Genomic DNA, 144,179 nt, shown 5'->3' on the forward strand with positions numbered 1-144,179 from the left:
TTGCAAGGAAATAGCGTTTGCAGATGTCTACGTATCGTAGCAATAGAGTTCTTGTGCTTCTTAAAACGCGATATCGCATCTCATTTCTATATTTCATGGTAAGATATAATATGATTTGCGATGTGTTATGTATTCCTCGTCTACACTTCAAATGAATGTAAATGCGACACTTCCTTGCAAGGAAGTAGCGTTTGCAGATGTCTACGTATCGAAGCAATAGATTTCAAATGCTTCTTAAAACGAGATATCGCTTCTCATTTCTATGTTTCATGATAAGGTATAATATTCATTGCGAAGTGTCATGTAAACCTCGTATTCAATTGAAAAGAATGTAAATGCGACACTTCCTTCCTAAGAAATAGCGTCCGCAGATGTCTGGGTATCGTAGCAATAGGGTTCTAATGCTTCTTAAAACGCGATATCGCATCTCATTTCTATGTTTCATGGTAAGATATAATATGATTTGCGAAGTGTTATGTATTCCTCGTCTACACTTCAAGTGAATGTAAATGCGGCACTTCCTTGCCAGGAAATAGCGTCTGCAGATGTCTAGGTATCGTAGCAATAGAGTTCTAATGCTTCTTAAAACGCTATATCGCATCTCATTTCTATGTTTCAAAGTAAGATATAATATGATTTGCGAAGTGTCATGTACTCCTCGTCTACACATCAAATGAATGTAAATGCGACACTTCCTTGCAAGGAAATAGCGTTTGAAAATGTCAACCTATCGTAGCAATAGTGTTCTAATGCTCCTTAAAACGCGATATCGCATCTCATTTCTATGTTTCATGGTAAGATATAATACGATTTGCGATGTGTTATGTATTCCTCGTCTACACTTCAAATGAATGTAAATGCGACACTTCCTTGCTAGGAAATAACGATTGCAGATGTCTACGTATCGGAGCAATAGAGTTCAAATGCTTCTTAAAACGAGATATCGCATCTCATTTCTATGTTACACGATAAGATGTAATATTCATTGTGAAGTGTTATGTATTCCTCGTCCACACTTCAAATGAATGTAAATGCGACACTTCCTTGCAAGGAAATAGCGTTTGCAGATGTCTACGTATCGAAGCAATAGAGTTCAAATGCTTCTTAAAACGAAATATTGCATCTCATATCTATGTTTCGTGATAAGATATAATATTCAATGCGAAGTGTTATGCTTTCCTCGTCTACGATTGAAATGGACGTAAATGCGACACTTCCTTGCTAGGAAATAGCGATTGCAGATGTCTACGTATCGAAGCAATAGAGTTCAAATGCTTCTTAAAACGCGATATCGCATCTCATTTCTATGTTTCATGGTAAGATATAATATGATTTGCGAAGTGTTATGTATTCCTCGTCTACGATTCAAATGAATGTAAATGCGACACTTCCTTGCAAGGAAATAGCGTTTGCAGATGTCTACGTATCGTAGCAATAGAGTTCTAATGCTTCTTAAAACGAAATATTGCATCTCATATCTATGTTTCTTGATAAGATATAATATTCAATGCGAAGTGTTATGCATTCCTCGTCTACGATTGAAATGGACGTAAATGCGACACTTCCTTGCTAGGAAATAGAGTTTGCAGATGTCTACGTATCGTAGCAATAGAGTTCAAATGCTTCTTAAAACGCGATATCGCATCTCATTTCTATGTTTCATGATAAGATATAATATTCATTGTTAAGTGTTACGTATACCTCGTATTCTCTTCAAAAGAATGTAACTGCGACTCTTCCTTGCAAGGAAATAGCGTTTGCAGATGTCTACGTATCGTAGCAATAGATTCCTAATGCCTTTTAAAACGCGATATCGCATCTCATTTCTATATTTCATGGTAAGATACAATATGATTTGCGATGTGTCATGTATTCCTCGTCTACACCTCAAATGAATGTAAATGCGACACTTCCTTGCTAGGAAATAGCGTCTGCAGATGTCTAGGTATCGTAGCAATAGAGTTCTAATGTTTCTTGAAACGCGATATCGCATCTCAATTCTATGTTTCATGATAGGATATAATATGATTTGCGAAGTGTTATGTATACCTCGTCTACACTTCAAATGAATGTGAATGCGACACTTCCTCGCTAGGAAATAGCGTTTGCAGATGTCTACGTATCGAAGCAATAGAGTTCAAATGCTTCTTAAAACGAGATATCGCATCTCATATCTATGTTACATGATAAGATTTAATATTCATTGCGAAGTGTTATGCATTCCTCGTCTACGATTCAAATGAATGTAAATGCGACACTTCCTTGCTAGGAAATAGCGTTTGCAAATGTTTACGTATCGTAGGGATAGAGTTCTAATGCTTCTTAAAACGCGATATCGCATCACATTTCAATGTTGCATGATAGGATATAATATTCATTGTAAAGTGTTATGTATATCTCGTCTACGATTCAAATGAATATAAATGCGACACTTCCTTGCTAGGAAATAGCGTTTGCAGATGTCTACGTATCGTAGCAATAGAGTTCAAATGCTTCTTAAAACGCGAGATCGCATCTCATTTCTATGTTTCATGGTAAGATATAATATGATTTGCGAAGTGTTATGTATTCCTCGTCTACACTTCAATTGAATGTAAATGCGACACTTCCTTGCTAGGAAATAGCGTTTGCAGATGTCTACGTATCGAAGCAATAGAGTTCAAATGCTTCTTAAAACGAGATATCGCATCTCATATCTATGTTACATGATAAGATTTAATATTCATTGCGAAGTGTTATGCATTCCTTGTCTACGATTCAAATGAATGTAAATGCGACACTTCCTTGCTAGGAAATAGCGTTTGCAAATGTTTACGTATCGTAGGGATAGAGTTCTAATGCTTCTTAAAACGCGATATCGCATCACATTTCTATGTTGCATGATAGGATATAATATTCATTGTAAAGTGTTATGTATATCTCGTATTCTCTTCAGAAGAATGTAAATGCGACTCTTCCTTGCAAGGAAATAGCGTTTGCAGATGTCTACGTATCGTAGCAATAGAGTTCTTGTGCTTCTTAAAACGCGATATCGCATCTCATTTCTATATTTCATGGTAAGATATAATATGATTTGCGATGTGTTATGTATTCCTCGTCTACACTTCAAATGAATGTAAATGCGACACTTCCTTGCAAGGAAGTAGCGTTTGCAGATGTCTACGTATCGAAGCAATAGATTTCAAATGCTTCTTAAAACGAGATATCGCTTCTCATTTCTATGTTTCATGATAAGGTATAATATTCATTGCGAAGTGTCATGTAAACCTCGTATTCAATTGAAAAGAATGTAAATGCGACACTTCCTTCCTAAGAAATAGCGTCCGCAGATGTCTAGGTATCGTAGCAATAGGGTTCTAATGCTTCTTAAAACGCGATATCGCATCTCATTTCTATGTTTCATGGTAAGATATAATATGATTTGCGAAGTGTTATGTATTCCTCGTCTACACTTCAAGTGAATGTAAATGCGGCACTTCCTTGCCAGGAAATAGCGTCTGCAGATGTCTAGGTATCGTAGCAATAGAGTTCTAATGCTTCTTAAAACGCTATATCGCATCTCATTTCTATGTTTCAAAGTAAGATATAATATGATTTGCGAAGTGTCATGTATTCCTCGTCTACACATCAAATGAATGTAAATGCGACACTTCCTTGCAAGGAAATAGCGTTTGAAAATGTCAACCTATCGTAGCAATAGTGTTCTAATGCTCCTTAAAACGCGATATCGCATCTCATTTCTATGTTTCATGGTAAGATATAATACGATTTGCGATGTGTTATGTATTCCTCGTCTACACTTCAAATGAATGTAAATGCGACACTTCCTTGCTAGGAAATAACGATTGCAGATGTCTACGTATCGGAGCAATAGAGTTCAAATGCTTCTTAAAACGAGATATCGCATCTCATTTCTATGTTACACGATAAGATGTAATATTCATTGTGAAGTGTTATGTATTCCTCGTCCACACTTCAAATGAATGTAAATGCGACACTTCCTTGCAAGGAAATAGCGTTTGCAGATGTCTACGTATCGAAGCAATAGAGTTCAAATGCTTCTTAAAACGAAATATTGCATCTCATATCTATGTTTCGTGATAAGATATAATATTCAATGCGAAGTGTTATGCTTTCCTCGTCTACGATTGAAATGGACGTAAATGCGACACTTCCTTGCTAGGAAATAGCGATTGCAGATGTCTACGTATCGAAGCAATAGAGTTCAAATGCTTCTTAAAACGCGATATCGCATCTCATTTCTATGTTTCATGGTAAGATATAATATGATTTGCGAAGTGTTATGTATTCCTCGTCTACGATTCAAATGAATGTAAATGCGACACTTCCTTGCAAGGAAATAGCGTTTGCAGATGTCTACGTATCGTAGCAATAGAGTTCTAATGCTTCTTAAAACGAAATATTGCATCTCATATCTATGTTTCTTGATAAGATATAATATTCAATGCGAAGTGTTATGCATTCCTCGTCTACGATTGAAATGGACGTAAATGCGACACTTCCTTGCTAGGAAATAGAGTTTGCAGATGTCTACGTATCGTAGCAATAGAGTTCAAATGCTTCTTAAAACGCGATATCGCATCTCATTTCTATGTTTCATGATAAGATATAATATTCATTGTTAAGTGTTACGTATACCTCGTATTCTCTTCAGAAGAATGTAACTGCGACTCTTCCTTGCAAGGAAATAGCGTTTGCAGATGTCTACGTATCGTAGCAATAGATTCCTAATGCCTTTTAAAACGCGATATCGCATCTCATTTCTATATTTCATGGTAAGATACAATATGATTTGCGATGTGTCATGTATTCCTCGTCTACACCTCAAATGAATGTAAATGCGACACTTCCTTGCTAGGAAATAGCGTCTGCAGATGTCTAGGTATCGTAGCAATAGAGTTCTAATGTTTCTTGAAACGCGATATCGCATCTCAATTCTATGTTTCATGATAGGATATAATATGATTTGCGAAGTGTTATGTATACCTCGTCTACACTTCAAATGAATGTGAATGCGACACTTCCTCGCTAGGAAATAGCGTTTGCAGATGTCTACGTATCGAAGCAATAGAGTTCAAATGCTTCTTAAAACGAGATATCGCATCTCATATCTATGTTACATGATAAGATTTAATATTCATTGCGAAGTGTTATGCATTCCTCGTCTACGATTCAAATGAATGTAAATGCGACACTTCCTTGCTAGGAAATAGCGTTTGCAAATGTTTACGTATCGTAGGGATAGAGTTCTAATGCTTCTTAAAACGCGATATCGCATCACATTTCAATGTTGCATGATAGGATATAATATTCATTGTAAAGTGTTATGTATATCTCGTCTACGATTCAAATGAATATAAATGCGACACTTCCTTGCTAGGAAATAGCGTTTGCAGATGTCTACGTATCGTAGCAATAGAGTTCAAATGCTTCTTAAAACGCGAGATCGCATCTCATTTCTATGTTTCATGGTAAGATATAATATGATTTGCGAAGTGTTATGTATTCCTCGTCTACACTTCAATTGAATGTAAATGCGACACTTCCTTGCTAGGAAATAGCGTTTGCAGATGTCTACGTATCGAAGCAATAGAGTTCAAATGCTTCTTAAAACGAGATATCGCATCTCATATCTATGTTACATGATAAGATTTAATATTCATTGCGAAGTGTTATGCATTCCTTGTCTACGATTCAAATGAATGTAAATGCGACACTTCCTTGCTAGGAAATAGCGTTTGCAAATGTTTACGTATCGTAGGGATAGAGTTCTAATGCTTCTTAAAACGCGATATCGCATCTCATTTCTATGTTTCATGGTAAGATATAATATGATTTGCGAAGTGTTATGTATTCCTCGTCTACACTTCAAGTGAATGTAAATGCGGCACTTCCTTGCCAGGAAATAGCGTCTGCAGATGTCTAGGTATCGTAGCAATAGAGTTCTAATGCTTCTTAAAACGCTATATCGCATCTCATTTCTATGTTTCAAAGTAAGATATAATATGATTTGCGAAGTGTCATGTATTCCTCGTCTACACATCAAATGAATGTAAATGCGACACTTCCTTGCAAGGAAATAGCGTTTGAAAATGTCAACCTATCGGAGCAATAGAGTTCAAATGCTTCTTAAAACGAGATATCGCATCTCATTTCTATGTTACACGATAAGATGTAATATTCATTGTGAAGTGTTATGTATTCCTCGTCTACACTTCGAAAGAATGTAAATGCGACACTTCCTTGAAAGGAAATAGCGTTTGCTAGATGTCTACGTATCGAAGCAATAGAGTTCAAGTGCTTCTTAAAACGAGATATCGCATCTTATTTCTATGTTTCATGGTAAGATATAATATGATTTGCGAAGTGTTATGTATTCCTCGTCTACACTTCAAATGTATGTAAATGCGACACTTCCTCCCTAGGAAATAGCGTTTGCAGATGTCTACGTATCGAAGCAATAGAGTTCAAATGCTTCTTAAAACGATATATTGCATCTCAAATCTATGTTTCATGATAAGATATAATATTCAATGCGAAGTGTTATGCATTCCTCGTCTACGATCGAAATGGAGGTAAATGCGACACTTCCTTGCAAGGAAATAGCGTTTGCAGATGTCTACGTATCTTTGCAATAGAGTTCTAATGCTTCTTAAAACGCGATATCGCATCTCATTACTATGTTGCATGATAAGATATAATATTCATTGTAAAGTGTAATGTATACCTCGTATTCTCTTCAGAAGAATGTAAATGCGACACTTCCTTCCAGGGAAATAGCGTTTGCAGATGTCTACGTATCGTAGCAATAGAGTTCTTATGATTCTTAAAACGCAATATCGCATCTTATTTCTATGTTTCATGGGAAGATATAATATGATTTGCGAAGTGTTATGTATTCCTCGTCTACACTTCAAATGAATGTAAATGCGACACTCCCTTGCAAGGAAATAGCATTTGCAGATGTCTACCTATCGTAGCAATAGTGTTCTAAACCCTCTTAAAACGCGATATCGCATCTCATTTCTATGTTTCATGGTAAGATATAATATGATTTTCGAAGTGTTATGTATACCTCGTATTCTCTACAAATGCATGTAAATGCTACACTTCCTTGCAAGGAAATAGCGTTTGCAGATGTCTAGGTATCGTAGCAATAGAGTTCTAATGCTTCTTAAAACGCGATATCGCATCTCATTTCTATGTTTCATGGTAAGATATAATATGATTTGCGAAGTGTTATGTATTCCTCGTCTACGCTTCAAGTGAATGTAAATGCGGCACTTCCTTGCTAGGAAATAGCGTCTGCAGATGTCTAGGTATCGTAGCAATAGAGTTCTAATGCTTCTTAAAACGCTATATCGCATCTCATTTCTATGTTTCAAAGTAAGATATAATATGATTTGCGAAGTGTCATGTATTCCTCGTCTACACATCAAATGAATGTAAATGCGACACTTCCTTGCAAGGAAATAGCGTTTGAAAATGTCAACCTATCGGAGCAATAGAGTTCAAATGCTTCTTAAAACGAGATATCGCATCTCATTTCTATGTTACACGATAAGATGTAATATTCATTGTGAAGTGTTATGTATTCCTCGTCTACACTTCAAAAGAATGTAAATGCGACACTTCCTTGAAAGGAAATAGCGTTTGCTAGATGTCTACGTATCGAAGCAATAGAGTTCAAGTGCTTCTTAAAACGAGATATCGCATCTTATTTCTATGTTTCATGGTAAGATATAATATGATTTGCGAAGTGTTATGTATTCCTCGTCTACACTTCAAATGTATGTAAATGCGACACTTCCTCCCTAGGAAATAGCGTTTGCAGATGTCTACGTATCGAAGCAATAGAGTTCAAATGCTTCTTAAAACGATATATTGCATCTCAAATCTATGTTTCATGATAAGATATAATATTCAATGCGAAGTGTTATGCATTCCTCGTCTACGATCGAAATGGAGGTAAATGCGACACTTCCTTGCAAGGAAATAGCGTTTGCAGATGTCTACGTATCTTTGCAATAGAGTTCTAATGCTTCTTAAAACGCGATATCGCATCTCATTACTATGTTGCATGATAAGATATAATATTCATTGTAAAGTGTAATGTATACCTCGTATTCTCTTCAGAAGAATGTAAATGCGACACTTCCTTCCAGGGAAATAGCGTTTGCAGATGTCTACGTATCGTAGCAATAGAGTTCTTATGATTCTTAAAACGCAATATCGCATCTTATTTCTATGTTTCATGGGAAGATATAATATGATTTGCGAAGTGTTATGTATTCCTCGTCTACACTTCAAATGAATGTAAATGCGACACTCCCTTGCAAGGAAATAGCATTTGCAGATGTCTACCTATCGTAGCAATAGTGTTCTAAACCCTCTTAAAACGCGATATCGCATCTCATTTCTATGTTTCATGGTAAGATATAATATGATTTTCGAAGTGTTATGTATACCTCGTATTCTCTACAAATGCATGTAAATGCTACACTTCCTTGCAAGGAAATAGCGTTTGCAGATGTCTAGGTATCGTAGCAATAGAGTTCTAATGCTTCTTAAAACGCGATATCGCATCTCATTTCTATGTTTCATGGTAAGATATAATATGATTTGCGAAGTGTTATGTATTCCTCGTCTACGCTTCAAATGAATGTAAATGCGACACTTCCTTGCTAGGAAATAGTGTCTGCAGATGTCTACGTATCGTAGGGATAGAGTTCTAATGCTTCTTAAAACGTGATGTCGTATCTCATTTCTATGTTTCATGGTAAGATATAATATGATTGGCTAAGTGTTATGTATTCCTCGCCTACACTTCAAATGAATGTAAATGCAACACTTCCTTGCAAGGAAATAGCGTTTGCAGATGTCTACCTATCGTACCAGTAGTGTTCTAATGCTTCTTAAAACGCGATATCCCATCTCATTTCTATGTTTCATGGTAAGATATAATATGATTTGCGAAGTGTTATGTATTCCTCGTCTACACTTCAAATGAATGTAAATGCGACACTTCCTTGCAAGGAAATAGCGTTTGCAGATGTCCACGTATCGAAGCAATAGAGTTCAAATGCTTCTTAAATCGCGATATTGCATCTCATATCTATGTTTCATGATAAGATATAATATTCAATGCGAAGTGTTATGCATTCCTCGTCTACGATTGAAATGGACGTAAATGCGACACTTCCTTGCTAGGAAATAGCGTTTGCAAATGTTTACGTATCGTAGGGATAGAGTTCTAATGCTTCTTACAACGCGATATCGCATCTCATTTCTATGTTGCATGATAGGATATAATATTCATTGTAAAGTGTTATGTATATCTCGTATTCTCTTCAGAAGAATGTAAATGCGACTCTTCCTTGCAAGGAAATAGCGTTTGCAGATGTCTACGTATCGTAGCAATAGAGTTCTTATGCTTCTTAAAACGCGATATGGCATCTCATTTCTATGTTTTGTCACGTCCCGAGGTGCGGTTGCGCTCGCAACGGTGGCACAAAGTCGTAACCGTTCCCGAAAATAACGCGAATTGCGTCCGGACCGGGTTCGTTGGCGTTTCGGACTCGATAAAACGATAATTAGCACTAAACTTACCTTGCGAAGGCTTGATTCCGCTGTCTGATTTCTCTTTCCAGGTACCTGGAGCGCCTTGGATCTGCAAACGGGATGGCGGCGGCGTACGGCTGGAACGGAGGTACGTCTACGGGAATAAGCGTCCAGGCGGGTTGACTCCGGCTGGCAGGTATCGGCGTTTGGCCCTGACGATTGGCGACTCGTACGGGTCGTGCGGCGAAGGAAACCTCCTTCACGGGAACCAGGACTCGAACGTTGGAAATTGAATATTCTGGTGCATCACCCACATATTCCCGAGCTAGACAACGAATAAACTCTCTCCTCCCCGCGCGTCGTGTGCGCTTTGTCGGAGGTGCAAGGCTCGTCGAGAATACTTGAACTTCGGTCGAGTACGGCGCGGCTAAGCGTTGGTTCGCTCTAGCTTACCGGGATCAACCTGGGCGCAAGATATTCTGTACACGGTAGAAGTGAGGATGGAGCAACTAAGCGCTGGTTCGCTCTAGTCGTCGAGCCTCAAGACTATCGCAGATGAGATATAGAAATAGAATAATCGCGAGCGTACCCGTGGAGTAGAATTAAGGAATTGTATTTGAACTCGAATAAAGATACTTTGAATCTGGTAAAAATAAACTATATTCTATGATTTCACTATACTAAATACACTTGACTAAGTTCTAAGTTACTGACTAGCGATTACAATGAGAATTAGAAATAGTATAAAGTATCGAATGGACTCCGCTATAGGAGTATGGATAGAGACGAATGCATTAGAGCTAATTGCTCGTTGCGAATGAGCCTATTGCTCGGATCGAAAGTGCATCGTTCGGATGCTGGAGGCGAGTTCGGAACTCTCCGGTTCGGAGGTGAGATAGGAACTCTCCAGTTCGGAGATGAGTTAGCAACTGACTCTCGGATCTCGCGTCCGCGACCTCCTCGGGTCGCGCGGCGCGCGAGTCGCTGGGCCCTCGCGGTGGGACGGACGGTCGGAGTAGGGCGGCCGCTCGGCCCTCGTGGTGGGGCGGCCGTTCGGAGTGGGGCGCGGTCCGCGTTAAGCGTGAGCCGCGAGCGTCGAGTGTGCGCGCGAGTGCACGGAACATAACCGTGCATGAATAAAATATATACATATATTTACTTAAATCTAGGTGTGTGTTGGTGTGTATGTACATATATGAGTAGTGTGCTTATTCTAATCCCACATGTACGAGAAGTACGTATAGGGCTTCGTGATCGCTGGGGATTCGACCCAGTGTGTGTCGGAGAGCTCCTCGCCCTCGTAATACGGGGTGAAGTCCTCCCCCTCGTGTGTGGAGATCGCGCGTGGGCGCGGCATGCTGCATCCTTCTTCCCTCTCGTACCTTTGTCTCCTTCTGTAGGGACGGCGAGTCGGCGGGTGGCCCGTGTGCAGGGGCTCCGGATACGGATGCTGGGGATGATGAGGTGGACGGCGGAGGGTGGCAGGCGGTACGCCTGACGTTACAGTTTCATGGTAAGATATAATATGATTTGCGAAGTGTCATGTATTCCTCGTCTACACTTCAAATGAATGTAATTGCGAGACTTGCTTGCTAGGAAATAGCGTCTGCAGATGTCTAGGCATCGTAGCAATAGTGTTCTAATGCTTCTTAAAACGCGATATCGCATCTCATTTCTATGTTTCATGGTAAGATATAATATGATTTGCGAAGTGTTATGTATTCCTCGTCCACACTTCAAATGAATGTAAATGCGACACTTCCTTGCAAGGAAATAGCGTTTGCAGAAGTCTACGTATCGAAGCAATAGAGTTCAAATGCTTCTTAAAACGAAATATTGCATCTCATATCTATGTTTCGTGATAAGATATAATATTCAATGCGAAGTGTTATGCATTCCTCGTCTACGATTGAAATGGACGTAAATGCGACACTTCCTTGCTAGGAAATAGCGTTTGCAGATGTCTACGTATCGTAGCAATAGAGTTCAAATGCTTCTTAAAACGCGATATCGCATCTCATTTCTATGTTTCATGATAAGATATAATATGCATTGTAAAGTGTTACGTATACCTCGTATTCTCTTCAGAAGAATGTAACTGCGACTCTTCCTTCCAAGGAAATAGCGTTTGCAGATGTCTACGTATCGTAGCAATAGATTCCTAATGCCTTTTAAAACGCGATATCGCATCTCAATTCTATATTTCATGGTAAGATATAATATGATTTGCGATGTGTCATGTATTCCTCGTCTACACTTCAAATGAATGTAAATGCGACACTTCCTTGCTAGGAAATAGCGTTTGCAGATGTCTACGTATCGTAGCAATAGAGTTCAAATGCTTCTTAAAACGCGAGATCGCATCTCATTTCTATGTTTCATGGTAAGATATAATATGATTTGCGAAGTGTTATGTATTCCTCGTCTACACTTCAAATGAATGTAAATGCGACACTTCCTTGCTAGGAAATAGCGTTTGCAGATGTCTACGTATCGAAGCAATAGAGTTCAAATGCTTCTTAAATCGCGATATTGCATCTCATATCTATGTTTCATGATAAGATATAATATTCAATGCGAAGTGTTATGCATTCCTCGTCTACGATTGAAATGGACGTAAATGCGACACTTCCTTGCTAGGAAATAGCGTTTGCAGATGTTTACGTATCGTAGGGATAGAGGTCTAATGCTTCTTAAAACGCGATATCGCATCTCATTTCTATGTTGCATGATAGGATATAATATTCATTGTAAAGTGTTATGTATACCTCGTATTCTCTTCAGAAGAATGTAAATGCGACACTTCCTTGCAAGGAAATAGCGTTTGCAGATATCTACGTATCGTAGCAATAGAGTTCTAATGCTTCTTAAAACGCGATATCGCATCTCATTTCTATGTTTCATGATAAGATATAATATGATTTGCGATGTGTCATGTATTCCTCGTCTACACTTCAAATAAATGTAAATGCGACACTTCCTTGAAGGGAAATAGCGTTTGCAGATGTCTACGTATCGAAGCAATAGAGTTCAAGTGCTTCTTAAAACGAGATATTGCATCCCATTTCTATGTTGCATGATAGGATATAAAATTCATTGTAAAGTGTTGTGTATACCTCGTATTCTCTTCAGAAGAATGTAAATGCGACACTTCCTTGCAAGGGAATAGCGTTTGCAGATGTCTACGTATCGTAGCAATAGAGTTCTTATGATTCTTAAAATGCGATATAGCATCTCATTTCTATGTTTCATGGGAAGATATAATATGATTTGCGAAGTGTTATGTATTCCTCGTCTACACTTCAAATAAATGTAAATGCGACACTTCCTTGCAAGGAAACAGCGTTTGCAGATGTCTACGTATCGAAGCAATAGAGTTCAAATGCTTCTTAAAACGATATATTGCATCTCAAATCTATGTTTCATGATAAGATATAATATTCAATGCGAAGTGTTATGCATTCCTCGTCTACGATCGAAATGGAGGTAAATGCGACACTTCCTTGCAAGGAAATAGCGTTTGCAGATGTCTACGTATCTTTGCAATAGAGTTCTAATGCTTCTTAAAACGCGATATCGCATCTCATTACTATGTTGCATGATTAGATATAATATTCATTGTAAAGTGTAATGTATACCTCGTATTCTCTTCGGAAGAATGTAAATGCGACACATCCTTGCAGGGAAATAGCGTTTGCAGATGTCTACGTATCGTAGCAATAGAGTTCTTATGATTCTTAAAACGCAATATCGCATCTTATTTCTATGTTTCATGGGAAGATATAATATGATTTGCGAAGTGTTATGTATTCCTCGTCTACACTTCAAATGAATGTAAATGCGACACTCCCTTGCAAGGAAATAGCATTTGCAGATGTCTACCTATCGTAGCAATAGTGTTCTAAACCCTCTTAAAACGCGATATCGCATCTCATTTCTATGTTTCATGGTAAGATATAATATGATTTTCGAAGTGTTATGTATACCTCGTATTCTCTACAAATGCATGTAAATGCTACACTTCCTTGCAAGGAAATAGCGTTTGCAGATGTCTAGGTATCGTAGCAATAGAGTTCTAATGCTTCTTAAAACGCGATATCGCATCTCATTTCTATGTTTCATGGTAAGATATAATATGATTTGCGAAGTGTTATGTATTCCTCGTCTACGCTTCAAATGAATGTAAATGCGACACTTCCTTGCAAGGAAATAGCGTTTGCAGATGTCTACCTATCGTACCAGTAGTGTTCTAATGCTTCTTAAAACGCGATATCCCATCTCATTTCTATGTTTCATGGTAAGATATAATATGATTTGCGAAGTGTTATGTATTCCTCGTCTACACTTCAAATGAATGTAAATGCGACACTTCCTTGCAAGGAAATAGCGTTTGCAGATGTCTACGTATCGAAGCAATAGAGTTCAAATGCTTCTTAAATCGCGATATTGCATCTCATATCTATGTTTCGTGATAAGATATAATATTCAATGCGAAGTGTTATGCATTCCTCGTCTACGATAGAAATGGACGTAAATGCGACACTTCCTTGCTAGGAAATAGCGTTTGCAGATGTCCACGTATCGTAGCAATAGAATTCTAATGCTTCTTAAAACGCGATATTGCATCTCATATCTATGTTTCATGATAAGATATAATATTCAATGCGAAGTGTTATGCATTCCTCGTCTACGATAGAAATGGACGTAAATGCGACACTTCCTTGCTAGGAAATAGCGTTTGCAGATGTCCACGTATCGTAGCAATAGAGTTCTAATGCTTCTTAAAACGCGATATCGCATCTCATTACTATGTTACACGATAAGATGTAATATTCATTGTGAAGTGTTATGTATTCCTCGTCTACACTTCAAAAGAATGTAAATGCGACACTTCCTTGCAAGGAAATAGCGTTTGCAGATGTCCACGTATCGTAGCAATAGAGTTCTAATGCTTCTTAAAACGCGATATCGCATCTCATTACTATGTTGCATGATAAGATATAATATTCATTGTAAAGTGTTATGTATACCTCGTATTCACTTCAGAAGAATGTGAATGCGACACTTCCTTGCAAGGAAATAGCGTTTGCAGATGTCTACGTATCGTAGCAATAGAGTTCTAATGCTTCTTAAAACGCGATACCGCATCTCGTTACTACGTTGCATGATAAGATATAATATTCATTGTAAAGTGTTATGTATACCTCGTATTCACTTCAGAAGAATGTGAATGCGACACTTCCTTGCTAGGAAATAGCGTTTGCAGATGTCTACGTATCGTAGCGATAGAGTTCTAATGCTTCTTAAAACGTGATATCGCATCTCATTTCTATGTTTCATGGTAAGATATAATATGATTTGCGAAGTGTTGTGTATTGTGACGTCAGGCGTGCCGCCTGCCACCCTCTCAACGCACCACAGCAACCATGCTCACGCGCCTGGACCACATGCAACACCCAGGCGCAACTCGCCGTCTCACTCAGGCCAAGGGCTACGACCATCGACTCGCTCGCACCCGCATAGGTGCTCGGCGTCTCTCTCACTCCAAGGGACATACCCTCCGTCTCACTCGCATCCGCAGACGTGCTCGCCGTCTCTCTCACTCCAAGGGACCTACCCTCCGTCTCACTCGCACCCGCAGAGGTGTTCGCCACCTCTCTCGCTCCAAGGGCAACACACTCTGTCCCACTCGCACCGAGGACCTCGTGCGCCATCTCGCTGGCACCAAGGACCATGTGCGCTGTCTCGCTCCCACTCAAGGAGCCACCCACCGTCTCACTCTTACCTGCAGGGAAACTCGCCCTCTCGCTCACTCCAGGGACGTACCAGGAGAATCAACCTCTACGAGATCCGACGACGGGAGCCCTCACCGTACAAAGGACTCTACGATTTCACCATCCCAGATCTGCCATGCCCAAAATACTATTCCTAAGATTATTAATTAACATTATATATATACTCCTACATTCTAAGCTCTGTATTCCTAGCTCATAGAATTTACACGACACAACTTTATAACGACACAAACAACACACATTTGACATTTAAGGCGTAATTTCTAATTTCATCCTTGTACCTCTATATTCATAAGTTGCGCTAATTAAGTAAGGCCCGACGCGCGAGATTGCGATCGCCTCAGCGGCACGCGCCGCTAACCCCACCACGCAACGCCGAGACCCCACTCGGGCGTCCACATACTCCCACCTACGTTCGCACGCGACCGAAGCGCTCCGAGAGTCGAGGAGGTCGCAGACGCATCTTGGGAGGCACAGTCAATTACAGACAGTCAAAGACAGTTCTATCTCGCCTTCGGGCACTTCTAATTCCAAGTCTCTTCCAAGTCGCGCCTTAGGGCCGTCGAGCAGCCTCGATGAGGTTCCTAGTACTAAAGTCTTTGTTCTAATTCCTAATTCATAGTTAACCTAGTCTTAATACTTAGAAATAATTGTTCTTGTACTCTTTGGTTTAGAATATACTTTATTAATTTTCTACCACATCAAGTTCTAGTTCATCCCAACTCCATTTCTAAATTCAATTATATTTGAATACAAATTCTTCCAAGTTCGTAACAACTTGGGTGTTTATAAACGAACTCTTCGCGCCGGGAGGAAGAATTTAATCCATTATCTCGTGCGGAATACGTTGGTAAAACGCCAGAATTCTTCGCTCATCGACGGACGGCGACATTCATCCCAGCTTCCACAACGCCGATTCCAGTCAGCCGTACGCCGACTCCTTCCCCGAGAACGACCCTCGACGATCGCCACATCTGAAAGCAGAAGAGGGAAATCAGCGAAAGGTAAGTAAAGTCCCTCCTTACACGGGTTCGCGATTGTTTACGGTGCCCGCGTCTTGCCAGAATCGACGGACCCGGTCATACGCGTTTTATACCAGACCGAATTCGCGACTAAAAGGCTTGTGTCATTCAGCCTCCTGGGATACGAATAATTTGTTCGCCAGGACGTGACATTCTTAAAACGCGATATCGCATCTCATTTCTATGTTTCATGGTAAGATATAATATGATTTGCGAAGTGTTATGTATTCCTCGTCTACACGTCAAATGAATGTAAATGCGACACTTCCCTGCTAGGAAATAGCGTTTGCAGATGCCTACGTATCGTAGCAATAGAGTTCTAATGCTTCTTAAAACGCGATATCGCTTCTCATTTCTATGTATCATGATAAGGTATAATGTTCATTGCGAAGTGTCATGTAAACCTCGCATTCACTTCAAAAGAATGTAAATGCGACACTTCCTTGCAAGGAAATGGCGTTTGCAGATATCTACGTATCGAAGCAATAGAGTTCAAATGCTTCTTAAAACTAGATATCGCATCTGATTTCTATATTTCATGATAAGATGTAATATTCATTGCGAAGTGTTATGTTTTCCTCGTCTACACTTCAAATGAATGTAAATGCGACACTTCCTTGCTAGGAAATATCGTTTGCAGATGCCTACGTATCCTAGCAATGGAGTTCTAATGCTTCTTAAAACGCGATATCGCATCTCATTTCTTTGTTTCATCATAAGATATAATATTCATTGCGAAGTGTTACACATTCCTCGTCTACGATTCAAATGAATGTAAATGCGACGCTTCCTTTCTAGGAAATAGCGTTTCCAGAGGTCTACGTATCGAAGCGATAGAGCTCAGATGCTTCTTAAAACGAGATATCGCTTCTCATTTCTATGTTTCATGATAAGGCATAATATTCATTGCGAAGTGTCATGCAAACCTCGCATTCAATTCAAAAGAATGTAAATCCGACACTCCCTTGCAAGGAAGTAGCGTTTGCAGATGTTAACGTATCGTAGTGATAGAGTTCAAATGCTTCTTAAAACGAGATATCGCATCTCATTACTATGTACCATGATGAGATATAATATTCATTGCGAAGTGATATGAATACCTCGTATTCACTTCAAAACAATGTAAATGCGACACTTCCTTGCAAGGAAATAGCGGTTGCAGATGTCTACGTATCGTAGGGATAGAGTCCTAATGCTTCTTAAAATGTGATAATGCATCTCACTTCCATGTTGCATGATAAGATGTAATATTCATTGCGATGTGTTATGTATTCCTCGTCTACACTTCAAATGAATGTACATGCGACACTTCCTTGCTAGGAAATAGCGATTGCAGATGTCTACGTATCGTAGCAATAGAGTTCCAATGCTTCTTAAAACGTGATATCGCATCTCACTTCTATGTTTCATGATAAGATGTAATATTCATTGTAAAGTGTTATGTATACCTCGTATTCTCTTCAGAAGAATGTAAATGCGACACTTCCTTGCTAGGAAATAGAGATTGCAGATGTCTACCTATCGTAGCTATGGAGTTCTAATGCTTCTTAAATCGCGATATCGTATCTCATTTCTATGTTTCTTGATAAGATATAATATTCATTGCGAAGTGTTATGTATTCCTCGTCTACACTTCAAATGAATGTACATGCGACACTTCCTTGCTAGGAAATAGCTTTTGCAGATGTCTACGTATCGTAGGGATAGAGTTCCAATGTTTCTTAAAACGTGGTATCGTACCTCATTTCTATGTTTCATGATAAGGTATAATATTCATTGCGAAGTGTCATGTAAACCTCGCATTCAATTCAAAAGAATGTAAATGCGACACTTTCTTGCTAGGAATTATTGATTGCAGATGTCTACGTATCGTGGGGATAGAGTTCTAATGCTTCTTAAAACGAAATATCGCATCTCATTTCTATGTTTCATGATAAGGTATAATATTCATTGCCAAGTGTCATGTAAACCTCGCATTCACTTCAAAAGAATGTAAATCCGACACTTTCTTGCAAGGAAATAGCGTTTGCAGATGTTAACGTATCGTAGTGATAGAGTTCTAATGCATCTCAAAACGCGATATCGCATCCCATTTCTATGTTTCATGATAAGGTATAATATTCATTGCGAAGTGTTATGCGTTCCTCGTCTACGATTCAAATGAATGTAAATGCGACACTTCCTTGCTAGGAAATAGCGTTTGCAGATGTCTACGTATCGTAGCAATAGAGTTCTAATGCTTCTTAAAACGCGATATCGCATCTCATTTCTATGTTTCATGGTAAGATATAATATGATATGCGAAGTATTATGTATTCCTCGGCAACACTTCAAATGAATGTAAATGCGACACTTCCTTGCAAGGAAATAGCGTTTGCAGATGTCTACGTATCGAAGCAATAGAGTTCAAGTGCTTCTTAAAACGAGATATTGCATCTCATATCTATGTTTCATGATAAGATATAATATTCATTGCGAAGTGTTATGCATTCCTCGTCTACGATTCAAATGAATGTAAATGCGACACTTCCTTGCAAGGAAATAGCGTTTGCAGATGTCTACGTATCGAAGCAATAGCGTTCAAATGCTTCTTAAAACGAGATATTGCATCTCATATCTATGTTTCATGGTAAGATATAATATGATTTGCGAAGTGTTATGTATTCCTCGTCTACACTTCAACTGAATGTAAATGCGACACTTCCTTGCAAGGAAATGGCGTTTGCAGATGTCTACGTATCGAAGCAATAGAGTTCAAATGCTTCTTAAAACGCGATATCGCATCCAATTTCTATGTTTCATGGTAAGATATAATATGATTTGCGAAGTGTCATGTATTCCAAGTCTACACTTCAAATGAATGGAAATGCGACACTACCTTGCTAGGGAATAGCGTCTGCAGATGTCTGGGTATCGTAGCAATAGAGTTCTAATGCTTCTTAAAACGCGATATCGCATCTCATTTCCATGTTTCATGGTAAGATATAATATGATTTGCGAAGTGTTATGTATTCCTCGTCTACACTTTAAATGAATGTGTATGCCACACTTCCTCGCTAGGAAATAGCGTTTTCAGATGTCTACGTATCGTAGCAATAGATATCTAATGCTTCTTAAAACGCGATGTCGCATCACATTTCTATGTTTCATGGTAAGATATAATAAGATTTGCGAAGTGTTATGTATTCCTCGTCTACACTTTAAATGAATGTGTATGCCACACTTCCTCGCTAGGAAATAGCACTTTCAGATGTCTACGTATCGTAGCAATAGATATCTAATGCTTCTTAAAACGCGATGTCGCATCACATTTCTATGTTTCATGGTTAGATATAATATGATTTGCGATGTGTTATGTATTCCTCGTCTACACTTCAAATGTATGTAAATGCGACACTTCCTTGCTAGGAAATAGCGTTTGCAGATGTTTACGTATCGTAGGGATAGAGTTGTAATGCCCCTTAAAACGCGATATCGCATCTCATTTTTATGTTGCATGATAGGATATAATATTCATTGTAAAGTATTATGTATACTCGTACTCTCTTCAGAAGAATGTAAATGCGACATTTCCTTGCAAGGAAATAGCGTTTGCAGATGTCTACGTATCGTAACAATAGAGTCCTTATGCTTCTTAAAACGCAATATTGCATCTCATTTCTATGTTTCATGGTGAGATATAATATTATTTGCGTAGTGTCATGTATTCCTCGTCTACATTTCAAATGAATGTAAATGCGACACTACCTTGCTAGGGAATAGCGTCTGCAGATGTCTGGGTATCCTAGCAATAGAGTTCTAATGCTTCTTAAAACGCGATATCGCATCTCATTTCTATGTTTCATGGTAAGATATAATATGATTTGCGAAGTGTTATGTATTCCTCGTCTACACTTTAAATGAATGTGTATGCCACACTTCCTCGCTAGGAAATAGCGTTTTCAGATGTCTACGTATCGTAGCAATAGATTTCTAATGCTTCTTAAAACGCGATATCGCATCTCATTTCCATGTTTCATGGTAAGATATAATATGATTTGCGAAGTGTCATGTATTCCTCGCCTACACTTCAAATGAATGTAAATGCGACACTTCCTTGCTAGGAAATAGCGTCTGCAGATGTCTAGGATTCGTAGCAATAGATTTCTAATGCTCCTTAAAACGCGATATCGCATCTCATTTCTGTGTTTCATGGTAAGATATAATATGATTTGCGAAGTGTTATGTATTCCTCGTCTACACTTCAAATGAATGTGTATGCCACACTTCCTCGCTAGGAAATAGCGTTTGCAGATGTCTACGTACCGTAGCAATAGATATCTAATGCTTCTTCAAACGCGATGTCGCATCTCATTTCTATGATTCATGGTAAGATATAATATGATTTGCGAAGTGTCATGTATTCCACGTCTACACATCAAATGAATGTAAATGCGACACTACCTTGCTAGGGAATTGCGTCTGCAGATATCTGGGTATCGTAGCAATAGAGTTCTAATGCTTCTTAAAACGCGATGCCTCACCTCATTTCAATGTTTCATGGTGAGATATAATATGATTTGCGAAGTGTTATGTATTCCTCGTCTACACTTCAAATGAATGTAAATGCGACACTTCCTTGCTAGGAAATAGCGTCTGCAGATGTCTAGATATCGTAGCAATAGAGTTCTAATGCTTCTTAAAACGCGATATCGCATCTCGTTTCTGTTTCATGGTAAGATATAATATGTTTTGCGATGTGTTATGTATTCCTCGTCTACACTTCAAATGTATGTAAATGCGGCACTTCCTTGCTAGGAAATAGCGTTTGCAGATGTTTACGTATCGTAGGGATAGAGTTCTAATGCCCCTTAAAACGCGATATCACATCTCATTTTTATGTTGCATGATAGGATATAATATTCATTGTAAAGTTCTATGTATACCTCGTACTCTCTTCAGAAGAATGTAAATGCGACTCTTCCTTCCAAGGAAATAGCGTTTGCAGATGTCTACGTATCGTAGTAATAGTGTCCTTATGCTTCTTAAAACGCAATATTGCATCTCATTTCTATGTTTCACGGTAAGATATAATATGATTTGCGAAGTGTTACGTATTCCTCGTCTACACTTCAAATGAATGTGAATGCGACACTTCCTTGCAAGGGAATAGCGTTTGCAGATGTCTACGTATCGAAGCAATAGAGTTCAAATGCTTCTTAAAACGAGATATTGCATCTCATATCTATGTTTCATTGTAAGATATAATATGATTTGCGAAGTATTATGTATTCCTCGGCAACACTTCAAATGAATGGAAATGCGACACTACCTTGCTAGGGAATAGCGTATGCAGATATCTGGGTATCCTAGCAATAGAGTTCTAATGCTTCTTAAAACGCGATATCGCATCTCATTTCAATGTTTCATGGTGAGATATAATATCATTTGCGAAGTGTTATGTATTCCTCGTCTACACTTCAACTGAATGTAAATGCGACACTTCCTTGCAAGGAAATGGCGTTTGCAGATGTCTACGTATCGAAGCAATAGAGTTCAAATGCTTCTTAAAACGCGATATCGCATCTCATTTCTATGTTTCATGGTCAGATATGATATGATTTGCGAAGTGTCATGTATTCCTCGTCTACACTTCAAATGAATGTAAATGCGACACTACCTTGCTAGGGAATAGCGTCTGCAGATATCTGGGTATCGTAGCAATAGAGTTCTAATGCTTCTTAAAACGCGATAGCGCACCTCATTTCAATGTTTCATGGTGAGATATAATATGATTTGCGAAGTGTTATGTATTCCTCGTCTACACTTCAAATGAATGTGTATGCGACACTTCCTCGCTAGGAAATAGCGTTTGCAGATATCTACGTATCGTAGCAATAGATTTCTAATGCTTCTTAAGACGCGATATCGCATCTCATTTCCATGTTTCATGGTAAGATATAATATGATTTGCGAAGTGTCATGTATTCCTCGTCTACACTTCAAATGAATGTAAGTGCGACACTTCCTTGATAGGATATAGCGTCTGCAGATGTCTAGGTATCGTACCAATAGAGTTCTAATGCATCTTAAAACGTGATATCGCATCTCATTTCTATGTTTCATGGTAAGATATAATATGATTTGCGAAGTGTTATGTATTCCTCGTCTACACTTCAAATGAATGTGTATGCCACAATTCCTCGCTAGGAAATAGCGTTTGCAGATGTCTACGTATCGTAGCAATAGGTATCTAATGCTTCTTAAAACGCGATGTCGCATCCCATATATGTGTTTCATGGTAAGATATAATATGATTTGCGAAGTGTCATGTTTTCCGCGTCTACACTTCAAATGAATGGAAATGCGACACTACCTTGATAGGGAATAGCGTCTGCAGATGTCTGGGTATCCTAGCAATAGAGTTCTAATGCTTCTTAAAACGCGATATCGCATCTCATTTCAATGTTTCATGGTGAGATATAATATGATTTGCGAAGTGCTATGTATTCCTCGTCTACACTTCAACTGAATGTAAATGCGACACTTCCTTGCTAGGAAATAGCGTTTGCAGATGTCTACGAATTGAAGCAATAGAGTTCAAATGCTTCTTAAAACGAGATATCGCATATCATATCTATGTTTCATGATAAAATATAATATTCAATGCGAAGTGTTATGTATTCCTCGTCTACACTTCAAATGAATGTAAATGCGACACTACCTTGCTAGGGAATAGCGTCTGCAGATATCTGCGTACCGTAGCAATAGAGTTCTAATGCTTCTTAAAACGCGATATCGCACCTCATTTCAATGTTTCATGGTGAGATATAATATGATTTGCGAAGTGTTATGTATTCCTCGTCTACACTTCAAATGAATGTGTATGCGACACTTCCTCGCTAGGAAATAGCGTTTGCAGATATCTACGTATCGAAGCAATAGAGTTCAAATGCTTCTTAACAAGAGATATTGCATCTCATATCTATGTTTCATTGTAAGATATAATATGATTTGCGAAGTGTTATGTATTCCTCGTCTACACTTCAAATGAATGTGTATGCGACACTTCCTCGCTAGGAAATAGCGTTTGCAGATATCTACGTATCGTAGCAATAGATTTCTAATGCTTCTTAAGACGCGATATCGCATCTCATTTCCATGTTTCATGGTAAGATATAATATCATTTGCGAAGTGTTATGTATTCCTCGTCTACACTTCAACTGAATGTAAATGCGACACTTCCTTGCAAGGAAATGGCGTTTGCAGATGTCTACGTATCGAAGCAATAGAGTTCAAATGCTTCTTAAAACGCGATATCGCATCTCATTTCTATGTTTCATGGTCAGATATAATATGATTTGCGAAGTGTCATGTATTCCTCGTCTACACTTCAAATGAATGTAAATGCGACACTACCTTGCTAGGGAATAGCGTCTGCAGATGTCTAGGTATCGTACCAATAGAGTTCTAATGCATCTTAAAACGTGATATCGCATCTCATTTCTATGTTTCATGGTAAGATATAATATGATTTGCGAAGTGTTATGTATTCCTCGTCTACACTTCAAATGAATGTGTATGCCACACTTCCTCGCTAGGAAATAGCGTTTGCAGATGTCTACGTATCGTAGCAATAGATATCTAATGCTTCTTAAAACGCGATGTCGCATCTCATTTCTATGTTTCATGGTAAGATATAATATGATTTGCGAAGTGTCACGTATTCCACGTCTACACTTCAAATGAATATAAATGCGACACTACCTTGCTAGGGAATAGCGTCTGCAGATGTCTGGGTATCGTAGCAATAGAGTTCTAATGCTTCTTAAAACGCGATATCGCATCTCATTTCAATGTTTCATGGTAAGATATAATATTCATTGCGAAGTGTTATGCATTCCTTGTCTACGATTCAAATGAATGTAAATGCGGCCCTTCCTTGCAAGGAAATAGCGTTTGCAGATGTCTACGTATCGAAGCAATAGAGTTCAAATGCTTCTTAAAACGAGATATTGCATCTCATATCTTTGTTTCATGATAAGATATAATATTCATTGCGAAGTGTTATGCATTCCCCGTCTACGATTCAAATGAATGTAAATGCGACACTTCCTTGCAAGGAAATAGCGTCTGCAGATGTCTACCTATCGTAGCAACAGCGTTCTAATGCTTCTTAAAACGCGATATCGCATCTCATTTCTATGTTTCATGGTAAGATATAACATGATTCGCGAAGTGTTATGTATTCCTCGTCTACACTTCAAATGAATGTGTATGCCACACTTCCTCGCTAGGAAATAGCGTTTGCAGATGTCTACGTACCGTAGCAATAGATATCTAATGCTTCTTAAAACGCGATGTCGCATCTCATTTCTATGTTTCATGGTAAGATATAATATGATTTGCGAAGTGTCATGTATTCCTCGTCTACACTTCAAATGAATGTAAGTGCGACACTTCCTTGCAAGGAAATAGCGTTTGCAGATGTCTACGTATCGAAGCAATAGAGTTCAAATGCTTCTTGAAACGCGATATCGCATCTCATTTCAATGTTTCATGGTGAGATATAATATCATTTGCGAAGTGTCATGTATTCCTCGTCTACACTTCAAATGAATGTAAATGCGACACTACCTTGCTAGGGAATAGCGTCTGCAGATATCTGGGTATCGTAGCAATAGAGTTCTAATGCTTCTTAAAACGCGATATCGCACCTCATTTCAATGTTTCATGGTGAGATATAATATGATTTGCGAAGTGTTATGTATTCCTCGTCTACACTACAAGTGAATGTAAATGCGACACTTCCTCGCTAGGAAATAGCGTTTGCAGATGTCTACGTATCGTAGCAATAGATTTATAATGCTTCTTAAAACGCGATATCGCATCTCATTTCTATGTTTCATGGTGAGATATAATATTATTTGCGTAGTGTCATGTATTCCTCGTCTACATTTCAAATGAATGTAAATGCGACACTTCCTTGCTAGGAAACAGCGTATGCAGATGTCTACGAATCGTAGCAATAGAGTTCTAATGCTTCTTGAAACGCGATATCGCATCTCATTTCAATGTTTCATGGTGAGATATAATATCATTTGCGAAGTGTCATGTATTCCTCGTCTACACTTCAAATGAATGTAAATGCGACACTACCTTGCTAGGGAATAGCGTCTGCAGATATCTGGGTATCGTAGCAATAGAGTTCTAATGCTTCTTAAAACGCGATATCGCACCTCATTTCAATGTTTCATGGTGAGATATAATATGATTTGCGAAGTGTTATGTATTCCTCGTCTACACTTCAAATGAATGTGTATGCGACACTTCCTCGCCAGGAAATAGCGTTTGCAGATATCTACGGATCGTAGCAATAGATTTCTAATGCTTCTTAAGACGCGGTATCGCATCTCATTTCCATGTTTCATGGTAAGATATAATATGATTTGCGAAGTGTCATGTATTCCTCGTCTACACTTCAAATGAATGTAAGTGCGACACTTCCTTGCTAGGAAATAGCGTCTGCAGATGTCTAGGTATCGTACCAATAGAGTTCTAATGCATCTTAAAACGTGATATCGCATCTCATTTCTATGTTTCATGGTAAGATATAATATGATTTGCGAAGTGTTATGTATTCCTCGTCTACACTTCAAATGAATGTAAATGCGACACTTCCTTGCTAGGAAATAGCGTCTGCAGATGTCTAGGTATCGTAGCAATAGAGTTCTAATGCTTCTTAAAACGCGATATCGCATCTCGTTTCTATGTTTCATGGTAAGATATAATATGTTTTGCGATGTGTTATGTATTCCTCGTCTACACTTCAAATGTATGTAAATGCGGCACTTCCTTGCTAGGAAATAGCGTTTGCAGATGTTTACGTATCGTAGGGATAGAGTTCTAATGCCCCTTAAAACGCGATATCGCATCTCATTTTTATGTTGCATGATAGGATATAATATTCATTGTAAAGTTCTATGTATACCTCGTACTCTCTTCAGAAGAATGTAAATGCGACTCTTCCTTCCAAGGAAATAGCGTTTGCAGATGTCTACGTATCGTAGTAATAGTGTCCTTATGCTTCTTAAAACGCAATATTGCATCTCATTTCTATGTTTCATGGTAAGATATAATATGATTTGCGAAGTGTTATGTATTCCTCGTCTACACTTCAAATGAATGTGAATGCGACACTTCCTTGCAAGGGAATAGCGTTTGCAGATGTCTACGTATCGAAGCAATAGAGTTCAAAAGCTTCTTAAAACGAGATATTGCATCTCATATCTATGTTTCTTAATGGGATATAATGTTCATTGCGAAGTGTTATGCATTCCTCGTCTACGATTCAAATGAATGTAAATGCGACATTTCCTTGCAAGGAAATAGCGTTTGCAGATGTCTACAAATCGTAGCAATAGAGTTCTTATGGTTCTTAAACCGCGATATCGCATCTCAGTTCTATGTTTCATGGTAAGATATAATATGATTTGCGAAGTGTTATGTATTCCTCGTCTACACTACAAGTGAATGTAAATGCAACACTTCCTCGCTAGGAAATAGCGTTTGCAGATGTCTACGTATCGTAGCAATAGATTTCTAATGCTTCTTAAAACGCGATATCGCATCTCATTTCTATGTTTCATGGTGAGATATATTATTATTTGCGTAGTGTCATGTATTCCTCGTCTACATTTCAAATGAATGTAAATGCGACACTTCCTTGCTAGGAAACAGCGTTTGCAGATGTCTACGAATCGTAGCAATAGAGTTCTAATGCTTCTTGAAACGCGATATCGCATCTCATTTCTATGCTTCATGGTAAGATATAATATGATTTGCGATGTGTTATGTATTCCTCGTCTACACTTCAAATGTATGTAAATGCGACACTTCCTTGCAAGGATATAGCGTTTGCAGATGTCTACGTATCGAAGCAATAGAGTTCAAATGCTTCTTAACACGGGATATTTCATCTCATATCTATGTTTCATGGTAAGATATAATATGGTTTGCGAAGTATTATGTATTCCTCGGCAACACTTCAAATGAATGGAAATGCGACACTACCTTGCTAGGAAATAGCGTCTGCAGATGTCTAGGTATCGTAGCTATAGAGTTCTAATGCTCCTTAAAACGCGATATCGCATCTCATTTCTATGTTTGATGGTAAGATATAATATGATTTGCGAAGTGTTATGTATTCCTCGTCTACACTTCAAATGAATGTGTATGCCACACTTCCTCGCTAGGAAATAGCGTTTGAAGATGTCTACGTATCGTAGCTATAGATATCTAATGCTTCTTAAAACGCGATGTTGCATCCCATATATGTGTTTCATGGTAAGATATAATATGATTTGCGAAGTGTCATGTTTTCCACGTCTACACTTCAAATGAATGGAAATGCGACACTACCTTGCTAGGGAGTAGCGTCTGCAGATGTCTGGGTATCCTAGCAATAGAGTTCTAATGCTTCTTAAAACGCGATATCGCATCTCATTTCAATGTTTCATGGTGAGATATAATATGATTTGCGAAGTGTTATGTATTCCTCGTCTACACTTCAACTGAATGTAAATGCGACACTTCCTTGCAAGGAAATGGCGTTTGCAGATGTCTACGTATCGAAGCAATAGAGTTCAAATGTTTCTTAAAACGCGATATCGCATCTCATTTCTATGTTTCATGGTAAGATATAATATGATTTGCGAAGTATCATGTATTCCTCGTCTACACTTCAAATGAATGTAAATGCGACACTTCCTTGCTAGGAAATAGCGTCTGCAGATGTCTACGTATCGTAGCAATAGAGTTCTAATGCTCCTTAAAACGCGATATCGCATCTCATTTCTATGCTTCATGGTAAGATATAGTATGATTTGCGAAGTGTTATGTATTCCTCGTCTACACTTCAAATGAATGTGTATGCCACACTTCCTCGCTAGGAAATAGCGTTTGCAGATGTCTACGTATCGTAGCAATAGATATCTAATGCTTCTTAAAACGCGATGTCGCATCTCATTTCTATGTTTCATGGTAAGATATAATATGATTTGCGAAGTGTCACGTATTCCACGTCTACACTTCAAATGAATGTAAATGCGACACTACCTTGCTAGGGAATAGCGTCTGCAGATGTCTGGGTATCGTAGCAATAGAGTTCTAATGCTTCTTAAAACGCGATATCGCATCTCATTTCAATGTTTCATGGTAAGATATAATATTCATTGCGAAGTGTTATGCATTCCTCGTCTACGATTCAAATGAATGTAAATGCGGCCCTTCCTTGCAAGGAAATAGCGTTTGCAGATGTCTACGTATCGAAGCAATAGAGTTCAAATGCTTCTTAAAACGAGATATTGCATCTCATTTCTATGTTTCATGGTAAGATATAACATGATTCGCGAAGTATTATGTATTCCTCGTCTACACTTCAAATGAATGTAAATGCGACACTTCCTTGCAAGGAAATAGCGTTTGCAGATGTCTACGTATCGAAGCAATAGAGTTCAAATGCTTCTTAAAACGAGATATTGCATCTCATATCTATGTATCATGATAAGATATAATATTCATTGCGAAGTGTTATGCATTCCTCGTCTACGATTCAAATGAATGTAAATGCGACACTTCCTTGCAAGGAAATAGCGTTTGCAGATGTCTACCTATCGTAGCAATAGCGTTCTAATGCTTCTTAAAACGCGTTATCGCATCTCATTTCTATGTTTCATGGTAAGATATAACATGATTTGCGAAGTATTATGTATTCCCCCGTCTACACTTCAAATGAATGTAAATGCGACACTTCCTTGCAAGGAAATAGCGTTTGCAGAAGTCTACGTATCGAAGCCATAGAGTTCAAATGCTTCTTAAAACGAGATATTGAATCTCATATCTATGTTTCATGATAAGATATAATATTCATTGCGAAGTGTTATGCATTCCTCGTCTACGATTCAAATGAATGTAAATGCAACACTTCCTTGCAAGGAAATAGCGTTTGCAGATGTCTACGTATCGTAGCAATAGATATCTAATGCTTCTTAAAACGCGATGTCGCATCTCATTTCTATGTTTCATGGTAAGATATAATATGATTTGCGAAGTGTCATGTATTCCACGTCTACACTTCAAATGAATGTAAATGTGACACTACCTTGCTAGGGAATAGCGTCTGCAGATGTCTGGGTATCGTAGCAATAGAGTTCTAATGCTTCGTAAAACGCGATATCGCATCTCATTTCAATGTTTCATGGTAAGATATAATATTCATTGCGAAGTGTTATGCATTCCTCGTCTACGATTCAAATGAATGTAAATGCGACCCTTCCTTGCAAGGAAATAGCGTTTGCAGATGTCTACGTATCGTAACAATAAAGTACTTATGATTCTTAAAACGCGATATCGCATCTGATTCCTCGTCTACACTTCAGATGAATGTAAATGCGACACTTCCTTGCAAGGAAATAGCGTTTGCAGATGTCTACGTATCGTAGCAATAGAGTTCTTATGATTCTTAAAACGCGATATCGCATCTCATTTCTATGTTTCATGGTAAGATATAATATGGTTTGCGAAGTGTTATGTATTCCTCGTCTATACTTCAAATGAATGTAAATGCGACCCTTCCTTGCAAGGAAATAGCGTTTGCAGATGTCTACGTATCGAAGAAATAGAGTTCAAATGCTTCTTAAAACGAGAAATTGCATCTCATTTCTGTGTTTCATGGTAAGATATAATATGATTTGCGAAGTGTCATGTATTCCACGTCTACACTTCAAATGAATGTAAATGCGACACTACCTTGCTAGGGAATAGCGTCTGCAGATGTCTGGGTATCGTAGCATTAGAGTTCTAATGCTTCATAAGACGCGATATCGCATCTCATTTCTATGTTTCATGGTAAGATATAATATGATTTGCGAAGTGTTATGTATTCCTCGTCTACACTTCAAATGAATGTAAATGCGACACTTCCTTGCTAGGAAATATGTATCGTAGCAATAGAGTTCTAATGCTTCTTAGAACGCGATATCGCATCACATTTCTATGTTTCATGATAAGGCATAATATTCATTGCGAAATGTCATGTAAACCACGCATTCACTTCAAAGGAATCAAAATGCGACACTTCCTTCCAAGGAAATAGCGTCTGCAGATATCTACGTATCGTAGCAATAGAGTTCTAAAGCTTCTTAAAACGCGATATCGCATCTCATTTCTATGTTTCATGGAAAGATATTATGTGATTTGCGAAGTGTTATGTATTCCTCGTCTACACTTCAAATGAATGTAAATGCGACACTTCCTTGCAAGAAAATAGCGATTGCAGATGTCTACGTATCGTAGCAATAGAGTTCTTATAATTCTTAAAACGCGATGTCGCATCTCATTTCTATGTTTCATGGTAAGATATAATATGATTCGCGATGTGTTATGTATTCCCCGTCCACACTTCAAATGAATGTAAATGCGACACTTCCTTGCAAGGAAATAGCGTTTGCAGATGTCTACGTATCGTAGCAATAGAGTCCAAATGCTTCTTAAAACGATATATTGCATCTCATTTCTATGTTTCATGGTAAGATATAATATGGTTTGCGAAGTGTTATGTATTCCTCGTCTACACTTCAAATGAATGTAAATGCGACACTTCCTTGCTAGGAAATAGCGTTTGCAGATGTCTACGAATCGTAGCAATAGAGTTCTTATGCTTCTTAAAACGCGATATATCATCTCATTTCTATGTTTCATGGTAAGATATAATATGATTTGCGAAGTGTTATGTATTCCTCGTCTACACTTCAGATGAATGTAAATGCGACACTTCCTTGCAAGGAAATAGCGTTTGCAGATGTCTACGTATCGTAGTAATAGAGTTCTAATGCTTCTTAAAACGCGATATCGCATCTCATTTCTATGTTTCATGGTAAGATATTATATGATTTGCGAAGTGTTATGTATTCCTCGTCTACACTTCAGATGAATGTAAATGCGACACTTCCTTGCAAGGAAATAGCGTTTGCAGATGTCTACGTATCGTAGTAATAGAGTTCTAATGCTTCTTAAAACGCGATATCGCATCTCATTTCTATGTTTCATGGTAAGATATTATATGATTTGCGAAGTGTTATGTATTCCTCGTCTACATTTCAAATGAATGTAAATGCGACACTTCCTTGCAAGGAAATAGCTTTTGCAAATGTCTACCTATCGTAGCAATAGTGTTCTAATGCTCCTTAAAACGCGATTTCGCATCTCATTTCTATGTTTCATGGTAAGATATTATATGATTTGCGAAGTGTTATGTATTCCTCGTCTGCACTTCAAATGAATGTAAATGCGACACTTGCTTGCAAGGAAATAGCGTTTGCAGATGTCTTCGTATCGTAGCAATAGAGTTCTTATGATTCTTTAATCGCGATATCGCATCTCATTTCTATGTTTCATGGTAAGATATAATATGATTTGCGAAGTGTTATGTATTCCTCGTCTACACTTCAAATGAATGTAAATGCGACACTTCCTTGCAAGGAAATAGCGTTTGCAGATGTCTACGTATCGAAGCAATAGAGTTCAAATGCTTCTTAAAATAAGATATCGCTTCTCATTTCTATGTTTCATGGTGAGATATAATATTATTTGCGTAGTGTCATGTATTCCTCGTCTACATTTCAAATGAATGTGAATGCGACACTTCCTTGCTAGGAAATAGCGTTTGCAGATGTCTACGGATCGTAGCAATAGAGTTCTAATGCTTCTTGAAACGCGATATCGCATCTCATTTCTATGTTTCATGGTAAGATATAATATGATTTGCGATGTGTTATGTATTCCTCGTCTACACTTCAAATGTATGTAAATGCGACACTTCCTTGCAAGGAAAGAGCGTTTGCAGATGTCTACGTATCGAAGCAATAGAGATCAAATGCTTCTTAAAACGAGATATTGCATCTCATATCTATGCTTCATGGTAAGATATAATATGATTTGCGAAGTATTATGTATTCCTCGGCAACACTTCAAATGAATGTAAATGCGACACTTCCTTGCAAGGAAATAGCGTTTGCAAATGTCTACGTATCGAAGCAATAGAGTTCAAATGCTTCTTAAAATAAGATATCGCTTCTCATTTCTATGTTTCATGATAAGATGTAATATTCATTGCGAAGTGTTATGCATTCCTCGTCTACATTTCAAGTGAATGTAAATGCGACACTTCCTTGCTAGGAAATAGCGTTTGCAGATGTCTACGTATCGAAGAAATAGAGTTCAAATGCTTCCTAAAACGAGATATCGCATCTCATTTCTATATTTCATGATAAGATGTAATATTCATTGCGAAGTGTTGTGTATTCCTCGTCTCCACTTCAAATGAATGTAATTGCGACACTTCCTTGCTAGGAAATAGCGTTTGCAGATGTCTACGTATCGTAGCAATAGATTTCTAATGCTTCTTAAAACGCGAGATCGCATCTCAATTCTATGTTTCATGGTAAGATATAATATGATTTGCGAAGTGTTATGTATTCCTCGTCTACACTTCACATGAATGTAAATGCGACACTTCCTTGCTAGGAAATATGTATCGTAGCAATAGAGTTCTAATGCTTCTTAGAACGCGATATCGCATCACATTTCTATGTTTCATGATAAGGCATAATATTCATTGCGAAATGTCATGTAAACCACGCATTCACTTCAAAGGAATCAAAATGCGACACTTCCTTCCAAGGAAATAGCGTCTGCAGATATCTACGTATCGTAGCAATAGAGTTCTAAAGCTTCTTAAAACGCGATATCGCATCTCATTTCTATGTTTCATGGAAAGATATTATGTGATTTGCGAAGTGTTATGTATTCCTCGTCTACACTTCAAATGAATGTAAATGCGACACTTCCTTGCAAGAAAATAGCGATTGCAGATGTCTACGTATCGTAGCAATAGAGTTCTTATAATTCTTAAAACGCGATATCGCATCTCATTTCTATGTTTCATGGTAAGATATAATATGATTCGCGATGTGTTATGTATTCCCCGTCCACACTTCAAATGAATGTAAATGCGACACTTCCTTGCAAGGAAATAGCGTTTGCAGATGTCTACGTATCGTAGCAATAGAGTCCAAATGCTTCTTAAAACGATATATTGCATCTCATTTCTATGTTTCATGGTAAGATATAATATGGTTTGCGAAGTGTTATGTATTCCTCGTCTACACTTCAAATGAATGTAAATGCGACACTTCCTTGCTAGGAAATAGCGTTTGCAGATGTCTACGAATCGTAGCAATAGAGTTCTTATGCTTCTTAAAACGCGATATATCATCTCATTTCTATGTTTCATGGTAAGATATAATATGATTTGCGAAGTGTTATGTATTCCTCGTCTACACTTCAAATGAATGTAAATGCGACACTTCCTTGCAAGGAAATAGCTTTTGCAAATGTCTACCTATCGTAGCAATAGTGTTCTAATGCTCCTTAAAACGCGATTTCGCATCTCATTTCTATGTTTCATGGTAAGATATTATATGATTTGCGAAGTGTTATGTATTCCTCGTCTGCACTTCAAATGAATGTAAATGCGACACTTGCTTGCAAGGAAATAGCGTTTGCAGATGTCTTCGTATCGTAGCAATAGAGTTCTTATGATTCTTTAATCGCGATATCGCATCTCATTTCTACGTTTCATGGTAAGATATAATATGATTTGCGAAGTGTTATGTATTCCTCGTCTATACTTCAAATGAATGTAAATGCGACACTTCCTTGCAAGGAAATAGCGTTTGCAGATGTCTACCTATCGTAGCAATAGAGTTCTAATGCTTCAAAAAACGCGATATCGCATCTCATTTCTATGTTTCATGGTAAGATATAATATGATTTGCGAAGTGTTATGTATTCCTCGTCTACACTTCAAATGAATGTAAATGAGACTCTTCCTTGCAAGGAAATAGCGTTTGCAGATGTCTACGTATCGTAGCAATAGATTTCTAATGTTTCTTAAAACGCGATATATCATCTCATTTCTATGTTTCATGGTAAGATATAATATGATTTGCGAAGTGTTATGTATTCCTCGTCTACACTTCAAATGAATGTAAATGCGACACTTCCTTGCAAGGAAATAGCTTTTGCAAATGTCTACCTATCGTAGCAATAGTGTTCTAATGCTCCTTAAAACGCGATTTCGCATCTTATTTCTATGTTTCATGGTAAGATATTATATGATTTGCGAAGTGTTATGTATTCCCCGTCTACACTTCAAATGAATGTAAATGCGGCACTTCCTTGCAAGGAAATAGCGTTCGCAGATGTCTACGTATCGTAGCAATAGAGTTCTTACGATTCTTAAAACGCGATATCGCATCTCATTTCTATGTTTCATGGTAAGATATTATATGATTTGCGAAGTGTTATGTATTCCTCGTCTACATTTCAAATGAATGTAAATGCGACACTTCCTTGCAAGGAAATAGCGTTTGCAGATGTCTACGTATCGTAGCAATAGAGTTCTAATGCTTCTTAAGACGCGATATCGCATCCCATTTCTATGTTTCATGGTAGGATATTATATGATTTGCGAAGTGTTATGTATTCCTCGTCTGCACTTCAAATGAATGTAAATGCGACACTTGCTTGCAAGGAAATAGCGTTTGCAGATGTCTTCGTATCGTAGCAATAGAGTTCTTATGATTCTTTAAACGCGATATCGCATCTCATTTCTATGTTTCATGGTAAGATATAATATGATTTGCGAAGTGTTATGTATTCCTCGTCTATACTTCAAATGAATGTAAATGCGACACTTCCTTGCAAGGAAATAGCGTTTGCAGATGTCTACCTATCGTAGCAATAGAGTTCTAATGCTTCATAAAACACGATATCGCATCTCATTTCTATGTTTCATGGTAAGATATAATATGATTTGCGAAGTGTTATGTATTCCTCGTCTACACTTCAAATGAATGTAAATGAGACTCTTCCTTGCAAGGAAATAGCGTTTGCAGATGTCTACGTATCGTAGCAATAGATTTCTAATGTTTCTTAAAACGCGATATATCATCTCATTTCTATGTTTCATGGTAAGATGTAATATGATTTGCGAAGTGTTATGTATTCCTCGTCTACACTTCAAATGAATGTAAATGCCACACTTCCTTGCAAGGAAATAGCTTTTGCAAATGTCTACCTATCGTAGCAATAGTGTTCTAATGCTCCTTAAAACGCGATTTCGCATCCTATTTCTATGTTTCATGGTAAGATATTATATGATTTGCGAAGTGTTATGTATTCCTCGTCTACACTTCAAATGAATGTAAATGCGGCACTTCCTTGCAAGGAAATAGCGTTTGCAGATGTCTACGTATCGTAGCAATAGAGTTCTTATGATTCTTAAAACGCGATATCGCATCTCATTTCTATGTTTGATGGTAAGATATTATATGATTTGCGAAGTGTTATGTATTCCTCGTCTACATTTCAAATGAATGTAAATGCGACACTTCCTTGCAAGGAAATAGCGTTTGCAGATGTCTACCTATCGTAGCAATAGTGTTCTAATGCCTCTTAAAACGCGATATCGCATCTCATTTCTATGTTTCATGGTAAGATATAATATGACTTGCGAAGTGTTATGTATTCCTCGTCTATACTTCAAATGAATGTAAATGCGACACTTCCTTGCAAGGAAATAGCGTTTGCAGATGTCTACCTATCGTAGCAATAGAGTTCTAATGCTTCATAAAACGCGATATCGCATCTCATTTCTATGTTTCATGGTAAGATATAATATGATTTGCGAAGAGTTATGTATTCCTCGTCTACACTTCAAATGAATGTAAATGAGACTCTTCCTTGCAAGGAAATAGCGTTTGCAGATGTCTACGTATCGTAGCAATAGATTTCTAATGTTTCTTAAAACGCGATATATCATCTCATTTCTATGTTTCATGGTAAGATATAATATGATTTGCGAAGTGTTATGTATTCTTCGTCTACACTTCAAATGAATGTAAATGCGACACTTCCTTGCAAGGAAATAGCTTTTGCAAATGTCTACCTATCGTAGCAATAGTGTTCTAATGCTCCTTAAAACGCGATTTCGCATCTTATTTCTATGTTTCATGGTAATATATTATATGATTTGCGAAGTGTTATGTATTCATCGTCTACACTTCAAATGAATGTAAATGCGACACTTCCTTGCAAGGAAATAGCGTTTGCAGATGTCTACGTATCGTAGCAATAGAGTTCTTATGATTCTTAAAACGCGATATCGCATCTCAGTTCTATGTTTCATGGTAAGATATAATATGATTTGCGAAGTGTTATGTATTCCTCTTCCATACTTCAAATGAATGTAAATGCGACTATTCCTTGCAAGGCAATAGCGTCTGCAGATGTCTAGGTATCGTAGCAATAGAGTTCTAATGCTTCCTAAAACGCGATATCGCATCTCATTTCTATGTTTCATGGTAAGATATAATATGATTGGCGGATTGTTATGTATTCCTCGTCTACGCTTCAAATGAATGTAAATGCGAAACTTCCTTGCAAGGAAATAGCGTTTGCAGATGTCTACCTATCGTAGCAATAGTGTTCTAATGCCTCTTAAAACGCGATATCGCATCTCATTTCTATGTTTCATGGTAAGATATAATATGACTTGCGAAGTGTTATGTATTCCTCGTCTATACTTCAAATGAATGTAAATGCGACACTTCCTTGCAAGGAAATAGCGTTTGCAGATGTCTACCTATCGTAGCAATAGAGTTCTAATGCTTCATAAAACGCGATATCGCATCTCATTTCTATGTTTCATGGTAAGATATAATATGATTTGCGAAGAGTTATGTATTCCTCGTCTACACTTCAAATGAATGTAAATGAGACTCTTCCTTGCAAGGAAATAGCGTTTGCAGATGTCTACGTATCGTAGCAATAGATTTCTAATGTTTCTTAAAACGCGATATATCATCTCATTTCTATGTTTCATGGTAAGATATAATATGATTTGCGAAGTGTTATGTATTCTTCGTCTACACTTCAAATGAATGTAAATGCGACACTTCCTTGCAAGGAAATAGCTTTTGCAAATGTCTACCTATCGTAGCAATAGTGTTCTAATGCTCCTTAAAACGCGATTTCGCATCTTATTTCTATGTTTCATGGTAATATATTATATGATTTGCGAAGTGTTATGTATTCCTCGTCTACACTTCAAATGAATGTAAATGCGACACTTCCTTGCAAGGAAATAGCGTTTGCAGATGTCTACGTATCGTAGCAATAGAGTTCTTATGATTCTTAAAACGCGATATCGCATCTCAGTTCTATGTTTCATGGTAAGATATAATATGATTTGCGAAGTGTTATGTATTCCTCTTCCATACTTCAAATGAATGTAAATGCGACTATTCCTTGCAAGGCAATAGCGTCTGCAGATGTCTAGGTATCGTAGCAATAGAGTTCTAATGCTTCCTAAAACGCGATATCGCATCTCATTTCTATGTTTCATGGTAAGATATAATATGATTGGCGGATTGTTATGTATTCCTCGTCTACGCTTCAAATGAATGTAAATGCGAAACTTCCTTGCAAGGAAATAGCGTTTGCAGATGTCTACGTATCGTAGCAATAGATTTCTAATGCTTCTTAAAACGCGATATATCATCTCATTTGTATGTTTCATGGTAAGATATAATATGATTTGCGAAGTGTTATGTATTCCTCGTCTACACTTCAAATGAATGTAAATGCGACACTTCCTTGCAAGGAAATAGCTTTTGCAAATGTCTACCTATCGTAGCAATAGTGTTCTAATGCTCCTTAAAACGCGATTTCGCATCTTATTTCTATGTTTCATGGTAAGATATTATATGATTTGCGAAGTGTTATGTATTCCTCGTCTACACTTCAAATGAATGTAAATGCGACACTTCCTTGCAAGGAAATAGCGTTTGCAGATGTCTACGTATCGTAGCAATAGAGTTCTAATGCTTCTTAAAACGCGATAGCGCATCTCATTTCTATGTTTCATGGTAAGATATTATATGATTTGCGAAGTGTTATGTATTCCTCGTCTACATTTCAAATGAATGTAAATGCGACACTTCCTTGCAAGGAAATAGCGTTTGCAGATGTCTACCTATCGTAGCAATAGTGTTCTAATGCCTCTTAAAACGCGATATCGCATCTCATTTCTATGTTTCATGGTAAGATATTATAAGATTTGCGAAGTGTTATGCATTCCTCGTCTACATGTCAAATGAATGTAAATGCGACACTTCCTTGCAAGGAAATAGCGTTTGCAGATGTCTACCTATCGTAGCAATAGAGTTCTAATGCTTCTTAAAACGCGATATCACATCTCATTTCTATGTTTCATGGTAAGATATAATATGATTTGCGAAGTGTTATGTATTCCTTGTCTGCACTTCAAATGAATGTAAATGCGACACTTGCTTGCAAGGAAATGGCGTTTGCAGATGTCTTCGTATCGTAGCAATAGAGTTCTTATGATTCTTTAAACGCGATATCGCATCTCATTTCTATGTTACATGGTAAGATATGATATGATTTGCGAAGTGTTATGTATTCCTCGTCTAGACTTCAAATGAATGTAAATGCGACACTTCCTTGCTAGGAAATAGCGTCTGCAGATGTCTAGGTATCGTAGCGATAGAGTTCTAATGCTTCATAGAACGCGACATCGCATCTCATTTCTATGTTTCATGGTAAGATATAATATGAGTTGCGAAGTGTTATGTATTCCTCGTCTACACATCAAATGAATGTAAATGCGACTCTTCCTTACAAGGAAATAGCGTCTGCAGATGTCTATGTATCGTAGCAATAGAATTCTAATGCTTCTTAAAACGCGATATCGCATCTCATTTCTATGTTTCATGGTAAGATATTATATGATTTGCGAAGTGTTATGTATTCCTCGTCTACACTTCAAATGAATGTAAATGCGACACTTGCTTGCAAGGAAATAGCGTTTGCAGATGTCTTCGCATCGTAGCAATAGAGTTCTTATGATTCTTTAAACGCGATATCGCATCTCATTTCTATGTTTCATGGTAAGATATAATATGATTTGCGAAGTGTTATGTATTCCTCGTCTATACTTCAAATGAATGTAAATGCGACACTTCCTTGCAAGGAAATAGCGTTTGCAGATGTCTACCTATCGTAGCAATAGTGTTCTAATGCCTCTTAAAACGCGATATCGCATCTCATTTCTATGTTTCATGGTAAGATATAATATGATTGGCGGATTGTTATGTATTCCTCGTCTACGCTTCAAATGAATGTAAATGCGAAACTTCCTTGCAAGGAAATAGCGTTTGCAGATGTCTACGTATCGTAGCAATAGATTTCTAATGCTTCTTAAAACGCGATATATCATCTCATTTGTATGTTTCATGGTAAGATATAATATGATTTGCGAAGTGTTATGTATTCCTCGTCTACACTTCAAATGAATGTAAATGCGACACTTCCTTGCAAGGAAATAGCTTTTGCAAATGTCTACCTATCGTAGCAATAGTGTTCTAATGCTCCTTAAAACGCGATTTCGCATCTTATTTCTATGTTTCATGGTAAGATATTATATGATTTGCGAAGTGTTATGTATTCCTCGTCTACACTTCAAATGAATGTAAATGCGACACTTCCTTGCAAGGAAATAGCGTTTGCAGATGTCTACGTATCGTAGCAATAGAGTTCTAATGCTTCTTAAAACGCGATATCGCATCTCATTTCTATGTTTCATGGTAAGATATTATATGATTTGCGAAGTGTTATGTATTCCTCGTCTACATTTCAAATGAATGTAAATGCGACACTTCCTTGCAAGGAAATAGCGTTTGCAGATGTCTACCTATCGTAGCAATAGTGTTCTAATGCCTCTTAAAACGCGATATCGCATCTCATTTCTATGTTTCATGGTAAGATATTATAAGATTTGCGAAGTGTTATGTATTCCTCGTCTACATGTCAAATGAATGTAAATGCGACACTTCCTTGCAAGGAAATAGCGTTTGCAGATGTCTACCTATCGTAGCAATAGAGTTCTAATGCTTCTTAAAACGCGATATCACATCTCATTTCTATGTTTCATGGTAAGATATAATATGATTTGCGAAGTGTTATGTATTCCTTGTCTGCACTTCAAATGAATGTAAATGCGACACTTGCTTGCAAGGAAATAGCGTTTGCAGATGTCTTCGTATCGTAGCAATAGAGTTCTTATGATTCTTTAAACGCGATATCGCATCTCATTTCTATGTTACATGGTAAGATATGATATGATTTGCGAAGTGTTATGTATTCCTCGTCTAGACTTCAAATGAATGTAAATGCGACACTTCCTTGCTAGGAAATAGCGTCTGCAGATGTCTAGGTATCGTAGCGATAGAGTTCTAATGCTTCATAGAACGCGACATCGCATCTCATTTCTATGTTTCATGGTAAGGTATAATATGAGTTGCGAAGTGTTATGTATTCCTCGTCTACACATCAAATGAATGTAAATGCGACTCTTCCTTACAAGGAAATAGCGTCTGCAGATGTCTATGTATCGTAGCAATAGAATTCTAATGCTTCTTAAAACGCGATATCGCATCTCATTTCTATGTTTCATGGTAAGATATTATATGATTTGCGAAGTGTTATGTATTCCTCGTCTACACTTCAAATGAATGTAAATGCGACACTTGCTTGCAAGGAAATAGCGTTTGCAGATGTCTTCGCATCGTAGCAATAGAGTTCTTATGATTCTTTAAACGCGATATCGCATCTCATTTGTATGTTTCATGGTAAGATATAATATGATTTGCGAAGTGTTATGTATTCCTCGTCTATACTTCAAATGAATGTAAATGCGACACTTCCTTGCTAGGAAATAGCGTTTGCAGATGTCTACGTATCGTAGCAATAGAGTTCTTATGATTCTTAAAACGCGATATCGCATCTCATTTCTATGTTTCATGGTAAGATATAATATGATTTGCGAAGTGTTATGTATTCCTCGTCTACACTTCAAATGAATGTAAATGCGACTCTTCCTTGGAAGGAAATAGCTTTTGCAAATGTCTACCTATCGTAGCAATAGTGTTCTAATGCTCCTTAAAACGCGATTTCGCATCTTATTTCTATGTTTCATGGTAAGATATTATATGATTTGCGAAGTGTTATGTATTCCTCGTCTACACTTCAAATGAATGTAAATGCGACACTTCCTTGCAAGGAAATAGCGTTTGCAGATGTCTACGTATCGTAGCAATAGAGTTCTAATGCTTCTTAAAACGCGATATCGCATCTCATTTCTATGTTTCATGGTAAGATATTATATGATTTGCGAAGTGTTATGTATTCCTCGTCTACACTTCAGATGAATGTAAATGCGACACTTCCTTGCAAGGAAATAGCGTTTGCAGATGTCTACGTATCGTAGCAATAGAGTTCTAATGCTTCTTAAAACGCGATATCGCATCTCATTTCTATGTTTCATGGTAAGATATTATATGATTTGCGAATTGTTATGTATTCCTCGTCTACATTTCAAATGAATGTAAATGCGACACTTCCTTGCAAGGAAATAGCGTTTGCAGATGTCTACCTATCGTAGCAATAGTGTTCTAATGCCTCTTAAAACACGATATCGCATCTCATTTCTATGTTTCATGGTAAGATATAATATGATTTGCGAAGTGTTATGTATTCCTCGTCTACACTTCAAATGAATGTAAATGCGACACTTCCTTGCTAGGAAATAGCGTTTGCAGATGTCTACGAATCGTAGCAATAGAGTTCTTATGATTCTTAAAACGCGATATCGCATCTCAGTTCTATGTTTCATGGTAAGATATAATATGATTTGCGAAGTGTTATGTATTCCTCGTCTACACTTCAAATGAATGTAAATGCGACAGTTCCTTGCAAGGGAATAGCGTTTGCAGATGTCTACGTATCGTAGCAATAGATTTCTAATGCTTCTTAAAACGCGATATCGCATCTCATCACTATGTTTCATGGTAAGATATAATATGGTTTGCGAAGTGTTATGTATTCCTCGTCTGCACTTCAAATGAATGTAAATGCGACACTTGCTTGCAAGGAAATAGCGTTTGCAGATGTCTTCGTATCGTAGCAATAGAGTTCTTATGATTCTTTAAACGCGATATCGCATCTCATTTCTATGTTTCATGGTAAGATATAATATGATTTGCGAAGTGTTATGTATTCCTCGTCTATACTTCAAATGAATGTAAATGCGACACTTCCTTGCAAGGAAATAGCGTTTGCAGATGTCTACCTATCGTAGTAATAGAGTTCTAATGCTTCATAAAACGCGATATCGCATCTCATTTCTATGTTTCATGGTAAGATATAATATGATTTGCGAAGTGTTATGTATTCCTCGTCTACACTTCAAATGAATGTAAATGAGACTCTTCCTTGCAAGGAAATAGCGTTTGCAGATGTCTACGTATCGTAGCAATAGATTTCTAATGTTTCTTAAAACGCGATATATCATCTCATTTCTATGTTTCATGGTAAGATATAATATGATTTGCGAAGTGTTATGTATTCCTCGTCTACACTTCAAATGAATGTAAATGCGACACTTCCTTGCAAGGAAATAGCTTTTGCAAATGTCTACCTATCGTAGCAATAGTGTTCTAATGCTCCTTAAAACGCGATTTCGCATCTTATTTCTATGTTTCATGGTAAGATATTATATGATTTGCGAAGTGTTATGAATTCCTCGTCTACACTTCAAATGAATGTAAATGCGACACTTCCTTGCAAGGAAATAGCGTTTGCAGATGTTTACGTATCGTAGCAATAGAGTTCTAATGCTTCTTAAATCGCGATATCGCATCTCATTACTATGTTTCATGGTAAGATATAATATGGTTTGCGAAGTGTTATGTATTCCTCGTCTGCACTTCAAATGAATGTAAATGCGACACTTGCTTGCAAGGAAATAGCATTTGCAGATGTCTTCGTATCGTAGCAATAGAGTTCTTATGATTCTTTGAACGCGATATCGCATCTCATTTCTATGTTTCATGGTAAGATATAATATGATTTGCGAAGTGTTATGTATTCCTCGTCTACACTTCAAATGAATGTAAATGCGACACTTCCTTGCAAGGAAATAGCTTTTGCAAATGTCTACCTATCGTAGCAATAGTGTTCTAATGCTCCTTAAAACGCGATTTCGCATCTTATTTCTATGTTTCATGGTAAGATATAATATGATTTGCGAAGTGTTATGTATTCCTCGTCTACACTTCAAATGAATGTAAATGCGACACTTCCTTGCAAGGAAATAGCGTTTGCAGATGTCTACGTATCGTAGCAATAGAGTTCTTATGATTCTTAAAACGCGATATCGCATCTCATTTCTATGTTTCATGGTAAGATATAATATGATTTGCGAAGTGTTATGTATTCCTCGTCTACACTTCAAATGAATGTAAATGCGACTCTTCCTTGCAAGGAAATAGCGTCTGCAGATGTCTAGGTATCGTAGCAATAGAGTTCTAATGCTTCTTAAATCGCGATATCGCATCTCATTACTATGTTTCATGGTAAGATATAATATGGTTTGCGAAGTGTTATGTATTCCTCGTCTGCACTTCAAATGAATGTAAATGCGACACTTGCTTGCAAGGAAATAGCGTTTGCAGATGTCTTCGTATCGTAGCAATAGAGTTCTTATGATTCTTTAAACGCGATATCGCATCTCATTTCTATGTTTCATGGTAAGATATAATATGATTTGCGAAGTGTTATGTATTCCTCGTCTACACTTCAAATGAATGTAAATGCGACTCTTCCTTGGAAGGAAATAGCTTTTGCAAATGTCTACCTATCGTAGCAATAGTGTTCTAATGCTCCTTAAAACGCGATTTCGCATCTTATTTCTATGTTTCATGGTAAGATATTATATGATTTGCGAAGTGTTATGTATTCCTCGTCTACACTTCAAATGAATGTAAATGCGACACTTCCTTGCAAGGAAATAGCGTTTGCAGATGTCTACGTATCGTAGCAATAGAGTTCTAATGCTTCTTAAAACGCGATATCGCATCTCATTTCTATGTTTCATGGTAAGATATTATATGATTTGCGAAGTGTTATGTATTCCTCGTCTACACTTCAGATGAATGTAAATGCGACACTTCCTTGCAAGGAAATAGCGTTTGCAGATGTCTACGTATCGTAGCAATAGAGTTCTAATGCTTCTTAAAACGCGATATCGCATCTCATTTCTATGTTTCATGGTAAGATATTATATGATTTGCGAAGTGTTATGTATTCCTCGTCTACATTTCAAATGAATGTAAATGCGACACTTCCTTGCAAGGAAATAGCGTTTGCAGATGTCTACCTATCGTAGCAATAGTGTTCTAATGCCTCTTAAAACACGATATCGCATCTCATTTCTATGTTTCATGGTAAGATATAATATGATTTGCGAAGTGTTATGTATTCCTCGTCTACACTTCAAATGAATGTAAATGCGACACTTCCTTGCTAGGAAATAGCGTTTGCAGATGTCTACGAATCGTAGCAATAGAGTTCTTATGATTCTTAAAACGCGATATCGCATCTCAGTTCTATGTTTCATGGTAAGATATAATATGATTTGCGAAGTGTTATGTATTCCTCGTCTACACTTCAAATGAATGTAAATGCGACAGTTCCTTGCAAGGGAATAGCGTTTGCAGATGTCTACGTATCGTAGCAATAGATTTCTAATGCTTCTTAAAACGCGATATCGCATCTCATCACTATGTTTCATGGTAAGATATAATATGGTTTGCGAAGTGTTATGTATTCCTCGTCTGCACTTCAAATGAATGTAAATGCGACACTTGCTTGCAAGGAAATAGCGTTTGCAGATGTCTTCGTATCGTAGCAATAGAGTTCTTATGATTCTTTAAACGCGATATCGCATCTCATTTCTATGTTTCATGGTAAGATATAATATGATTTGCGAAGTGTTATGTATTCCTCGTCTATACTTCAAATGAATGTAAATGCGACACTTCCTTGCAAGGAAATAGCGTTTGCAGATGTCTACCTATCGTAGTAATAGAGTTCTAATGCTTCATAAAACGCGATATCGCATCTCATTTCTATGTTTCATGGTAAGATATAATATGATTTGCGAAGTGTTATGTATTCCTCGTCTACACTTCAAATGAATGTAAATGAGACTCTTCCTTGCAAGGAAATAGCGTTTGCAGATGTCTACGTATCGTAGCAATAGATTTCTAATGTTTCTTAAAACGCGATATATCATCTCATTTCTATGTTTCATGGTAAGATATAATATGATTTGCGAAGTGTTATGTATTCCTCGTCTACACTTCAAATGAATGTAAATGCGACACTTCCTTGCAAGGAAATAGCTTTTGCAAATGTCTACCTATCGTAGCAATAGTGTTCTAATGCTCCTTAAAACGCGATTTCGCATCTTATTTCTATGTTTCATGGTAAGATATTATATGATTTGCGAAGTGTTATGAATTCCTCGTCTACACTTCAAATGAATGTAAATGCGACACTTCCTTGCAAGGAAATAGCGTTTGCAGATGTTTACGTATCGTAGCAATAGAGTTCTAATGCTTCTTAAATCGCGATATCGCATCTCATTACTATGTTTCATGGTAAGATATAATATGGTTTGCGAAGTGTTATGTATTCCTCGTCTGCACTTCAAATGAATGTAAATGCGACACTTGCTTGCAAGGAAATAGCATTTGCAGATGTCTTCGTATCGTAGCAATAGAGTTCTTATGATTCTTTGAACGCGATATCGCATCTCATTTCTATGTTTCATGGTAAGATATAATATGATTTGCGAAGTGTTATGTATTCCTCGTCTACACTTCAAATGAATGTAAATGCGACACTTCCTTGCAAGGAAATAGCTTTTGCAAATGTCTACCTATCGTAGCAATAGTGTTCTAATGCTCCTTAAAACGCGATTTCGCATCTTATTTCTATGTTTCATGGTAAGATATAATATGATTTGCGAAGTGTTATGTATTCCTCGTCTACACTTCAAATGAATGTAAATGCGACACTTCCTTGCAAGGAAATAGCGTTTGCAGATGTCTACGTATCGTAGCAATAGAGTTCTTATGATTCTTAAAACGCGATATCGCATCTCATTTCTATGTTTCATGGTAAGATATAATATGATTTGCGAAGTGTTATGTATTCCTCGTCTACACTTCAAATGAATGTAAATGCGACTCTTCCTTGCAAGGAAATAGCGTCTGCAGATGTCTAGGTATCGTAGCAATAGAGTTCTAATGCTTCTTAAATCGCGATATCGCATCTCATTACTATGTTTCATGGTAAGATATAATATGGTTTGCGAAGTGTTATGTATTCCTCGTCTGCACTTCAAATGAATGTAAATGCGACACTTGCTTGCAAGGAAATAGCGTTTGCAGATGTCTTCGTATCGTAGCAATAGAGTTCTTATGATTCTTTAAACGCGATATCGCATCTCATTTCTATGTTTCATGGTAAGATATAATATGATTTGCGAAGTGTTATGTATTCCTCGTCTACACTTCAAATGAATGTAAATGCGACACTTCCTTGCAAGGAAATAGTGTTTGCAGATGTCTACGTATCGTAGCAATAGAGTTCTAATGCTTCTTAAATCGCGATATCGCATCTCATTTCTATGTTTCATGGTAAGATATAATATGGTTTGCGAAGTGTTATGTATTCCTCGTCTGCACTTCAAATGAATGTAAATGCGACACTTGCTTGCAAGGAAATAGCGTTTGCAGATGTCTTCGTATCGTAGCAATAGAATTCTAATGCTTCTTAAAACGCGATATCGCATCTCATTTCTATGTTTCATGGTAAGATATTATATGATTTGCGATGTGTTATGTATTCCTCGTCTACACTTGAAATGAATGTAAATGCGACACTTGCTTGCAAGGAAATAGCGTTTGCAGATGTCTACGTACCGTAGCAATAGAGTTCTAATGCTTCTTAAAACACGATATCGCATCTCATTACTATGTTTCATGGTAAGATATAATATGGTTTGCGAAGTGTTATGTATTCCTCGTCTACACTTCAAATGAATGTAAATGCGACACTTCCTTGCAAGGAAATAGCGTTTGCGGATGTCTACCTATCGTAGTAATAGTGTTCTAATGCCTCTTAAAACGCGATATCGCATCTCATTTCTATGTTTCATGGTAAGATATAATATGATTTGCGAAGTGTTATGTATTCCTCGTCTACACTTCAAATGAATGTAAATGCGACACTTCCTTGCAAGGAAATAGCGTTTGCAGATGTCTACGTATCGTAGCAATAGAGTTCTTATGATTCTTAAAACGCGATATCGCATCTCATTTCTATGTTTCATGGTAAGATATAATATGATTTGCGAAGTGTTATGTATTCCTCGTCTACACTTCAAATGAATGTAAATGCGACTCTTCCTTGCAAGGAAATAGCGTCTGCAGATGTCTAGGTATCGTAGCAATAGAGTTCTAATGCTTCTTAAATTGCGATATCGCATCTCATTACTATGTTTCATGGTAAGATATAATATGGTTTGCGAAGTGTTATGTATTCCTCGTCTGCACTTCAAATTGAATGTAAATGCGACACTTGCTTGCAAGGAAATAGCGTTTGCAGATGTCTTCGTATCGTAGCAATAGAGTTCTTATGATTCTTTAAACGCGATATCGCATCTCATTTCTATGTTTCATGGTAAGATATAATATGATTTGCGAAGTGTTATGTATTCCTCGTCTACACTTCAAATGAATGTAAATGCGACACTTCCTTGCAAGGAAATAGAGTTTGCAGATGTCTACGTATCGTAGCAATAGAGTTCTAATGCTTCTTAAAACGCGATATCGCATCTCATTTCTATGTTTCATGGTAAGATATTATATGATTTGCGAAGTGTTATGTATTCCTCGTCTACATTTCAAATGAATGTAAATGCGACACTTCCTTGCAAGGAAATAGCGTTTGCAGATGTCTACCTATCGTAGCAATAGTGTTCTAATGCCACTTAAAACGCGATATCGCATCTCATTTCTATGTTTCATGGTAAGATATAATATGATTTGCGAAGTGTTATGTATTCCTCGTCTACACTTCAAATGAATGTAAATGCGACACTTCCTTGCTAGGAAATAGCGCTTGCAGATGTCTACGAATCGTAGCAATAGAGTTCTTATGATTCTTAAAACGCGATATCGCATCTCAGTTCTATGTTTCATGGTAAGATTTAATATGATTTGCGAAGTATTATGTATTCCTCGTCTACACTTCAAATGAATGTAAATGCGACTCTTCCTTGCAAGGAAATAGCGTCTGCAGATGTCTATGTATCGTAGCAATAGAATTCTAATGCTTCTTAAAACGCGATATCGCATCTCATTTCTATGTTTCATGGTAAGATATTATATGATATGCGAAGTGTTATGTATTCCTCGTCTACATTTCAAATGAATGTAAATGCGACACTTCCTTGCAAGGAAATAGCATTTGCAGATGTCTACCTATCGTAGCAATAGTGTTCTAATGCCTCTTAAAACGCGATATCGCATCTCATTTCTATGTTTCATGGTAAGATATAATATGATTTGCGAAGTGTTATGTATTCCTCGTCTACACTTCAAATGAATGTAAATGCGACACTTCCTTGCAAGGAAATAGCGTTTGCAGATGTCTACGTATCGTAGCAATAGAGTTCTTATGATTCTTAAAACGCGATATCGCATCTCATTTCTATATTTCATGGTAAGATATAATATGATGTGCGAAGTGTTATGTATTCCTCGTCTACACTTCAAATGAATGTAAATGCGACACTTCCTTGCAAGGAAATAGCGTTTGCAGATGTCTACGTATCGTAGCAATAGAGTTCTTATGATTCTTAAAACGCGATATCGCATCTCATTTCTATGTTTCATGGTAAGATATAATATGATTTGCGAAGTGTTATGTATTCCTCGTCTACACTTCAAATGAATGTAAATGCGACTCTTCCTTGCAAGGAAACAGCGTCTACAGATGTCTAGGTATCGTAGCAATAGAGTTCTAATGATTCTTAAAACGCGATATCGCATCTCAGTTCTATGTTTCATGGTAAGATATAATATGATTTGCGAAGTGTTATGTATTCCTCGTCTACACTTCAAATGAATGTAAATGCGACTCTTCCTTGCAAGGAAACAGCGTCTACAGATGTCTAGGTATCGTAGCGATAGAGTTCTAATGCTTCATAGAACGCGACATCGCATCTCATTTCTATGATTCATGGTAAGATATAATATGAGTTGCGAAGTGTTATGTATTCCTCGTCTACACTTCAAATGAATGTAAATGCGACTCTTCCTTGCAAGGAAATAGCGTTTGCAGATGTCTACCTATCGTAGCAATAGAGTTCTAATGCTTCTTAAAACGCGATATCACATCTCAATTCTATGTTTCATGGTAAGATATAATATGATTTGCGAAGTGTTATGTATTCCTTGTCTGCACTTCAAATGAATGTAAATGCGACACTTGCTTGCAAGGAAATAGCGTTTGCAGATGTCTTCGTATCGTAGCAATAGAGTTCTTATGATTCTTTAAACGCGATATCGCATCTCATTTCTATGTTACATGGTAAGATACGATATGATTTGCGAAGTGTTATGTATTCCTCGTCTAGACTTCAAATGAATGTAAATGCGACACTTCCTTGCTAGGAAATAGCGTCTGCAGATGTCTAGGTATCGTAGCGATAGAGTTCTAATGCTTCATAGAACGCGACATCGCATCTCATTTCTATGTTTCATGGTAAGATATAATATGAGTTGCGAAGTGTTATGTATTCCTCGTCTACACTTCAAATGAATGTAAATGCGACTCTTCCTTGCAAGGAAATAGCGTCTGCAGATGTCTATGTATCGTAGCAATAGAATTCTAATGCTTCTTAAAACGCGATATCGCATCTCATTTCTATGTTTCATGGTAAGATATTATATGATTTGCGAAGTGTTATGTATTCCTCGTCTACACTTGAAATGAATGTAATTGCGACACTTGCTTGCAAGGAAATAGCGTTTGCAGATGTCTACGTATCGTAGCAATAGAGTTCTAATGCTTCTTAAAACGCGATATCGCATCTCATTACTATGTTTCATGGTAAGATATAATATGGTTTGCGAAGTGTTATGTATTCCTCGTCTACACTTCAAATGAATGTAAATGCGACACTTCCTTGCAAGGAAATAGCGTTTGCGGATGTCTACCTATCGTAGCAATAGTGTTCTAATGCCTCTTAAAACGCGATATCGCATCTCATTTCTATGTTTCATGGTAAGATATAATATGATTTGCGAAGTGTTATGTATTCCTCGTCTACACTTCAAATGAATGTAAATGCGACACTTCCTTGCAAGGAAATAGCGTTTGCAGATGTCTACGTATCGTAGCAATAGAGTTCTTATGATTCTTAAAACGCGATATCGCATCTCATTTCTATGTTTCATGGTAAGATATAATATGATTTGCGAAGTGTTATGTATTCCTCGTCTACACTTCAAATGAATGTAAAGGCGACTTTTCCTTGCAAGGAAATAGCGTCTGCAGATGTCTAGGTATCGTAGCAATAGAGTTCTAATGCTTCTTAAATCGCGATATCGCATCTCATTACTATGTTTCATGGTAAGATATAATATGGTTTGCGAAGTGTTATGTATTCCTCGTCTGCACTTCAAATGAATGTAAATGCGACACTTGCTTGCAAGGAAATAGCGTTTGCAGATGTCTTCGTATCGTAGCAATAGAGTTCTTATGATTCTTTAAACGCGATATCGCATCTCATTTCTATGTTTCATGGTAAGATATAATATGATTTGCGAAGTGTTATGTATTCCTCGTCTACACTTCAAATGAATGTAAATGCGACACTTCCTTGCAAGGAAATAGTGTTTGCAGATGTCTACGTATCGTAGCAATAGAGTTCTTATGATGCTTAAAACGCGATATCGCATCTCATTTCTATGTTTCATGGTAAGATATAATATGATTTGCGAAGTGTCATGTATTCCTCGTCTACACTTCAAATGAATGTAAATGCGACACTTCCTTGCTAGGAAATAGCGTCCGCAGATGTCTAGGTATCGTAGCAATAGAGTTCAAATGCTTCTTAAAACGAGATATTGTATCTTATATCTATGTTTCATGATAAGATATAATATTCATTGCGAAGTGTTATGCATTCCTCGTCTACGATTCAAATGAATGTAAATACGACACTTCTTTGCAAGGAAATAGCGTTTGCAGATGTCTACGTATCGTAGCAATAGAGTTCTTATGATTCTTAAAACGCGATATTGCATCTCATTTCCATGTTTAATGGAAAGATATAATATGATTTGCGAAGTGTTATGTATTCCTCGTCTACACTTCAAATGAATGTAAATGCGACACTTCCTTGTTAGGAAATAGCGTCTGCAGATGTCTAGGTATCGTAGCAATAAAGTTCTAATGCTTCTTAAAATGCGATATCGCACCTTATTTCTATGTTTCATGGTAAGATATAATATGATTTGCGAAGTGTTATGTATTCCTCGTCTACACTTCAAATGAATGTAAATGCGATTCTTCCTTGCAAGGAAATAGCGTCTGCAGATGTCTAGGTATCGTAGCAATAGAGTTCTTATCATTCTTAAAACGCGATATCGCATCTCATTTCTATGTTTCATGGTAAGATATAATATGATTGGCGGATTGTTATGTATTCCTCGTCTACGCTTCAAATGAATGTAAATGCGACACCTCCTTGCAAGGAAATAGCGTTTGCAGATGTCTACGTATCGTAGCAATAGATTTCTGATGCTTCTTAAAACGCGATATATCATCTCATTTCTATGTTTCATGGTAAGATATAATATGATTTGCGAAGTGTTATGTATTCCTCGTCTACACTTCAAATGAATGTAAATGCGACACTTCCTTGCAAGGAAATAGCTTTTGCAAATGTCTACCTATCGTAGCAATAGTGTTCTAATGCTCCTTAAAACGCGATTTCGCATCTTATTTCTATGTTTCATGGTAAGATATTATATGATTTGCGAAGTGTTATGTATTCCTCGTCTACACTTCAAATGAATGTAAATGCGACACTTCCTTGCAAGGAAATAGCGTTTGCAGATGTCTACGTATCGTAGCGATAGAGTTCTAATGCTTCATAGAACGCGACATCGCATCTCATTTCTATGTTTCATGGTAAGATATAATATGAGTTGCGAAGTGTTATGTATTCCTCGTCTACACATCAAATGAATGTAAATGCGACTCTTCCTTGCAAGGAAATAGCGTCTGCAGATGTCTATGTATCGTAGCAATAGAATTCTAATGCTTCTTAAAACGCGATATCGCATCTCATTTCTATGTTTCATGGTAAGATATTATATGATTTGCGAAGTGTTATGTATTCCTCGTCTACACTTGAAATGAATGTAAATGCGACACTTCCTTGCAAGGAAATAGCGTTTGCAGATGTCTACGTATCGTAGCAATAGAGTTCTAATGCTTCTTAAAACGCGATATCGCATCTCATTACTATGTTTCATGGTAAGATATAATATGGTTTGCGAAGTGTTATGTATTCCTCGTCTACACTTCAAATGAATGTAAATGCGACACTTCCTTGCAAGGAAATAGCGTTTGCAGATGTCTACCTATCGTAGCAATAGAGTTCTAATGCTTCTTAAAACGCGATATCACATCTCAATTCTATGTTTCATGGTAAGATATAATATGATTTGCGAAGTGTTATGTATTCCTTGTCTGCACTTCAAATGAATGTAAATGCGACACTTGCTTGCAAGGAAATAGCGTTTGCAGATGTCTTCGTATCGTAGCAATAGAGTTCTTATGATTCTTTAAACGCGATATCGCATCTCATTTCTATGTTACATGGTAAGATACGATATGATTTGCGAAGTGTTATGTATTCCTCGTCTAGACTTCAAATGAATGTAAATGCGACACTTCCTTGCTAGGAAATAGCGTCTGCAGATGTCTAGGTATCGTAGCGATAGAGTTCTAATGCTTCGTAGAACGCGACATCGCATCTCATTTCTATGTTTCATGGTAAGATATAATATGAGTTGCGAAGTGTTATGTATTCCTCGTCTACACTTCAAATGAATGTAAATGCGACTCTTCCTTGCAAGGAAATAGCGTCTGCAGATGTCTATGTATCGTAGCAATAGAATTCTAATGCTTCTTTAAACGCGATATCGCATCTCATTTCTATGTTTCATGGTAAGATATTATATGATTTGCGAAGTGTTATGTATTCCTCGTCTACACTTGAAATGAATGTAAATGCGACACTTGCTTGCAAGGAAATAGCGTTTGCAGATGTCTACGTATCGTAGCAATAGAGTTCTAATGCTTCTTAAAACGCGATATCGCATCTCATTACTATGTTTCATGGTAAGATATAATATGGTTTGCGAAGTGTTATGTATTCCTCGTCTACACTTCAAATGAATGTAAATGCGACACTTCCTTGCAAGGAAATAGCGTTTGCGGATGTCTACCTATCGTAGCAATAGTGTTCTAATGCCTCTTAAAACGCGATATCGCATCTCATTTCTATGTTTCATGGTAAGATATAATATGATTTGCGAAGTGTTATGTATTCCTCGTCTACACTTCAAATGAATGTAAATGCGACACTTCCTTGCAAGGAAATAGCGTTTGCAGATGTGTACGTATCGTAGCAATAGAGTTCTTATGATTCTTAAAACGCGATATCGCATCACATTTCTATGTTTCATGGTAAGATATAATATGATTTGCGAAGTGTTATGTATTCCTCGTCTACACTTCAAATGAATGTAAATGCGATTCTTCCTTGCAAGGAAATAGCGTCTGCAGATGTCTAGGTATCGTAGCAATAGAGTTCTTATCATTCTTAAAACGCGATATCGCATCTCATTTCTATGTTTCATGGTAAGATATAATATGATTTGCGAAGTGTCATGTATTCCTCGTCTACACTTCAAATGAATGTAAATGCGACACTTCCTTGCTAGGAAATAGCGTCCGCAGATGTCTAGGTATCGTAGCAATAGAGTTCAAATGCTTCTTAAAACGAGATATTGTATCTTATATCTATGTTTCATGATAAGATATAATATTCATTGCGAAGTGTTATGCATTCCTCGTCTACGATTCAAATGAATGTAAATACGACACTTCTTTGCAAGGAAATAGCGTTTGCAGATGTCTACGTATCGTAGCAATAGAGTTCTTATGATTCTTAAAACGCGATATTGCATCTCATTTCCATGTTTAATGGAAAGATATAATATGATTTGCGAAGTGTTATGTATTCCTCGTCTACACTTCAAATGAATGTAAATGCGACACTTCCTTGTTAGGAAATAGCGTCTGCAGATGTCTAGGTATCGTAGCAATAAAGTTCTAATGCTTCTTAAAATGCGATATCGCATCTTATTTCTATGTTTCATGGTAAGATATAATATGATTTGCGAAGTGTTATGTATTCCTCGTCTACACTTCAAATGAATGTAAATGCGATTCTTCCTTGCAAGGAAATAGCGTCTGCAGATGTCTAGGTATCGTAGCAATAGAGTTCTTATGATTCTTAAAACGCGATATCGCATCTCATTTCTATGTTTCATGGTAAGATATAATATGATTGGCGGATTGTTATGTATTCCTCGTCTACGCTTCAAATGAATGTAAATGCGACACTTGCTTGCAAGGAAATAGCGTTTGCAGATGTCTTCGTATCGTAGCAATAGAGTTCTTATGATTCTTTAAACGCGATATCGCATCTCATTTCTATGTTACATGGTAAGATACGATATGATTTGCGAAGTGTTATGTATTCCTCGTCTAGACTTCAAATGAATGTAAATGCGACACTTCCTTGCTAGGAAATAGCGTCTGCAGATGTCTAGGTATCGTAGCGATAGAGTTCTAATGCTTCGTAGAACGCGACATCGCATCTCATTTCTATGTTTCATGGTAAGATATAATATGAGTTGCGAAGTGTTATGTATTCCTCGTCTACACTTCAAATGAATGTAAATGCGACTCTTCCTTGCAAGGAAATAGCGTCTGCAGATGTCTATGTATCGTAGCAATAGAATTCTAATGCTTCTTTAAACGCGATATCGCATCTCATTTCTATGTTTCATGGTAAGATATTATATGATTTGCGAAGTGTTATGTATTCCTCGTCTACACTTGAAATGAATGTAAATGCGACACTTGCTTGCAAGGAAATAGCGTTTGCAGATGTCTACGTATCGTAGCAATAGAGTTCTAATGCTTCTTAAAACGCGATATCGCATCTCATTACTATGTTTCATGGTAAGATATAATATGGTTTGCGAAGTGTTATGTATTCCTCGTCTACACTTCAAATGAATGTAAATGCGACACTTCCTTGCAAGGAAATAGCGTTTGCGGATGTCTACCTATCGTAGCAATAGTGTTCTAATGCCTCTTAAAACGCGATATCGCATCTCATTTCTATGTTTCATGGTAAGATATAATATGATTTGCGAAGTGTTATGTATTCCTCGTCTACACTTCAAATGAATGTAAATGCGACACTTCCTTGCAAGGAAATAGCGTTTGCAGATGTCTACGTATCGTAGCAATAGAGTTCTTATGATTCTTAAAACGCGATATCGCATCACATTTCTATGTTTCATGGTAAGATATAATATGATTTGCGAAGTGTTATGTATTCCTCGTCTACACTTCAAATGAATGTAAATGCGACACTTCCTTGCAAGGAAATAGTGTTTGCAGATGTCTACGTATCGTAGCAATAGAGTTCTTATGATTCTTAAAACGCGATATCGCATCTCATTTCTATGTTTCATGGTAAGATATAATATGATTTGCGAAGTGTCATGTATTCCTCGTCTACACTTCAAATGAATGTAAATGCGACACTTCCTTGCTAGGAAATAGCGTCCGCAGATGTCTAGGTATCGTAGCAATAGAGTTCAAATGCTTCTTAAAACGAGATATTGTATCTTATATCTATGTTTCATGATAAGATATAATATTCATTGCGAAGTGTTATGCATTCCTCGTCTACGATTCAAATGAATGTAAATACGACACTTCTTTGCAAGGAAATAGCGTTTGCAGATGTCTACGTATCGTAGCAATAGAGTTCTTATGATTCTTAAAACGCGATATTGCATCTCATTTCCATGTTTAATGGAAAGATATAATATGATTTGCGAAGTGTTATGTATTCCTCGTCTACACTTCAAATGAATGTAAATGCGACACTTCCTTGTTAGGAAATAGCGTCTGCAGATGTCTAGGTATCGTAGCAATAAAGTTCTAATGCTTCTTAAAATGCGATATCGCATCTTATTTCTATGTTTCATGGTAAGATATAATATGATTTGCGAAGTGTTATGTATTCCTCGTCTACACTTCAAATGAATGTAAATGCGATTCTTCCTTGCAAGGAAATAGCGTCTGCAGATGTCTAGGTATCGTAGCAATAGAGTTCTTATGATTCTTAAAACGCGATATCGCATCTCATTTCTATGTTTCATGGTAAGATATAATATGATTGGCGGATTGTTATGTATTCCTCGTCTACGCTTCAAATGAATGTAAATGCGACACTTCCTTGCAAGGAAATAGCGTTTGCAGATGTCTACGTATCGTAGCAATAGATTTCTAATGCTTCTTAAAACGCGATATATCATCTCATTTCTATGTTTCATGGTAAGATATAATATGATTTGCGAAGTGTTATGTATTCCTCGTCTACACTTCAAATGAATGTAAATGCGACACTTCCTTGCAAGGAAATAGCTTTTGCAAATGTCTACCTATCGTAGCAATAGTGTTCTAATGCTCCTTAAAACGCGATTTCGCATCTTATTTCTATGTTTCATGGTAAGATATTATATGATTTGCGAAGTGTTATGTATTCCTCGTCTACACTTCAAATGAATGTAAATGCGACACTTCCTTGCAAGGAAATAGCGTTTGCAGATGTCTACGTATCGTAGCAATAGAGTTCTTATGATTCTTAAAACGCGATATCGCATATCATTTCTATGTTTCATGGTAAGATATAATATGATTTGCGAAGTGTTATGTATTCCTCGTCTACACTTCAAATGAATGTAAATGCGACTCTTCCTTGCAAGGAAATAGCGTCTGCAGATGTCTAGGTATCGTAGCAATAGAGTTCTAATGCTTCTTAAAACGCGATATCGCATCTCATTTCTATGTTTCATGGTAAGTTATTATATGATTTACGAAGTGTTATGCATTCCTCGTCTACACTTCAGACGAATGTAAATGCGACACTTCCTTGCAAGGAAATAGCGTTTGCAGATGTCTACGTATCGTAGTAATAGAGTTCTAATGCTTCTTAAAACGCGATATCGCATCTCATTTCTATGTTTCATGGTAAGATATTATATGATTTGCGAAGTGTTATGTATTCCTCGTCTACATTTCAAATGAATGTAAATGCGACACTTCCTTGCAAGGAAATAGCGTTTGCAGATGTCTACCTATCGTAGCAATAGTGTTCTAATGCCTCTTAAAACGCGATATCGCATCTCATTTCTATGTTTCATGGTAAGATATAATATGATTTGCGAAGTGTTATGTATTCCTCGTCTACACTTCAAATGAATGTAAATGCGACACTTCCTTGCAAGGAAATAGCGTTTGCAGATGTCTACGTATCGTAGCAATAGAGTTCTTATGATTCTTAAAACGCGATATCGCATCACATTTCTATGTTTCATGGTAAGATATAATATGATTTGCGAAGTGTTATGTATTCCTCGTCTACACTTCAAATGAATGTAAATGCGACACTTCCTTGCTAGGAAATAGCGTCCGCAGATGTCTAGGTATCGTAGCAATAGAGTTCAAATGCTTCTTAAAACGAGATATTGTATCTTATATCTATGTTTCATGATAAGATATAATATTCATTGCGAAGTGTTATGCATTCCTCGTCTACGATTCAAATGAATGTAAATACGACACTTCTTTGCAAGGAAATAGCGTTTGCAGATGTCTACGTATCGTAGCAATAGAGTTCTTATGATTCTTAAAACGCGATATTGCATCTCATTTCCATGTTTAATGGAAAGATATAATATGATTTGCGAAGTGTTATGTATTCCTCGTCTACACTTCAAATGAATGTAAATGCGACACTTCCTTGTTAGGAAATAGCGTCTGCAGATCTCTAGGTATCGTAGCAATAAAGTTCTAATGCTTCTTAAAATGCGATATCGCATCTTATTTCTATGTTTCATGGTAAGATATAATATGATTTGCGAAGTGTTATGTATTCCTCGTCTACACTTCAAATGAATGTAAATGCGATTCTTCCTTGCAAGGAAATAGCGTCTGCAGATGTCTAGGTATCGTAGCAATAGAGTTCTTATTATTCTTAAAACGCGATATCGCATCTCATTTCTATGTTTCATGGTAAGATATAATATGATTGGCGGATTGTTATGTATTCCTCGTCTACGCTTCAAATGAATGTAAATGCGACACTTCCTTGTTAGGAAATAGCGTCTGCAGATGTCTAGGTATCGTAGCAATAAAGTTCTAATGCTTCTTAAAATGCGATATCGCATCTTATTTCTATGTTTCATGGTAAGATATAATATGATTTGCGAAGTGTTATGTATTCCTCGTCTACACTTCAAATGAATGTAAATGCGATTCTTCCTTGCAAGGAAATAGCGTCTGCAGATGTCTAGGTATCGTAGCAATAGAGTTCTTATGATTCTTAAAACGCGATATCGCATCTCATTTCTATGTTTCATGGTAAGATATAATATGATTGGCGGATTGTTATGTATTCCTCGTCTACGCTTCAAATGAATGTAAATGCGACACTTCCTTGCAAGGAAATAGCGTTTGCAGATGTCTACGTATCGTAGCAATAGATTTCTAATGCTTCTTAAAACGCGATATATCATCTCATTTCTATGTTTCATGGTAAGATATAATATGATTTGCGAAGTGTTATGTATTCCTCGTCTACACTTCAAATGAATGTAAATGCGACACTTCCTTGCAAGGAAATAGCTTTTGCAAATGTCTACCTATCGTAGCAATAGTGTTCTAATGCTCCTTAAAACGCGATTTCGCATCTTATTTCTATGTTTCATGGTAAGATATTATATGATTTGCGAAGTGTTATGTATTCCTCGTCTACACTTCAAATGAATGTAAATGCGACACTTCCTTGCAAGGAAATAGCGTTTGCAGATGTCTACGTATCGTAGCAATATTGTTCTTATGATTCTTAAAACGCGATATCGCATATCATTTCTATGTTTCATGGTAAGATATAATATGATTTGCGAAGTGTTATGTATTCCTCGTCTACACTTCAAATGAATGTAAATGCGACTCTTCCTTGCAAGGAAATAGCGTCTGCAGATGTCTAGGTATCGTAGCAATAGAGTTCTAATGCTTCTTAAAACGCGATATCGCATCTCATTTCTATGTTTCATGGTAAGATATTATATGATTTACGAAGTGTTATGTATTCCTCGTCTACACTTCAGATGAATGTAAATGCGACACTTCCTTGCAAGGAAATAGCGTTTGCAGATGTCTACGTATCGTAGTAATAGAGTTCTAATGCTTCTTAAAACGCGATATCGCATCTCATTTCTATGTTTCATGGTAAGATATTATATGATTTGCGAAGTGTTATGTATTCCTCGTCTACATTTCAAATGAATGTAAATGCGACACTTCCTTGCAAGGAAATAGCGTTTGCAGATGTCTACCTATCGTAGCAATAGTGTTCTAATGCCTCTTAAAACGCGATATCGCATCTCATTTCTATGTTTCATGGTAAGATATAATATGATTTGCGAAGTGTTATGTATTCCTCGTCTACACTTCAAATGAATGTAAATGCGACACTTCCTTGCAAGGAAATAGCGTTTGCAGATGTCTACGTATCGTAGCAATAGAGTTCTTATGATTCTTAAAACGCGATATCGCATCACATTTCTATGTTTCATGGTAAGATATAATATGATTTGCCAAGTGTTATGTATTCCTCGTCTACACTTCAAATGAATGTAAATGCGACACTTCCTTGCAAGGAAATAGTGTTTGCAGATGTCTACGTATCGTAGCAATAGAGTTCTTATGATTCTTAAAACGCGATATCGCATCTCATTTCTATGTTTCATGGTAAGATATAATATGATTTGCGAAGTGTCATGTATTCCTCGTCTACACTTCAAATGAATGTAAATGCGACACTTCCTTGCTAGGAAATAGCGTCCGCAGATGTCTAGGTATCGTAGCAATAGAGTTCAAATGCTTCTTAAAACGAGATATTGTATCTTATATCTATGTTTCATGATAAGATATAATATTCATTGCGAAGTGTTATGCATTCCTCGTCTACGATTCAAATGAATGTAAATACGACACTTCTTTGCAAGGAAATAGCGTTTGCAGATGTCTACGTATCGTAGCAATAGAGTTCTTATGATTCTTAAAACGCGATATTGCATCTCATTTCCATGTTTAATGGAAAGATATAATATGATTTGCGAAGTGTTATGTATTCCTCGTCTACACTTCAAGTGAATGTAAATGCGACACTTCCTTGTTAGGAAATAGCGTCTGCAGATGTCTAGGTATCGTAGCAATAAAGTTCTAATGCTTCTTAAAATGCGATATCGCATCTTATTTCTATGTTTCATGGTAAGATATAATATGATTTGCGAAGTGTTATGTATTCCTCGTCTACACTTCAAATGAATGTAAATGCGATTCTTCCTTGCAAGGAAATAGCGTCTGCAGATGTCTAGGTATCGTAGCAATAGAGTTCTTATGATTCTTAAAACGCGATATCGCATCTCATTTCTATGTTTCATGGTAAGATATAATATGATTGGCGGATTGTTATGTATTCCTCGTCTACGCTTCAAATGAATGTAAATGCGACACTTCCTTGCAAGGAAATAGCGTTTGCAGATGTCTACGTATCGTAGCAATAGATTTCTAATGCTTCTTAAAACGCGATATATCATCTCATTTCTATGTTTCATGGTAAGATATAATATGATTTGCGAAGTGTTATGTATTCCTCGTCTACACTTCAAATGAATGTAAATGCGACACTTCCTTGCAAGGAAATAGCTTTTGCAAATGTCTACCTATCGTAGCAATAGTGTTCTAATGCTCCTTAAAACGCGATTTCGCATCTTATTTCTATGTTTCATGGTAAGATATTATATGATTTGCGAAGTGTTATGTATTCCTCGTCTACACTTCAAATGAATGTAAATGCGACACTTCCTTGCAAGGAAATAGCGTTTGCAGATGTCTACGTATCGTAGCAATAGAGTTCTTATGATTCTTAAAACGCGATATCGCATCTCATTTCTATGTTTCATGGTAAGATATAATATGATTTGCGAAGTGTTATGTATTCCTCGTCTACACTTCAAATGAATGTAAATGCGACTCTTCCTTGCAAGGAAATAGCGTCTGCAGATGTCTAGGTATCGTAGCAATAGAGTTCTAATGCTTCTTAAAACGCGATATCGCATCTCATTTCTATGTTTCATGGTAAGATATTATATGATTTACGAAGTGTTATGTATTCCTCGTCTACACTTCAGATGAATGTAAATGCGACACTTCCTTGCAAGGAAATAGCGTTTGCAGATGTCTACGTATCGTGGTAATAGAGTTCTAATGCTTCTTAAAACGCGATATCGCATCTCATTTCTATGTTTCATGGTAAGATATTATATGATTTGCGAAGTGTTATGTATTCCTCGTCTACATTTCAAATGAATGTAAATGCGACACTTCCTTGCAAGGAAATAGCGTTTGCAGATGTCTACCTATCGTAGCAATAGTGTTCTAATGCCTCTTAAAACGCGATATCGCATCTCATTTCTATGTTTCATGGTAAGATATAATATGATTTGCGAAGTGTTATGTATTCCTCGTCTACACTTCAAATGAATGTAAATGCGACTCTTCCTTGCAAGGAAATAGCGTCTGCAGATGTCTAGGTATCGTAGCAATAGAGTTCTAATGCTTCTTAAAACGCGATATCGCATCTCATTTCTATGTTTCATGGTAAGATATTATATGATTTACGAAGTGTTATGTATTCCTCGTCTACACTTCAGATGAATGTAAATGCGACACTTCCTTGCAAGGAAATAGCGTTTGCAGATGTCTACGTATCGTGGTAATAGAGTTCTAATGCTTCTTAAAACGCGATATCGCATCTCATTTCTATGTTTCATGGTAAGATATTATATGATTTGCGAAGTGTTATGTATTCCTCGTCTACATTTCAAATGAATGTAAATGCGACACTTCCTTGCAAGGAAATAGCGTTTGCAGATGTCTACCTATCGTAGCAATAGTGTTCTAATGCCTCTTAAAACGCGATATCGCATCTCATTTCTATGTTTCATGGTAAGATATAATATGATTTGCGAAGTGTTATGTATTCCTCGTCTACACTTCAAATGAATGTAAATGCGACTCTTCCTTGCAAGGAAATAGCGTCTGCAGATGTCTATGTATCGTAGCAATAGAATTCTAATGCTTCTTAAAACGCGATATCGCATCTCATTTCTATGTTTCATGGTAAGATATTATATGATTTGCGAAGTGTTATGTATTCCTCGTCTACATTTCAAATGAATGTAAATGCGACACTTCCTTGCAAGGAAATAGCGTTTGCAGATGTCTACCTATCGTAGCAATAGTGTTCTAATGCCTCTTAAAACGCGATATCGCATCTCATTTCTATGTTTCATGGTAAGATAGAATATGCTTTGCGAAGTGTTATGTATTCCTCGTCTACACTTCAAATGAATGTAAATGCGACACTTCCTTGCAAGGAAATAGCGTTTGCAGATGTCTACGTATCGTAGCAATAGAGTTCTTATGATTCTTAAAACGCGATATCGCATCTCATTTCTATGTTTCATGGTAAGATATAATATGATTTGCGAAGTGTTATGTATTCCTCGTCTACACTTCAAATGAATGTAAATGCGACACTTCCTTGCAAGGAAATAGCGTTTGCAGATGTCTACGTATCGTAGCAATAGAGTTCTTATGATTCTTAAAACGCGATATCGCATCTCATTTCTATGTTTCATGGTAAGATATAATATGATTTGCGAAGTGTTATGTATTCCTCGTCTACACTTCAAATGAATGTAAATGCGACTCTTCCTTGCAAGGAAACAGCGTCTACAGATGTCTAGGTATCGTAGCAATAGAGTTCTAATGATTCTTAAAACGCGATATCGCATCTCAGTTCCATGTTTCATGGTAAGATATAATATGATTTGCGAAGTGTTATGTATTCCTCGTCCATACTTCAAATGAATGTAAATGCGACACTTCCTTGCAAGGAAATAGCGTTTGCAGATGTCTACGAATCGTAGCAATAGAGTTCTTATGATTCTTAAAACGCGATATCGCATCTCATTTCTATGTTTCATGGTAAGATATAATATGATTTGCGAAGTGTTATGTATTCCTCGTCTACACTTCAAATGAATGTATATGCGACACTTCCTTGCAAGGAAATAGCGTTTGCAGATGTCTACGTATCGTAGCAATAGAGTTCTTATGATTCTTAAAACGCGATATCGCATCTCATTTCTATGTTTCATGGTAAGATATAATATGATTTGCGAAGTGTTATGTATTCCTCGTCTACACTTCAAATGAATGTAAATGCGACTCTTCCTTGCAAGGAAACAGCGTCTACAGATGTCTAGGTATCGTAGCGATAGAGTTCTAATGCTTCATAGAACGCGACATCGCATCTCATTTCTATGTTTCATGGTAAGATATAATATGAGTTGCGAAGTGTTATGTATTCCTCGTCTACACTTCAAATGAATGTAAATGCGACTCTTCCTTGCAAGGAAATAGCGTCTGCAGATGTCTATGTATCGTAGCAATAGAATTCTAATGCTTCTTAAAACGCGATATCGCATCTCATTTCTATGTTTCATGGTAAGATATTATATGATTTGCGAAGTGTTATGTATTCCTCGTCTACATTTCAAATGAATGTAAATGCGACACTTCCTTGCAAGGAAATAGCGTTTGCAGATGTCTACCTATCGTAGCAATAGTGTTCTAATGCCTCTTAAAACGCGATATCGCATTTCATTTCTATGTTTCATGGTAAGATATAATATGATTCGCGAAGTGTTATGTATTCCTCGTCTACACTTCAAATGAATGTAAATGCGACACTTCCTTGCAAGGAAATAGCGTTTGCAGATGTCTACGTATCGTAGCAATAGAGTTCTTATGATTCTTAAAACGCGATATCGCATCTCATTTCTATGTTTCATGGTAAGATATAATATGATTTGCGAAGTGTTATGTATTCCTCGTCTACACTTCAAATGAATGTAAATGCGACACTTCCTTGCAAGGAAATAGCGTTTGCAGATGTCTACGTATCGTAGCAATAGAGTTCTTATGATTCTTAAAACGCGATATCGCATCTCATTTCTATGTTTCATGGTAAGATATAGTATGATTTGCGAAGTGTTATGTATTCCTCGTCTACACTTCAAATGAACGTAAATGCGACTCTTCCTTGCAAGGAAACAGCGTCTACAGATGTCTAGGTATCGTAGCAATTGAGTTCTAATGATTCTTAAAACGCGATATCGCATCTCATTTCTATGTTTCATGGTAAGATATTATAAGATTTGCGAAGTGTTATGTATTCCTCGTCTACATTTCAAATGAATGTAAATGCGACACTTCCTTGCAAGGAAATAGCGTTTGCAGATGTCTACCTATCGTAGCAATAGTGTTCTAATGCTTCTTAAAACGCGATATCACATCTCATTTCTATGTTTCATGGTAAGATATAATATGATTTGCGAAGTGGTATGTATTCCTTGTCTGCACTTCAAATGAATGTAAATGCGACACTTGCTTGCAAGGAAATAGCGTTTGCAGATGTCTTCGTATCGTAGCAATAGAGTTCTTATGATTCTTTAAACGCGATATCGCATCTCATTTCTATGTTACATGGTAAGATATGATATGATTTGCGAAGTGTTATGTATTCCTCGTCTAGACTTCAAATGAATGTAAATGCGACACTTCCTTGCTAGGAAATAGCGTCTGCATATGTCTAGGTATCGTAGCGATAGAGTTCTAATGCTTCATAGAACGCGACATCGCATCTCATTTCTATGTTTCATGGTAAGATATAATATGAGTTGCGAAGTGTTATGTATTCCTCGTCTACACTTCAAATGAATGTAAATGCGACACTTCCTTGCAAGGAAATAGCGTTTGCAGATGTCTACGTATCGTAGCAATAGAGTTCTAATGCTTCTTAAAACGCGATATCGCATCTCATTTCTATGTTTCATGGTAAGATATAATATGATTTGCGAAGTGTTATGTATTCCTCGTCTACACTTCAAATGAATGTAAATGCGACACTTCCTTGCAACGAAATAGCGTTTGTAGATGTCTACATATCGTAGCAATAGTGTTGTAATGCTTCATAAAACGCGATATCGCATCTCATTTCTATGTTTCATGGTAAGATATAATATGATTTGCGAAGTGTTATGTATTCCTCGTCTACACTTCAAATGAATGTAAATGCGACACTTCCTTGCAAGGAAATAGCGTTTGCAGATGTCTTTGTATCGTAGCAATAGAGTTCTTATGATTCTTTAAACGCGATATCGCATCTCATTTCTATGTTTCATGGTAAGATATAATATGATTTGCGAAGTGTTATGTATTCCTCGTCTATACTTCAAATGAATGTAAATGCGACACTTCCTTGCAAGGAAATAGCGTTTGCAGATGTCTACGTATCGTAGCAAAAGAGTTCTTATGATTCTTAAAACGCGATATCGCATCTCATTTCTATGTTTCATGGTAAGATATAATATGATTTGCGAAGTGTTATGTATTCCTCGTCTACACTTCAAATGAATGTATATGCGACTCTTCCTTGCAAGGAAATAGCGTCTGCAGATGTCTAGGTATCGTAGCAATAGAGTTCTAATGCTTCTTTAAACGCGATATCGCATCTCATTTCTATGTTACATGCTAAGATATGATATGATTTGCGAAGTGTTATGTATTCCTCGTCTAGACTTCAAATGAATGTAAATGCGACACTTCCTTGCTAGGAAATAGCGTCTGCAGATGTCTACGTATCGTAGCGATAGAGTTCTTATGCTTCATAGAACGCGACATCGCATCTCATTTCTATGTTTCATGGTAAGATATAATATTAGTTGCGAAGTGTTATGTATTCCTCGTCTACACTTCAAATGAATGTAAATGCGACTCTTCCTTGCAAGGAAATAGCGTCTGCAGTTGCCTATGTATCGTAGCAATAGAATTCTAATGCTTCTTAAAACGCGATATCGCATCTCATTTCTATGTTTCATGGTAAGATATAATATGATTTGCGAAGTGTTATGTATTCCTCGTCTACACTTCAAATGAATGTAAATGCGACACTTCCTTGCAAGGAAATAGCGTTTGCAGATGTCTACGTATCGTAGCAATAGAGTTATTATGATTCTTTAAACGCGATATCGCATCTCATTTCTATGTTTCATGGTAAGATATAATATGATTTGCGAAGTGTTATGTATTCCTCGTCTACACTTCAAATGAATGTAAATGCGACTCTTCCTTGCAAGGAAACAGCGTCTGCAGATGTCTAGGTATCGTAGCAATAGAGTTCTTATGGTTCTTTAAACGCGATATCGCATCTCATTTCTATGTTACATGGTAAGATATGATATGATTTGCGAAGTGTTAGGTATTCCTCGTCTAGACTTCAAATGAATGTAAATGCGACACTTCCTTGCAAGGAAATAGCGTTTGCAGATGTCTAGGTATCGTAGCGATAGAGTTCTAATGCTTCATAGAACGCGATATCGCATCTCATTTCTATGTTTCATGGTAAGATATAATATGATTTGCGAAGTGTTATGTATTCCTCGTCTACACTTCAAATGAATGTAAATGCGACACTTCCTTGCAAGGAAATAGCGTTTGCAGATGTCTACGTATCGTAGCAATAGAGTTCTTATGATTCTTAAAACGCGATATCGCATCTCATTTCTATGTTTCATGGTAAGATATAATATGATTTGCGAAGTGTTATGTATTCCTCGTCTACACTTCAAATGAATGTAAATGCGATTCTTCCTTGCAAGGAAATAGCGTCTGCAGATGTCTAGGTATCGTAGCAATAGAGTTCTTATGATTCTTAAAACGCGATATCGCATCTCATTTCTATGTTTCATGGTAAGATATAATATGATTGGCGGATTGTTATGTATTCCTCGTCTACGCTTCAAATGAATGTAAATGCGACACTTCCTTGCAAGGAAATAGCGTTTGCAGATGTCTACGTATCGTAGCAATAGATTTCTAATGCTTCTTAAAACGCGATATATCATCTCATTTCTATGTTTCATGGTAAGATATAATATGATTTGCGAAGTGTTATGTATTCCTCGTCTACACTTCAAATGAATGTAAATGCGACACTTCCTTGCAAGGAAATAGCTTTTGCAAATGTCTACCTATCGTAGCAATAGTGTTCTAATGCTCCTTAAAACGCGATTTCGCATCTTATTTCTATGTTTCATGGTAAGATATTATATGATTTGCGAAGTGTTATGTATTCCTCGTCTACACTTCAAATGAATGTAAATGCGACACTTCCTTGCAAGGAAATAGCGTTTGCAGATGTCTACGTATCGTAGCAATAGAGTTCTTATGATTCTTAAAACGCGATATCGCATCTCATTTCTATGTTTCATGGTAAGATATAATATGATTTGCGAAGTGTTATGTATTCCTCGTCTACACTTCAAATGAATGTAAATGCGACTCTTCCTTGCAAGGAAATAGCGTCTGCAGATGTCTAGGTATCGTAGCAATAGAGTTCTAATGCTTCTTAAAACGCGATATCGCATCTCATTTCTATGTTTCATGGTAAGATATTATATGATTTACGAAGTGTTATGTATTCCTCGTCTACACTTCAGATGAATGTAAATGCGACACTTCCTTGCAAGGAAATAGCGTTTGCAGATGTCTACGTATCGTGGTAATAGAGTTCTAATGCTTCTTAAAACGCGATATCGCATCTCATTTCTATGTTTCATGGTAAGATATTATATGATTTGCGAAGTGTTATGTATTCCTCGTCTACATTTCAAATGAATGTAAATGCGACACTTCCTTGCAAGGAAATAGCGTTTGCAGATGTCTACCTATCGTAGCAATAGTGTTCTAATGCCTCTTAAAACGCGATATCGCATCTCATTTCTATGTTTCATGGTAAGATATAATATGATTTGCGAAGTGTTATGTATTCCTCGTCTACACTTCAAATGAATGTAAATGCGACTCTTCCTTGCAAGGAAATAGCGTCTGCAGATGTCTAGGTATCGTAGCAATAGAGTTCTAATGCTTCTTAAAACGCGATATCGCATCTCATTTCTATGTTTCATGGTAAGATATTATATGATTTACGAAGTGTTATGTATTCCTCGTCTACACTTCAGATGAATGTAAATGCGACACTTCCTTGCAAGGAAATAGCGTTTGCAGATGTCTACGTATCGTGGTAATAGAGTTCTAATGCTTCTTAAAACGCGATATCGCATCTCATTTCTATGTTTCATGGTAAGATATTATATGATTTGCGAAGTGTTATGTATTCCTCGTCTACATTTCAAATGAATGTAAATGCGACACTTCCTTGCAAGGAAATAGCGTTTGCAGATGTCTACCTATCGTAGCAATAGTGTTCTAATGCCTCTTAAAACGCGATATCGCATCTCATTTCTATGTTTCATGGTAAGATATAATATGATTTGCGAAGTGTTATGTATTCCTCGTCTACACTTCAAATGAATGTAAATGCGACTCTTCCTTGCAAGGAAATAGCGTCTGCAGATGTCTATGTATCGTAGCAATAGAATTCTAATGCTTCTTAAAACGCGATATCGCATCTCATTTCTATGTTTCATGGTAAGATATTATATGATTTGCGAAGTGTTATGTATTCCTCGTCTACATTTCAAATGAATGTAAATGCGACACTTCCTTGCAAGGAAATAGCGTTTGCAGATGTCTACCTATCGTAGCAATAGTGTTCTAATGCCTCTTAAAACGCGATATCGCATCTCATTTCTATGTTTCATGGTAAGATAGAATATGCTTTGCGAAGTGTTATGTATTCCTCGTCTACACTTCAAATGAATGTAAATGCGACACTTCCTTGCAAGGAAATAGCGTTTGCAGATGTCTACGTATCGTAGCAATAGAGTTCTTATGATTCTTAAAACGCGATATCGCATCTCATTTCTATGTTTCATGGTAAGATATAATATGATTTGCGAAGTGTTATGTATTCCTCGTCTACACTTCAAATGAATGTAAATGCGACACTTCCTTGCAAGGAAATAGCGTTTGCAGATGTCTACGTATCGTAGCAATAGAGTTCTTATGATTCTTAAAACGCGATATCGCATCTCATTTCTATGTTTCATGGTAAGATATAATATGATTTGCGAAGTGTTATGTATTCCTCGTCTACACTTCAAATGAATGTAAATGCGACTCTTCCTTGCAAGGAAACAGCGTCTACAGATGTCTAGGTATCGTAGCAATAGAGTTCTAATGATTCTTAAAACGCGATATCGCATCTCAGTTCCATGTTTCATGGTAAGATATAATATGATTTGCGAAGTGTTATGTATTCCTCGTCCATACTTCAAATGAATGTAAATGCGACACTTCCTTGCAAGGAAATAGCGTTTGCAGATGTCTACGAATCGTAGCAATAGAGTTCTTATGATTCTTAAAACGCGATATCGCATCTCATTTCTATGTTTCATGGTAAGATATAATATGATTTGCGAAGTGTTATGTATTCCTCGTCTACACTTCAAATGAATGTATATGCGACACTTCCTTGCAAGGAAATAGCGTTTGCAGATGTCTACGTATCGTAGCAATAGAGTTCTTATGATTCTTAAAACGCGATATCGCATCTCATTTCTATGTTTCATGGTAAGATATAATATGATTTGCGAAGTGTTATGTATTCCTCGTCTACACTTCAAATGAATGTAAATGCGACTCTTCCTTGCAAGGAAACAGCGTCTACAGATGTCTAGGTATCGTAGCGATAGAGTTCTAATGCTTCATAGAACGCGACATCGCATCTCATTTCTATGTTTCATGGTAAGATATAATATGAGTTGCGAAGTGTTATGTATTCCTCGTCTACACTTCAAATGAATGTAAATGCGACTCTTCCTTGCAAGGAAATAGCGTCTGCAGATGTCTATGTATCGTAGCAATAGAATTCTAATGCTTCTTAAAACGCGATATCGCATCTCATTTCTATGTTTCATGGTAAGATATTATATGATTTGCGAAGTGTTATGTATTCCTCGTCTACATTTCAAATGAATGTAAATGCGACACTTCCTTGCAAGGAAATAGCGTTTGCAGATGTCTACCTATCGTAGCAATAGTGTTCTAATGCCTCTTAAAACGCGATATCGCATTTCATTTCTATGTTTCATGGTAAGATATAATATGATTCGCGAAGTGTTATGTATTCCTCGTCTACACTTCAAATGAATGTAAATGCGACACTTCCTTGCAAGGAAATAGCGTTTGCAGATGTCTACGTAATCGTAGCAATAGAGTTCTTATGATTCTTAAAACGCGATATCGCATCTCATTTCTATGTTTCATGGTAAGATATAATATGATTTGCGAAGTGTTATGTATTCCTCGTCTACACTTCAAATGAATGTAAATGCGACACTTCCTTGCAAGGAAATAGCGTTTGCAGATGTCTACGTATCGTAGCAATAGAGTTCTTATGATTCTTAAAACGCGATATCGCATCTCATTTCTATGTTTCATGGTAAGATATAGTATGATTTGCGAAGTGTTATGTATTCCTCGTCTACACTTCAAATGAACGTAAATGCGACTCTTCCTTGCAAGGAAACAGCGTCTACAGATGTCTAGGTATCGTAGCAATTGAGTTCTAATGATTCTTAAAACGCGATATCGCATCTCATTTCTATGTTTCATGGTAAGATATTATAAGATTTGCGAAGTGTTATGTATTCCTCGTCTACATTTCAAATGAATGTAAATGCGACACTTCCTTGCAAGGAAATAGCGTTTGCAGATGTCTACCTATCGTAGCAATAGTGTTCTAATGCTTCTTAAAACGCGATATCACATCTCATTTCTATGTTTCATGGTAAGATATAATATGATTTGCGAAGTGGTATGTATTCCTTGTCTGCACTTCAAATGAATGTAAATGCGACACTTGCTTGCAAGGAAATAGCGTTTGCAGATGTCTTCGTATCGTAGCAATAGAGTTCTTATGATTCTTTAAACGCGATATCGCATCTCATTTCTATGTTACATGGTAAGATATGATATGATTTGCGAAGTGTTATGTATTCCTCGTCTAGACTTCAAATGAATGTAAATGCGACACTTCCTTGCTAGGAAATAGCGTCTGCATATGTCTAGGTATCGTAGCGATAGAGTTCTAATGCTTCATAGAACGCGACATCGCATCTCATTTCTATGTTTCATGGTAAGATATAATATGAGTTGCGAAGTGTTATGTATTCCTCGTCTACACTTCAAATGAATGTAAATGCGACACTTCCTTGCAAGGAAATAGCGTTTGCAGATGTCTACGTATCGTAGCAATAGAGTTCTAATGCTTCTTAAAACGCGATATCGCATCTCATTTCTATGTTTCATGGTAAGATATAATATGATTTGCGAAGTGTTATGTATTCCTCGTCTACACTTCAAATGAATGTAAATGCGACACTTCCTTGCAACGAAATAGCGTTTGTAGATGTCTACATATCGTAGCAATAGTGTTGTAATGCTTCATAAAACGCGATATCGCATCTCATTTCTATGTTTCATGGTAAGATATAATATGATTTGCGAAGTGTTATGTATTCCTCGTCTACACTTCAAATGAATGTAAATGCGACACTTCCTTGCAAGGAAATAGCGTTTGCAGATGTCTTTGTATCGTAGCAATAGAGTTCTTATGATTCTTTAAACGCGATATCGCATCTCATTTCTATGTTTCATGGTAAGATATAATATGATTTGCGAAGTGTTATGTATTCCTCGTCTATACTTCAAATGAATGTAAATGCGACACTTCCTTGCAAGGAAATAGCGTTTGCAGATGTCTACGTATCGTAGCAAAAGAGTTCTTATGATTCTTAAAACGCGATATCGCATCTCATTTCTATGTTTCATGGTAAGATATAATATGATTTGCGAAGTGTTATGTATTCCTCGTCTACACTTCAAATGAATGTATATGCGACTCTTCCTTGCAAGGAAATAGCGTCTGCAGATGTCTAGGTATCGTAGCAATAGAGTTCTAATGCTTCTTTAAACGCGATATCGCATCTCATTTCTATGTTACATGCTAAGATATGATATGATTTGCGAAGTGTTATGTATTCCTCGTCTAGACTTCAAATGAATGTAAATGCGACACTTCCTTGCTAGGAAATAGCGTCTGCAGATGTCTACGTATCGTAGCGATAGAGTTCTTATGCTTCATAGAACGCGACATCGCATCTCATTTCTATGTTTCATGGTAAGATATAATATTAGTTGCGAAGTGTTATGTATTCCTCGTCTACACTTCAAATGAATGTAAATGCGACTCTTCCTTGCAAGGAAATAGCGTCTGCAGTTGCCTATGTATCGTAGCAATAGAATTCTAATGCTTCTTAAAACGCGATATCGCATCTCATTTCTATGTTTCATGGTAAGATATAATATGATTTGCGAAGTGTTATGTATTCCTCGTCTACACTTCAAATGAATGTAAATGCGACACTTCCTTGCAAGGAAATAGCGTTTGCAGATGTCTACGTATCGTAGCAATAGAGTTATTATGATTCTTTAAACGCGATATCGCATCTCATTTCTATGTTTCATGGTAAGATATAATATGATTTGCGAAGTGTTATGTATTCCTCGTCTACACTTCAAATGAATGTAAATGCGACTCTTCCTTGCAAGGAAACAGCGTCTACAGATGTCTAGGTACCGTAGCAATAGAGTTCTAATGCTTCTTAAAACGCGATATCGCATCTCATTTCTATGTTTCATGGTAAGATATTATAAGATTTGCGAAGTGTTATGTATTCCTCGTCTACATTTCAAATGAATGTAAATGCGACACTTCCTTGCAAAGAAATAGCGTTTGCAGATGTCTACGTATCGTAGCAATAGAGTTCTAATGCTTCTTAAAACGCGATATCGCATCTCATTACTATGTTTCATGGTAAGATATAATATGGTTTGCGAAGTGTTATGTATTCCTCGTCTACACTTCAAATGAATGTAAATGCGACACTTCCTTGCAAGGAAATAGCGTTTGCAGATGTCTACCTATCGTAGCAATTGTGTTCTAATGCCTCTTAAAACGCGATATCGCATCTCATTTCTATGTTTCATGGTAAGATATAATATGATTTGCGAAGTGTTATGTATTCCTCGTCTACACTTCAAATGAATGTAAATGCGACACTTCCTTGCAAGGAAATAGCGTTTGCAGATGTCTACGTATCGTAGCAATAGAGTTCTTATGATTCTTAAAACGCGATATCGCATCTCATTTCTATGTTTCATGGTAAGATATAGTATGATTTGCGAAGTGTTATGTATTCCTCGTCTACACTTCAAATGAACGTAAATGCGACTCTTCCTTGCAAGGAAACAGCGTCTACAGATGTCTAGGTATCGTAGCAATTGAGTTCTAATGATTCTTAAAACGCGATATCGCATCTCATTTCTATGTTTCATGGTAAGATATTATAAGATTTGCGAAGTGTTATGTATTCCTCGTCTACATTTCAAATGAATGTAAATGCGACACTTCCTTGCAAGGAAATAGCGTTTGCAGATGTCTACCTATCGTAGCAATAGTGTTCTAATGCTTCTTAAAACGCGATATCACATCTCATTTCTATGTTTCATGGTAAGATATAATATGATTTGCGAAGTGGTATGTATTCCTTGTCTGCACTTCAAATGAATGTAAATGCGACACTTGCTTGCAAGGAAATAGCGTTTGCAGATGTCTTCGTATCGTAGCAATAGAGTTCTTATGATTCTTTAAACGCGATATCGCATCTCATTTCTATGTTACATGGTAAGATATGATATGATTTGCGAAGTGTTATGTATTCCTCGTCTAGACTTCAAATGAATGTAAATGCGACACTTCCTTGCTAGGAAATAGCGTCTGCATATGTCTAGGTATCGTAGCGATAGAGTTCTAATGCTTCATAGAACGCGACATCGCATCTCATTTCTATGTTTCATGGTAAGATATAATATGAGTTGCGAAGTGTTATGTATTCCTCGTCTACACTTCAAATGAATGTAAATGCGACACTTCCTTGCAAGGAAATAGCGTTTGCAGATGTCTACGTATCGTAGCAATAGAGTTCTAATGCTTCTTAAAACGCGATATCGCATCTCATTTCTATGTTTCATGGTAAGATATAATATGATTTGCGAAGTGTTATGTATTCCTCGTCTACACTTCAAATGAATGTAAATGCGACACTTCCTTGCAACGAAATAGCGTTTGTAGATGTCTACATATCGTAGCAATAGTGTTGTAATGCTTCATAAAACGCGATATCGCATCTCATTTCTATGTTTCATGGTAAGATATAATATGATTTGCGAAGTGTTATGTATTCCTCGTCTACACTTCAAATGAATGTAAATGCGACACTTCCTTGCAAGGAAATAGCGTTTGCAGATGTCTTTGTATCGTAGCAATAGAGTTCTTATGATTCTTTAAACGCGATATCGCATCTCATTTCTATGTTTCATGGTAAGATATAATATGATTTGCGAAGTGTTATGTATTCCTCGTCTATACTTCAAATGAATGTAAATGCGACACTTCCTTGCAAGGAAATAGCGTTTGCAGATGTCTACGTATCGTAGCAAAAGAGTTCTTATGATTCTTAAAACGCGATATCGCATCTCATTTCTATGTTTCATGGTAAGATATAATATGATTTGCGAAGTGTTATGTATTCCTCGTCTACACTTCAAATGAATGTATATGCGACTCTTCCTTGCAAGGAAATAGCGTCTGCAGATGTCTAGGTATCGTAGCAATAGAGTTCTAATGCTTCTTTAAACGCGATATCGCATCTCATTTCTATGTTACATGCTAAGATATGATATGATTTGCGAAGTGTTATGTATTCCTCGTCTAGACTTCAAATGAATGTAAATGCGACACTTCCTTGCTAGGAAATAGCGTCTGCAGATGTCTACGTATCGTAGCGATAGAGTTCTTATGCTTCATAGAACGCGACATCGCATCTCATTTCTATGTTTCATGGTAAGATATAATATTAGTTGCGAAGTGTTATGTATTCCTCGTCTACACTTCAAATGAATGTAAATGCGACTCTTCCTTGCAAGGAAATAGCGTCTGCAGTTGCCTATGTATCGTAGCAATAGAATTCTAATGCTTCTTAAAACGCGATATCGCATCTCATTTCTATGTTTCATGGTAAGATATAATATGATTTGCGAAGTGTTATGTATTCCTCGTCTACACTTCAAATGAATGTAAATGCGACACTTCCTTGCAAGGAAATAGCGTTTGCAGATGTCTACGTATCGTAGCAATAGAGTTATTATGATTCTTTAAACGCGATATCGCATCTCATTTCTATGTTTCATGGTAAGATATAATATGATTTGCGAAGTGTTATGTATTCCTCGTCTACACTTCAAATGAATGTAAATGCGACTCTTCCTTGCAAGGAAACAGCGTCTACAGATGTCTAGGTACCGTAGCAATAGAGTTCTAATGCTTCTTAAAACGCGATATCGCATCTCATTTCTATGTTTCATGGTAAGATATTATAAGATTTGCGAAGTGTTATGTATTCCTCGTCTACATTTCAAATGAATGTAAATGCGACACTTCCTTGCAAAGAAATAGCGTTTGCAGATGTCTACGTATCGTAGCAATAGAGTTCTAATGCTTCTTAAAACGCGATATCGCATCTCATTACTATGTTTCATGGTAAGATATAATATGGTTTGCGAAGTGTTATGTATTCCTCGTCTACACTTCAAATGAATGTAAATGCGACACTTCCTTGCAAGGAAATAGCGTTTGCAGATGTCTACCTATCGTAGCAATTGTGTTCTAATGCCTCTTAAAACGCGATATCGCATCTCATTTCTATGTTTCATGGTAAGATATAATATGATTTGCGAAGTGTTATGTATTCCTCGTCTACACTTCAAATGATTGTAAATGCGACACTTCCTTGCAAGGAAATAGCGTTTGCAGATGTCTACGTATCGTAGCAATAGAGTTATTATGATTCTTTAAACGCGATATCGCATCTCATTTCTATGTTTCATGGTAAGATATAATATGATTTGCGAAGTGTTATGTATTCCTCGTCTACACTTCAAATGAATGTAAATGCGACTCTTCCTTGCAAGGAAACAGCGTCTGCAGATGTCTAGGTATCGTAGCAATAGAGTTCTAATGCTTCTTAAAACGCGATATCGCAACTCATTTCTATGTTTCATGGTAAGTTATTATATGATTTGCGAAGTGTTATGTATTCCTCGTCTACATTTCAAATGAATGTAAATGCGACACTTCCTTGCAGGGAAATAGCGTTTGCAGATGTCTACCTACCGTAGCAATAGAGTTCTAATGCTTCTTAAAACGCGATATCGCATCTCATTACTATGTTTCATGGTAAGATATAATATGGTTTGCGAAGTGTTATGTATTCCTCGTCTACACTTCAAATGAATGTAAATGCGACTCTTCCTTGCAAGGAAACAGCGTCTGCAGATGTCTAGGTATCGTAGCAATAGAATTCTAATGCTTCTTAAAACGCGATATCGCATCTCATTTCTATGTTTCATGGTAAGATATTATATGATTTCCGAAGTGTTATGTATTCCTCGTCTACACTTGAAATGAATGTTAATGCGACACTTCCTTGCAAGGAAATAGCGTTTGCAGATGTCTACGTATCGTAGCAATAGAGTTCTAATGCTTCTTAAAACGCGATATCGCATCTCATTACTATGTTTCATGGTAAGATATAATATGGTTTGCGAAGTGTTATGTATTCCTCGTCTACACTTCAAATGAATGTAAATGCGACACTTCCTTGCAAGGAAATAGCGTTTGCAGATGTCTACCTATCGTAGCAATTGTGTTCTAATGCCTCTTAAAACGCGATATCGCATCTCATTTCTATGTTTCATGGTAAGATATTATATGATTTGCGAAGTGTTATGTATTCCTCGTCTACATTTCAAATGAATGTAAATGCGACACTTCCTTGCAAGGAAATAGCGTTTGCAGATGTCTACCTATCGTAGCAATAGAGTTCTAATGCTTCTTAAAACGCGATATCGCATCTCATTACTATGTTTCATGGTAAGATATAATATGGTTTGCGAAGTGTTATGTATTCCTCGTCTACATTTCAAATGAATGTAAATGAGACTCTTCCTTGCAAGGAAATAGCGTTTGCAGCTGTCTACGTATCGTAGCAATAGATTTCTAATGTTTCTTAAAACGCGATATATCATCTCATTTCTATGTTTCATGGTAAGATATAATATGATTTGCGAAGTGTTATGTATTCCTCGTCTACACTTCAAATGAATGTAAATGCGACACTTCCTTGCAAGGAAATAGCGTTTGCAGATGTCTTCGTATCGTAGCAATAGAGTTCTTATGATTCTTTAAACGCGATATCGCATCTCATTTCTATGTTTCATGGTAAGATATAATATGATTTGCGAAGTGTTATGTATTCCTCGTCTATACTTCAAATGAATGTAAATGCGACACTTCCTTGCAAGGAAATAGCGTTTGCAGATGTCTACGTATCGTAGCAATAGAGTTCTTATGATTCTTAAAACGCGATATCGCATCTCATTTCTATGTTTCATGGTAAGATATAATATGATTTGCGAAGTGTTATGTATTCCTCGTCTACACTTCAAATGAATGTAAATGCGACTCTTGCTTGCAAGGAAATAGCGTCTGCAGATGTCTAGGTATCGTAGCAATAGTGTTCTAATGCTTCTTAAAACGCGATATCGCATCTCATTTCCGTGTTTCATGGTAAGATATAATATGGTTTGCGAAGTGTTATGTATTCCTCGTCTACACTTCAAATGAATGTAAATGCGACTCTTCCTTGCAAGGAAATAGCGTCTGCAGATTTCTAGGTATCGTAGCAATAGAGTTCTAATGCTTCTTAAAACGCGATATCGCATCTCATTTCTATGTTTCATGGTAAGATATTATATGATTTGCGAAGTGTTATGTATTCCTCGTCTACATTTCAAATGAATGTAAATGCGACACTTCCTTGCAAGGAAATAGCGTTTGCAGATGTCTACCTATCGTAGCAATAGAGTTCTAATGCTTCTTAAAACGCGATATCGCATCTCATTACTATGTTTCATGGTAAGATATAATATGGTTTGCGAAGTGTTATGTATTCCTCGTCTACACTTCAAATGAATGTAAATGCGACACTTCCTTGCAAGGAAATAGCGTTTGCAGATGTCTACCTATCGTAGCAATTGTGTTCTAATGCCTCTTAAAACGCGATATCGCATCTCATTTCTATGTTTCATGGTAAGATATAATATGATTTGCGAAGTGTTATGTATTCCTCGTCTACACTTCAAATGAATGTAAATGCGACACTTCCTTGCAAGGAAATAGCGTTTGCAGATGTCTACGTATCGTAGCAATAGAGTTATTATGATTCTTTAAACGCGATATCGCATCTCATTTCTATGTTTCATGGTAAGATATAATATGATTTGCGAAGTGTTATGTATTCCTCGTCTACACCTGAAATGAATGTAAATGCGACTCTTCCTTGCAAGGAAACAGCGTCTGCAGATGTCTAGGTATCGTAGCAATAGAGTTCTAATGCTTCTTAAAACGCGATATCGCAACTCATTTCTATGTTTCATGGTAAGTTATTATATGATTTGCGAAGTGTTATGTATTCCTCGTCTACATTTCAAATGAATGTAAATGCGACACTTCCTTGCAGGGAAATAGCGTTTGCAGATGTCTACCTACCGTAGCAATAGAGTTCTAATGCCTCTTAAAACGCGATATCGCATCTCATTTCTATGTTTCATGGTAAGATATAATATGATTTGCGAAGTGTTATGTATTCCTCGTCTACACTTCAAATGAATGTAAATGCCACACTTCCTTGCAAGCAAATAGCGTTTGCAGATGTCTACGTATCGTAGCAATAGAGTTCTAATGCCTCTTAAAACGCGATATCGCATCTCATTTCTATGTTTCATGGTAAGATATAATATGATTTGCGAAGTGTTATGTATTCCTCGTCTACATTTCAAATGAATGTAAATGCGACACTTCCTTGCAAGGAAATAGCGTTTGCAGATGTCTACGTATCGTAGCAATAGAGTTCTTATGATTCTTAAAACGCGATATCGCATCTCATTTCTATGTTTCATGGTAAGATATAATATGATTTGCGAAGTGTTATGTATTCCTCGTCTACACTTCAAATGAATGTAAATGCGACTCTTGCTTGCAAGGAAATAGCGTCTGCAGATGTCTAGGTATCGTAGCAATAGAGTTCTAATGCTTCTTAAAACGCGATATCGCAACTCATTTCTATGTTTCATGGTAAGTTATTATATGATTTGCGAAGTGTTATGTATTCCTCGTCTACATTTCAAATGAATGTAAATGCGACACTTCCTTGCAGGGAAATAGCGTTTGCAGATGTCTACCTACCGTAGCAATAGAGTTCTAATGCCTCTTAAAACGCGATATCGCATCTCATTTCTATGTTTCATGGTAAGATATAATATGATTTGCGAAGTGTTATGTATTCCTCGTCTACACTTCAAATGAATGTAAATGCCACACTTCCTTGCAAGCAAATAGCGTTTGCAGATGTCTACGTATCGTAGCAATAGAGTTCTTATGATTCTTAAAACGCGATATCGCATCTCATTTCTATGTTTCATGGTAAGATATAATATGATTTGCGAAGTGTTATGTATTCCTCGTCTACATTTCAAATGAATGTAAATGCGACACTTCCTTGCAGGGAAATAGCGTTTGCAGATGTCTACCTACCGTAGCAATAGAGTTCTAATGCTTCTTAGAACGCGATATCACATCTCATTTCTATGTTTCATGGTAAGATATTATAAGATTTGCGAAGTGTTATGTATTCCTCTTCTACATTTCAAATGAATGTAAATGCGACACTTCCTTGCAAAGAAATAGCGTTTGCAGATGTCTACCTATCGTAGCAATAGAGTTCTAATGCTTCTTAAAACGCGATATCACATCTCATTTCTATGTTTCATGGTAAGATATAATATGATTTGCGAAGTGTTATGTATTCCTTGTCTGCACTTCAAATGAATGTAAATGCGACACTTGCTTGCAAGGAAATAGCGTTTGCAGATGTCTTCTTATCGTAGCAATAGAGTTCTTATGATTCTTTAAACGCGATATCGCATCTCATTTCTATGTTACATGGTAAGATATGATATGATTTGCGAAGTGTTATGTATTCCTCGTCTACACTTCAAATGAATGTAAATGCGACACTTCCTTGCAAGGAAATAGCGTTTGCAGATGTCTACGTATCGTAGCAATAGAGTTCTTATGATTCTTAAAACGCGATATCGCATCTCATTTCTACGTTTCATGGTAAGATATAATATGATTTGCGAAGTGTTATGTATTCCTCGTCTACACTTCAAATGAATGTAAATGCGACTCTTCCTTGCAAGGAAACAGCGTCTGCAGATGTCTAGGTATCGTAGCAATAGAGTTCTAATGCTTCTTAAAACGCGATATCGCAACTCATTTCTATGTTTCATGGTAAGATATAATATGATTTGCGAAGTGTTATGTATTCCTCGTCTACACTTCAAATGAATGTAAATGCGACTCTTCCTTGCAAGGAAATAGCGTCTGCAGATTTCTAGGTATCGTAGCAATAGAGTTCTAATGCTTCTTAAAACGCGATATCGCATCTCATTTCTATGTTTCATGGTAAGATATTATATGATTTGCGAAGTGTTATGTATTCCTCGTCTACATTTCAAATGAATGTAAATGCGACACTTCCTTGCAAGGAAATAGCGTTTGCAGATGTCTACCTATCGTAGCAATAGAGTTCTAATGCTTCTTAAAACGCGATATCGCATCTCATTACTATGTTTCATGGTAAGATATAATATGGTTTGCGAAGTGTTATGTATTCCTCGTCTACACTTCAAATGAATGTAAATGCGACTCTTCCTTGCAAGGAACCAGCGTCTGCAGATGTCTAGGTATCGTAGCAATAGAGTTCTAATGCTTCTTAAAACGCGATATCGCATCTCATTTCTATGTTTCATGGTAAGATATTATATGATTTCCGAAGTGTTATGTATTCCTCGTCTACACTTGAAATGAATGTAAATGCGACACTTCCTTGCAAGGAAATAGCGTTTGCAGATGTCTACCTATCGTAGCAATTGTGTTCTAATGCCTCTTAAAACGCGATATCGCATCTCATTTCTATGTTTCATGGTAAGATATAATATGATTTGAGAAGTGTTATGTATTCCTCGTCTACACTTCAAATGAATGTAAATGCGACACTTCCTTGCAAGGAAATAGCGTTTGCAGATGTCTACGTATCGTAGCAATAGAGTTATTATGATTCTTTAAACGCGATATCGCATCTCATTTCTATGTTTCATGGTAAGATATAATATGATTTGCGAAGTGTTATGTATTCCTCGTCTACACTTCAAATGAATGTAAATGCGACTCTTCCTTGCAAGGAAACAGCGTCTGCAGATGTCTAGGTATCGTAGCAATAGAGTTCTAATGCTTCTTAAAACGCGATATCGCAACTCATTTCTATGTTTCATGGTAAGTTATTATATGATTTGCGAAGTGTTATGTATTCCTCGTCTACATTTCAAATGAATGTAAATGCGACACTTCCTTGCAGGGAAATAGCGTTTGCAGATGTCTACCTACCGTAGCAATAGAGTTCTAATGCTTCTTAAAACGCGATATCACATCTCATTTCTATGTTTCATGGTAAGATATAATATGATTTGCGAAGTGTTATGTATTCCTCGTCTGCACTTCAAATGAATGTAAATGCGACACTTGCTTGCAAGGAAATAGCGTTTGCAGATGTCTTCGTATCGTAGCAATAGAGTTCTTATGGTTCTTTAAACGCGATATCGCATCTCATTTCTATGTTACATGGTAAGATATGATATGATTTGCGAAGTGTTAGGTATTCCTCGTCTAGACTTCAAATGAATGTAAATGCGACACTTCCTTGCAAGGAAATAGCGTTTGCAGATGTCTACCTATCGTAGCAATAGTGTTCTAATGCCTCTTAAAACGCGATATCGCATCTCATTTCTATGTTTCATGGTAAGATATAATATGATTTGCGAAGTGTTATGTATTCCTCGTCTGCACTTCAAATGAATGTAAATGCGACACTTGCTTGCAAGGAAATAGCGTTTGCAGATGTCTTCGTATCGTAGCAATAGAGTTCTTATGATTCTTTAAACGCGATATCGCATCTCATTTCTATGTTACATGGTAAGATATGATATGATTTGCGAAGTGTTATGTATTCCTCGTCTAGACTTCAAATGAATGTAAATGCGACACTTCCTTGCAAGGAAATAGCGTTTGCACGTGTCTACGTATCGTAGCAATAGGGTTCTTATGATTCTTAAAACGCGATATCGCATCTCATTTCTATGTTTCATGGTAAGATATAATATGATTTGCGAAGTGTTATGTATTCCTCGTCTACACTTCAAATGAATGTAAATGCGACTCTTCCTTGCAAGGAAATAGCGTCTGCTGATGTCTAGGTATCGTAGCAATAGAATTCTAATGCTTCTTAAAACGCGATATCGCATCCCATTTCTATGTTTCATGGTAAGATATTATGTGATTTGCGAAGTGTTATGCATTCCTCGTCTACACTTGAAATGAATGTGAATGCGACACTTCCTCGCTAGGAAATAGCGTTTGCAGATGTCTACGTATCGTAGCAATAGATTTCTAATGCTTCTTAAAACGCGATATCGCATCTCATTTCTATGTTTCATGCTAAGATATAATATGATTTGCGAAGTGTCATGTATTCCTCGTCTACACTTCAAATGAATGTAAATGAGACTCTTCCTTGCAAGGAAATAGCGTTTGCAGCTGTCTACGTATCGTAGCAATAGATTTCTAATGTTTCTTAAAACGCGATATATCATCTCATTTCTATGTTTCATGGTAAGATATAATATGATTTGCGAAGTGTTATGTATTCCTCGTCTACACTTCAAATGAATGTAAATGCGACACTTCCTTGCAAGGAAATAGCGTTTGCAGATGTCTTCGTATCGTAGCAATAGAGTTCTTATGATTCTTTAAACGCGATATCGCATCTCATTTCTATGTTTCTTGGTAAGATATAATATGATTTGCGAAGTGTTATGTATTCCTCGTCTATACTTCAAATGAATGTAAATGCGACACTTCCTTGCAAGGAAATAGCGTTTGCAGATGTCTACGTATCGTAGCAATAGAGTTCTTATGATTCTTAAAACGCGATATCGCATCTCATTTCTATGTTTCATGGTAAGATATAATATGATTTGCGAAGTGTTATGTATTCCTCGTCTACACTTCAAATGAATGTAAATGCGACTCTTGCTTGCAAGGAAATAGCGTCTGCAGATGTCTAGGTATCGTAGCAATAGAGTTCTAATGCTTCTTAAAACGCGATATCGCATCTCATTTCCGTGTTTCATGGTAAGATATAATATGGTTTGCGAAGTGTTATGTATTCCTCGTCTACATTTCAAATGAATGTAAATGCGACACTTCCTTGCAAGGAAATAGCGTTTGCAGATGTCTACCTATCGTAGCAATAGTGTTCTAATGCCTCTTAAAACGCGATATCGCATCTCATTTCTATGTTTCATGGTAAGATATAATATGATTTGCGAAGTGTTATGTATTCCTCGTCTACACTTCAAATGAATGTAAATGCGACACTTCCTTGCAAGGAAATAGCGTTTGCAGATGTCTACGTATCGTAGCAATAGAGTTCTAATGCTTCTTAAAACGCGATATCGCATCTCATTACTATGTTTCATGGTAAGATATAATATGGTTTGCGAAGTGTTATGTATTCCTCGTCTACACTTCAAATGAATGTAAATGCGACACTTCCTTGCAAGGAAATAGCGTTTGCAGATGTCTACCTATCGTAGCAATTGTGTTCTAATGCCTCTTAAAACGCGATATCGCATCTCATTTCTATGTTTCATGGTAAGATATAATATGATTTGAGAAGTGTTATGTATTCCTCGTCTACACTTCAAATGAATGTAAATGCGACACTTCCTTGCAAGGAAATAGCGTTTGCAGATGTCTACGTATCGTAGCAATAGAGTTATTATGATTCTTTAAACGCGATATCGCATCTCATTTCTATGTTTCATGGTAAGATATAATATGATTTGCGAAGTGTTATGTATTCCTCGTCTACACTTCAAATGAATGTAAATGCGACTCTTCCTTGCAAGGAAACAGCGTCTGCAGATGTCTAGGTATCGTAGCAATAGAGTTCTAATGCTTCTTAAAACGCGATATCGCAACTCATTTCTATGTTTCATGGTAAGTTATTATATGATTTGCGAAGTGTTATGTATTCCTCGTCTACATTTCAAATGAATGTAAATGCGACACTTCCTTGCAGGGAAATAGCGTTTGCAGATGTCTACCTACCGTAGCAATAGAGTTCTAATGCTTCTTAAAACGCGATATCACATCTCATTTCTATGTTTCATGGTAAGATATAATATGATTTGCGAAGTGTTATGTATTCCTCGTCTGCACTTCAAATGAATGTAAATGCGACACTTGCTTGCAAGGAAATAGCGTTTGCAGATGTCTTCGTATCGTAGCAATAGAGTTCTTATGGTTCTTTAAACGCGATATCGCATCTCATTTCTATGTTACATGGTAAGATATGATATGATTTGCGAAGTGTTAGGTATTCCTCGTCTAGACTTCAAATGAATGTAAATGCGACACTTCCTTGCAAGGAAATAGCGTTTGCAGATGTCTACCTATCGTAGCAATAGTGTTCTAATGCCTCTTAAAACGCGATATCGCATCTCATTTCTATGTTTCATGGTAAGATATAATATGATTTGCGAAGTGTTATGTATTCCTCGTCTGCACTTCAAATGAATGTAAATGCGACACTTGCTTGCAAGGAAATAGCGTTTGCAGATGTCTTCGTATCGTAGCAATAGAGTTCTTATGATTCTTTAAACGCGATATCGCATCTCATTTCTATGTTACATGGTAAGATATGATATGATTTGCGAAGTGTTATGTATTCCTCGTCTAGACTTCAAATGAATGTAAATGCGACACTTCCTTGCAAGGAAATAGCGTTTGCACGTGTCTACGTATCGTAGCAATAGGGTTCTTATGATTCTTAAAACGCGATATCGCATCTCATTTCTATGTTTCATGGTAAGATATAATATGATTTGCGAAGTGTTATGTATTCCTCGTCTACACTTCAAATGAATGTAAATGCGACTCTTCCTTGCAAGGAAATAGCGTCTGCTGATGTCTAGGTATCGTAGCAATAGAATTCTAATGCTTCTTAAAACGCGATATCGCATCCCATTTCTATGTTTCATGGTAAGATATTATGTGATTTGCGAAGTGTTATGCATTCCTCGTCTACACTTGAAATGAATGTGAATGCGACACTTCCTCGCTAGGAAATAGCGTTTGCAGATGTCTACGTATCGTAGCAATAGATTTCTAATGCTTCTTAAAACGCGATATCGCATCTCATTTCTATGTTTCATGCTAAGATATAATATGATTTGCGAAGTGTCATGTATTCCTCGTCTACACTTCAAATGAATGTAAATGAGACTCTTCCTTGCAAGGAAATAGCGTTTGCAGCTGTCTACGTATCGTAGCAATAGATTTCTAATGTTTCTTAAAACGCGATATATCATCTCATTTCTATGTTTCATGGTAAGATATAATATGATTTGCGAAGTGTTATGTATTCCTCGTCTACACTTCAAATGAATGTAAATGCGACACTTCCTTGCAAGGAAATAGCGTTTGCAGATGTCTTCGTATCGTAGCAATAGAGTTCTTATGATTCTTTAAACGCGATATCGCATCTCATTTCTATGTTTCTTGGTAAGATATAATATGATTTGCGAAGTGTTATGTATTCCTCGTCTATACTTCAAATGAATGTAAATGCGACACTTCCTTGCAAGGAAATAGCGTTTGCAGATGTCTACGTATCGTAGCAATAGAGTTCTTATGATTCTTAAAACGCGATATCGCATCTCATTTCTATGTTTCATGGTAAGATATAATATGATTTGCGAAGTGTTATGTATTCCTCGTCTACACTTCAAATGAATGTAAATGCGACTCTTGCTTGCAAGGAAATAGCGTCTGCAGATGTCTAGGTATCGTAGCAATAGAGTTCTAATGCTTCTTAAAACGCGATATCGCATCTCATTTCCGTGTTTCATGGTAAGATATAATATGGTTTGCGAAGTGTTATGTATTCCTCGTCTACATTTCAAATGAATGTAAATGCGACACTTCCTTGCAAGGAAATAGCGTTTGCAGATGTCTACCTATCGTAGCAATAGTGTTCTAATGCCTCTTAAAACGCGATATCGCATCTCATTTCTATGTTTCATGGTAAGATATAATATGATTTGCGAAGTGTTATGTATTCCTCGTCTACACTTCAAATGAATGTAAATGCGACACTTCCTTGCAAGGAAATAGCGTTTGCAGATGTCTACGTATCGTAGCAATAGAGTTCTAATGCTTCTTAAAACGCGATATCGCATCTCATTACTATGTTTCATGGTAAGATATAATATGGTTTGCGAAGTGTTATGTATTCCTCGTCTACACTTCAAATGAATGTAAATGCGACACTTCCTTGCAAGGAAATAGCGTTTGCAGATGTCTACCTATCGTAGCAATTGTGTTCTAATGCCTCTTAAAACGCGATATCGCATCTCATTTCTATGTTTCATGGTAAGATATAATATGATTTGAGAAGTGTTATGTATTCCTCGTCTACACTTCAAATGAATGTAAATGCGACACTTCCTTGCAAGGAAATAGCGTTTGCAGATGTCTACGTATCGTAGCAATAGAGTTATTATGATTCTTTAAACGCGATATCGCATCTCATTTCTATGTTTCATGGTAAGATATAATATGATTTGCGAAGTGTTATGTATTCCTCGTCTACACTTCAAATGAATGTAAATGCGACTCTTCCTTGCAAGGAAACAGCGTCTGCAGATGTCTAGGTATCGTAGCAATAGAGTTCTAATGCTTCTTAAAACGCGATATCGCAACTCATTTCTATGTTTCATGGTAAGTTATTATATGATTTGCGAAGTGTTATGTATTCCTCGTCTACATTTCAAATGAATGTAAATGCGACACTTCCTTGCAGGGAAATAGCGTTTGCAGATGTCTACCTACCGTAGCAATAGAGTTCTAATGCTTCTTAAAACGCGATATCACATCTCATTTCTATGTTTCATGGTAAGATATAATATGATTTGCGAAGTGTTATGTATTCCTCGTCTGCACTTCAAATGAATGTAAATGCGACACTTGCTTGCAAGGAAATAGCGTTTGCAGATGTCTTCGTATCGTAGCAATAGAGTTCTTATGGTTCTTTAAACGCGATATCGCATCTCATTTCTATGTTACATGGTAAGATATGATATGATTTGCGAAGTGTTAGGTATTCCTCGTCTAGACTTCAAATGAATGTAAATGCGACACTTCCTTGCAAGGAAATAGCGTTTGCAGATGTCTACCTATCGTAGCAATAGTGTTCTAATGCCTCTTAAAACGCGATATCGCATCTCATTTCTATGTTTCATGGTAAGATATAATATGATTTGCGAAGTGTTATGTATTCCTCGTCTGCACTTCAAATGAATGTAAATGCGACACTTGCTTGCAAGGAAATAGCGTTTGCAGATGTCTTCGTATCGTAGCAATAGAGTTCTTATGATTCTTTAAACGCGATATCGCATCTCATTTCTATGTTACATGGTAAGATATGATATGATTTGCGAAGTGTTATGTATTCCTCGTCTAGACTTCAAATGAATGTAAATGCGACACTTCCTTGCAAGGAAATAGCGTTTGCACGTGTCTACGTATCGTAGCAATAGGGTTCTTATGATTCTTAAAACGCGATATCGCATCTCATTTCTATGTTTCATGGTAAGATATAATATGATTTGCGAAGTGTTATGTATTCCTCGTCTACACTTCAAATGAATGTAAATGCGACTCTTCCTTGCAAGGAAATAGCGTCTGCTGATGTCTAGGTATCGTAGCAATAGAATTCTAATGCTTCTTAAAACGCGATATCGCATCCCATTTCTATGTTTCATGGTAAGATATTATGTGATTTGCGAAGTGTTATGCATTCCTCGTCTACACTTGAAATGAATGTGAATGCGACACTTCCTCGCTAGGAAATAGCGTTTGCAGATGTCTACGTATCGTAGCAATAGATTTCTAATGCTTCTTAAAACGCGATATCGCATCTCATTTCTATGTTTCATGCTAAGATATAATATGATTTGCGAAGTGTCATGTATTCCTCGTCTACACTTCAAATGAATGTAAATGAGACTCTTCCTTGCAAGGAAATAGCGTTTGCAGCTGTCTACGTATCGTAGCAATAGATTTCTAATGTTTCTTAAAACGCGATATATCATCTCATTTCTATGTTTCATGGTAAGATATAATATGATTTGCGAAGTGTTATGTATTCCTCGTCTACACTTCAAATGAATGTAAATGCGACACTTCCTTGCAAGGAAATAGCGTTTGCAGATGTCTTCGTATCGTAGCAATAGAGTTCTTATGATTCTTTAAACGCGATATCGCATCTCATTTCTATGTTTCTTGGTAAGATATAATATGATTTGCGAAGTGTTATGTATTCCTCGTCTATACTTCAAATGAATGTAAATGCGACACTTCCTTGCAAGGAAATAGCGTTTGCAGATGTCTACGTATCGTAGCAATAGAGTTCTTATGATTCTTAAAACGCGATATCGCATCTCATTTCTATGTTTCATGGTAAGATATAATATGATTTGCGAAGTGTTATGTATTCCTCGTCTACACTTCAAATGAATGTAAATGCGACTCTTGCTTGCAAGGAAATAGCGTCTGCAGATGTCTAGGTATCGTAGCAATAGAGTTCTAATGCTTCTTAAAACGCGATATCGCATCTCATTTCCGTGTTTCATGGTAAGATATAATATGGTTTGCGAAGTGTTATGTATTCCTCGTCTACATTTCAAATGAATGTAAATGCGACACTTCCTTGCAAGGAAATAGCGTTTGCAGATGTCTACCTATCGTAGCAATAGTGTTCTAATGCCTCTTAAAACGCGATATCGCATCTCATTTCTATGTTTCATGGTAAGATATAATATGATTTGCGAAGTGTTATGTATTCCTCGTCTACACTTCAAATGAATGTAAATGCGACACTTCCTTGCAAGGAAATAGCGTTTGCAGATGTCTACGTATCGTAGCAATAGAGTTCTTATGATTCTTAAAACGCGATATCGCATCTCATTTCTATGTTTCATGGTAAGATATAATATGATTTGCGAAGTGTTATGTATTCCTCGTCTACACTTCAAATGAATGTAAATGCGACTCTTCCTTGCAAGGAAATAGCGTCTGCAGATTTCTAGGTATCGTAGCAATAGAGTTCTAATGCTTCTTAAAATGCGATATCGCATCTCATTTCTATGTTTCATGGTAAGATATTATATGATTTGCGAAGTCTTATGTATTCCTCGTCTACACTTCAAATGAATGTAAATGCGACTCTTCCTTGCAAGGAAACAGCGTCTGCAGATGTCTAGGTATCGTAGCAATAGAGTTCTAATGCTTCTTAAAACGCGATATCGCAACTCATTTCTATGTTTCATGGTAAGTTATTATATGATATGCGAAGTGTTATGTATTCCTCGTCTACATTTCAAATGAATGTAAATGCGACACTTCCTTGCAGGGAAATAGCGTTTGCAGATGTCTACCTACCGTAGCAATAGAGTTCTAATGCTTCTTAAAACGCGATATCACATCTCATTTCTATGTTTCATGGTAAGATATAATATGATTTGCGAAGTGTTATGTATTCCTCGTCTAGACTTCAAATGAATGTAAATGCGACACTTCCTTGCAAGGAAATAGCGTTTGCACGTGTCTACGTATCGTAGCAATAGAGTTCTTATGATTCTTAAAACGCGATATCGCATCTCATTTCTATGTTTCATGGTAAGATATAATATGATTTGCGAAGTGTTATGTATTCCTCGTCTACACTTCAAATGAATGTAAATGCGACTCTTCCTTGCAAGGAAATAGCGTCTGCAGATGTCTAGGTATCGTAGCAATAGAATTCTGATGCTTCTTAAAACGCGATATCGCATCCCATTTCTATGTTTCATGGTAAGATATTATATGATTTGCGAAGTGTTATGTATTCCTCGTCTACACTTCAAATGAATGTAAATGCGACACTTCCTTGCAAGGAAACAGCGTCTGCAGATGTCTAGGTATCGTAGCAATAGAGTTCTAATGCTTCTTAAAACGCGATATCGCAACTCATTTCTATGTTTCATGGTAAGTTATTATATGATTTGCGAAGTGTTATGTATTCCTCGTCTACATTTCAAATGAATGTAAATGCGACACTTCCTTGCAGGGAAATAGCGTTTGCAGATGTCTACCTACCGTAGCAATAGAGTTCTAATGCTTCTTAAAACGCGATATCACATCTCATTTCTATGTTTCATGGTAAGATATAATGTGATTTGCGAAGTGTTATGTATTCCTCGTCTACACTTCAAATGAATGTAAATGCGACACTTCCTTGTTAGGAAATAGCGTCTGCAGATGTCTAGGTATCGTAGCGATAGAGTTCTAATGCTTCATAGAACGCGATATCGCATCTCATTTCTATGTTTCACGGTAAGATATAATATGATTTGCGAAGTGTTATGTATTCCTCGTCTACACTTCAAATGAATGTAAATGCGTCACTTCCTTGCAACGAAATAGCGTTTGTAGATGTCTACATATCGTAGCAATAGTGTTGTAATGCTTCATAAAACGCGATATCGCATCTCATTTCTATGTTTCATGGTAAGATATAATATGATTTGCGAAGTGTTATGTATTCCTCGTCTACACTTCAAATGAATGTAAATGCGACACTTCCTTGTTAGGAAATAGCGTCTGCAGATGTCTAGGTATCGTAGGAATAGAGTTCTAATGCTTCTTAAAATGCGATATCGCATCTCATTTCTATGTTTCATGGTAAGATATAATATGGTTTGCGAAGTGTTATGTATTCCTCGTCTACACTTCAAATGAATGTAAATGCGACTCTTCCTTGCAAGGAAATAGCGTCTGCAGATGTCTACCTAGCGTAGCAATAGAGTTCTAATGCTTCTTAAAACGCGATATCGCATCTCATTTCTATGTTTCATGGTAAGATATAATATGATTTGCGAAGTGTTATGTATTCCTCGTCTACACTTCAAATGAATGTAAATGCGACACTTCCTTGTTAGGAAATAGCGTCTGCAGATGTCTAGGTATCGTAGCGATAGAGTTCTAATGCTTCATAGAACGCGATATCGCATCTCATTTCTATGTTTCATGGTAAGATATAATATGATTTGCGAAGTGTTATGTATTCCTCGTCTACACTTCAAATGAATGTAAATGCGTCACTTCCTTGCAACGAAATAGCGTTTGTAGATGTCTACATATCGTAGCAATAGTGTTGTAATGCTTCATAAAACGCGATATCGCATCTCATTTCTATGTTTCATGGTAAGATATAATATGATTTGCGAAGTGTTATGTATTCCTCGTCTACACTTCAAATGAATGTAAATGCGACACTTCCTTGTTAGGAAATAGCGTCTGCAGATGTCTAGGTATCGTAGGAATAGAGTTCTAATGCTTCTTAAAATGCGATATCGCATCTCATTTCTATGTTTCATGGTAAGATATAATATGATTTGCGAAGTGTTATGTATTCCTCGTCTGCACTTCAAATGAATGTAAATGCGACTCTTCCTTGCAAGGAAATAGCGTCTGCAGATATCTAGGTATCGTAGCACTAGAATTCTAATGATTCTTAAAACGCGATATCGCATCTCATTTCTATGTTTCACGGTAAGATATAATATGATTTGCGAAGTGTTATGTATTCCTCGTCTAGACCTCAAATGAATGTAAATGCGACACTTCCTTGCTAGGAAATAGCGTCTGCAGATGTCTAGGTATCGTAGCGATAGAGTTCTAATGCTTCATAGAACGCGATATCGCATCTCATTTCTATGTTTCATGGTAAGATATAATATGATTTGCGAAGTGTTATGTATTCCTCGTCTACACTTCAAATGAATGTAGATGCGACTCTTCCTTGCTAGGAAATAGCGTCTGCAGATGTCTAGGTATCGTAGCAATAGAAATCTAATGATTCTTAAAACGCGATATCGCATCTCATTTCTATGTTTCATTATAAGATATTATATGATTTGCGAAGTGTTATGTATTCCTCGTATACACTTCAAATGAATGTAAATGCGACACTTCCTTGCAAGGAAATAGCGTTTGCACGTGTCTACGTATCGTAGCAATAGAGTTCTTATGATTCTTAAAACGCGATATCGCATCTCATTTCTATGTTTCATGGTAAGATATAATATGATTTGCGAAGTGTTATGTATTCCTCGTCTACACTTCAAATGAATGTAAATGCGACTCTTCCTTGCAAGGAAATAGCGTCTGCAGATGTCTAGGTATCGTAGCAATAGAATTCTGATGCTTCTTAAAACGCGATATCGCATCCCATTTCTATGTTTCATGGTAAGATATTATGATTTGCGAAGTGTTATGTATTCCTCGTCTACACTTCAAATGAATGTAAATGCGACACTTCCTTGCAAGGAAATAGCGTTTGCAGATGTCTACGTATCGTAGCAATAGGGTTCTAATGCTTCTTAAAACGCGATATCGCATCTCATTACTATGTTTCATGGTAAGATATAATATGGTTTGCGAAATGTTATGTATTCCTCGTCTACACTTCAAATGAATGTAAATGCGACTCTTCCTTGCAAGGAAATAGCGTCTGCAGATGCCTACCTAGCGGAGCAATAGAGTTCTAATGCTTCTTAAAAGGCGATATCGCATCTCATTTCTATGTTTCATGGTAAGATATAATATGATTAGCGAAGTGTTATGTATTCCTCGTTTAGACTTCAAATGAATGTAAATGCGACACTTCCTTGCTAGGAAATAGCGTCTGCAGATGTCTAGGTATCGTAGCGATAGAGTTCTAATGCTTCATAGAACGCGACATCGCATCCCATTTCTATGTTTCATGGTAAGATATAATATGAGTTGCGAAGTGTTATGTATTCCTCGTCTACACTTCAAATGAATGTAAATGCGACTCTTCCTTGCAAGGAAATAGCGTCTGCAGATGTCTATGTATCGTAGCAATAGAATTCTAATGCTTCTTAAAACGCGATATCGCATCTCATTTCTATGTTTCATGGTAAGATATTATATGATTTGCGAAGTGTTATGTATTCCTCGTCTACATTTCAAATGAATGTAAATGCGACACTTCCTTGCAAGGAAATAGCGTTTGCAGATGTCTACCTATCGTAGCAATAGTGTTCTAATGCCTCTTAAAACGCGATATCGCATCTCATTTCTATGTTTCATGGTAAGATATAACATGATTTGCGAAGTGTTATGTATTCCTCGTCTACACTTCAAATGAATGTAAATGCGACAGTTCCTTGCAAGGAAATAGCGTTTGCAGATGTCTACGTATCGTAGCAATAGAGTTCTTATGATTCTTAAAACGCGATATCGCATCTCATTTCTATGTTTCATGGTAAGATATAATATGATTTGCGAAGTGTTATGTATTCCTCGTCTACACTTCAAATGAATGTAAATGCGACACTTCCTTGCTAGGAAATAGCGTCTGCAGATGTCTAGGTATCGTAGCGATAGAGTTCTAATGCTTCATAGAACGCGACATCGCATCTCAATTCTATGTTTCATGGTAAGATATAATATGAGTTGCGAAGTGTTATGTATTCCTCGTCTACACATCAAACGAATGTAAAGGCGACTCTTCCTTGCAAGGAAATAGCGTCTGCAGATGTCTATGTATCGTAGCAATAGTATTCTAATGCTTCTTAAAACGCGATATCGCATCTCATTTCTATGTTTCATGGTAAGATATAATATGATTTGCGAAGTGTTATGTATTCCTTGTCTGCACTTCAAATGAATGTAAATGCGACACTTGCTTGCAAGGAAATAGCGTTTGCAGATGTCTTCGTATCGTAGCAATAGAGTTCTTATGATTCTTTAAACGCGATATCGCATCTCATTTCTATGTTACATGGTAAGATATGATATGATTTGCGAAGTGTTATGTATTCCTCGTCTAGACTTCAAATGAATGTAAATGCGACACTTCCTTGCTAGGAAATAGCGTCTGCAGATGTCTAGGTATCGTAGCGATAGAGTTCTAATGCTTCATAGAACGCGACATCGCATCTCATTTCTATGTTTCATGGTAAGATATAATATGAGTTGCGAAGTGTTATGTATTCCTCGTCTACACATCAAATGAATGTAAATGCGACTCTTCCTTGCAAGGAAATAGCGTCTGCAGATGTCTATGTATCGTAGCAATAGAATTCTAATGCTTCATAAAACGCGATATCGCATCTCATTTCCATGTTTCATGGTAAGATATTATATGATTTGCGAAGTGTTATGTATTCCTCGTCTACACTTGAAATGAATGTAAATGCGATACTTCCTTGCAAGGAAATAGCGTTTGCAGATGTCTACCTATCGTAGCAATAGAGTTCTAATGCTTCTTAAAACGCGATATCACATCTCATTTCTATGTTTCATGGTAAGATATAATATGATTTGCGAAGTGTTATGTATTCCTTGTCTGCACTTCAAATGAATGTAAATGCGACACTTGCTTGCAAGGAAATAGCGTTTGCAGATGTCTTCGTATCGTAGCAATAGAGTTCTTATGATTCTTTAAACGCGATATCGCATCTCATTTCTATGTTACATGGTAAGATATGATATGATTTGCGAAGTGTTATGTATTCCTCGTCTAGACTTCAAATGAATGTAAATGCGACACTTCCTTGCTAGGAAATAGCGTCTGCAGATGTCTAGGTATCGTAGCGATAGAGTTCTAATGCTTCATAGAACGCGACATCGCATCTCATTTCTATGTTTCATGGTAAGATATAATATGAGTTGCGAAGTGTTATGTATTCCTCGTCTACACTTCAAATGAATGTAAATGCGACTCTTCCTTGCAAGGAAATAGCGTCTGCAGATGTCTATGTATCGTAGCAATAGAGTTCTAATGCTTCTTAAAACGCGATATCGCAACACATTTCTATGTTTCATGGTAAGTTATTATATGATTTGCGAAGTGTTATGTATTCCTCGTCTACATTTCAAATGAATGTAAATGCGACACTTTCTTGCAGGGAAATAGCGTTTGCAGATTTCTACCTACCGTAGCAATAGAGTTCTAATGCTTCTTAAAACGCGATATCACATCTCATTTCTATGTTTCATGGTAAGATATAATATGATTTGCGAAGTGTTATGTATTCCTCGTCTGCACTTCAAATGAATGTAAATGCGACACTTGCTTGCAAGGAAATAGCGTTTGTAGATGTCTTCGTATCGTAGCAATAGAGTTCTTATGATTCTTTAAACGCGATATCGCATCTCATTTCTATGTTACATGGTAAGATATGATATGATTTGCGAAGTGTTATGTATTCCTCGTCTACACTTCAAATGAATGTAAATGCGACACTTCCTTGCAAGGAAATAGCGTTTGCACGTGTCTACGTATCGTAGCAATAGAGTTCTTATGATTCTTAAAACGCGATATCGCATCTCATTTCTATGTTTCATGGTAAGATATAATATGATTTGCGAAGTGTTATGTATTCCTCGTCTACACTTCAAATGAATGTAAATGCGACTCTTCCTTGCAAGGAAATAGTGTCTGCAGATGTCTAGGTATCGTAGCAATAGAATTCTGATGCTTCTTATAACGCGATATCGCATCCCATTTCTATGTTTCATGGTAAGATATTATGATTTGCGAAGTGTTATGTATTCCTCGTCTACACTTCAAATGAATGTAAATGCGACACTTCCTTGCAAGGAAATAGCGTTTGCAGATGTCTACGTATCGTAGCAATAGGGTTCTAATGCTTCTTAAAACGCGATATCGCATCTCATTACTATGTTTCATGGTAAGATATAATATGGTTTGCGAAATGTTATGTATTCCTCGTCTACACTTCAAATGAATGTAAATGCGACTCTTCCTTGCAAGGAAATAGCGTTTGCAGATGTCTACCTATCGTAGCAATAGAGTTCTAATGCTTCTTAAAACGCGATATCACATCTCATTTCTATGTTTCATGGTAAGATATAATATGATTTGCGAAGTGTTATGTATTCCTTGTCTGCACTTCAAATGAATGTAAATGCGACACTTGCTTGCAAGGAAATAGCGTTTGCAGATGTCTTCGTATCGTAGCAATAGAGTTCTTATGATTCTTTAAACGCGATATCGCATCTCATCTCTATGTTACATGGTAAGATATGATATGATTTGCGAAGTGTTATGTATTCCTCGTCTAGACTTCAAATGAATGTAAATGCGACACTTCCTTGCTAGGAAATAGCGTCTGCAGATGTCTAGGTATCGTAGCGATAGAGTTCTAATGCTTCATAGAACGCGACATCGCATCTCATTTCTATGTTTCATGGTAAGATATAATATGATTTGCGAAGTGTTATGTATTCCTCGTCTACATTTCAAATGAATGTAAATGCGACACTTTCTTGCAGGGAAATAGCGTTTGCAGATTTCTACCTACCGTAGCAATAGAGTTCTAATGCTTCTTAAAACGCGATATCACATCTCATTTCTATGTTTCATGGTAAGATATAATATGATTTGCGAAGTGTTATGTATTCCTCGTCTACACTTCAAATGAATGTAAATGCGACTCTTCTTTGCAAGGAAATAGCGTCTGCAGATGTCTAGGTATCGTAGCAATAGAATTCTGATGCTTCTTAAAACGCGATATCGCATCCCATTTCTATGTTTCATGGTAAGATATAATATGATTTGCGAAGTGTTATGTATTCCTCGTCTACACTTCAAATGAATGTAAATGCGACACTTCCTTGCAAGGAAATAGCGTTTGCAGATGTCTACGTATCGTAGCAATAGAGTTCTAATGCTTCTTAAAACGCGATATCGCATCTCATTACTATGTTTCATGGTAAGATATAATATGGTTTGCGAAGTGTTATGTATTCCTCGTCTACACTTCAAATGAATGTAAATGCGACTCTTCCTTGCAAGGAAATAGCGTCTGCAGATGTCTACCTAGCGTAGCAATAGAGTTCTAATGCTTCTTAAAACGCGATATCGCATCTCATTTCTATGTTTCATGGTAAGATATAATATGATTTGCGAAGTGTTATGTATTCCTCGTCTACACTTCAAATGAATGTAAGTGCGACACTTCCTTGCTAGGAAATAGCGTCTGCAGATGTCTAGGTATCGTAGCGATAGAGTTCTAATGCTTCATAAATCGCGATATCGCATCTCATTTCTATGTTTCTTGGTAAGATATAATATGATTTGCGGAGTGTTATGTATTCCTCGTCTACACTTCAAATGAATGTAAATGCGTCACTTCCTTGCAACGAAATAGCGTTTGTAGATGTCTACATATCGTAGCAATAGTGTTGTAATGCTTCATAAAACGCGATATCGCATCTCATTTCTATGTTTCATGGTAAGATATAATATGATTTGCGAAGTGTTATGTATTCCTCGTCTACACTTCAAATGAATGTAAATGCGACACTTCCTTGTTAGGAAATAGCGTCTGCAGATGTCTAGGTATCGTAGCGATAGAGTTCTAATGCTTCATAGAACGCGATATCGCATCTCATTTCTATGTTTCATGGTAAGATGTAATATGATTTGCGAAGTGTTATGTATTCCTCGTCTACACTTCAAATGAATGTAAATGCGTCACTTCCTTGCAACGAAATAGCGTTTGTAGATGTCTACATATCGTAGCAATAGTGTTGTAATGCTTCATAAAACGCGATATCGCATCTCATTTCTATGTTTCATGGTAAGATATAATATGATTTGCGAAGTGTTATGTATTCCTCGTCTACACTTCAAATGAATGTAAATGCGACACTTCCTTGTTAGGAAATAGCGTCTGCAGATGTCTAGGTATCGTAGGAATAGAGTTCTAATGCTTCTTAAAATGCGATATCGCATCTCATTTCTATGTTTCATGGTAAGATATAATATGATTCGCGGAGTGTTATGTATTCCTCGTCTACACTTCAAATGAATGTAAATGCGTCACTTCCTTGCAACGAAATAGCGTTTGTAGATGTCTACATATCGTAGCAATAGTGTTGTAATGCTTCATAAAACGCGATATCGCATCTCATTTCTATGTTTCATGGTAAGATATAATATGATTTGCGAAGTGTTATGTATACCTCGTCTACACTTCAAATGAATGTAAATGCGACACTTCCTTGCAAGGAAATAGCGTTTGCAGATGTCCACGTATCGTAGCAATAGAGTTCTTATGATTCTTAAAACGCGATATCGCATCTCATTTCTATGTTTCATGGTAAGATATAATATGATTTGCGAAGTGTTATGTATTCCTCGTCTACACTTCAAATGAATGTAAATGCGACTCTTCCTTGCAAGGAAATAGCGTCTGCAGATGTCTAGGTATCGTAGCAATAGAGTTCTAATGCTTCTTAAAATGCGATATCGCATCTCATTTCTATGTTTCATGGTAAGATATAATATGATTTGCGAAGTGTCATGTATTCCTCGTCTACACTTCAAATGAATGTAAATGAGACTCTTCCTTGCAAGGAAATAGCGTTTGCAGCTGTCTACGTATCGTAGCAATAGATTTCTAATGTTTCTTAAAACGCGATATATCATCTCATTTCTATGTTTCATGGTAAGATATAATATGATTTGCGAAGTGTTATGTATTCCTCGTCTACACTTCAAATGAATGTAAATGCGACACTTCCTTGCAAGGAAATAGCGTTTGCAGATGTCTTCGTATCGTAGCAATAGAGTTCTTATGATTCTTTAAACGCGAAATCGCATCTCATTTCTATGTATCATGGTAAGATATAATATGATTTGCGAAGGGTTATGTATTCCTCGTCTATACTTCAAATGAATGTAAATGCGACACTTCCTTGCAAGGAAATAGCGTTTGCAGATGTCTACGTATCGTAGCAATAGAGTTCTTATGATTCTTAAAACGCGATATCGCATCTCATTTCTGTGTTTCAAGCTAAGATATAATATGATTTGCGAAGTGTTATGTATTCCTCGTCTACACTTCAAATGAATGTAAATGCGACACTTCCTTGCAAGGAAATAGCGTCTGCAGATGTCTAGGTATCGTAGCAATAGAGTTCTTATGATTCTTAAAACGCGATATCGCATCTCATTTCTATGTTTCATGGTAAGATATTATATGATTTGCGAAGTGTTATGTATTCCTCGTCTACACTTCAAATGAATGTAAATGCGACTCTTCCTTGCAAGGAAATAGCGTCTGCAGATGTCTAGGTATCGTAGCAATAGAGTTCTAATGCTTCTTAAAACGCGATATCGCATCTCATTTCTATGTTTCATGGTAAGATAATATATGATTTGCGAAGTGTTATGTATTCCTCGTCTACATTTCAAATGAATGTAAATGCGACACTTCCTTGCAAGGAAATAGCGTTTGCAGATGTCTACCTATCGTAGCAATAGTGTTCTAATGCTTCTTAAAACGCGATATCGCATCCCATTTCTATGTTTCATGGTAAGATATTATATGATTTGCGAAGTGTTATGTATTCCTCGTCTACACTTGAAATGAATGTGAATGCGACACTTCCTCGCTAGGAAATAGCGTTTGCAGATGTCTACGTATCGTAGCAATAGAGTTCTTATGATTCTTAAAACGCGATATCGCATCTCATTTCTATGTTTCATGGTAAGATATAATATGATTTGCGAAGTGTTATGTATTCCTCGTCTACACTTCAAATGAATGTAAATGCGACTCTTCCTTGCAAGGAAATAGCGTCTGCAGATGTCTAGGTATCGTAGCAATAGAGTTTTAATGCTTCTTAAAACGCGATATCGCATCTCATTTCCATGTTTCATGGTAAGATATTATATGATTTGCGAAGTGTTATGTATTCCTCGTCTACATTTCAAATGAATGTAAATGCGACACTTCCTTGCAAGGAAATAGCGTTTGCAGATGTCTACGTATCGTAGCAATAGAGTTCTTATGATTCTTAAAACGCGATATCGCATCTCATTTCTATGTTTCATGGTAAGATATAATATGATTTGCGAAGTGTTATGTATTCCTCGTCTACACTTCAAATGAATGTAAATGCGACACTTCCTTGCAAGGAAATAGCGTTTGCAGATGTCTACGTATCGTAGCAATAGAGTTCTTATGATTCTTAAAACGCGATATCGCATCTCATTTCTATGTTTCATGGTAAGATATTATATGATTTGCGAAGTGTTATGTATTCCTCGTCTACACTTCAAATGAATGTAAATGCGACTCTTCCTTGCAAGGAAATAGCGTTTGCAGATGTCTACGTATCGTAGCAATAGATTTCTAATGCTTCTTAAAACGCGATATCGCATCTCATTTCTATGTTTCATGCTAAGATATAATATGATTTGCGAAGTGTCATGTATTCCTCGTCTACACTTCAAATGAATGTAAATGAGACTCTTCCTTGCAAGGAAATAGCGTTTGCAGCTGTCTACGTATCGTAGCAATAGATTTCTAATGTTTCTTAAAACGCGATATATCATCTCATTTCTATGTTTCATGGTAAGATATAATATGATTTGCGAAGTGTTATGTATTCCTCGTCTACACTTCAAATGAATGTAAATGCGACACTTCCTTGCAAGGAAATAGCGTTTGCAGATGTCTTCGTATCGTAGCAATAGAGTTCTTATGATTCTTTAAACGCGATATCGCATCTCATTTCTATGTTTCATGGTAAGATATAATATGATTTGCGAAGTGTTATGTATTCCTCGTCTATACTTCTAATGAATGTAAATGCGACACTTCCTTGCAAGGAAATAGCGTTTGCAGATGTCTACGTATCGTAGCAATAGAGTTCTTATGATTCTTAAAACGCGATATCGCAACTCATTTCTATGTTTCATGGTAAGATATAATATGATTTGCGAAGTGTTATGTATTCCTCGTCTACACTTCAAATGAATGTAAATGCGACTCTTCCTTGCAAGGAAATAGCGTCTGCAGATGTCTAGGTATCGTAGCAATAGAGTTCTAATGCTTCGTAAAACGCGATATCGCATCTCATTTCTATGTTTCATGGTAAGATATAATATGATTTGCGAAGTGTCATGTATTCCTCGTCTACACTTCAAATGAATGTAAATGAGACTCTTCCTTGCAAGGAAATAGCGGTTGCAGCTGTCTACGTATCGTAGCAATAGATTTCTAATGTTTCTTAAAACGCGATATATCATCTCATTTCTATGTTTCATGGTAAGATATAATATGATTTGCGAAGTGTTATGTATTCCTCGTCTACACTTCAAATGAATGTAAATGCGACACTTCCTTGCAAGGAAATAGCGTTTGCAGATGTCTTCGTATCGTAGCAATAGAGTTCTTATGATTCTTTAAACGCGAAATCGCATCTCATTTCTATGTATCATGGTAAGATATAATATGATTTGCGAAGTGTTATGTATTCCTCGTCTATACTTCAAATGAATGTAAATGCGACACTTCCTTGCAAGGAAATAGCGTTTGCAGATGTCTACCTATCGTAGCAATAGTGTTCTAATGCTTCTTAAAACGCGATATCGCATCCCATTTCTATGTTTCATGGTAAGATATTATATGATTTGCGAAGTGTTATGTATTCCTCGTCTACACTTGAAATGAATGTGAATGCGACACTTCCTCGCTAGGAAATAGCGTTTGCAGATGTCTACGTATCGTAGCAATAGAGTTCTTATGATTCTTAAAACTCGATATCGCATCTCATTTCTATGTTTCGTGGTAAGATATAATATGATTTGCGAAGTGTTATGTATTCCTCGTCTACACTTCAAATGAATGTAAATGCGACTCTTCCTTGCATGGAAATAGCGTCTGCAGATGTCTAGGTATCGTAGCAATAGAGTTCTAATGCTTCTTAAAACGCGATATCACATCTCATTTCTATGTTTCATGGTAAGATATAATATGATTTGCGAAGTGTCATGTATTCCTCGTCTACACTTCAAATGAATGTAAATGAGACTCTTCCTTGCAAGGAAATAGCGTTTGCAGCTGTCTACGTATCGTAGCAATAGATTTCTAATGTTTCTTAAAACGCGATATATCATCTCATTTCTATGTTTCATGGTAAGATATAATATGATTTGCGAAGTGTTATGTATTCCTCGTCTACACTTGAAATGAATGTGAATGCGACACTTCCTCGCTAGGAAATAGCGTTTGCAGATGTCTACGTATCGTAGCAATAGATTTCTAATTCTTCTTAAAACGCGAAATCGCATCTCATTTCTATGTATCATGGTAAGATATACTATGATTTGCGAAGTGTTATGTATTCCTCGTCTATACTTCAAATGAATGTAAATGCGACTCTTCCTTGCAAGGAAATAGCGTCTGCAGATGTCTAGGTATCGTAGCAATAGAGTTCTAATGCTTCTTAAAACGCGATATCGCATCTCATTTCTATGTTTCATGGTAAGATATTATATGATTTGCGAAGTGTTATGTATTCCTCGTCTACATTTCAAATGAATGTAAATGCGACACTTCCTTGCAAGGAAATAGCGTTTGCAGATGTCTACCTATCGTAGCAATAGTGTTCTAATGCTTCTTAAAACGCGATATCGCATCCCATTTCTATGTTTCATGGTAAGATATTATATGATTTGCGAAGTGTTATGTATTCCTCGTCTACACTTGAAATGAATGTGAATGCGACACTTCCTCGCTAAGAAATAGCGTTTGCAGATGTCTACGTATCGTAGCAATAGAGTTCTTATGATTCTTAAAACGCGATATCGCATCTCATTTCTATGTTTCATGGTAAGATATAATATGATTTGCGAAGTGTTATGTATTCCTCGTCTACACTTCAAATGAATGTAAATGCGACTCTTCCTTGCAAGGCAATAGCGTCTGCAGATGTCTAGGTATCGTAGCAATAGAATTCTAATGCTTCTTAAAACGCGATATCGCATCCCATTTCTATGTTTCATGGTAAGATATTATATGATTTGCGAAGTGTTATGTATTCCTCGTCTACACTTGAAATGAATGTGAATGCGACACTTCCTCGCTAGGAAATAGCGTTTGCAGATGTCTACGTATCGTAGCAATAGATTTCTAATTCTTCTTAAAACGCGATATCGCATCTCATTTCTATGTTTCATGCTAAGATATAATATGATTTGCGGAGTGTCATGTATTCCTCGTCTACACTTCAAATGAATGTAAATGAGACCCTTCCTTGCAAGGAAATAGCGTTTGCAGCTGTCTACGTATCGTAGCAATAGATTTCTAATGTTTCTTAAAACGCGATATATCATCTCATTTCTATGTTTCATGGTAAGATATAATATGATTTGCGAAGTGTTATGTATTCCTCGTCTACACTTCAAATGAATGTAAATGCGACACTTCCTTGCAAGGAAATAGCGTTTGCAGATGTCTACATATCGTAGCAATAGAGTTCTTATGATTCTTAAAACGCGATATCGCATCTCATTTCTATGTTTCATGGTAAGATATAATATGATTTGCGAAGTGTTATGTATTCCTCGTCTACACTTCAAATGAATGTAAATGCGACTCTTCCTTGCAAGGAAACAGCGTCTACAGATGTCTAGGTATCGTAGGAATAGAGTTCTAATGCTTCTTAAAACGCGATATCGCATCTCATTTCTATGTTTCATGGTAAGATATTATATGATTTGCGAAGTGTTATGTATTCCTCGTCTACATTTCAAATGAATGTAAATGCGACACTTCCTTGCAAGGAAATAGCGTTTGCAGATGTCTACCTATCGTAGCAATAGTGTTCTAATGCCTCTTAAAACGCGATATCGCATCTCATTTCTATGTTTCATGGTAAGATATAACATGATTTGCGAAGTGTTATGTATTCCTCGTCTACACTGCAAATGAATGTAAATGCGACAGTTCCTTGCAAGGAAATAGCGTTTGCAGATGTCTACGTATCGTAGCAATAGAGTTCTTATGATTCTTAAAACGCGATATCGCATCTCATTTCTATGTTTCATGGTAAGATATAATATGATTTGCGAAGTGTTATGTATTCCTCGTCTACACTTCAAATGAATGTAAATGCGACACTTCCTTGTTAGGAAATAGCGTCTGCAGATGTCTAGGTATCGTAGCGATAGAGTTCTAATGCTTCATAGAACGCGACATCGCATCTCATTTCTATGTTTCATGGTAAGATATAATATGAGTTGCGAAGTGTTATGTATTCCTCGTCTACACATCAAATGAATGTAAATGCGACTCTTCCTTGCAAGAAAATAGCGTCTGCAGATGTCTATGCATCGTAGCAATAGTATTCTAATGCTTCTTAAAACGCGATATCGCATCTCATTTCTATGTTTCATGGTAAGATATAATATGATTTGCGAAGTGTTATGTATTCCATGTCTGCACTTCAAATGAATGTAAATGCGACACTTGCTTGCAAGGAAATAGCGTTTGCAGATGTCTTCGTATCGTAGCAATAGAGTTCCTATGATTCTTTAAACGCGATATCGCATCTCATTTCTATGTTACATGGTAAGATATGATATGATTTGCGAAGTGTTATGTATTCCTCGTCTAGACTTCAAATGAATGTAAATGCGACACTTCCTTGCTAGGAAATAGCGTCTGCAGATGTCTAGGTATCGTAGCGATAGAGTTCTAATGCTTCATAGAACGCGACATCGCATCTCATTTCTATGTTTCATGGTATGATATAATATGAGTTGCGAAGTGTTATGTATTCCTCGTCTACACATCAAATGAATGTAAATGCGACTCTTCCTTGCAAGGAAATAGCGTCTGCAGATGTCTATGTATCGTAGCAATAGAATTCTAATGCTTCTTAAAACGCGATATCGCATCTCATTTCTATGTTTCATGGTAAGATATTATATGATTTGCGAAGTGTTATGTATTCCTCGTCTACACTTGAAATGAATGTAAATGCGATACTTCCTTGCAAGGAAATAGCGTTTGCAGATGTCTACCTATCGTAGCAATAGAGTTCTAATGCTTCTTAAAACGCGATATCACATCTCATTTCTATGTTTCATGGTAAGATATAATATGATTTGCGAAGTGTTATGTATTCCTTGTCTGCACTTCAAATGAATGTAAATGCGACACTTGCTTGCAAGGAAATAGCGTTTGCAGATGTCTTCGTATCGTAGCAATAGAGTTCTTATGATTCTTTAAACGCGATATCGCATCTCATTTCTATGTTACATGGTAAGATATGATATGATTTGCGAAGTGTTATGTATTCCTCGTCTAGACTTCAAATGAATGTAAATGCGACACTTCCTTGCTAGGAAATAGCGTCTGCAGATGTCTAGGTATCGTAGCGATAGAGTTCTAATGCTTCATAGAACGCGACATCGCATCTCATTTCTATGTTTCATGGTAAGATATAATATGAGTTGCGAAGTGTTATGTATTCCTCGTCTACACTTCAAATGAATGTAAATGCGACTCTTCCTTGCAAGGAAATAGCGTCTGCAGTTGTCTATGTATCGTAGCAATAGAGTTCTAATGCTTCTTAAAACGCGATATCGCAACTCATTTCTATGTTTCATGGTAAGTTATTATATGATTTGCGAAGTGTTATGTATTCCTCGTCTACATTTCAAATGAATGTAAATGCGACACTTTCTTGCAGGGAAATAGCGTTTGCAGATTTCTACCTACCGTAGCAATAGAGTTCTAATGCTTCTTAAAACGCGATATCACATCTCATTTCTATGTTTCATGGTAAGATATAATATGATTTGCGAAGTGTTATGTATTCCTCGTATACACTTCAAATGAATGTAAATGCGACTCTTCTTTGCAAGGAAATAGCGTCTGCAGATGTCTAGGTATCGTAGCAATAGAATTCTGATGCTTCTTAAAACGCGATATCGCATCCCATTTCTATGTTTCATGGTAAGATATAATATGATTTGCGAAGTGTTATGTATTCCTCGTCTACACTTCAAATGAATGTAAATGCGACACTTCCTTGCAAGGAAATAGCGTTTGCAGATGTCTACGTATCGTAGCAATAGAGTTCTAATGCTTCTTAAAACGCGATATCGCATCTCATTACTATGTTTCATGGTAAGATATAATATGGTTTGCGAAGTGTTATGTATTCCTCGTCTACACTTCAAATGAATGTAAATGCGACTCTTCCTTGCAAGCAAATAGCGTCTGCAGATGTCTACCTAGCGTAGCAATAGAGTTCTAATGCTTCTTAAAACGCGATATCGCATCTCATTTCTATGTTTCATGGTAAGATATAATATGATTTGCGAAGTGTTATGTATTCCTCGTCTACACTTCAAATGAATGTAAGTGCGACACTTCCTTGCTAGGAAATAGCGTCTGCAGATGTCTAGGTATCGTAGCGATAGAGTTCTAATGCTTCATAAATCGCGATATCGCATCTCATTTCTATGTTTCTTGGTAAGATATAATATGATTTGCGGAGTGTTATGTATTCCTCGTCTACACTTCAAATGAATGTAAATGCGTCACTTCCTTGCAACGAAATAGCGTTTGTAGATGTCTACATATCGTAGCAATAGTGTTGTAATGCTACATAAAACGCGATATCGCATCTCATTTCTATGTTTCATGGTAAGATATAATATGATTTGCGAAGTGTTATGTATTCCTCGTCTACACTTCAAATGAATGTAAATGCGACACTTCCTTGTTAGGAAATAGCGTCTGCAGATGTCTAGGTATCGTAGCGATAGAGTTCTAATGCTTCATAGAACGCGATATCGCATCTCATTTCTATGTTTCATGGTAAGATATAATATGATTTGCGAAGTGTTATGTATTCCTCGTCTACACTTCAAATGAATGTAAATGCGACACTTCCTTGTTAGGAAATAGCGTCTGCAGATGTCTAGGTATCGTAGCGATAGAGTTCTAATGCTTCATAGAACGCGATATCGCATCTCATTTCTATGTTTCAGGGTAAGATATAATATGAGTTGCGAAGTGTTATGTATTCCTCGTCTACACATCAAATGAATGTAAATGCGACTCTTCCTTGCAAGGAAATAGCGTCTGCAGATGTCTATGTATCGTAGCAATAGAATTCTAATGCTTCTTAAAACGCGATATCGCATCTCATTTCTATGTTTCATGGTAAGATATTATATGATTTGCGAAGTGTTATGTATTCCTCGTCTACACTTCAAATGAATGTAAATGCGACACTTCCTTGCAAGGAAATAGCGTTTGCAGATGTCTTCGTATCGTAGCAATAGAGTTCTTATGATTCTTTAAACGCGAAATCGCATCTCATTTCTATGTATCATGGTAAGATATAATATGATTTGCGAAGGGTTATGTATTCCTCGTCTATACTTCAAATGAATGTAAATGCGACACTTCCTTGCAAGGAAATAGCGTTTGCAGATGTCTACGTATCGTAGCAATAGAGTTCTTATGATTCTTAAAACGCGATATCGCATCTCATTTCTGTGTTTCATGCTAAGATATAATATGATTTGCGAAGTGTTATGTATTCCTCGTCTACACTTCAAATGAATGTAAATGCGACACTTCCTTGCAAGGAAATAGCGTCTGCAGATGTCTAGGTATCGTAGCAATAGAGTTCTTATGATTCTTAAAACGCGATATCGCATCTCATTTCTATGTTTCATGGTAAGATATTATATGATTTGCGAAGTGTTATGTATTCCTCGTCTACACTTCAAATGAATGTAAATGCGACTCTTCCTTGCAAGGAAATAGCGTCTGCAGATGTCTAGGTATCGTAGCAATAGAGTTCTAATGCTTCTTAAAACGCGATATCGCATCTCATTTCTATGTTTCATGGTAAGATATTATATGATTTGCGAAGTGTTATGTATTCCTCGTCTACATTTCAAATGAATGTAAATGCGACACTTCCTTGCAAGGAAATAGCGTTTGCAGATGTCTACCTATCGTAGCAATAGTGTTCTAATGCTTCTTAAAACGCGATATCGCATCCCATTTCTATGTTTCATGGTAAGATATTATATGATTTGCGAAGTGTTATGTATTCCTCGTCTACACTTGAAATGAATGTGAATGCGACACTTCCTCGCTAGGAAATAGCGTCTGCAGATGTCTAGGTATCGTAGCAATAGAGTTCTAATGCTTCTTAAAACGCGATATCGCATCTCATTTCTATGTTTCATGGTAAGATATTATATGATTTGCGAAGTGTTATGTATTCCTCGTCTACATTTCAAATGAATGTAAATGCGACACTTCCTTGCAAGGAAATAGCGTTTGCAGATGCCTACCTATCGTAGCAATAGTGTTCTAATGCTTCTTAAAACGCGATATCGCATCCCATTTCTATGTTTCATGGTAAGATATAATATGATTTGCGAAGTGTTATGTATTCCTCGTCTACACTTGAAATGAATGTGAATGCGACACTTCCTCGCTAGGAAATAGCGTTTGCAGATGTCTACGTATCGTAGCAATAGATTTCTAATTCTTCTTAAAACGCGAAATCGCATCTCATTTCTATGTATCATGGTAAGATATAATATGATTTGCGAAGTGTTATGTATTCCTCGTCTATACTTCAAATGAATGTAAATGCGACACTTCCTTGCAAGGAAATAGCGTTTGCAGATGTCTACCTATCGTAGCAATAGTGTTCTAATGCTTCTTAAAACGCGATATCGCATCCCATTTCTATGTTTCATGGTAAGATATTATATGATTTGCGAAGTGTTATGTATTCCTCGTCTACGCTTGAAATGAATGTGAATGCGACACTTCCTCGCTAGGAAATAGCGTTTGCAGATGTCTACGTATCGTAGCAATAGAGTTCTTATGATTCTTAAAACGCGATATCGCATCTCATTTCTATGTTTCATGGTAAGATATAATATGATTTGCGAAGTGTTATGTACTCCTCGTCTACACTTCAAATGAATGTAAATGCGACACTTCCTTGTAAGGAAATAGCGTTTGCAGATGTCTTCGTATCGTAGCAATAGAGTTCTTATGATTCTTTAAACGCGAAATCGCATCTCATTTCTATGTTTCATGGTAAGATATAATATGATTTGCGAAGTGTTATGTATTCCTCGTCTATACTTCACATGAATGTAAATGCGACACTTCCTTGCAAGGAAATAGCGTTTGCAGATGTCTACGTATCGTAGCAATAGAGTTCTTATGATTCTTAAAACGCGATATCGCATCTCATTTCTATGTTTCATGGTAAGATATAATATGATTTGCGAAGTGTTATGTATTCCTCGTCTACACTTCAAATGAATGTAAATGCGACTCTTCCTTGCAAGGAAATAGCGTCTGCAGATGTCTAGGTATCGTAGCAATAGAGTTCTAATGCTTCTTAAAACGCGATATCGCATCTCATTTCTATGTTTCATGGTAAGATATAATATGATTTGCGAAGTGTTATGTATTCCTCGTCTACAGTTCAAATGAATGTAAATGCGACTCTTCCTTGCAAGGAAATAGCGTCTGCAGATGTCTAGGTATCGTAGCAATAGAGTTCTAATGCTTCTTAAAACGCGATATCGCATCTCATTTCTATGTTTCATGGTAAGATATTATATGATTTGCGAAGTGTTATGTATTCCTCGTCTACATTTCAAATGAATGTAAATGCGACACTTCCTTGCAAGGAAATAGCGTTTGCAGATGTCTACCTATCGTAGCAATAGTGTTCTAATGCCTCTTAAAACGCGATATCGCATCTCATTTCTATGTTTCATGGTAAGATATAATATGATTTGCGAAGTGTTATGTATTCCTCGTCTACACTTCAAATGAATGTAAATGCGACACTTCCTTGCAACGAAATAGCGTTTGTAGATGTCTACATATCGTAGCAATAGTGTTGTAATGCTTCATAAAAAGCGATATCGCATCTCATTCCTATGTTTCATGGTAAGATATAATATGATTTGCGAAGTGTTATGTATTCCTCGTCTACACTTCAAATGAATGTAAATGCGACTCTTCCTTGCAAGGAAATAGCGTCTGCAGATGTCTAGGTATCGTAGCAATAGAATTCTAATGCTTCTTAAAACGCGATATCGCATCCCATTTCTATGTTTCATGGTAAGATATTATATGATTTGCGAAGTGTTATGTATTCCTCGTCTACACTTGAAATGAATGTGAATGCGACACTTCCTCGCTAGGAAATAGCGTTTGCAGATGTCTACGTATCGTAGCAATAGATTTCTAATTCTTCTTAAAACGCGATATCGCATCTCATTTCTATGTTTCATGCTAAGATATAATATGATTTGCGGAGTGTCATGTATTCCTCGTCTACACTTCAAATGAATGTAAATGAGACCCTTCCTTGCAAGGAAATAGCGTTCGCAGCTGTCTACGTATCGTAGCAATAGATTTCTAATGTTTCTTAAAACGCGATATATCATCTCATTTCTATGTTTCATGGTAAGATATAATATGATTTGCGAAGTGTTATGTATTCCTCGTCTACACTTCAAATGAATGTAAATGCGACACTTCCTTGCAAGGAAATAGCGTTTGCAGATGTCTACATATCGTAGCAATAGAGTTCTTATGATTCTTAAAACGCGATATCGCATCTCATTTCTATGTTTCATGGTAAGATATAATATGATTTGCGAAGTGTTATGTATTCCTCGTCTACACTTCAAATGAATGTAAATGCGACTCTTCCTTGCAAGGAAACAGCGTCTACAGATGTCTAGGTATCGTAGGAATAGAGTTCTAATGCTCCTTAAAACGCGATATCGCATCTCATTTCTATGTTTCATGGTAAGATATTATATGATTTGCGAAGTGTTATGTATTCCTCGTCTACATTTCAAATGAATGTAAATGCGACACTTCCTTGCAAGGAAATAGCGTTTGCAGATGTCTACGTATCGTAGCAATAGAGTTCTTATGATTCTTAAAACGCGATATCGCATCTCATTTCTATGTTTCATGGTAAGATATAATATGATTTGCGAAGTGTTATGTATTCCTCGTCTACACTTCAAATGAATGTAAATGCGACTCTTCCTTGCAAGGAAATAGCGTTTGCAGATGTCTTCGTATCGTAGCAATAGAGTTCTTATGATTCTTAAAACGCGATATCGCATCTCATTTCTATGTTTCATGGTAAGATATAATATGATTTGCGAAGTGTTATGTATTCCTCGTCTACACTTCAAATGAATGTAAATGCGACACTTCCTTGTTAGGAAATAGCGTCTGCAGATGTCTAGGTATCGTAGCGATAGAGTTCTAATGCTTCATAGAACGCGACATCGCATCTCATTTCTATGTTTCATGGTAAGATATAATATGAGTTGCGAAGTGTTATGTATTCCTCGTCTACACATCAAATGAATGTAAATGCGACTCTTCCTTGCAAGAAAATAGCGTCTGCAGATGTCTATGTATCGTAGCAATAGTATTCTAATGCTTCTTAAAACGCGATATCGCATCTCATTTCTATGTTTCATGGTAAGATATAATATGATTTGCGAAGTGTTATGTATTCCTTGTCTGCACTTCAAATGAATGTAAATGCGACACTTGCTTGCAAGGAAATAGCGTTTGCAGATGTCTTCGTATCCTAGCAATAGAGTTCCTATGATTCTTTAAACGCGATATCGCATCTCATTTCTATGTTACATGGTAAGATATGATATGATTTGCGAAGTGTTATGTATTCCTCGTCTAGACTTCAAATGAATGTAAATGCGACACTTCCTTGCTAGGAAATAGCGTCTGCAGATGTCTAGGTATCGTAGCGATAGAGTTCTAATGCTTCATAGAACGCGACATCGCATCTCATTTCTATGTTTCATGGTATGATATAATATGAGTTGCGAAGTGTTATGTATTCCTCGTCTACACATCAAATGAATGTAAATGCGACTCTTCCTTGCAAGGAAATAGCGTCTGCAGATGTCTATGTATCGTAGCAGTAGAATTCTAATGCTTCTTAAAACGCGATATCGCATCTCATTTCTATGTTTCATGGTAAGATATTATATGATTTGCGAAGTGTTATGTATTCCTCGTCTACACTTGAAATGAATGTAAATGCGATACTTCCTTGCAAGGAAATAGCGTTTGCAGATGTCTACCTATCGTAGCAATAGAGTTCTAATGCTTCTTAAAACGCGATATCACATCTCATTTCTATGTTTCATGGTAAGATATAATATGATTTGCGAAGTGTTATGTATTCCTTGTCTGCACTTCAAATGAATGTAAATGCGACACTTGCTTGCAAGGAAATAGCGTTTGCAGATGTCTTCGTATCGTAGCAATAGAGTTCTTATGATTCTTTAAACGCGATATCGCATCTCATTTCTATGTTACATGGTAAGATATGATATGATTTGCGAAGTGTTATGTATTCCTCGTCTAGACTTCAAATGAATGTAAATGCGACACTTCCTTGCTAGGAAATAGCGTCTGCAGATGTCTAGGTATCGTAGCGATAGAGTTCTAATGCTTCATAGAACGCGACATCGCATCTCATTTCTATGTTTCATGGTAAGATATAATATGAGTTGCGAAGTGTTATGTATTCCTCGTCTACACTTCAAATGAATGTAAATGCGACTCTTCCTTGCAAGGAAATAGCGTCTGCAGTTGTCTATGTATCGTAGCAATAGAGTTCTAATGCTTCTTAAAACGCGATATCGCAACTCATTTCTATGTTTCATGGTAAGTTATTATATGATTTGCGAAGTGTTATGTATTCCTCGTCTACATTTCAAATGAATGTAAATGCGACACTTTCTTGCAGGGAAATAGCGTTTGCAGATTTCTACCTACCGTAGCAATAGAGTTCTAATGCTTCTTAAAACGCGATATCACATCTCATTTCTATGTTTCATGGTAAGATATAATATGATTTGCGAAGTGTTATGTATTCCTCGTATACACTTCAAATGAATGTAAATGCGACTCTTCTTTGCAAGGAAATAGCGTCTGCAGATGTCTAGGTATCGTAGCAATAGAATTCTGATGCTTCTTAAAACGCGATATCGCATCCCATTTCTATGTTTCATGGTAAGATATAATATGATTTGCGAAGTGTTATGTATTCCTCGTCTACACTTCAAATGAATGTAAATGCGACACTTCCTTGCAAGGAAATAGCGTTTGCAGATGTCTACGTATCGTAGCGATAGAGTTCTAATGCTTCATAGAACGCGACATCGCATCTCATTTCTATGTTTCATGGTAAGATATAATATGAGTTGCGAAGTGTTATGTATTCCTCGTCTACACTTCAAATGAATGTAAATGCGACTCTTCCTTGCAAGGAAATAGCGTCTGCAGTTGTCTATGTATCGTAGCAATAGAGTTCTAATGCTTCTTAAAACGCGATATCGCAACTCATTTCTATGTTTCATGGTAAGTTATTATATGATTTGCGAAGTGTTATGTATTCCTCGTCTACATTTCAAATGAATGTAAATGCGACACTTTCTTGCAGGGAAATAGCGTTTGCAGATTTCTACCTACCGTAGCAATAGAGTTCTAATGCTTCTTAAAACGCGATATCACATCTCATTTCTATGTTTCATGGTAAGATATAATATGATTTGCGAAGTGTTATGTATTCCTCGTATACACTTCAAATGAATGTAAATGCGACTCTTCTTTGCAAGGAAATAGCGTCTGCAGATGTCTAGGTATCGTAGCAATAGAATTCTGATGCTTCTTAAAACGCGATATCGCATCCCATTTCTATGTTTCATGGTAAGATATAATATGATTTGCGAAGTGTTATGTATTCCTCGTCTACACTTCAAATGAATGTAAATGCGACACTTCCTTGCAAGGAAATAGCGTTTGCAGATGTCTACGTATCGTAGCTATAGAGTTCTAATGCTTCTTAAAACGCGATATCGCATCTCATTACTATGTTTCATGGTAAGATATAATATGGTTTGCGAAGTGTTATGTATTCCTCGTCTACACTTCAAATGAATGTAAATGCGACTCTTCCTTGCAAGGAAATAGCGTCTGCAGATGTCTACCTAGCGTAGCAATAGAGTTCTAATGCTTCTTAAAACGCGATATCGCATCTCATTTCTATGTTTCATGGTAAGATATAATATGATTTGCGAAGTGTTATGTATTCCTCGTCTACACTTCAAATGAATGTAAGTGCGACACTTCCTTGCTAGGAAATAGCGTCTGCAGATGTCTAGGTATCGTAGCGATAGAGTTCTAATGCTTCATAAATCGCGATATCGCATCTCATTTCTATGTTTCTTGGTAAGATATAATATGATTTGCGGAGTGTTATGTATTCCTCGTCTACACTTCAAATGAATGTAAATGCGTCACTTCCTTGCAACGAAATAGCGTTTGTAGATGTCTACATATCGTAGCAATAGTGTTGTAATGCTTCATAAAACGCGATATCGCATCTCATTTCTATGTTTCATGGTAAGATATAATATGATTTGCGAAGTGTTATGTATTCCTCGTCTACACTTCAAATGAATGTAAATGCGACACTTCCTTGTTAGGAAATAGCGTCTGCAGATGTCTAGGTATCGTAGCGATAGAGTTCTAATGCTTCATAGAACGCGATATCGCATCTCATTTCTATGTTTCATGGTAAGATATAATATGATTTGCGAAGTGTTATGTATTCCTCGTCTACACTTCAAATGAATGTAAATGCGACACTTCCTTGTTAGGAAATAGCGTCTGCAGATGTCTAGGTATCGTAGCGATAGAGTTCTAATGCTTCATAGAACGCGATATCGCATCTCATTTCTATGTTTCATGGTAAGATATAATATGAGTTGCGAAGTGTTACGTATTCCTCGTCTACACATCAAATGAATGTAAATGCGACTCTTCCTTGCAAGGAAATAGCGTCTGCAGATGTCTATGTATCGTAGCAATAGAATTCTAATGCTTCTTAAAACGCGATATCGCATCTCATTTCTATGTTTCATGGTAAGATATTATATGATTTGCGAAGTGTTATGTATTCCTCGTATACACTTCAAATGAATGTAAATGCGACTCTTCTTTGCAAGGAAATAGCGTCTGCAGATGTCTAGGTATCGTAGCAATAGAATTCTGATGCTTCTTAAAACGCGATATCGCATCCCATTTCTATGTTTCATGGTAAGATATAATATGATTTGCGAAGTGTTATGTATTCCTCGTCTACACTTCAAATGAATGTAAATGCGACACTTCCTTGCAAGGAAATAGCGTTTGCAGATGTCTACGTATCGTAGCTATAGAGTTCTAATGCTTCTTAAAACGCGATATCGCATCTCATTACTATGTTTCATGGTAAGATATAATATGGTTTGCGAAGTGTTATGTATTCCTCGTCTACACTTCAAATGAATGTAAATGCGACTCTTCCTTGCAAGGAAATAGCGTCTGCAGATGTCTACCTAGCGTAGCAATAGAGTTCTAATGCTTCTTAAAACGCGATATCGCATCTCATTTCTATGTTTCATGGTAAGATATAATATGATTTGCGAAGTGTTATGTATTCCTCGTCTACACTTCAAATGAATGTAAGTGCGACACTTCCTTGCTAGGAAATAGCGTCTGCAGATGTCTAGGTATCGTAGCAATAGAGTTCTTATGATTCTTAAAACGCGATATCGCATCTCATTTCTATGTTTCATGGTAAGATATAATATGATTTGCGAAGTGTTATGTATTCCTCGTCTACACTTCAAATGAATGTAAATGCGACTCTTCCTTGCAAGGAAATAGCGTTTGCAGATGTCTTCGTATCGTAGCAATAGAGTTCTTATGATTCTTAAAACGCGATATCGCATCTCATTTCTATGTTTCATGGTAAGATATAATATGATTTGCGAAGTGTTATGTATTCCTCGTCTACACTTCAAATGAATGTAAATGCGACTCTTCCTTGCAAGGAAATAGCGTCTGCAGATGTCTAGGTATCGTAGCAATAGAGTTCTAATGCTTCTTAAAACGCGATATCGCATCTCATTTCTATGTTTCATGGTAAGATATTATATGATTTGCGAAGTGTTATGTATTCCTCGTCTACATTTCAAATGAATGTAAATGCGACACTTCCTTGCAAGGAAATAGCGTTTGCAGATGTCTACCTATCGTAGCAATAGTGTTCTAATGCTTCTTAAAACGCGATATCGCATCCCATTTCTATGTTTCATGGTAAGATATTATATGATTTGCGAAGTGCTATGTATTCCTCGTCTACACTTGAAATGAATGTGAATGCGACACTTCCTCGCTAGGAAATAGCGTTTGCAGATGTCTACGTATCGTAGCAATAGAGTTCTTATGATTCTTAAAACGCGATATCGCATCTCATTTCTATGTTTCATGGTAAGATATAATATGATTTGCGAAGTGTTATGTATTCCTCGTCTACGCTTCAAATGAATGTAAATGCGACTCTTCCTTGCAAGGAAATAGCGTCTGCAGATGTCTAGGTATCGTAGCAATAGAGTTTTAATGCTTCTTAAAACGCGATATCGCATCTCATTTCTATGTTTCATGGTAAGATATTATATGATTTGCGAAGTGTTATGTATTCCTCGTCTACATTTCAAATGAATGTAAATGCGACACTTCCTTGCAAGGAAATAGCGTTTGCAGATGTCTACGTATCGTAGCAATAGAGTTCTTATGATTCTTAAAACGCGATATCGCATCTCATTTCTATGTTTCATGGTAAGATATAATATGATTTGCGAAGTGTTATGTATTCCTCGTCTACACTTCAAATGAATGTAAATGCGACACTTCCTTGCAAGGAAATAGCGTTTGCAGATGTCTACGTATCGTAGCAATAGAGTTCTTATGATTCTTAAAACGCGATATCGCATCTCATTTCTATGTTTCATGGTAAGATATTATATGATTTGCGAAGTGTTATGTATTCCTCGTCTACACTTCAAATGAATGTAAATGCGACTCTTCCTTGCAAGGAAATAGCGTTTGCAGATGTCTACGTATCGTAGCAATAGATTTCTAATGCTTCTTAAAACGCGATATCGCATCTCATTTCTATGTTTCATGCTAAGATATAATATGATTTGCGAAGTGTCATGTATTCCTCGTCTACACTTCAAATGAATGTAAATGAGACTCTTCCTTGCAAGGAAATAGCGTTTGCAGCTGTCTACGTATCGTAGCAATAGATTTCTAATGTTTCTTAAAACGCGATATATCATCTCATTTCTATGTTTCATGGTAAGATATAATATGATTTGCGAAGTGTTATGTATTCCTCGTCTACACTTCAAATGAATGTAAATGCGACACTTCCTTGCAAGGAAATCGCGTTTGCAGATGTCTACCTATCGTAGCAATAGTGTTCTAATGCTTCTTAAAACGCGATATCGCATCCCATTTCTATGTTTCATGGTAAGATATTATATGATTTGCGAAGTGTTATGTATTCCTCGTCTACACTTGAAATGAATGTGAATGCGACACTTCCTCGCTAGGAAATAGCGTTTGCAGATGTCTACGTATCGTAGCAATAGAGTTCTTATGATTCTTAAAACGCGATATCGCATCTCATTTCTATGTTTCATGGTAAGATATAATATGATTTGCGAAGTGTTATGTATTCCTCGTCTACACTTCAAATGAATGTAAATGCGACTCTTCCTTGCAAGGAAATAGCGTCTGCAGATGTCTAGGTATCGTAGCAATAGGGTTCTAATGCTTCTTAAAACGCGATATCGCATCTCATTTCTATGTTTCATGGTAAGATATAATATGATTTGCGAAGTGTCATGTATTGCTCGTCTACACTTCAAATGAATGTAAATGAGACTCTTCCTTGCAAGGAAATAGCGTTTGCAGCTGTCTACGTATCGTAGCAATAGATTTCTAATGTTTCTTAAAACGCGATATATCATCTCATTTCTATGTTTCATGGTAAGATATAATATGATTTGCGAAGTGTTATGTACTCCTCGTCTACACTTCAAATGAATGTAAATGCGACACTTCCTTGTAAGGAAATAGCGTTTGCAGATGTCTTCGTATCGTAGCAATAGAGTTCTTATGATTCTTTAAACGCGAAATCGCATCTCATTTCTATGTTTCATGGTAAGATATAACATGATTTGCGAAGTGTTATGTATTCCTCGTCTATACTTCACATGAATGTAAATGCGACACTTCCTTGCAAGGAAATAGCGTTTGCAGATGTCTACGTATCGTAGCAATAGAGTTCTTATGATTCTTAAAACGCGATATCGCATCTCATTTCTATGTTTCATGGTAAGATATAATATGATTTGCGAAGTGTTATGTATTCCTCGTCTACACTTCAAATGAATGTAAATGCGACTCTTCCTTGCAAGGAAATAGCGTCTGCAGATGTCTAGGTATCGTAGCAATAGAGTTCTAATGCTTCTTAAAACGCGATATCGCATCTCATTTCTATGTTTCATGGTAAGATATTATATGATTTGCGAAGTGTTATGTATTCCTCGTCTACATTTCAAATGAATGTAAATGCGACACTTCCTTGCAAGGAAATAGCGTTTGCAGATGTCTACCTATCGTAGCAATAGTGTTCTAATGCTTCTTAAAACGCGATATCGCATCCCATTTCTATGTTTCATGGTAAGATATTATATGATTTGCGAAGTGTTATGTATTCCTCGTCTACACTTGAAATGAATGTGAATGCGACACTTCCTCGCTAGGAAATAGCGTTTGCAGATGTCTACGTATCGTAGCAATAGAGTTCTTATGATTCTTAAAACGCGATATCGCATCTCATTTCTATGTTTCATGGTAAGATATAATATGATTTGCGAAGTGTTATGTACTCCTCGTCTACACTTCAAATGAATGTAAATGCGACACTTCCTTGCAAGGAAATAGCGTTTGCAGATGTCTTCGTATCGTAGCAATAGAGTTCTTATGATTCTTTAAACGCGATATCGCATCTCATTTCTATGTTTCATGGTAAGATATAATATGATTTGCGAAGTGTTATGTATTCCTCGTCTATACTTCAAATGAATGTAAATGCGACACTTCCTTGCAAGGAAATAGCGTTTGCAGATGTCTACGTATCGTAGCAATAGAGTTCTTATGATTCTTAAAACGCGATATCGCATCTCATTTCTATGTTTCATGGTAAGATATAATATGATTTGCGAAGTGTTATGTATTCCTCGTCTACAGTTCAAATGAATGTAAATGCGACTCTTCCTTGCAAGGAAATAGCGTCTGCAGATGTCTAGGTATCGTAGCAATAGAGTTCTAATGCTTCTTAAAACGCGATATCGCATCTCATTTCTATGTTTCATGGTAAGATATTATATGATTTGCGAAGTGTTATGTATTCCTCGTCTACATTTCAAATGAATGTAAATGCGACACTTCCTTGCAAGGAAATAGCGTTTGCAGATGTCTACCTATCGTAGCAATAGTGTTCTAATGCCTCTTAAAACGCGATATCGCATCTCATTTCTATGTTTCATGGTAAGATATAATATGATTTGCGAAGTGTTATGTATTCCTCGTCTACACTTCAAATGAATGTAAATGCGACACTTCCTTGCAACGAAATAGCGTTTGTAGATGTCTACATATCGTAGCAATAGTGTTGTAATGCTTCATAAAAAGCGATATCGCATCTCATTCCTATGTTTCATGGTAAGATATAATATGATTTGCGAAGTGTTATGTATTCCTCGTCTACACTTCAAATGAATGTAAATGCGACTCTTCCTTGCAAGGAAATAGCGTCTGCAGATGTCTAGGTATCGTAGCAATAGAATTCTAATGCTTCTTAAAACGCGATATCGCATCCCATTTCTATGTTTCATGGTAAGATATTATATGATTTGCGAAGTGTTATGTATTCCTCGTCTACACTTGAAATGAATGTGAATGCGACACTTCCTCGCTAGGAAATAGCGTTTGCAGATGTCTACGTATCGTAGCAATAGATTTCTAATTCTTCTTAAAACGCGATATCGCATGTCATTTCTATGTTTCATGCTAAGATATAATATGATTTGCGGAGTGTCATGTATTCCTCGTCTACACTTCAAATGAATGTAAATGAGACCCTTCCTTGCAAGGAAATAGCGTTTGCAGCTGTCTACGTATCGTAGCAATAGATTTCTAATGTTTCTTAAAACGCGATATATCATCTCATTTCTATGTTTCATGGTAAGATATAATATGATTTGCGAAGTGTTATGTATTCCTCGTCTACACTTCAAATGAATGTAAATGCGACACTTCCTTGCAAGGAAATAGCGTTTGCAGATGTCTACATATCGTAGCAATAGAGTTCTTATGATTCTTAAAACGCGATATCGCATCTCATTTCTATGTTTCATGGTAAGATATAATATGATTTGCGAAGTGTTATGTATTCCTCGTCTACACTTCAAATGAATGTAAATGCGACTCTTCCTTGCAAGGAAACAGCGTCTACAGATGTCTAGGTATCGTAGGAATAGAGTTCTAATGCTTCTTAAAACGCGATATCGCATCTCATTTCTATGTTTCATGGTAAGATATTATATGATTTGCGAAGTGTTATGTATTCCTCGTCTACATTTCAAATGAATGTAAATGCGACACTTCCTTGCAAGGAAATAGCGTTTGCAGATGTCTACCTATCGTAGCAATAGTGTTCTAATGCCTCTTAAAACGCGATATCGCATCTCATTTCTATGTTTCATGGTAAGATATAACATGATTTGCGAAGTGTTATGTATTCCTCGTCTACACTTCAAATGAATGTAAATGCGACAGTTCCTTGCAAGGAAATAGCGTTTGCAGATGTCTACGTATCGTAGCAATAGAGTTCTTATGATTCTTAAAACGCGATATCGCATCTCATTTCTATGTTTCATGGTAAGATATAATATGATTTGCGAAGTGTTATGTATTCCTCGTCTACACTTCAAATGAATGTAAATGCGACACTTCCTTGTTAGGAAATAGCGTCTGCAGATGTCTAGGTATCGTAGCGATAGAGTTCTAATGCTTCATAGAACGCGACATCGCATCTCATTTCTATGTTTCATGGTAAGATATAATATGAGTTGCGAAGTGTTATGTATTCCTCGTCTACACATCAAATGAATGTAAATGCGACTCTTCCTTGCAAGAAAATAGCGTCTGCAGATGTCTATGTATCGTAGCAATAGTATTCTAATGCTTCTTAAAACGCGATATCGCATCTCATTTCTATGTTTCATGGTAAGATATAATATGATTTGCGAAGTGTTATGTATTCCTTGTCTGCACTTCAAATGAATGTAAATGCGACACTTGCTTGCAAGGAAATAGCGTTTGCAGATGTCTTCGTATCGTAGCAATAGAGTTCCTATGATTCTTTAAACGCGATATCGCATCTCATTTCTATGTTACATGGTAAGATATGATATGATTTGCGAAGTGTTATGTATTCCTCGTCTAGACTTCAAATGAATGTAAATGCGACACTTCCTTGCTAGGAAATAGCGTCTGCAGATGTCTAGGTATCGTAGCGATAGAGTTCTAATGCTTCATAGAACGCGACATCGCATCTCATTTCTATGTTTCATGGTATGATATAATATGAGTTGCGAAGTGTTATGTATTCCTCGTCTACACATCAAATGAATGTAAATGCGACTCTTCCTTGCAAGGAAATAGCGTCTGCAGATGTCTAGGTATCGTAGCAATAGAGTTCTAATGCTTCTTAAAATGCGATATCGCATCTCATTTCTATGTTTCATGGTAAGATATAATATGATTTGCGAAGTGTCATGTATTCCTCGTCTACACTTCAAATGAATGTAAATGAGACTCTTCCTTGCAAGGAAATAGCGTTTGCAGCTGTCTACGTATCGTAGCAATAGATTTCTAATGTTTCTTAAAACGCGATATATCATCTCATTTCTATGTTTCATGGTAAGATATAATATGATTTGCGAAGTGTTATGTATTCCTCGTCTACACTTCAAATGAATGTAAATGCGACACTTCCTTGCAAGGAAATAGCGTTTGCAGATGTCTTCGTATCGTAGCAATAGAGTTCTTATGATTCTTTAAACGCGAAATCGCATCTCATTTCTATGTATCATGGTAAGATATAATATGATTTGCGAAGGGTTATGTATTCCTCGTCTATACTTCAAATGAATGTAAATGCGACACTTCCTTGCAAGGAAATAGCGTTTGCAGATGTCTACGTATCGTAGCAATAGAGTTCTTATGATTCTTAAAACGCGATATCGCATCTCATTTCTGTGTTTCAAGCTAAGATATAATATGATTTGCGAAGTGTTATGTATTCCTCGTCTACACTTCAAATGAATGTAAATGCGACACTTCCTTGCAAGGAAATAGCGTCTGCAGATGTCTAGGTATCGTAGCAATAGAGTTCTTATGATTCTTAAAACGCGATATCGCATCTCATTTCTATGTTTCATGGTAAGATATAATATGATTTGCGAAGTGTTATGTATACCTCGTCTACACTTCAAATGAATGTAAATGCGACTCTTCCTTGCAAGGAAATAGCGTCTGCAGATGTCTAGGTATCGTAGCAATAGAGTTCTAATGCTTCTTAAAACGCGATATCGCATCTCATTTCTATGTTTCATGGTAAGATATTATATGATTTGCGAAGTGTTATGTATTCCTCGTCTACATTTCAAATGAATGTAAATGCGACACTTCCTTGCAAGGAAATAGCGTTTGCAGATGTCTACCTATCGTAGCAATAGTGTTCTAATGCTTCTTAAAACGCGATATCGCATCCCATTTCTATGTTTCATGGTAAGATATTATATGATTTGCGAAGTGTTATGTATTCCTCGTCTACACTTGAAATGAATGTGAATGCGACACTTCCTCGCTAGGAAATAGCGTTTGCAGATGTCTACGTATCGTAGCAATAGAGTTCTTATGATTCTTAAAACGCGATATCGCATCTCATTTCTATGTTTCATGGTAAGATATAATATGATTTGCGAAGTGTTATGTATTCCTCGTCTACACTTCAAATGAATGTAAATGCGACTCTTCCTTGCAAGGAAATAGCGTCTGCAGATGTCTAGGTATCGTAGCAATAGAGTTTTAATGCTTCTTAAAACGCGATATCGCATCTCATTTCCATGTTTCATGGTAAGATATTATATGATTTGCGAAGTGTTATGTATTCCTCGTCTACATTTCAAATGAATGTAAATGCGACACTTCCTTGCAAGGAAATAGCGTTTGCAGATGTCTACGTATCGTAGCAATAGAGTTCTTATGATTCTTAAAACGCGATATCGCATCTCATTTCTATGTTTCATGGTAAGATATAATATGATTTGCGAAGTGTTATGTATTCCTCGTCTACACTTGAAATGAATGTAAATGCGACACTTCCTTGCAAGGAAATAGCGTTTGCAGATGTCTACGTATCGTAGCAATAGAGTTCTTATGATTCTTAAAACGCGATATCGCATCTCATTTCTATGTTTCATGGTAAGATATTATATGATTTGCGAAGTGTTATGTATTCCTCGTCTACACTTCAAATGAATGTAAATGCGACTCTTCCTTGCAAGGAAATAGCGTTTGCAGATGTCTACGTATCGTAGCAATAGATTTCTAATGCTTCTTAAAACGCGATATCGCATCTCATTTCTATGTTTCATGCTAAGATATAATATGATTTGCGAAGTGTCATGTATTCCTCGTCTACACTTCAAATGAATGTAAATGAGACTCTTCCTTGCAAGGAAATAGCGTTTGCAGCTGTCTACGTATCGTAGCAATAGATTTCTAATGTTTCTTAAAACGCGATATACCATCTCATTTCTATGTTTCATGGTAAGATATAATATGATTTGCGAAGTGTTATGTATTCCTCGTCTACACTTCAAATGAATGTAAATGCGACACTTCCTTGCAAGGAAATAGCGTTTGCAGATGTCTTCGTATCGTAGCAATAGAGTTCTTATGATTCTTTAAACGCGATATCGCATCTCATTTCTATGTTTCATGGTAAGATATAATATGATTTGCGAAGTGTTATGTATTCCTCGTCTATACTTCAAATGAATGTAAATGCGACACTTCCTTGCAAGGAAATAGCGTTTGCAGATGTCTACGTATCGTAGCAATAGAGTTCTTATGATTCTTAAAACGCGATATCGCATCTCATTTCTATGTTTCATGGTAAGATATAATATGATTTGCGAAGTGTTATGTATTCCTCGTCTACAGTTCAAATGAATGTAAATGCGACTCTTCCTTGCAAGGAAATAGCGTCTGCAGATGTCTAGGTATCGTAGCAATAGAGTTCTAATGCTTCTTAAAACGCGATATCGCATCTCATTTCTATGTTTCATGGTAAGATATTATATGATTTGCGAAGTGTTATGTATTCCTCGTCTACATTTCAAATGAATGTAAATGCGACACTTCCTTGCAAGGAAATAGCGTTTGCAGATGTCTACCTATCGTAGCAATAGTGTTCTAATGCCTCTTAAAACGCGATATCGCATCTCATTTCTATGTTTCATGGTAAGATATAATATGATTTGCGAAGTGTTATGTATTCCTCGTCTACACTTCAAATGAATGTAAATGCGACACTTCCTTGCAACGAAATAGCGTTTGTAGATGTCTACATATCGTAGCAATAGTGTTGTAATGCTTCATAAAAAGCGATATCGCATCTCATTCCTATGTTTCATGGTAAGATATAATATGATTTGCGAAGTGTTATGTATTCCTCGTCTACACTTCAAATGAATGTAAATGCGACTCTTCCTTGCAAGGAAATAGCGTCTGCAGATGTCTAGGTATCGTAGCAATAGAATTCTAATGCTTCTTAAAACGCGATATCGCATCCCATTTCTATGTTTCATGGTAAGATATTATATGATTTGCGAAGTGTTATGTATTCCTCGTCTACACTTGAAATGAATGTGAATGCGACACTTCCTCGCTAGGAAATAGCGTTTGCAGATGTCTACGTATCGTAGCAATAGATTTCTAATTCTTCTTAAAACGCGATATCGCATCTCATTTCTATGTTTCATGCTAAGATATAATATGATTTGCGGAGTGTCATGTATTCCTCGTCTACACTTCAAATGAATGTAAATGAGACCCTTCCTTGCAAGGAAATAGCGTTTGCAGCTGTCTACGTATCGTAGCAATAGATTTCTAATGTTTCTTAAAACGCGATATATCATCTCATTTCTATGTTTCATGGTAAGATATAATATGATTTGCGAAGTGTTATGTATTCCTCGTCTACACTTCAAATGAATGTAAATGCGACACTTCCTTGCAAGGAAATAGCGTTTGCAGATGTCTACATATCGTAGCAATAGAGTTCTTATGATTCTTAAAACGCGATATCGCATCTCATTTCTATGTTTCATGGTAAGATATAATATGATTTGCGAAGTGTTATGTATTCCTCGTCTACACTTCAAATGAATGTAAATGCGACTCTTCCTTGCAAGGAAACAGCGTCTACAGATGTCTAGGTATCGTAGGAATAGAGTTCTAATGCTTCTTAAAACGCGATATCGCATCTCATTTCTATGTTTCATGGTAAGATATTATATGATTTGCGAAGTGTTATGTATTCCTCGTCTACATTTCAAATGAATGTAAATGCGACACTTCCTTGCAAGGAAATAGCGTTTGCAGATGTCTACCTATCGTAGCAATAGTGTTCTAATGCCTCTTAAAACGCGATATCGCATCTCATTTCTATGTTTCATGGTAAGATATAACATGATTTGCGAAGTGTTATGTATTCCTCGTCTACACTTCAAATGAATGTAAATGCGACAGTTCCTTGCAAGGAAATAGCGTTTGCAGATGTCTACGTATCGTAGCAATAGAGTTCTTATGATTCTTAAAACGCGATATCGCATCTCATTTCTATGTTTCATGGTAAGATATAATATGATTTGCGAAGTGTTATGTATTCCTCGTCTACACTTCAAATGAATGTAAATGCGACACTTCCTTGTTAGGAAATAGCGTCTGCAGATGTCTAGGTATCGTAGCGATAGAGTTCTAATGCTTCATAGAACGCGACATCGCATCTCATTTCTATGTTTCATGGTAAGATATAATATGAGTTGCGAAGTGTTATGTATTCCTCGTCTACACATCAAATGAATGTAAATGCGACTCTTCCTTGCAAGAAAATAGCGTCTGCAGATGTCTATGTATCGTAGCAATAGTATTCTAATGCTTCTTAAAACGCGATATCGCATCTCATTTCTATGTTTCATGGTAAGATATAATATGATTTGCGAAGTGTTATGTATTCCTTGTCTGCACTTCAAATGAATGTAAATGCGACACTTGCTTGCAAGGAAATAGCGTTTGCAGATGTCTTCGTATCGTAGCAATAGAGTTCCTATGATTCTTTAAACGCGATATCGCATCTCATTTCTATGTTACATGGTAAGATATGATATGATTTGCGAAGTGTTATGTATTCCTCGTCTAGACTTCAAATGAATGTAAATGCGACACTTCCTTGCTAGGAAATAGCGTCTGCAGATGTCTAGGTATCGTAGCGATAGAGTTCTAATGCTTCATAGAACGCGACATCGCATCTCATTTCTATGTTTCATGGTATGATATAATATGAGTTGCGAAGTGTTATGTATTCCTCGTCTACACATCAAATGAATGTAAATGCGACTCTTCCTTGCAAGGAAATAGCGTCTGCAGATGTCTATGTATCGTAGCAATAGAATTCTAATGCTTCTTAAAACGCGATATCGCATCTCATTTCTATGTTTCATGGTAAGATATTATATGATTTGCGAAGTGTTATGTATTCCTCGTCTACACTTGAAATGAATGTAAATGCGATACTTCCTTGCAAGGAAATAGCGTTTGCAGATGTCTACCTATCGTAGCAATAGAGTTCTAATGCTTCTTAAAACGCGATATCACATCTCATTTCTATGTTTCATGGTAAGATATAATATGATTTGCGAAGTGTTATGTATTCCTTGTCTGCACTTCAAATGAATGTAAATGCGACACTTGCTTGCAAGGAAATAGCGTTTGCAGATGTCTTCGTATCGTAGCAATAGAGTTCTTATGATTCTTTAAACGCGATATCGCATCTCATTTCTATGTTACATGGTAAGATATGATATGATTTGCGAAGTGTTATGTATTCCTCGTCTAGACTTCAAATGAATGTAAATGCGACACTTCCTTGCTAGGAAATAGCGTCTGCAGATGTCTAGGTATCGTAGCGATAGAGTTCTAATGCTTCATAGAACGCGACATCGCATCTCATTTCTATGTTTCATGGTAAGATATAATATGAGTTGCGAAGTGTTATGTATTCCTCGTCTACACTTCAAATGAATGTAAATGCGACTCTTCCTTGCAAGGAAATAGCGTCTGCAGTTGTCTATGTATCGTAGCAATAGAGTTCTAATGCTTCTTAAAACGCGATATCGCAACTCATTTCTATGTTTCATGGTAAGTTATTATATGATTTGCGAAGTGTTATGTATTCCTCGTCTACATTTCAAATGAATGTAAATGCGACACTTTCTTGCAGGGAAATAGCGTTTGCAGATTTCTACCTACCGTAGCAATAGAGTTCTAATGCTTCTTAAAACGCGATATCACATCTCATTTCTATGTTTCATGGTAAGATATAATATGATTTGCGAAGTGTTATGTATTCCTCGTATACACTTCAAATGAATGTAAATGCGACTCTTCTTTGCAAGGAAATAGCGTCTGCAGATGTCTAGGTATCGTAGCAATAGAATTCTGATGCTTCTTAAAACGCGAAATCGCATCCCATTTCTATGTTTCATGGTAAGATATAATATGATTTGCGAAGTGTTATGTATTCCTCGTCTACACTTCAAATGAATGTAAATGCGACACTTCCTTGCAAGGAAATAGCGTTTGCAGATGTCTACGTATCGTAGCAATAGAGTTCTAATGCTTCTTAAAACGCGATATCGCATCTCATTACTATGTTTCATGGTAAGATATAATATGGTTTGCGAAGTGTTATGTATTCCTCGTCTACACTTCAAATGAATGTAAATGCGACTCTTCCTTGCAAGGAAATAGCGTCTGCAGATGTCTACCTAGCGTAGCAATAGAGTTCTAATGCTTCTTAAAACGCGATATCGCATCTCATTTCTATGTTTCATGGTAAGATATAATATGATTTGCGAAGTGTTATGTATTCCTCGTCTACACTTCAAATGAATGTAAGTGCGACACTTCCTTGCTAGGAAATAGCGTCTGCAGATGTCTAGGTATCGTAGCGATAGAGTTCTAATGCTTCATAAATCGCGATATCGCATCTCATTTCTATGTTTCTTGGTAAGATATAATATGATTTGCGGAGTGTTATGTATTCCTCGTCTACACTTCAAATGAATGTAAATGCGTCACTTCCTTGCAACGAAATAGCGTTTGTAGATGTCTACATATCGTAGCAATAGTGTTGTAATGCTTCATAAAACGCGATATCGCATCTCATTTCTATGTTTCATGGTAAGATATAATATGATTTGCGAAGTGTTATGTATTCCTCGTCTACACTTCAAATGAATGTAAATGCGACACTTCCTTGTTAGGAAATAGCGTCTGCAGATGTCTAGGTATCGTAGCGATAGAGTTCTAATGCTTCATAGAACGCGATATCGCATCTCATTTCTATGTTTCATGGTAAGATATAATATGATTTGCGAAGTGTTATGTATTCCTCGTCTACACTTCAAATGAATGTAAATGCGACACTTCCTTGTTAGGAAATAGCGTCTGCAGATGTCTAGGTATCGTAGCGATAGAGTTCTAATGCTTCATAGAACGCGATATCGCATCTCATTTCTATGTTTCATGGTAAGATATAATATGAGTTGCAAAGTGTTATGTATTCCTCGTCTACACATCAAATGAATGTAAATGCGACTCTTCCTTGCAAGGAAATAGCGTCTGCAGATGTCTATGTATCGTAGCAATAGAATTCTAATGCTTCTTAAAACGCGATATCGCATCTCATTTCTATGTTTCATGGTAAGATATTATATGATTTGCGAAGTGTTATGTATTCCTCGTCTACACTTCAAATGAATGTAAATGCGACACTTCCTTGCAAGGAAATAGCGTTTGCAGATGTCTTCGTATCGTAGCAATAGAGTTCTTATGATTCTTTAAACGCGAAATCGCATCTCATTTCTATGTATCATGGTAAGATATAATATGATTTGCGAAGGGTTATGTATTCCTCGTCTATACTTCAAATGAATGTAAATGCGACACTTCCTTGCAAGGAAATAGCGTTTGCAGATGTCTACGTATCGTAGCAATAGAGTTCTTATGATTCTTAAAACGCGATATCGCATCTCATTTCTGTGTTTCATGCTAAGATATAATATGATTTGCGAAGTGTTATGTATTCCTCGTCTACACTTCAAATGAATGTAAATGCGACACTTCCTTGCAAGGAAATAGCGTCTGCAGATGTCTAGGTATCGTAGCAATAGAGTTCTTATGATTCTTAAAACGCGATATCGCATCTCATTTCTATGTTTCATGGTAAGATATAATATGATTTGCGAAGTGTTATGTATTCCTCGTCTACGCTTCAAATGAATGTAAATGCGACTCTTCCTTGCAAGGAAATAGCGTCTGCAGATGTCTAGGTATCGTAGCAATAGAGTTTTAATGCTTCTTAAAACGCGATATCGCATCTCATTTCTATGTTTCATGGTAAGATATTATATGATTTGCGAAGTGTTATGTATTCCTCGTCTACATTTCAAATGAATGTAAATGCGACACTTCCTTGCAAGGAAATAGCGTTTGCAGATGTCTACGTATCGTAGCAATAGAGTTCTTATGATTCTTAAAACGCGATATCGCATCTCATTTCTATGTTTCATGGTAAGATATAATATGATTTGCGAAGTGTTATGTATTCCTCGTCTACACTTCAAATGAATGTAAATGCGACACTTCCTTGCAAGGAAATAGCGTTTGCAGATGTCTACGTATCGTAGCAATAGAGTTCTTATGATTCTTAAAACGCGATATCGCATCTCATTTCTATGTTTCATGGTAAGATATTATATGATTTGCGAAGTGTTATGTATTCCTCGTCTACACTTCAAATGAATGTAAATGCGACTCTTCCTTGCAAGGAAATAGCGTTTGCAGATGTCTACGTATCGTAGCAATAGATTTCTAATGCTTCTTAAAACGCGATATCGCATCTCATTTCTATGTTTCATGCTAAGATATAATATGATTTGCGAAGTGTCATGTATTCCTCGTCTACACTTCAAATGAATGTAAATGAGACTCTTCCTTGCAAGGAAATAGCGTTTGCAGCTGTCTACGTATCGTAGCAATAGATTTCTAATGTTTCTTAAAACGCGATATATCATCTCATTTCTATGTTTCATGGTAAGATATAATATGATTTGCGAAGTGTTATGTATTCCTCGTCTACACTTCAAATGAATGTAAATGCGACACTTCCTTGCAAGGAAATAGCGTTTGCAGATGTCTTCGTATCGTAGCAATAGAGTTCGTATGATTCTTTAAACGCGATATCGCATCTCATTTCTATGTTTCATGGTAAGATATAATATGATTTGCGAAGTGTTATGTATTCCTCGTCTATACTTCAAATGAATGTAAATGCGACACTTCCTTGCAAGGAAATAGCGTTTGCAGATGTCTACGTATCGTAGCAATAGAGTTCTTATGATTCTTAAAACGCGATATCGCATCTCATTTCTATGTTTCATGGTAAGATATAATATGATTTGCGAAGTGTTATGTATTCCTCGTCTACACTTCAAATGAATGTAAATGCGACTCTTCCTTGCAAGGAAATAGCGTCTGCAGATGTCTAGGTATCGTAGCAATAGAGTTCTAATGCTTCTTAAAACGCGATATCGCATCTCATTTCTATGTTTCATGGTAAGATATAATATGATTTGCGAAGTGTCATGTATTCCTCGTCTACACTTCAAATGAATGTAAATGAGACTCTTCCTTGCAAGGAAATAGCGTTTGCAGCTGTCTACGTATCGTAGCAATAGATTTCTAATGTTTCTTAAAACGCGATATATCATCTCATTTCTATGTTTCATGGTAAGATATAATATGATTTGCGAAGTGTTATGTATTCCTCGTCTACACTTCAAATGAATGTAAATGCGACACTTCCTTGCAAGGAAATAGCGTTTGCAGATGTCTTCGTATCGTAGCAATAGAGTTCTTATGATTCTTTAAACGCGAAATCGCATCTCATTTCTATGTATCATGGTAAGATATAATATGATTTGCGAAGTGTTATGTATTCCTCGTCTATACTTCAAATGAATGTAAATGCGACACTTCCTTGCAAGGAAATAGCGTTTGCAGATGTCTACCTATCGTAGCAATAGTGTTCTAATGCTTCTTAAAACGCGATATCGCATCCCATTTCTATGTTTCATGGTAAGATATTATATGATTTGCGAAGTGTTATGTATTCCTCGTCTACACTTGAAATGAATGTGAATGCGACACTTCCTCGCTAGGAAATAGCGTTTGCAGATGTCTACGTATCGTAGCAATAGAGTTCTTATGATTCTTAAAACGCGATATCGCAACTCATTTCTATGTTTCATGGTAAGATATAATATGATTTGCGAAGTGTTATGTATTCCTCGTCTACACTTCAAATGAATGTAAATGCGACTCTTCCTTGCAAGGAAATAGCGTCTGCAGATGTCTAGGTATCGTAGCAATAGAGTTCTAATGCTTCTTAAAACGCGATATCGCATCTCATTTCTATGTTTCATGGTAAGATATAATATGATTTGCGAAGTGTCATGTATTCCTCGTCTACACTTCAAATGAATGTAAATGAGACTCTTCCTTGCAAGGAAATAGCGTTTGCAGCTGTCTACGTATCGTAGCAATAGATTTCTAATGTTTCTTAAAACGCGATATATCATCTCATTTCTATGTTTCATGGTAAGATATAATATGATTTGCGAAGTGTTATGTATTCCTCGTCTACACTTCAAATGAATGTAAATGCGACACTTCCTTGCACGGAAATAGCGTTTGCAGATGTCTTCGTATCGTAGCAATAGAGTTCTTATGATTCTTTAAACGCGAAATCGCATCTCATTTCTATGTATCATGGTAAGATATAATATGATTTGCGAAGTGTTATGTATTCCTCGTCTATACTTCAAATGAATGTAAATGCGACACTTCCTTGCAAGGAAATAGCGTTTGCAGATGTCTACCTATCGTAGCAATAGTGTTCTAATGCTTCTTAAAACGCGATATCGCATCCCATTTCTATGTTTCATGGTAAGATATTATATGATTTGCGAAGTGTTATGTATTCCTCGTCTACACTTGAAATGAATGTGAATGCGACACTTCCTCGCTAGGAAATAGCGTTTGCAGATGTCTACGTATCGTAGCAATAGAGTTCTTATGATTCTTAAAACTCGATATCGCATCTCATTTCTATGTTTCATGGTAAGATATAATATGATTTGCGAAGTGTTATGTATTCCTCGTCTACACTTCAAATGAATGTAAATGCGACTCTTCCTTGCATGGAAATAGCGTCTGCAGATGTCTAGGTATCGTAGCAATAGAGTTCTAATGCTTCTTAAAACGCGATATCACATCTCATTTCTATGTTTCATGGTAAGATATAATATGATTTGCGAAGTGTCATGTATTGCTCGTCTACACTTCAAATGAATGTAAATGAGACTCTTCCTTGCAAGGAAATAGCGTTTGCAGCTGTCTACGTATCGTAGCAATAGATTTCTAATGTTTCTTAAAACGCGATATATCATCTCATTTCTATGTTTCATGGTAAGATATAATATGATTTGCGAAGTGTTATGTACTCCTCGTCTACACTTCAAATGAATGTAAATGCGACACTTCCTTGTAAGGAAATAGCGTTTGCAGATGTCTTCGTTTCGTAGCAATAGAGTTCTTATGATTCTTTAAACGCGAAATCGCATCTCATTTCTATGTTTCATGGTAAGATATAACATGATTTGCGAAGTGTTATGTATTCCTCGTCTATACTTCACATGAATGTAAATGCGACACTTCCTTGCAAGGAAATAGCGTTTGCAGATGTCTACGTATCGTAGCAATAGAGTTCTTATGATTCTTAAAACGCGATATCGCATCTCATTTCTATGTTTCATGGTAAGATATAATATGATTTGCGAAGTGTTATGTATTCCTCGTCTACACTTCAAATGAATGTAAATGCGACTCTTCCTTGCAAGGAAATAGCGTCTGCAGATGTCTAGGTATCGTAGCAATAGAGTTCTAATGCTCCTTAAAACGCGATATCGCATCTCATTTCTATGTTTCATGGTAAGATATTATATGATTTGCGAAGTGTTATGTATTCCTCGTCTACATTTCAAATGAATGTAAATGCGACACTTCCTTGCAAGGAAATAGCGTTTGCAGATGTCTACCTATCGTAGCAATAGTGTTCTAATGCCTCTTAAAACGCGATATCGCATCTCATTTCTATGTTTCATGGTAAGATATAATATGATTTGCGAAGTGTTATGTATTCCTCGTCTACACTTCAAATGAATGTAAATGCGACACTTCCTTGCAACGAAATAGCGTTTGTAGATGTCTACATATCGTAGCAATAGTGTTGTAATGCTTCATAAAAAGCGATATCGCATCTCATTCCTATGTTTCATGGTAAGATATAATATGATTTGCGAAGTGTTATGTATTCCTCGTCTACACTTCAAATGAATGTAAATGCGACTCTTCCTTGCAAGGAAATAGCGTCTGCAGATGTCTAGGTATCGTAGCAATAGAATTCTAATGCTTCTTAAAACGCGATATCGCATCCCATTTCTATGTTTCATGGTAAGATATTATATGATTTGCGAAGTGTTATGTATTCCTCGTCTACACTTGAAATGAATGTGAATGCGACACTTCCTCGCTAGGAAATAGCGTTTGCAGATGTCTACGTATCGTAGCAATAGATTTCTAATTCTTCTTAAAACGCGATATCGCATCTCATTTCTATGTTTCATGCTAAGATATAATATGATTTGCGGAGTGTCATGTATTCCTCGTCTACACTTCAAATGAATGTAAATGAGACTCTTCCTTGCAAGGAAATAGCGTTTGCAGCTGTCTACGTATCGTAGCAATAGATTTCTAATGTTTCTTAAAACGCGATATATCATCTCATTTCTATGTTTCATGGTAAGATATAATATGATTTGCGAAGTGTTATGTATTCCTTGCCTGCACTTCAAATGAATGTAAATGCGACACTTGCTTGCAAGGAAATAGCGTTTGCAGATGTCTACGTATCGTAGCAATAGAGTTCTTATGATTCTTAAAACGCGATATCGCATCTCATTTCTATGTTTCATGGTAAGATATAATATGATTTGCGAAGTGTTATGTATTCCTCGTCTACACTTCAAATGAATGTAAATGCGACACTTCCTTGCAAGGAAATAGCGTTTGCAGATGTCTACGTATCGTAGCAATAGAGTTCTTATGATTCTTAAAACGCGATATCGCATCTCATTTCTATGTTTCATGGTATGATATAATATGATTTGCGAAGTGTTATGTATTCCTCGTCTACACTTCAGATGAATGTAAATGCGACACTTCCTTGCAAGGAAATAGCGTTTGCAGATGTCTACGTATCGTAGCAATAGAGTTCTTATGATTCTTAAAACGCGATATCGCATCTCATTTCTATGTTTCATGGTATGATATAATATGATTTGCGAAGTGTTATGTATTCCTCGTCTACACTTCAGATGAATGTAAATGCGACTCTTCCTTGCAAGGAAATAGCGTCTGCAGATTTCTAGGTATCGTAGCAATAGAGTTCTAATGCTTCTGAAAACGCGATATCGCATCTCATTTCTATGTTTCATGGTAAGATATTATATGGTTTGCGAAGTGTTATGTATTCCTCGTCTACATTTCAAATGAATGTAAATGCGACACTTCCTTGCAAGGAAATAGCGTTTGCAGATGTCTACGTATCGTAGCAATAGAGTTGTTATGATTCTTAAAACGCGATATCGCATCTCATTTCTATGTTTCATGGTAAGATATAATATGATTTGCGAAGTGTTATGTATTCCTCGTCTACACTTCAAGTGAATGTAAATGCGACACTTCCTTGCAAGGAAATAGCGTTTGCAGATGTCTACGTATCGTAGCAATAGAGTTCTTATGATTCTTAAAACGCGATATCGCATCTCATTTCTATGTTTCATGGTAAGATATTATATGATTTGCGAAGTGTTATGTATTCCTCGTCTACACTTCAAATGAATGTAAATGCGACTCTTCCTTGCAAGGAAATAGCGTTTGCAGATGTCTACGTATCGTAGCAATAGATTTCTAATGCTTCTTAAAACGCGATATCGCATCTCATTTCTATGTTTCATGGTAAGATATAATATGATTTGCGAAGTGTTATGTATTCCTCGTCTACACTTCAAATGAATGTAAATGCGACTCTTCCTTGCAAGGAAATAGCGTCTGCAGATTTCTAGGTATCGTAGCAATAGAGTTCTAATGCTTCTGAAAACGCGATATCGCATCTCATTTCTATGTTTCATGGTAAGATATTATATGATTTGCGAAGTGTTATATATTCCTCGTCTACATTTCAAATGAATGTAAATGCGACACTTCCTTGCAAGGAAATAGCGTTTGCAGATGTCTACGTATCGTAGCAATAGAGTTCTTATGATTCTTTAAACGCGATATCGCATCTCATTTCTATGTTTCATGGTAAGATATAATATGATTTGCGAAGTGTTATGTATTCCTCGTCTATACTTCAAATGAATGTAAATGCGACACTTCCTTGCAAGGAAATAGCTTTTGCAGATGTCTACGTATCGTAGCAATAGAGTTCTTATGATTCTTAAAACGCGATATCCCATCTCATTTCTATGTTTCATGGTAAGATGTAATATGATTTGCGAAGTGTTATGTATTCCTCGTCTACACTTCAAATGAATGTAAATGCCACTCTTCCTTGCAAGGAAATAGCGTCTGCAGATATCTAGGTATCGTAGCAATAGAGTTCTAATGCTTCTTAAAACGCGATATCGCATCTCATTTCTATGTTTCATGGTAAGATATTATATGATTTGCGAAGTGTTATGTATTCCTCGTCTACATTTCAAATGAATGTAAATGCGACACTTCCTTGCAAGGAAATAGCGTTTGCAGATGCCTACCTATCGTAGCAATAGTGTTCTAATGCCTCTTAAAACGCGATATCGCATCTCATTTCTATGTTTCATGGTAAGATATAATATGATTTGCGAAGTGTTATGTATTCCTCGTCTACACTTCAAATGAATGTAAATGCGACACTTCCTTGCAAGGAAATAGCGTTTGCAGATGTCTACGTATCGTAGCAATAGAGTTCTTATGATTCTTAAAACGCGATATCGCATCTCATTTCTATGTTTCATGGTAAGATATAATATGATTTGCGAAGTGTTATGTATTCCTCGTCTACATTTGAAATGAATGTAAATGCGACACTTCCTTGCAAGGAAATAGCGTTTGCAGATGTCTACGTATCGTAGCAATAGAGTTCTTATGATTCTTAAAACGCGATATCGCATCTCATTTCTATGTTTCATGGTAAGATATAATATGATTTGCGAAGTGTTATGTATTCCTCGTCTACACTTCAAATGAATGTAAATGCGACACTTCCTTGCAAGGAAACAGCGTTTGCAGATGTCTACGTATCGTAGCAATAGAGTTCTTATGATTCTTAAAACGCGATATCGCATCTCATTTCTATGTTTCATGGTAAGATATAATATGATTTGCGAAGTGTTATGTATTCCTCGTCTACACTTCAAATGAATGTAAATGCGACTCTTCCTTGCAAGGAAACAGCGTCTACAGATGTCTAGGTATCGTAGGAATAGAATTCTAATGCTTCTTAAAACGCGATATCGCATCTCATTTCTATGTTTCATGGTAAGATATTATAAGATTTGCGAAGTGTTATGTATTCCTCGTCTACATTTCAAATGAATGTAAATGCGACACTTCCTTGCAAAGAAATAGCGTTTGCAGATGTCTACCTATCGTAGCAATGGAGTTCTAATGCTTCTTAAAACGCGATATCACATCTCATTTCTATGTTTCATGGTAAGATATAATATGATTTGCGAAGTGTTATGTATTCCTTGTCTGCACTTCAAATGAATGTAAATGCGACACTTGCTTGCAAGGAAATAGCGTTTGCAGATGTCTACGTATCGTAGCAATAGAGTTCTTATGATTCTTAAAACGCGATATCGCACCTCATTTCTATGTTTCATGGTAAGATATAATATGATTTGCGAAGTGTTATGTATTCCTCGTCTACACTTCAAATGAATGTAAATGCGACACTTCCTTGCAAGGAAATAGCGTTTGCAGATGTCTACGTATCGTAGCAATAGAGTTCTTATGATTCTTAAAACGCGATATCGCATCTCATTTCTATGTTTCATGGTAAGATATAATATGATTTGCGAAGTGTTATGTATTCCTCGTCTACACTTCAAATGAATGTAAATGCGACTCTTCCTTGCAAGGAAACAGCGTCTACAGATGTCTAGGTATCGTAGGAATAGAGTTCTAATGCTTCTGAAAACGCGATATCGCATCTCATTTCTATGTTTCATAGTAAGATATAATATGATTTGCGAAGTGTTATGTATTCCTTGTCTGCACTTCAAATGAATGTAAATGCGACACTTGCTTGCAAGGAAATAGCGTTTGCAGATGTCTTCTTATCGTAGCAATAGAGTTCTAATGCTTCATAGAACGCGACATCGCATCTCATTTCTATGTTTCATGGTAAGATATAATATGAGTTGCGAAGTGTTATGTATTCCTCGTCTACACTTCAAATGAATGTAAATGCGACTCTTCCTTGCAAGGAAATAGCGTCTGCAGTTGCCAATGTATCGTAGCAATAGAATTCTAATGCTTCTTAAAACGCGATATCGCATCTCATTTCTATGTTTCATGGTAAGATATAATATGATTTGCGAAGTGTTATGTATTCCTCGTCTACACTTCAAATGAATGTAAATACGACTCTTCCTTGCAAGGAAACAGCGTCTACAGATGTCTAGGTATCGTAGGAATAGAGTTCTAATGCTTCTTAAAACGCGATATCGCATCTCATTTCTATGTTTCATGGTAAGATATTATAAGATTTGCGAAGTGTTATGTATTCCTCGTCTACATTTCAAATGAATGTAAATGCGACACTTCCTTGCAAAGAAATAGCGTTTGCAGATGTCTACCTATCGTAGCAATAGTGTTGTAATGCTTCATAAAAAGCGATATCGCATCTCATTTCTATGTTCCATGGTAAGATATTATATGATTTGCGAAGTGTTATGTATTCCTCGTCTACATTTCAAATGAATGTAAAAGCGACACTTCCTTGCAAGGAAATAGCGTTTGCAGATGTCTACGTATCGTAGCAATAGAGTTCTTATGATTCTTAAAACGCGATATCGCATCTCATTTCTATGTTTCATGGTAAGATATAATATGATTTGCGAAGTGTTATGTATTCCTCGTCTACACTTCAAATGAATGTAAATGCGACACTTCCTTCCAAGGAAATAGCGTTTGCAGATGTCTACGTATCGTAGCAATAGAGTTCTTATGATTCTTAAAACGCGATATCGCATCTCATTTCTATGTTTCATGGTAAGATATAATATGATTTGCGAAGTGTTATGTATTCCTCGTCTACACTTCAAATGAATGTAAATGCGACACTTCCTTCCAAGGAAATAGCGTTTGCAGATGTCTACGTATCGTAGCAATAGAGTTCTTATGATTCTTAAAACGCGATATCGCATCTCATTTCTATGTTTCATGGTAAGATATAATATGATTTGCGAAGTGTTATGTATTCCTCGTCTACACTTCAAATGAATGTAAATGCGACTCTTCCTTGCAAGGAAACAGCGTCTACAGATGTCTAGGTATCGTAGGAATAGAATTCTAATGCTTCTTAAAACGCGATATCGCATCTCATTTCTATGTTTCATGGTAAGATATTATAAGATTTGCGAAGTGTTATGTATTCCTCGTCTACATTTCAAATGAATGTAAATGCGACACTTCCTTGCAAAGAAATAGCGTTTGCAGATGTCTACCTATCGTAGCAATGGAGTTCTAATGCTTCTTAAAACGCGATATCACATCTCATTTCTATGTTTCATGGTAAGATATAATATGATTTGCGAAGTGTTATGTATTCCTTGTCTGCACTTCAAATGAATGTAAATGCGACACTTGCTTGCAAGGAAATAGCGTTTGCAGATGTCTACGTATCGTAGCAATAGAGTTCTTATGATTCTTAAAACGCGATATCGCACCTCATTTCTATGTTTCATGGTAAGATATAATATGATTTGCGAAGTGTTATGTATTCCTCGTCTACACTTCAAATGAATGTAAATGCGACACTTCCTTGCAAGGAAATAGCGTTTGCAGATGTCTACGTATCGTAGCAATAGAGTTCTTATGATTCTTAAAACGCGATATCGCATCTCATTTCTATGTTTCATGGTAAGATATAATATGATTTGCGAAGTGTTATGTATTCCTCGTCTACACTTCAAATGAATGTAAATGCGACTCTTCCTTGCAAGGAAACAGCGTCTACAGATGTCTAGGTATCGTAGGAATAGAGTTCTAATGCTTCTGAAAACGCGATATCGCATCTCATTTCTATGTTTCATAGTAAGATATAATATGATTTGCGAAGTGTTATGTATTCCTTGTCTGCACTTCAAATGAATGTAAATGCGACACTTGCTTGCAAGGAAATAGCGTTTGCAGATGTCTTCTTATCGTAGCAATAGAGTTCTAATGCTTCATAGAACGCGACATCGCATCTCATTTCTATGTTTCATGGTAAGATATAATATGAGTTGCGAAGTGTTATGTATTCCTCGTCTACACTTCAAATGAATGTAAATGCGACTCTTCCTTGCAAGGAAATAGCGTCTGCAGTTGCCAATGTATCGTAGCAATAGAATTCTAATGCTTCTTAAAACGCGATATCGCATCTCATTTCTATGTTTCATGGTAAGATATAATATGATTTGCGAAGTGTTATGTATTCCTCGTCTACACTTCAAATGAATGTAAATACGACTCTTCCTTGCAAGGAAACAGCGTCTACAGATGTCTAGGTATCGTAGGAATAGAGTTCTAATGCTTCTTAAAACGCGATATCGCATGTCATTTCTATGTTTCATGGTAAGATATTATAAGATTTGCGAAGTGTTATGTATTCCTCGTCTACATTTCAAATGAATGTAAATGCGACACTTCCTTGCAAAGAAATAGCGTTTGCAGATGTCTACCTATCGTAGCAATAGTGTTGTAATGCTTCATAAAAAGCGATATCGCATCTCATTTCTATGTTCCATGGTAAGATATTATATGATTTGCGAAGTGTTATGTATTCCTCGTCTACATTTCAAATGAATGTAAAAGCGACACTTCCTTGCAAGGAAATAGCGTTTGCAGATGTCTACGTATCGTAGCAATAGAGTTCTTATGATTCTTAAAACGCGATATCGCATCTCATTTCTATGTTTCATGGTAAGATATAATATGATTTGCGAAGTGTTATGTATTCCTCGTCTACACTTCAAATGAATGTAAATGCGACACTTCCTTCCAAGGAAATAGCGTTTGCAGATGTCTACGTATCGTAGCAATAGAGTTCTTATGATTCTTAAAACGCGATATCGCATCTCATTTCTATGTTTCATGGTAAGATATAATATGATTTGCGAAGTGTTATGTATTCCTCGTCTACACTTCAAATGAATGTAAATGCGACTCTTCCTTGCAAGGAAACAGCGTCTACAGATGTCTAGGTATCGTAGGAATAGAATTCTAATGCTTCTTAAAACGCGATATCGCATCTCATTTCTATGCTTCATGGTAAGATATTATAAGATTTGCGAAGTGTTATGTATTCCTCGTCTACATTTCAAATGAATGTAAATGCGACACTTCCTTGCAAAGAAATAGCGTTTGCAGATGTCTACCTATCGTAGCAATGGAGTTCTAATGCTTCTTAAAACGCGATATCACATCTCATTTCTATGTTTCATGGTAAGATATAATATGATTTGCGAAGTGTTATGTATTCCTTGTCTGCACTTCAAATGAATGTAAATGCGACACTTGCTTGCAAGGAAATAGCGTTTGCAGATGTCTACGTATCGTAGCAATAGAGTTCTTATGATTCTTAAAACGCGATATCGCACCTCATTTCTATGTTTCATGGTAAGATATAATATGATTTGCGAAGTGTTATATATTCCTCGTCTACACTTCAAATGAATGTAAATGCGACACTTCCTTGCAAGGAAATAGCGTTTGCAGATGTCTACGTATCGTAGCAATAGAGTTCTTATGATTCTTAAAACGCGATATCGCATCTCATTTCTATGTTTCATGGTAAGATATAATATGATTTGCGAAGTGTTATGTATTCCTCGTCTACACTTCAAATGAATGTAAATGCGACTCTTCCTTGCAAGGAAACAGCGTCTACAGATGTCTAGGTATCGTAGGAATAGAGTTCTAATGCTTCTGAAAACGCGATATCGCATCTCATTTCTATGTTTCATGGTAAGATATTATATGATTTGCGAAGTGTTATGTATTCCTCGTCTACATTTCAAATGAATGTAAATGCGACACTTCCTTGCAAGGAAATAGCGTTTGCAGATGTCTACCTATCGTAGCAATGGAGTTCTAATGCTTCTTAAAACGCGATATCGCATCTCATTTCTATGTTTCATGGTAAGATATAATATGATTTGCGAAGTGTTATGTATTCCTCGTCTACACTTCAAATGAATGTAAATGCGACACTTCCTTGCAAGGAAATAGCGTTTGCAGATGTCTACGTATCGTAGCAATAGAGTTCTTATGATTCTTAAAACGCGATATCGCATCTCATTTATATGTTTCATGGTAAGATATAATATGAGTTGCGAAGTGTTATGTATTCCTCGTCTACACTTCAAATGAATGTAAATGCGACTCTTCCTTGCAAGGAAATAGCGTCTGCAGTTGCCAATGTATCGTAGCAATAGAATTCTAATGCTTCTTAAAACGCGATATCGCATCTCATTTCTATGTTTCATGGTAAGATATAATATGATTTGCGAAGTGTTATGTATTCCTCGTCTACACTTCAAATGAATGTAAATACGACTCTTCCTTGCAAGGAAACAGCGTCTACAGATGTCTAGGTATCGTAGGAATAGAGTTCTAATGCTTCTTAAAACGCGATATCGCATCTCATTTCTATGTTTCATGGTAAGATATTATAAGATTTGCGAAGTGTTATGTATTCCTCGTCTACATTTCAAATGAATGTAAATGCGACACTTCCTTGCAAAGAAATAGCGTTTGCAGATGTCTACCTATCGTAGCAATGGAGTTCTAATGCTTCTTAAAACGCGATATCACATCTCATTTCTATGTTTCATGGTAAGATATAATATGATTTGCGAAGTGTTATGTATTCCTTGTCTGCACTTCAAATGAATGTAAATGCGACACTTGCTTGCAAGGAAATAGCGTTTGCAGATGTCTTCTTATCGTAGCAATAGAGTTCTAATG

This window comes from Xylocopa sonorina, chromosome 10, assembly GCF_050948175.1.
Source record: "Xylocopa sonorina isolate GNS202 chromosome 10, iyXylSono1_principal, whole genome shotgun sequence".
Classification (NCBI taxonomy): Eukaryota; Metazoa; Arthropoda; class Insecta; order Hymenoptera; family Apidae; genus Xylocopa; species Xylocopa sonorina.